The sequence below is a fragment of the Phocoena phocoena genome, chromosome 20 (assembly GCF_963924675.1).
Source record: "Phocoena phocoena chromosome 20, mPhoPho1.1, whole genome shotgun sequence".
Classification (NCBI taxonomy): Eukaryota; Metazoa; Chordata; class Mammalia; order Artiodactyla; family Phocoenidae; genus Phocoena; species Phocoena phocoena.
In genome coordinates this window covers 3,171,251-3,297,967 of record NC_089238.1, presented here as the reverse complement: position 1 = coordinate 3,297,967, position 126,717 = coordinate 3,171,251, and the positions used below count along the sequence as shown (strand labels likewise).

General features: G+C 55.6%; 12 protein-coding genes across 12 annotated transcripts in view; 3 read left to right on the top strand and 9 right to left on the bottom strand.

Moving 5' to 3' along the window:
- Positions 1-3,925, bottom strand: part of TMEM150B (transmembrane protein 150B) — a 6,091-nt gene extending 2,166 nt beyond the window's left edge. The window contains exons 1-5 of the mRNA XM_065899677.1: positions 3,858-3,925; positions 3,409-3,468; positions 3,245-3,312; positions 2,922-3,049; positions 337-520 (exon numbers count right to left, since the gene is read on the bottom strand). Coding sequence (XP_065755749.1) covers positions 337-520; positions 2,922-3,049; positions 3,245-3,312; positions 3,409-3,468; positions 3,858-3,925 — 508 coding nt within the window. The remainder of the gene's footprint in view (positions 1-336; positions 521-2,921; positions 3,050-3,244; positions 3,313-3,408; positions 3,469-3,857) is intronic.
- A 16,212-nt stretch (positions 3,926-20,137) lies between these two features.
- KMT5C (lysine methyltransferase 5C) lies at positions 20,138-25,118 on the top strand. Its single transcript, XM_065899066.1, has 8 exons — positions 20,138-20,247; positions 20,416-20,581; positions 20,948-21,057; positions 21,888-22,051; positions 22,211-22,230; positions 23,918-24,054; positions 24,162-24,322; positions 24,619-25,118. The coding sequence occupies exons 1-8, from the start codon at positions 20,138-20,140 to the stop codon at positions 25,116-25,118; spliced, it is 1,368 nt and encodes a 455-aa protein (XP_065755138.1).
- A 5,976-nt stretch (positions 25,119-31,094) lies between these two features.
- Positions 31,095-31,879, bottom strand: COX6B2 (cytochrome c oxidase subunit 6B2). The gene is given in 3 exon segments (XM_065899692.1): positions 31,095-31,145; positions 31,259-31,359; positions 31,768-31,879. Coding segments are annotated over 3 exon segments (264 nt in total).
- A 2,922-nt stretch (positions 31,880-34,801) lies between these two features.
- Positions 34,802-38,836, bottom strand: GARIN5B (golgi associated RAB2 interactor family member 5B). The gene is given in 10 exon segments (XM_065899065.1): positions 34,802-35,736; positions 35,739-35,906; positions 35,909-36,466; positions 36,832-36,915; positions 37,015-37,067; positions 37,162-37,265; positions 37,347-37,411; positions 38,032-38,270; positions 38,347-38,501; positions 38,687-38,836. Coding segments are annotated over 10 exon segments (2,511 nt in total).
- Positions 38,837-40,701: 1,865 nt separating this feature from the next.
- Positions 40,702-42,173, bottom strand: IL11 (interleukin 11). The gene is made up of 3 exons (XM_065899691.1): positions 42,144-42,173; positions 41,858-42,019; positions 40,702-40,872 (listed from the first exon to the last, which is right to left on the bottom strand). Exons 1-3 carry the CDS (start codon positions 42,171-42,173, stop codon positions 40,702-40,704), a joined length of 363 nt encoding a protein of 120 aa, XP_065755763.1.
- A 6,142-nt stretch (positions 42,174-48,315) lies between these two features.
- Positions 48,316-49,739, top strand: TMEM190 (transmembrane protein 190). The gene is made up of 5 exons (XM_065899688.1): positions 48,316-48,373; positions 48,465-48,500; positions 49,133-49,258; positions 49,339-49,423; positions 49,514-49,739. Exons 1-5 carry the CDS (start codon positions 48,316-48,318, stop codon positions 49,737-49,739), a joined length of 531 nt encoding a protein of 176 aa, XP_065755760.1.
- A 3,473-nt stretch (positions 49,740-53,212) lies between these two features.
- Positions 53,213-53,749, bottom strand: TMEM238 (transmembrane protein 238). Its single transcript, XM_065899687.1, has one exon. The coding sequence runs from the start codon at positions 53,747-53,749 to the stop codon at positions 53,213-53,215; it is 537 nt and encodes a 178-aa protein (XP_065755759.1).
- Positions 53,750-55,252: 1,503 nt separating this feature from the next.
- RPL28 (ribosomal protein L28) lies at positions 55,253-58,017 on the top strand. Its single transcript, XM_065899690.1, has 5 exons — positions 55,253-55,280; positions 55,614-55,702; positions 55,798-55,921; positions 57,551-57,669; positions 57,883-58,017. Exons 2-5 carry the CDS (start codon positions 55,622-55,624, stop codon positions 57,970-57,972), a joined length of 414 nt encoding a protein of 137 aa, XP_065755762.1. The 5' UTR covers positions 55,253-55,280; positions 55,614-55,621; the 3' UTR covers positions 57,973-58,017.
- Positions 58,018-66,148: 8,131 nt separating this feature from the next.
- On the bottom strand, positions 66,149-70,950 carry UBE2S (ubiquitin conjugating enzyme E2 S). Its single transcript, XM_065899680.1, has 4 exons — positions 70,711-70,950; positions 69,950-70,097; positions 68,425-68,615; positions 66,149-66,613 (listed from the first exon to the last, which is right to left on the bottom strand). Exons 1-4 carry the CDS (start codon positions 70,711-70,713, stop codon positions 66,284-66,286), a joined length of 672 nt encoding a protein of 223 aa, XP_065755752.1. The 5' UTR covers positions 70,714-70,950; the 3' UTR covers positions 66,149-66,283.
- Positions 70,951-84,996: 14,046 nt separating this feature from the next.
- SHISA7 (shisa family member 7) lies at positions 84,997-91,598 on the bottom strand. The gene is made up of 4 exons (XM_065899640.1): positions 90,919-91,598; positions 89,266-89,420; positions 87,065-87,214; positions 84,997-85,643 (listed from the first exon to the last, which is right to left on the bottom strand). The coding sequence occupies exons 1-4, from the start codon at positions 91,596-91,598 to the stop codon at positions 84,997-84,999; spliced, it is 1,632 nt and encodes a 543-aa protein (XP_065755712.1).
- Positions 91,599-97,933: 6,335 nt separating this feature from the next.
- ISOC2 (isochorismatase domain containing 2) lies at positions 97,934-101,165 on the bottom strand. Its single transcript, XM_065899683.1, has 5 exons — positions 101,031-101,165; positions 100,697-100,906; positions 100,311-100,381; positions 100,022-100,139; positions 97,934-98,363 (listed from the first exon to the last, which is right to left on the bottom strand). Exons 1-5 carry the CDS (start codon positions 101,163-101,165, stop codon positions 98,283-98,285), a joined length of 615 nt encoding a protein of 204 aa, XP_065755755.1. The 3' UTR covers positions 97,934-98,282.
- Positions 101,166-106,177: 5,012 nt separating this feature from the next.
- C20H19orf85 (chromosome 20 C19orf85 homolog) lies at positions 106,178-112,733 on the bottom strand. Its single transcript, XM_065899058.1, has 3 exons — positions 112,561-112,733; positions 106,404-106,783; positions 106,178-106,251 (listed from the first exon to the last, which is right to left on the bottom strand). The coding sequence occupies exons 1-3, from the start codon at positions 112,731-112,733 to the stop codon at positions 106,178-106,180; spliced, it is 627 nt and encodes a 208-aa protein (XP_065755130.1).
- Between the last annotated feature and the right edge of the window lie 13,984 nt (positions 112,734-126,717).

The window sequence follows — 126,717 nt, the reverse complement described above, 5'->3', positions numbered from 1 at the left end:
CAACATGTATTGGTTGCTCACTATGTGCCAAGCACCATTCTAAGCACCTTACGTGTGTCATCTCCTGCATTCCTCACATTCCTTATTATTATCCACATTTGATAGATGAGGAAACTGAGGCACTGAGAAGTTAAGAAACCAGAAGAGTTACCCCTCCTCCCCCAACTAGTATGTGGAGGCAGCGTGACCCCAGAGCCGGGACTCGGTGACAACACCACTATAATCCTGCACGGAGACCGAGGCTGAGAAAGGAAGGGGCACCCTCCATAGCACACAGCAGACCCACCCCGATGAAGACGTACCCCCAACACCTGTCCCCGGCCCCAGGAAGGATACTGGCCACCATGAGGATGGTGCAAAGGCTGCAGAGGACCAGACGGAGTGGCCCGATCCAGGGAGCCCCAGGCTGGGGCAGGCTCTTCACCCTCCAGAAGACAAGGAGCTGCAGCCAGAAGTAGAATATTCCCACAAAGAAGGCGAGGAAGGCCCCCGTCAGGTGCGTGGCCCGCTGGTTATTTTCCTGGGAGAGGAAGGAAGCAGAGTTGAGGGGCAGACCTGTGGGAGGGAGAGGGCCACGATGCCGTGCGGGGAGGCACCAGGACCAACTCCACGGACTGTGCTTGAAAGCTGCCATACCCGGCGAATGGCTGATTGATTAGGTGCATTGGCTATTGACAGCTCCATGAGGCCAGGCATTTATTTAAACCTGCTGTTCACTGCTGGGGCCTCCATCCCTAAAACAGGGCCTGGCACATAGTAGGGCCTGGTAAAAAAAAAATTTTTTTTAATTAATTTATTTTATTTATTTAGTTTTGGCTGCATTGGGTTTTCGTTGCTGCGCACGGGCTTTCTCTAGTTGCAGTGAGCAGGGGCTACTCTTCATGTGGCACGTGGGCTTCTCATTGCGGTGGCTTCTCTTGTGGAGCGCAGGCTCTAGGCGCGCGGGCTTCAGTAGTTGTGGCACGCAGGCTCAGTAGTTGTGGCTCACGGGCTCTAGAGCGCAGGCGCGGGTTGTGGCGCATGGCGCTCCGCTACATGTGGGATCTTCCTGGACCAGGGCTTGAACTTGTGTCCCCTGCATTGGCAGGCAGATTCTTAACCACTGCGCCACCAGGGAAGCCCAAGCCTTGTAAAATATTAGTGGAATAAATCCTTCGTTCTCAACCTGGGTGGAAGAGAGCAGATTGTTGCCACCAAGGGGGTAAAAATTGGTTCTTGGAGGGTGAAAAAATATTAAATGTTACAATGGTTTCTGGCTTACAGATATAGTATGTATTATATTAAAATGTTTTCATATTAAAAACTCCATGGCGGGGGTGGGGTGGGGTGGGGTGGGGGGAACTTCCCTGGTGGAGCAGTGGATAAGACTCTGCGCTCCCAATGCAAAGGGCCTGGGTTCAGTTCCTGGTCAGGGAACTAGATCCCACATGCATGCCGCCACAAAGAGTTTGCATGCCACAGCTAAGGAGCCGGCAAGCCACGACTAAGGAGGCCACAGCCCACAACTAAGGAGCCCGCGTGCTGCAACTAAGGAGTCTCCCTGCCGCAACTAAGACCCCACGCAACCAAATAAATAAATATTAGGGAAAAAATAAAATCTTCATGGAGGGAAAGGATGATTAGGAGAAAATGTCTAAAAAAGTCTTCTGGGGACTTCCCTGGCAGTCCATTGGTGAGGACTCCGGGCTTCCACCGCACGGTGCTCGGGTTGGAGCCCTGATCCGGAACTAAGATCCCACATGAGGCAGGGAGCAGCAAAAAAAAAAAAAAAAAAAAAGCTTCTGCGGGGGGGATATAATAATTAAAGGAAAAAATTAAAGAAAAAAGGTTGATGAACACAGGAATACATGATAAGTGAATGATTTGCTATGCAAATGTCATGGGGAATTTTTGTTAAGTTGGAGGCAGCCTCTTGTCTAAACACCCTGCGGCTTCCACGGCCTTTTGGCGGGAGAGGTTTGGAATCAGACATCATACTGAAAAACAAATAGATAAAAAATAAAATGATAAAATAAATCAATAAGATTTCTCCTATTACTAATCCATTTATTTATTCTACAAATATCTACTGAGCTTTGTGGCTAAGAATGTGGGCTTCTAGAGTCTACGAATCTGGGTTCATCTCTGACCACCACGAACCAGCTGATAAAGAAATATCTCCGTGGGATTTGACCAAGAAGGACCTCCCTGGAGTTCTTGTGGAGATGGGTTAAAATAACCCGGCACAACGTATAAAGCTAGTGCCTTCTACAGAGAGAACACTCCATCGATATGGCAAACATTAAGAATAAGTGGGGAATTCCCCCGCGGTCCAGTAATTAGGACTCCACGCTTTCACTCCCCAGGGCCCCGGTTCGATCCCTAGTTGGGGAAATAGGATCCAGCCAAGCTGCGTGGTGCGGGGTGGGGGGCGGGAGGGGGAGTGAACTGAGAATTTTTTTTTTTTTTTTGCGGTACGCGGGCCTCTCACTGTTGTGGCCTCTCCCGTTGCGGAGCACAGGCTCCCGACGCGCAGGCTCAGCGGCCACGGCTCACGGGCCCAGCCGCTCTGCGGCACGTGGGATCTTGCCGGACCGGAGCACGAACCCGTGTCCCCTGTATCGGTAGGCGGACTCTCAACCACTGCGCCACCAAGGAAGCCCATGAACTGAGAAATTTTATCATTAAATGGGGCTATGGCAGTGAACTACCCCAAACTCCTAGGGGTTAACAGAATGATTACAAAGAGCCTCCCACGAGGCCTCTATCTAGAGACCAGAACGCCCTCCCTCCACGGCCCGAGAGCCACAAGAGAAATACAAGTCCCAGGAGCCCGTGCGGGGACCAGCCCCCCAAACCAGAAGCCTGCGCCCCGGAGGTGCTGGGAGTTGTAGTCCCAGACTCGGACGGGCAAGAACCTGGGCTGGCCTGCTGCGTCTCACCTGAAAATTGCCCACTATGGAGGTGCCCAAGGCGCAGAGGAGCCCCGTCCACAGGATCAGCTGGTTAGGCCACTTTCCGACCCCCCAGTCCCGAAGCTGGTGGTAACGGAGAATGCAGGTCCAGGCGGCTGGGAGGAGAGGGAAGTGGGCGGGAGGCCTGAGTCCCAGACTCCTGGGTAGGGGGTGGGGTGTGGGGTGGAAGAGTCTGTGGGTCCTGGAGTGAGTGCTCAGCTCCTGGATTTGGGGGAGGAGGAGGCTGGGTGCCGGGGCCCTCTTGGCTGGGTGGGGCTAGCACCGAACGAAGTGTGCGCGGGAGTATTTACCCAAAGCAGCTCCCAAGTTGAGCACCTGGCTGAAGATGCAGCTCTGAGGTGGGCTATTTCCACATCGACTGGGGGAGATAAAGGGTCATCCTGTAGCTCCTCAGAACCAGGACCCCCTTCTTTCCTCCCTCCAGACCCCCCCCCACCCCAAGCACCATAACTACCTGATATAGGGGAAGCCTTCAGTGAGGTTCACAGCCTTGTTGGCCACAGCAAGCGAAAATCTGAAGTCGAGGAGACATCAAAGAGAGTACAGGGAGTTCGACGAAACTTTTCTTTCTGTTACGCGCAGAAACCGGACTTCTAGCTCCCCCTCCCTCAGACCCAGGGGTCCGGGTCCCCAGCCCCTCCCCCCTCAGACCCAGGGGTCCGGGTCCCCAGCCCCTCCCCCCTCAGACCCAGGGGTCCGGGCCCCCAGCCCCTCCTCCCTCAGACCCTGGGGTCCAGGTCCCCAGGCCCTCCTTACTCAGGCCCAGGGGTCCGGGTCCCCAGCCCCTCCTCCCTCTGACCCAGGAGTCCGGGCCCCCAGCCCCTCCCCCTTCAGACCCAGGGGTCCAGGCCCCCAGCCCCTCCTCCCTCAGACCCAGGGGTCCAACCTGCCTCTAACACTCACACGGTCCAGATGCCAGCAGTAGCCCAGAATGCCAGGAAGGCAGGCAGCAGGGACAGGTATCCCCACATGCCGGGCTCTGCAGGGAGAGAGTGGCAGGGACTGAGGTCACGACTTTATCTCTGTCTCGACTTTATCTCTCTGTCTCTCTCGGGTGAGCAACCGTCCCTAAGGGTACAGGTGTGTCATATTGTGGCCACCGCCTCTGAGGCCTCCATTGGCTCCCAGGCATAAGTAATGGGCAAAGGTCCGCTCTAATGAGCCAGCTGTCTGCTTGGGAAACATTCCCTACCTTTTGCATAGTCCTTTGTCCTGATCTCCTAGTTTCTCTTAGCTGTCCTGCTCCCACCCAGATTCCGAGACTCTCCCAGCCCCTCCCTGCACTTCCAGCTTCTGGACCCCCCCTGGATGCTCTCCTGTCCGGGCTCTCTCTGCCTCTCTCCACCCGGGGACTGGCGCAGTGTGAGAGGTTTGGGGAACAGGGCTGGGTTGTGGGGTGGGACTGTCGGCGTTCCAGCAGAGCCAAAGACACTGTCAGGCCAAGAATATGACCTCCACACTCTTCAGGACCTCAACCCCAAACTGCCACTTCCGGTCTCAGAACCGAGCAGGCAGCACCTTAGCTTCCAGGGACCCCTAGCTTCCTTCCTCCCACTTTATAGCTTCAATGTTCAAACTCCCAGCCCTTGTCCTCCTCAAGACCCAGAAATCTGAGCCTCTAGCTCTCTCCACCCTTCCTCCTTTGGGGACCCAGAAGTCCAGGCCTCCAGTCCCTTCCAGAACTCATGCAATTGTTTCTAGCCCCTGAGGTCCATCCTCCCAGCTGTTACCTCCTTGGGGACGGAGAATCCAGACCTGCAGGTGCCTGCCCTTCTGAGTGTAGTTTCTGTCCTGAGGCAGTCGGGTGTGGGACCCTGGTGACCCTTCCTCCTCCCCCCACTGGCTTTCCCCTCTCCCTTCCTCTCTATCAAGCTTAAGTTCCCCACAGGCCGGGCCTGAGTGGGAAGGGTGATCTTAGTGATGACATCTCCATCGGAGAAACCTCCCTCCCAGAAAGCGACTGCTTCCTCTACCTGGACCGTTTTCTTCTCTCTCCGGCAGAACAAGCGTCAACTTCCTGGCTTCCTCCCCTCTTGGTACTCAGGTGTTTGTGTCCTGGGCCCCCTCCTGCTGCCTCAGGACCCAGGAGTCCAGGCCCCAGCCCCTCCTCCCTCAGACCCGGAAGTTCCAGCCCCTCCTCCCTCAGCTCCCCACCTCTTTTTTTTTTTATAAATTTATTTCTCTATCTATCTATCTATCTATCTATTTGGCTGCATTGGGTCCTCGTTGCTGTGTGTGGGCTTTCTCTAGTTGCAGTGAGCAGGGGCTACCCTTCATTGCGGAGCACGGGCTCTAGGCGTGCGGGCTTCAGTAGTTGTGGCACATGGGCTCAGTAGTTGTGTTGCGGGCTCTAGAGCTCAGGCTCAGTAGTTGTGGTGCACGGGCTTAGCTGCTCCGCAGCATGTGGGATCTTCCCGGACCAGGGCTCGAACCCGTGTCCCCTGCATTGGCAGGCGGATTCTTAACCACTGCGCCACCAGGGAAGCCCCCTCTTTTTTTGTAATTGAAGTAAAATTCACATAACATAAGATTAACCATTTAATTTTATTATTTTATTTTATTTTATTTATTTTTTGCTGTGCCACGTGGCTTGCGGGATCCTAGTTCCCCAACCAGGGAGTGAGCCCCGGGCCCCTGCAGTGAGAGCGCGAGTCCTAACCACTGGACCACCAGGGAAGTCCCTAACCACTTAAAATTATACAATTCAGGGGCATTTAACATATTCACAATGTTGTACAACCACCACCTCTATCTAAGTTCCAGAGCTTTTTCAGCACCCCAGAAGGAAACCTCGTACCTATTAAGCAGGCACTCCCAATTCCCTCCTCCCCCAGCCCCTGGCCACAACCAAACTGCTCTCTCCATATATAGATTTTCCTATTCTGGACATTTCATATCAATGGACTCATACAATATGTGCCTTTTCATGTCTGGCTTCTCTCACTGAGCATGATGTTTTTGAGGTTCATCCATGTTGTCGTAGGCAGTGCTTCCTGCCTTTTCATGACTAAATAATATTCCATCAATGCCAGCTATCTGGGGACTGAAGGGTCTGAGACCCACTTTTCTCCTCCTCTGTGCTGCAGGATTTCCAGTGCCCCAGCAACTAGGACCTTCAGCTCTCAGGTTCCTTGTGAGTTAAAAAAGAAAAAAAGCAGAGAAACAGACAGACAGAGACTATGAATATTTCTTGAAGGAGGAGGCCCAGCGATCAATCAGGAATAAGATCTCTGCCTTCAGTGGGTTCCCAGCCTGGTGGGCAGACACACACGGATCCATAGTGAGAAAACAAGATGTTCCAAGGAAGGTAGCACAGTGCATGGGGGTCCCCAGAAGAGGAAGTGGCTAAGTAGCAATGGTGGCCAGTGTGCGCTTGGTTGTGGGGGACGTTTAGGAAAGTCTGATGAGCTACACTTAGAGAATACATGCAAGCTGCAGCAAGGCCTTCTCAGTAGAGTCCAGACGGTTCCTGAAACCAGGCACCTGAGGGTTGAGTGCCTTTGTTTTGTCGACTAAAATAGAAATGCACAGTGAGAGCTGTGGGGTTCTGTTTTATCTGGGGACATACTGAGGACTGTGGCCCACCAGACAGCCTCTCAGAGAGCTCTGAGGAACTGCTCCGACATCAGCATCTATGTGATTTTGGAGAAGGCGTCCATGCCATCAAGCACACATCTACGTAGAAAGTTGCTGCTACTCACGAGGAACAGATACCTTAGTTAATGACTTTAGTGCTTTTCTAAGTACGAGAAGATGCAAGAAATTGGGTTCATAAAATCTTCTCCTGAAAACATCTAACTCCCTGAAGGCCTGTTCTGCCAGCTTTCCCAGAGCACAGAGTGCCTCATTCCAGATCCCTGCCTTGAACACCCTTCAGGGTGTGTCGAAAGTGAGTAACTCCAGTGACTAATGACTCAATCCTTGTAGAGCCAAGTGGAGAGCGACATTCCTTAGTAGGCAGTCTGCTGGGTTACAGACTGTGGGGTCCACTAGGAGAAATGAGCCGGGACCCAAAGCTCTCAACTGCCATAAAGGGCTTGGATGTTATCTTGAGGGTACTGGGGAGCCATGGAAGGTTCTTGAACAGAGAAGACTGAGAGGAGCTGATGCTGGTGGTGTGTAGACATGAAAAAGATATAATGATAGTAACTGTTACCCCATCTTACATGTCAGGCACTGCCCTATGTGCTCCACATGGGTTAACTCACTAATTCTCATGACAGCCCTAAGGTGTCATTGCCGTAATTATGGACCAGATTCTCTAATCCTCATGAAAGTAGAATTCCTGGTTTCGTTTTCTTTCTTTTTCTTTTCTTTTTTTGGCCCCATGCTTGTAGGGTCTTAGTTCCCCGACCAGGGATCGAACCCGTGCCCTTGGTAGTGGAAGCTCGGAGTCCTAACCACTGGACCACCAGGGAATTCCCAAATTCCTGGTTTCTTGACTCACTCCTACATGCTCCCCACCCCACCCCAACACACACACACACACACACACACACACACACACACACAGAGCCCGGCGATCCTGAGGAAAAAGCATCTGGAATAATTCCAAACTTCACACATCTAAGTGATACCCCAGAAGATCCAGAGCTTTCAACTTGGCAAGACTTGAGTTCGAATCCCGCCTCTGCCATTTAAGAGCTGGGTGCCTGTAGAGTGTCCTACAGCTGCTGTAACAAAGTACTATAGACTTAGTGGCTTAAGACAACACAAATTTATTAGCTTCTGTTTCTGGCGGTTAGAAGTCCAAAATGGGTCTTATGTGCTGAAATCAAGGTGTGGGCAGGGCTGCGATCCTTCTGGAGGCTCCATGGGAGAATCCATTTCCTCCTCGTCTTTTCCACCTTCTAGAGGTGCCTGCATCCCTTGGCTCATGGCCTCTACCTCCCTTTGCATGGTGGGAGGTGCTTCTGTCATCACACCCCCTTCTCTGCTTCTCTGATTCTGATAGTGACCCCTCCTTCATTTGTAAGAGCTCTGCGATTACGTTGGGCGCACCCAGATAATCCAGGAGAATCTCCCCATCTCAAGATCCTTAATCTGCAAAGTGCCTTTCACCATGTAACTACTGCCAACACATGTCCTGGAGATGAAGATATAGATATCTTGGGCGGGGGTGTTATTCTGCTCCCACAGGGCCCTTGGGTGGGTGGGGGGGTGTCTCAGTTTCCTCAGTCTGTAAAATGGGGCACATCGTACCATTTGGGAGTCTGACTGCCTGGGTTTGGGTCTCCGCCTCTGCCTCTTGCTGGCGGTGTGACCTGCCCCAAGGGCTTCCTCATCTGTGAAATGGAGATAAGAATAACTAGCAGGGGACTGCAGTGTGGAATTGAGGAGCCAACCCACCTAAAGCGCTCAGAGCATGTCTGACACGTGTGCGTTTCTTTTTTTTTGGCCGCGCCGTGCGGCTTGTGGGATCTTAGTTCCCCAACCGAGGATTGAATCCGGGCCCTCGGCAGTGAGAGCACAGAGTCCTAATCACCGGACCGCCAGAAAATTCCCTGACACCTGTGTGTTTCCAAGAGGTAGCTGCTGTTCCTGTTGCCTTTATCTGAGTGTTCATGCTCAGAATCGAGTGAAAACAGAATGCGTGGTCCACCTTTGATGGGTGCCTGGCACGTGACTATAGCTCAATGCAGGACGCTTCCTTAGTTTAGCTGCCAGTGGCAGGAGGGGGAATCGGAGTTCCTGGAATTTTGTTTTGTTTTGTTTGCCATTTAGCAGATGTTGACTGAGAACCCACTGTGTGCCAGGCACTGTTCTAGACGCTGGAGATACAGCCGTGAGCCAGCAGACAAAAACTGCCCTGGTGGAGTGGAGCTCTAGCAAGTTCTCACCCCTCTCCCCCAACCCCACCAGTGCCCTCCTTTCATTTCTTAGAGACCCCTGTCTCAGCCACGGTTCAGCATCTTCCTCCCGAAATCCTTCCTTCCTTCATTCAGTAAACAGTTCCCTGAGGTACCTGGGTTCCCAGGACTGCTCTGACCCAGCCGCTCTCCTCGAAGGGGGTCCCTGTGTACAGGGGATGTGTGCCCTAGAGCCCTGAAGGAGCCCAGGGGAGGGAGGGCTGGATGTTACCTGCTGCTCACTCTGCCAGGGAAAGTGTGCCCCCCACCTTGCCCCAGCTGTGCTTATGCCTGTCTGATTCCTGCTCCTCTTTCAAAAGGAAGTAAAGATGCCAACTCCCAGGTGCCCCGAGGCAAGACTTCCCCCTGCCCTGCCCTGGGCCTTGGTACCCACCTTCCTGCATTGGTACAAAGCCTAGGCTTACTGGTGTTCCTCTGGTGGCTGTTTGATATCCTCAGGACATCCCTGAGAGGACTGGGGGAAGGGGGACTCCAGCCTGGTGGGCTACTTTCAATTTGGGAATCAGGCTCCTCCCACTGTCCACTTGCAGGCTGGGGGCCTGGAATCTTCTGGATCCTTCCAGAAACAGGCTGCTATCCTAGCTCGGCTGAGGGGGAGAGGCCGTGGTCTTCCTCAGGGTGAGATGATATTGCAGTTTCGCTTTTAGGAAACTGCTTCTGCTTGGTGGTGGGAATCGTTTTCCCCAGAAAAGGGAACCTGCCCGGGTAGGGGATGAAGGCCTCTAGGGATCTCTGTTTTCTCAGCTGTAAAAGCAAGGATCATGATGGTGCCTGTGTCATGGGGTTCAGGAGTGAGTCCATGCAAGGACTTAAAACAGTGCCTGGCACATAGTGAATGCTGCATAAAGGTAGGTATTCACGTTGTGGGGTCCTCCAGGTTGTGTTCAGAACTTCTGCAGAGCGGGACTTCCCTGGTGGCACAGTGGTTAAGAATCCACCTGCCAATGCAGGGGACATGGGTTTGATCCCTGGTGTGGGAAGATCCCACATGGCGTGGAGCCACTAAGCCCGTGCGCCACAACTACTGAGCCTGCGAGCCACAACTACTGAAGCCTACGCACCCAGAGCCCATGCTCGGCAACAAGAGAAGCCACCGCAATGAGAAGCCCGTGCACCATGTCGAAGCGTAGCCCCTGCTCGCCGCAACTAGAGAAAGCCCGTGCGCAGCAACAAAGATGCAAAGCAGCCAGAAATAAATAAATAAAAATAAATTTATAAGATAAAAATACAAATAAATAAATAAAATTAAAAAAAAAAAAAAAAAAAGAGCTTCTGCAGAGCTTCCTGCAACCCTGAGAAGTTGTACAGCTCTGTAGGGTAGGGAGCTCGAGCTCAGAGCAAGAGGCTTGCTGTGTCCCTGGGTCCTCCAGAAGGCAAATGCTGCTGTGGTGTTAGCAATGCAAGAGATTTATTGGGGGGGACACCAGTGAAAGGTAGAGGAGAGGGAGAAGAGGAGTAGGCGGGGGAGTCGGTCTGCCACCTGTAAAAGGAAAGGGGGGAAGGAAGGTATATTTAGGAAGAGCTTGAGACCATGCAACTCAGAGAGCTCAGCCCAACGGGGAGATGCAGAGCAAAGATGCACAGCGGACAAATCCATAGGAACAGAAAGTAGGTTGGTGGTTGCCAGACGGGTGGGGAGTGATTGCTTAATCACTTCCTTTCTGGATGGTGAAAATGTTTTGGAACTTGATAGGGGTGATGGTGGCACAAGAGTGCAGCGGTACCAAATGCCACTGAATTATACAACTTAAAATGGTTAAAGTGACGAATTCTGTGTTACTTGAATTTTATCTCAATTTAAAGAAAAAAAACAAACAAACAGATTGCCATTAGATGAGTCCCACATTGGGTGGAAGTGGTCAGGCCCCAGCACGGCCCCCACCCCTGTGCTAAGTCATTGGTTGGGGGCTGCCCAAGAAGAATCTCGATCCAAAAAAAATAATAGTTGCAGGTACTGCAGCTGGGAGCTGTCAGCCAAATGCAGTCCTCACAGTTGAGTAAGTTCTTTATTGAGGGGGGATCCATTTCGGCTGCCATACTTCCCAACGTCGCTGTGGGGAGCTGGGGTCAGAGCTAAGGTTTGTCTGGTTCTAAAATCTGGTTCTTCCTCCTACACAGTTGGTGGGAATGTAAGTTGGTGCAGCCACTATGGAGAACAGTATGGAGGTTCCTTCAAAAACTAAAAATAGAGCTATCATATGATCCTGCAATCCCACTCCTGGCTGTATATCTGGAGAAAATTATAATTTGAAAAGATACATGCCTCCCAATGTTCATAGCAGCACTATTTACAATAGCCAAGACATGGAAGCAACCAAGATGTTCATCAACAGATGAGTGGATAAAGAAGATGTGGTACATATACACAATGGAATATTACTCAGCCATAAAAAAGAATGAACTAAAGCCATTTGCAGCAACATGGATGGATGGACTTAGAGAATATCATACTAAGTAAGCCAGAGAAAGACAAATATCATATGATATCGCTTATATGTGGAATCTAAAAAAAATGATACAAATGAACTTATTTATACAACAGAAATAGGCCCACAGAAATAGAAACCAAACTTTTGGTTACATATACACACTACTGTTAGTAAAATCGATAACAAACAAGGACCTTACTGTATAGCACAGGGAACTGTACTCAATATTTTATAATAACCTAAAAGGGAAAATCATCTGAAAAAGATTATGTATGTGAAACTGAATCACTTTGCTGTACACCTGAAACTAACACAACATTGTAAATCAATTATACTCCAATAAAAAAAATAAAATAAAATCTGGTTCTTTCCAGTGTACCATGCTTCTTCCTCAAATACCCATATCCAGCCAAACTTCCACCCAAACCACCCATTCATCTGTGCATATGTTCTTGCCTTTATGCATTTATCCAACTAGTTATTTACCCACTCATCCACCCATTTGCCTATCTATCCAACCATAATTTCTTCAGATATTCTTCCAGCTCTCCAAAGCTCCATCCATCCATTCAACTATCCATTCACCCACCCATATGTTCTTTCATTCTTTAACCCGTTCGATCAATTCTCTGTTCCTGTTTATCCTACAATCCATCCATCAATCCAATCATCCACTTTCCCATTGATCCAGTCCACTTAATCAACCATCTATTAGCTTCCCGTGGCTGCTATAACAAATTCCCTCAAACCTGGTGGCATAAAATAACAGAGCAGAGTGGGGGGATGGCTGCGGTGGGTGGGTGATTCCAGGCAGGGCTGTCGGGGAAGGTCTCCTGAGGAAGTGACGTTGCAGCCAAGACCTGGAGCAGGTGAGAGAGTGAACCCTGTGAATATCAGTGGGCAGAGCTCTCCTGGCAGAGAGAAGAGTAGGGAAAGACCTGGAGATGCTTGGGACTTCCGGCTTCCAGCAAGGAAGCCGATGGGACTATAACAGAGTGAGCGATGAGGAGAAAAGTAAGTGATTAATCAGAGGAAGAATGGAGGCCATTGTAAGGACATCACATTTTAATCTAGGTGTGTATCCATTGCCTGTAGTTTAGGACGTCAATAAACATTTATCATCTCATATGGTTTCTGTGGGTCAGGAATTCAGGAGTGGCTTAGCTGGATGGTTTTGGCTTGGGGTTTCTCCTGAGATGGCTGTCAAGCTGTGGATGGGGTATAATCCTATGAAAGCTTGGTAGAGACAGGAGGACCGTTTCCAGGGTGGTCACTCACACGACTGTCAGATTCAGTTCCTCTCTGGCTGTTGGCAAGAGGCCTCAGTTCCTTGCCCTTGCCTCGTGGATGTCTCCATAGGTGATTGCCATGACCTCTTGACATAGCGCTGAGCTCCCCCAGAGGAGTGAGTGATCCCAGAGAGGATGGTGTCTTTGATAACACAGCAATGGACATGCCATCTTTTCTGCAATATCCTGTTGGTTGCACAGCTCAGCCATGTTCAGGGTGGAAGAAGCTACACAAGGCATGAACCCTGGGGAAGGGGGTGGGGTGCAGAGTGCAGATCCTCTTGGGGGCTGGCTACCAGGGTATGAGTCCGTTGCAGAATTTTGAGCAGGATAATGGTGATGCTATAGGTAGAGACAGATATATAGATAATTATGTATATGCACGTGTGCGTATGCATAGGTATGTATATATAGATATAGGAATATGTGTATAAATTAACATAGTATGAATACTTATATTTTATTCTATTATTGTATACATTTTGTTATTACACAAGTAATACATGAAAACAGAGAGACAACTCCCCACCAACCATTTCTTTTTTTCCAGCTTTATCGAGGTACGACTGACAAACAAAAACTATGTATATTTAAGACGTACACCATGATGGGTTTTTTGGGGTTTTTTTTTGCGGTACGCTGGCCTCTCCCGTTGCGGAGCACAGGCTCCGGATGTGCAGGCTCAGCGGCCATGGCTCACGGGCCCAGCCGCTCCGCGGCATGTGGGATCTTCCCAGACCAGGGCACAAACCCGTGTCCCCTGCATCGGCAGGCGGACTCTCAACCACTGCGCCACGAAGGAAACCCCACCATGATGTTTTGATATATGTATACGCTGTGAAATGATCACCACGATATCAAGCTAATTAACACATCAATCACCTCGCATAGTTACCATCTTTGTGTGTACGTGGTGAGAACACTTATGACCTACTCTCTTAGCAAATTTCAAACGTACAATGTTTTATTATTAACTGTAGTCACCACGCTGTACATTAGACCACCAGAACTTATTCATTTTATAATTGGAAGTTTGTACCCTTTGACCAACCCCCGTTCCCCCCTCCCTGTAACCACCATTCCACTCTTTGTTTCTGTTGCGTTTGACTGTCTTTTGGATTCTACGTATAAATGAGGTCATGCAGTATTTGTCTTTCTGTGTCTATCTTTTCTCACTTAGCATAATGTCCTCCTGGTTCATCCATGTTGTTGCAAATGACAGGATTTCCCCCTTCCTCATAGATGAAAAATATTGCAATGTATGTATACACATCTTCTTTATCCATTCACCTGTCCACATACACTTAGGTTGTTTCCATGTCTTGGTTATTGTGAATCATGCTGCAATAAACTGGGGAGTACAGATATCTCTTTGTGATAGAGATTTCATTTTGATATATACCCAGAAGTGGGCTTGCTGGATCACGTGATAATTCTATCTGTTTTATATATATATATATATTTTTTTTTTTTTTTTTTTGGCCGAGCAGGGGCTACTCTTCGTTGCAGTGCGCGGGCTTCTTATTGCGGTGGCAGAGCATGGGCTCTAGGGCGCAGGCTCAGTAGTTGTGGCGCATGGGCTTAGTTGCTCTGCGGCGTGTGGGATCTTCCCGGACCAGTGCTCAAACCCGTGTCCCCTGCGTTGGCAGGTGGATTCTTAACCACTGCGCCACCAGGGAAGTCCCTATTTCTAATTTTTTGAGGAAATTCCAAATTTTTTTCTCACAGTGACTGCACCAATTTACATTCCCAGCAACAGTGTACAAGTGTTCCCTTTTCTCCATACCCTCCTCCCAATCATTTAATTTACACACACATAAAAGTAGATATCCCTTTCCCCTCAAAATATGATCATCCCGAATTTGCTGTTTTATAGCACGCTTTCCCCCTTAATAAGTCACGTGCCACCTTGAGAGTTACCAAGCCCACGATATCCCTCCAGCAAGCGAATGACTGGTCTGAGGAAGCCACCTGCAACACGGGTGTCTTCTAAGGCATGCTTCTCATATGTTCTGGACCGTCCCAATCACCAGTCTGGGTGATTCTGATTTAGGAGGTCGGGGTGGGGTCTGAGATTCTGCATTTCTACCAAGCACCCGTGGAATCCTGCTTGATGCTGCTGGTCTATGGTTACACTTTGGGTAGCAACATCCTGAAATGATTAATTATTAAATATTCGACCAGCCTCTCTCAAGAGGCTGATCCTTGGAATCTATATTTTCACTACTTTCTCTAGGTGATTCTTTATTATTTTCTCTCTTTTTGTTTTTTGGTGGAGTTTCTTTTTTGCGGGGAGGGGGTGGTGGTAGAATATACATAATGTCAAATTTGCCATTTTAACCATTTTATTTATTTTTGGCCTCACCTCGGGGCATGCGGAACTTCCCCACCAGGGATTGAACCTGTGCCCCCTGCAGTGGAAGGTGGAGTCTTAACCACTGGACCACCAAAGAAACCCCATTTTAACCATTTTAAAGTGCACGATTCAACGGCATCATGCACATGTACGATGCTTTGCAACCATCACCGCTCTCTAGTTCCAGAACTTCATCCAAAAAGGAAACCCCATGCCCAATATCAGTCACTCCTCATTCTCCCCAGCCCATGGCAATCACAGATCTGCTTCCTCCCACCCCACACCGCTTTGAGGCATGCGTGATCTTATTTTCCCGACCAGGGATGGAACCCATGCTCCCTGCAGTGGAAGCAATGGAGCCCTAACTCCTAGACTGCCAGGGAATTCCCCAGATCTGTTTTCTGTCTCTCCAGATTCACCTATTCTGGATACTTCATAGAGATGGAATTACTCCATATGTGAATTTTTGTCTCTGGCTCCTTTCACCCAGTATGATGTTTTTAAGGTTCATCTGTGTTGTAGCATGTGTCAGAGATTTATTCATTTTTCCCAGGTGCCTCTTATATCATCTGTGGGTCGAGAACAAGTTGGATCCTGTCCGGGCAGTGTAGCAGCAGGGGTCGAGAGTACAAACTCTGTAATGTGGTGGCCAGTTACACCTCCTTGGAAAGCTTCACTCTGCTCATCTGTAAAATGGGGATAATAACAGCCCCTCCCTCACAGGACTATTTGCAAAGTGACTGGAGTGTGCTAAGATCTCAGCAACTGTTAGGTACTATTGTTCTTCCGTCTTGCGAATATGCCGTAATCGGTCCAACCAACCTCCTACAGCTGGACATTACGGCTCTTCCTATTTTTCTGCTTTTTCAACAAATGCTGAGACAAACATCTTTAAATATTTTAACACTTGTCCAGTTATTTCTTTAGCATAAAATCCTGGAAGTGACATTGGCGTGTTAAAATGTTATGTGTGTTATGAAATATTTCTGACACGTAGAAAAAGAACAGACAGTGAATACAATGAACTCAGGGCTTCCACCTCCGGGCTTAAAAAACAAAAAAATTACAAATAACAACGTCCTGAGTAGCTTTCCTGGTTGCATCCCTTCCGCTCTGCCCCCAGAGGTCGCCACTGGGACTCCCCCGCCCCTTATCATACCCATGCAAGTTTGTGTATAATTTCATGCGTCCACACACAACCCCTGTTTTATGTGTTTTAAAACTGCGTGCATTCGACTATGTAAACTTCTGCAACTAGCAGCATGCTTTAGGGTTGTCCAGGTTGATATACAGAGTGCTGGTTCACCTACTTTCACCGTAGTATGGTGTTCCCCTGTGTAAAGATACCATGATCCATTTAATTCATGCCTCATGTGATGGACATTTAAGCCGCTTCCAGTTTTTCACCCTTACGAACACCACTGTCGCAAGTATTCTTGTGCTTATTTTTTTGTTCACATTTTTGAGAATTTCTCTAGGGTGTCCACCCGCTGGTGGAAGGTCTGCTCTTTTTTTTTTTTTTTCTTTTTCTTTTTTTTTTCGGTACGCTAGCCTCTCACTGTTGTGGCCTCTCCCGTTGCGGAGAACAGGCTCCGGACGCGCAGGCTCAGCGGCCATAGCTCACGGGCCTAGCTGCTCCGCGGCACGTCTTCCCGGACCGGGGCACGAACCCGTGTCCCCTGCATCGGCAGGCGGATTCTCAACCACTGCGCCATCAGGGAAGCCCAGGGCTGCACTTTTAAGATTCAGACCTGCTGATAGGACTTTCCCGAATAGCTGAGTTTTTTTGTTGCTGTTGTTTTTTTAAATTAATTTTTATTGGAATTTAGTTGATTTACAGTGTTGTTTCAGTTGAGGTGAGCTTTTTTTTTTTTTTTTTTTTCGGAACGCGGACCTCTCCCGTTGCGGAGCACAGGCTCCGGACGCGCAGGCTCAGCGGCCATGGCTCACGGGGCCAGCCGCTCCGCGGCATGTGGGGTCCTCCCGGACCGGGGCACTAACCCGTGTCCCCCGCATCGGCAGGCGGACTCTCAACCACTGCGCCACCAGGGAAGCCCCGAGCTGAGCTTTTTATAGGGTCCTCTCTGCTTGCTGGCTCCCCTTCTCCGGGTGAGGCTGCATCTCTTCTCCGGAGCTGTAGCCATCCTTATGGGGGTGGGGGTACCTGAGTTGGGGGTGTCTCCGAGCTGGGGATAGTCCCAGCTGGGGAAAGAACAGAGGGTGGGAGCCTGGAAGCACGAGTGAAGGACACCTAGGAGGGTGTTAAGGAAGACCCCTCAAAGAGGGACCAGTGTGGTCCTTATTTTATAGATGCGAGCCTGAGGCCCAGAGAGGGCACGCCACTTCTCCAAAGTCACAGAGTGACGGATTGCAGAAACCAGCTTCATACATTCATTCCTTCAGCACAAATTAATGAAGCACCTATTCCGTGCCACGCATTGTTCCAAGAGCACAGGATATACGGCCAGCAACAAAACAAAGACCGCCTGCTCCAAGTGTGGGGCTTATTATTCTGGGCGTAATTATGATGAATTACTAATTATGTTTGCCTCTAGGACTGGAGCAGAGGGGTGATCTCAACTGTGGGCGTGGGGGGGTGCCCCATGGGAGCTCCCCATGAGTCAGGGCTTTCTTCAAAGCCCCCACCTATCAATCTTCTTTCTGACCCTTTCACCCACAGAGTGTATTGTGGGTACTCAAAATTAAACAGGTTATTTAGGGGAAGAGAAGGTGGTCTAGGAGTGAGGAAGAGAGCGAAAAGCCCTTTGTACCGGACAGGGTTGTCAATAAAGTTTTGTCGCCTTGGCAACCGCTGGCCCAGACGGGCGGGGGGAAGGAGGTGCGCGCGCATTCACCCCCCCTCCCGTCCTCCCCTGCTTTCTCCCTCTGGTGGTCGAAGGTTTCGCCACAGAAAAAGAACAGGGAGGTCGCGACTCTATGGTGACAGGCGGAGACCTTAGCCAATGGAAGCATGAGTCGCTCCAAGGCCAACCAACCACATACGGGCTCTGGAGCAGGCGGTACCCGCCCTCTTTCCACTTGGACCCAAATAACCCGACCCAAACCCGCGTTTCTCCCGGAGCGACGGCGCTTTCGGCCAATGAGGGCGTCGACTTTGGGCCGTGGGCGGGGATACGTCTCCATGGCAGCGCCGGAAGGACAGCGGCGGCAGCCACTGGGTGCAGTTGGCGGCTCTCAACAGCAGCGAGGGCGACACGGAGTTTTTTAGGGGCGCTGACCGTGGGGCGGGCAGGGAGGGGCAGAGCGGAGTCCGGCCAACGGGAGCGGCGCAAGCTTCAGAGCGACTGAAGAATGGCGGCGACCTTGGCCAATGGAAGGCCGTGACGGCCGTTGCGAGGCGGGCCCGGCTGGGCAGACGGGAGGCGCGGCGACCGTGTCTGAAGAGAGCTGGAGAAGGCTGTGGGAGGTGGTGGCAGCCGCAGCGCGGGCGCCTGAGGAGGAGGAGGAGGAGGAGGAGAAGCGGGTGAGGGGCGGCGCGGGGCCCGACTTCTGAGCCCCCTCTCGGCCCCCGCCCCGCGCCGCCTTGGCTCCCGGTCGTCCCCAGCCCCGACTGTCCCCCTCCCCGCCCGGCCCCTCCTCGTGTCCAGGCGCCCACGTCTCCTAGCCCTTCGGCGAGCCTCAGGCTGCTCTCGGCGCCCAGCCCCTTTCCTGTGCTTCCTTACCCAGGCCCCGCTCTCGCGCTCCAGGCCCTTCCCTGGACCCTCAGCTCGCCCTCTGACTCTACACTCCCCTCCCTGGATCTCAGGCCCTTCTCCTGCACTTTCCCTGCCTCCCCAGGCTCCTGTCTGCTTCCCCCAATTTCCCTCTGGACCTCAGGCCTTTGCCCTGGATTCTCACTGTCTACCCAGATCCTTCCCTGGAGCCCAGGCTCTCTTCTCGCGGCTCTTCTGTGCTCCTCCCTGGATCCCTAGGACTTTCCCCTGTCCCTGTTTGCTTCTCCAAGCCCCGTTCTGGAACCCCTAGGCCCCCCTATGCCATCTCAGGACCCTCCCTGGACCTCCAGGTCCTTCTCTACTTTCGTTGGGCCCCTGGTCTCCCTGCTAGCTTTCCTGGGATCCTCCCTGGATCCCCAAGCCTTCCCGCAGCCCTCGGTCTCCCCCGCAGGCACCCCCGCCCCTTCTCCCTGCCCCAGCTCCCTCCCTGTGGTGTCCGTATTACCCGCTTGCCCCTCTGCAGCTTCCGTTCTGTTCCAGCGCCTTCCCGCAGCGCCCCCTCTTTATTTATCCCCAGCCTGCGTGCCTTCTCGACCCCCTTTCCCAGCTGCTCTAGCGCCTGATCTCTTTGCAGCTCCCCTTTCCTCGCCGTCCCCCATCTGCTCTCCCTGAAGTACCGTGGTGTCGGTGCCCACCAGGCCCTCTGCAGTCGGGGTTAGGAGGCTTGTTTTGTTTCGTTTTGCTAATCCCCGTCTTTCTCCTCTTTTTTTATGGGCCTCTTCTGCCTCTCCACACCGTTCCTTTTCTCTCCCCCCCCTCCCCCCGCTTTGTCCTCTGTGCCCCTCCCTCCTCCGGAATCCTTGGAGAGAGAGCAGGTGCTGGGATCCTTCCTCTGCTCTCCCTCCCCTCACCCGCCTCCGACTCGGGCTGCCTGGGGTTTCACCCAGAGCCTTCTGAGGACTCCCAAGGGCTGCTGGGGATGGGGGTGGAGGCCAAGGCCAGGAGAGAGTGGGGATGGGCAGAGGAACAAGCAGTTCTGGTTGGGCAGGAAGCCTGGGCTTTTTCCTTGGTGAGGGCCAGAGGTGGAGCTGCTGGGTCCCCCTTGACTTCCACCTCCTGCAGGACTAAGCCTTTAGGGTTATCCCAGACTGCCAATTAATCAGCCTTCCGTGGGCCAGCTGGCACGTTTGCGCGTGTAAGTGTGTGTGTGTGTATGCGTGTGTGTGTGGTGTGTATGGGGGTCCTGGGGAATCTGCGTGTGTGTGTGCACGTGGCGGGGCTGTCATAGGTGGTTGGAGGAGATGCAGCTACTAACGATGGTGGCTGGCATTTCTTTGGGGATCTCCCCATTGTCAGAAGCACTTGTTGCATTTCATCTTCACCGAGAGCCCTGTGAAGTCAGTATTGCTTTTCTCCCTGCTTTATAAATGAGGAGACTGAAGGGCTTGCCTAAGTCTCACACAACCTATAAGTGACATAGAGCAGGCACACGCCCGGGGCACCGCCCCTGCCCCTGCCCTGAGCTCTCCACTCTCTGCAGGAGGCAGCATGGTGCCTGGGGCACCATGGGCCCCGACAGAGTGACAGCCAGGGAACTGTGTGAGAATGACGACCTCGCCACCAGCCTCGTCCTGGACCCCTACCTCGGCTTCCGCACCCATAAGATGAACGTCAGGTGAGGCGACCTGGGGGAGGGCGACTGAGGGCTCGGGACCCCTTCCTTCCACTGCCACCCCTCAGCCCCATCCTCCTCTCAGCTCCGAGTGGGGGTGGGGGTGGGGCCTGGGAAGGCCCAGAGGGAATAGGCCAAGGCCCTGGGACCCAGGCGTGCCCTCTCCCCCAGCCCCGTGCCCCCCCTGCGGCGACAGCACCACCTGCGCTCAGCGCTGGAGGCCTTCCTGAGGCAGCGGGACCTGGAGGCTGCGTACCGGGCCCTGACGCTGGGAGGCTGGATGGCCCACTACTTCCAGAGCCGGGGCCCGCGGCAGGAGGCTGCCCTCAAGACCCACGTGAGGGAGCCCTTCCCTTCCCTCCCCTCGGCCCTCGTGTTCTCCCCGTCTCCTCTGCCTGTCCTGGGTCCTCCGCCCTGTCGGGCAGACCTTCAGCACAGCTCCCCGGGACTCCCTGACTTCCTAGCCATTGGGACCATCTGAGGCAAGGCTCAGAGAATCCTAGGAAAGGAGAGCTGGGGGGCCCTCTGAGATGGAGTCTAACTTCTTCATTTGACAGATGAGGAAACTGAGGCCCCGAGAGGGGAAATGAGTTCCCTGAGACCACACAGCGAGTCAGTGGCAGAGCAGGACTAGAACCCAGGAGAGAGGGCCGAGGACGACCCTGCCCCACGTCCTCACCGTGCCACCCCTCACCTCCCCCAGATCTATCGCTACCTCCGAGCCTTCCTGCCTGAAAGCGGCTTCACCATCTTGCCCTGTACCCGTTATTCCATGGAGACAAATGGAGCCAAGATTGTGTCTACCCGCGCTTGGTAAGAGGGCAGAACATGCCTCCCAGGGCCCCAGGCCTGACAGGAGGCATTCCTCCCTGGGGGCTGCTGGGGGAGGAAACCCCCTCCCTTCTGGAGGAGACTGGACACTCGGGACAGGGCCATGAAGATGTCTGTGTTGAGAGAAAGGAGGCCGGGTCTGGTCCCCCAAGACCCTCCTGGCCCACCACGGCCCTGCTGGGAGATGAGATCCCCTCGAGACCCAGGCTCTCTGGGGCTGCCAAGAAAGGACTGATCTTGCACCCAGGACTGTGCTGTCTTTTTTTTCATCCCCACTGGAGCCCCTGCTGCGTAGCAATCGCTGCTGGGTACGGGGCAGGACCGTGAACAAGAGGACCCTGCCCACTGCTCACATTCTAGCGGGAAGGCAGGTGGTAGCTGAGTGAGCGCACAGGGCTGACCACAGCTGCTCAGTGAGTCCTGAGCCTGCCCAGGAATTTTGAGAGTGTTCCTGGGAGCCAGGCCTAGGCTGAGGCCCGAAGGATGAGCCAAAGGGTCTAGTGAAGAGTGCGGGGGCGCCTGTGGGGACTTCCGGGCAGGACTGGACTGCGAGAGGCCGAGGCAGTGGACACTGGAGGCTGGAGGAACCGAGAGCGGGAGAGGATGCGGGTCAGGCTTTCAGGAGGTGGAGGGTGCCGCGCCTGCGCAGGTGTAGAGGCAACGGTGGGTGAATTTCAGATTTGGGAGCTGGAACGCGGTGGCTGGTGCGTCCCATCGATTCTTCCCGCCGGAGGCCTGGGATGAGGGGCCCCTGTCCCCAGCACTGGTGGTCAGGGAGGTGCTCACAGACCCACCACCTGGCTTCTGGGCAGGAAAAAGAACGAGAAGTTGGAGCTGCTGGTGGGCTGCATCGCAGAGCTGCGGGAGGCGGACGAGGGGCTGCTGAGGGCCGGGGAGAATGACTTCAGTATCATGTACTCCACCCGCAAGCGCAGCGCTCAGCTGTGGCTCGGCCCGGCCGCCTTCATCAACCACGGTGGGGACGAGGAGGGGGCTGGGGGGGCCGGAGGGGGCAGTGGGGGCGGGGCCGGGGGCGGGGTGGTGCGAGGAGCCAGCGGGGGAGGGGTTGAGCCCCGGCTCTCTGGCTCGCTGACCCAGTTCTCTTCTCTCCCCGCGACCCCCCAACTGGCTCCAGACTGCAAACCCAACTGCAAGGTGAGACCTGGGGACCCCCGTTCGCAGGAATGTGCACGAGGGAGGGGCTTTCTGCTCGGCGAATAGCCAGAAACTGTCCCGGGTCTCCCCATCTGACAAAGTAGTTTCCCACCCCTGGCTGTGCAGCACTGGCGCTTGTGCGATTGTCAGAGGAGGGAGGGGCTCTGGTTAAAGTCACACTGGAACCCAGGCTGCCACCTGCTGGCCGCATTCTCCCTTCTCTGAACCTGGGCGGGGGGCTGGGCCAGTTTGGCGGGAGTGTGGTGATGGGGAGACACAAAGTGCCCCTGCCTGTGCCATGGGCCCCGGGCTTCCCAGGGAGACACCCACGGCAGCTGTGATAGCAGGAGGCTGGGGAGGGCCTCCTGGGGTGGGGTCAGAGCAAGCGCTGCCCTGGAGGACAAGGACTCTTCCTGATAGGAGGTTCTGGGAGGCCACCCCCGACCCTGTGCTGCGTGTGGAGCACGGAGCAGTGAGAGAGAGGAGTTGTGGGGAGATGGCCCCTGTAAGGCCTTGGGTGTGCACCCTGCCAAGTGTGGGGCTCACCTGGCCGCACTTGGGACCCCAGGGGTGTGGGGAGGGTTTGAGTCCTGGCTCTGCTGCCCTGGCCCTGTTTTCTCTTCTCGGATGGGAAATGGGGAGAACTTGCCTCCTGGGACAGTCGTGAAGGCTGGGTGTGTGGCAGCGTCCTGTGACTCTGCACACTGTTCCGTGGGTTTCGGGGCACAGACGCTGGATAGGATGGAGAGTCGAGCAAAGCTCGGTGAGGTGGGGGTCAGCCACCACGTGGTATGGAACCGCAGGCTGCGTGGAAGTGACGCTGGAGCCAGGCGTTGAAGGAGGAGTAGGATTTTTCTAGGTGTTGAGGGCAAATGGGGCCGCTTTAGGGCATCTCAGAGGGGAGGCGCCACACCGGAGAGCAAGGAGGCACAGTAGCTCCCGCCTCGTGTGTCAGCGTGAGCTGGGTCTGCCCCATGGAGGCTCCCACGGAGTGAGTGAAGGGGGCTTGGTTCTCAGAGGCCCTGGTGCCGCTGCTCTGGGAGCTTCGGGGGTGGGCCTGGCAGGTAGCCTGGGGCAGAGCTGTATAGGAGGTGATGAGGGGCAGCTGGGGTCTCAGGGAGGGAGGGAAAGAGGACACCCAACACTGCCCGCTCGAGAGGTGCCGGCCAGTTGTCCTGGCGTCAGGTGGGTGGGCGGGCGGCCACGGGCACTCCCAGGTGTGTGTCAGGCTAGGATGGACAGATGGGTGGGAGTGCTGCCTCTCCCAAATGGGGAACTTGGAGTCAGGAGCAGGCAGGCGAGAGGGGTGGCGATCCTGGACTGGGGCTGCGGGGTGGACACAGGCCTCGGGGAGGGCAGGCTGCAGAGCCAGGCAGAGGCGCACATCTCGGCCACTGAGGTGCAGGCTGGCAGGGTGTGTCAGAGGAGCCCGAGAAGGAGTGCTGGAGGGAGCAGTTCTTGTGCACGGTGCCAGGGGCTGGTTAGGTCATGTCCTGCAGGGAGGGTGGGAGCCAGCAAAACGGGGGAGGGTCAGGGAGTGCATGCTGAGGGCAGGCCCTGGGCAGGGCTCTTCCCCAGGCTCCCGGCGCTGCCCATCCTAGGGGGACCCTTGAGGCCAGGGTGCCAGGCCAGGCGGGGTGGAGCCAGGCCACTCCCAGGACAGGGCGCTGAGCCTCCTGGCCCCTAGTTCGTACCTGCAGATGGGAACGCAGCCTGCGTGAAGGTGCTCCGGGACATCGAGCCAGGGGACGAGGTGACCTGCTTCTACGGCGAAGGCTTCTTCGGTGAAAAGAATGAGCACTGTGAATGCTACACCTGCGAGAGGTGGGGATGGCCTGCAGGAAGGGACACGGTCCCTGGGATCCTGGGAACCAGAAGTGCATCCTCAGGGCCCACCCCTCCCTCCCTCCTCATTTCCCTCCCATCCTTAGGAGAGGCGAAGGAGCTTTCCGACTGCAGCCCAAGGAGCCCCTGCCGCCCCGGCCCGTGGACAAGTATGAGCTCCGGGAGACGAAGCGGCGGCTGCAGCAGGGCCTGGATGGCCCCCGGGCCTGTGCCCACCCACCCCCGCTGCGCCGGGACCTGTTCTGCGGTGAGTGTGGGGCGGGGACCCTGTCCTGTTGGCCTGTCTTCATCAGCTGCCCCCCCAGCCCCAGCCCCTTCTCTGCCCTCCTCTCGTCTTGTCCCTCCTGGTACCCCCACTTGGTCCCCCAGACAGAACCTCACTCCTGAACATCCCTCTCTTCATCTGTCCCCCTCTGAAGAGCATCGGGCAGGGGTGGGGGTGGGTGGCGGCTGGCCTGAGCAGGAGCTTTTCCCCTCTGAAGAGGCCCTGCTCACACAGCTGCCCTTTTCTCTCCCCACTCCCCCTCCCTTGGGCCTCCACAGCTGCCTGCCAGCCCCTGCGCCCCCCGCCCTGCGGCGCCCGCCCCGATGCCTCACCCCTCTGGCTCCAGTGGCTGCCTCAGCCCCAGCTCCGGGTGCGCCCCCGGAGGCGCCGACGCCCCCAGCCCCGGCGGGCCCCGGCACCCCCCGTTCTCCGTGCTGCCCGCGTCTCCCTGCACCGATGGGGAGGCTGTGGCCCCCACTGCTGCCTGCGGGCAGAGGCCCTAGTGGCTCTGGGGCCGGCCGCCCGTGCCCGCTGGGCCCCCCAGCAGGACTGGCACTGGGCCCGGCGCTACGGGCTGCCTTACGTGGTACGTGTGGATCTGAGCCGTGTGGCCCCGGCCCCGCCTGCCACTGCCACTCCCGTCCCTGCCGGGACCCCAGGCCCCATCCCCATCCCCAAGCAGGCCCTTGCCTTTGCCCCCTTCTCCCCACCCAAGCGCCTGCGGCTGGTGGTCAGCCATGGCTCCATCGACCTGGATGTCAACGGTGATGGGCCGTGACGGGCTGGACAGGGAGGCCCAGGCTGGGAGAGGAGGGCGTCCCTCCTGGTCCCCTCTGCCCTGAGTTCTCAGTAACCGACCTCCAGAAGGAGCTCTTGGACCTCTGGGAGGGCGTTGACTTTCAACCCCAGCACAGCTCTGACCCCCGGGGCGGGTTGGTTTGGACACCCCCTGGGGATCTGACCCCTGACCCTTCGTGACTGCTGACCCCTGAGCCACCCCCATCCTAGCAGGGAGCCCTGGCCATTGCCGCCCTCCCACCCCAGCCCCAGCCTCAGGGCTGAAGGAGCTGTTCCCTCCCCACCCGCCTTCTCCTGCCCAGGGAGCAAAGCCATAAGGGGTGGGGGCCGCCCCATGGCTTCTCCAAAGAAGCCCAGGCCTCGGGAGGAGGTGGAACTGACATGGGCTGGCGCTCCCTAGACACTGCCCTACAGAGGGGAGTCAGTGTGCTCTTGGCTCTGTGTCTGAGGTGGGGGGCGACAAGGGGGCGGCCAGGGGCATGTCCCCACCACCCCCGTGGGTCTCAGGGAGGCCGGTGCGACCTCATCTTTCTCATGGTGCTATCCCTGGTGCTACTGGGCTGTGGGGGCTCCCTCCCCTCCCCCACGCCAGAATGGGGTATGTTGAGGGATTGGAAGCACTTGAACTTTCTATTTTATTTTATTAAAACCTTGTCATAAGCAGTGCCCTGGGAAGCATTTCATCGTGATTTACATTTTGAAGTGATGTCCGTTGGGAGGGTGAGACCCTCCGCCTTGCTGGGGAGACCAGACCGGGAGGAAGCAGCCCAGACTTTGGGCCCTGAAAGCTTTGGAAGGGTGGAAGGGCAGTGGGCTCTGAGGATGGCCGAGTACAGAGGCGCAAACTGTGCTCATAAAGAATGCTTTCAGTCCCATCTTCTCACCCAGGTGGGGAGTCTCCCCATTTTCCAGATGAGATTAGTGAGGTCCAGCAATTAGAGTGACTTGTCCCGGGTCACCTGGGGCCAGATCACCCTTGTCTGAAGTCAGAGCCCCTCCCGGACCTCACGTGTGTCATCTCGGTTGGCCTGGCTCTGTGAGGCCAGGACAGTGAATCTTCTTGTTTCTTCTGATCCAGTTCAGTTCTCAGTTCTCCAACCAGGGATTCAACCCGGGCCACAGCAGTGAAAGCCCAGAATCCTAACTACTAGGCCACCAGGGAACTCCCCCCATCGTCTCTTAATTCTCACCTCAACCCCCATTCTACAGAAGGAAATACTAACAGCTTACAATCAGTGAGTGCTTCCTGGTACCAGGCACCCGCTGCAAAGTGTCTTGTGGATATGTTTTTTTTGTTCATTGAGGCCTCACAGCCATTTCATGAGGACAAGCCAGGAATGTCTGAGGGTCGTGTGTGGGCTGCAGGCCCCAGTTTATCTCCTCCATGTCGACCGGCCTTGGAAAAGTTTACCCTGGAGGCTGATGAGGCCAGGCCATATGCATGAGGGACATGGGGGTGCTGAGAAGAGGGGGTGAACACACATGGAGAGGCTGTAGGAAGACTTGGGTGGGCCAAGGAGATGGCCCAGGAAGGGGCACTTCCACAGTGGACCTGGGGGTGGGGATGAGGACAGTTCAAAGCAGGTAACTTTTTTTTTTTACTTTAAAATTCATATTATTTATGTATAGCCTGCTTCATCCCTTTCAGAATGAGAAAATGTGTCTTTCTTCCATGCAGAGCCTACTGAACCCTCCTAGTTTTCTCCCTCAGGTTAAAAACGAGGGAGAGGGCCTCCCAGTCAGCAAGTGGTAACGAAGAGAATGAAGAGAGATGGTTGACACAGTCGCTAAAGAACTTGTCCCTCTAGACAAGCAGAAATTCATGGCTTCTCGGCAAATATGACAGCAGAGTAAGGAGGCTTAGCCTGGATGGACATTGGAGGTTCCGAGAACCTCCTGGAATCCTATTTCAAATGTAGTAACTGCGTATTCACAGGCGTGTTCTTGGCGCAGAGCGTTTAGAGCCTTCATCCAATTCTCAAAAGTGTCTGGAACCCAAAACACGAAGATTAGAAACCAGTGATCGGGGTCTCTCACTCTCAACACTGCTGCTGTCTTGAGCTGCTAATCCTGTGTCACAGGACGAGGAGTGGCCTCTCAGGCCTCCACCCACGAGTTGCCAGTAGCATCCCCTTAGTGGTGACAGAAATATCTGTGATCATTGCCAAATGTACCCCTAGAGGTCAAAGCCAGCCCCCAGTGGGAACCACTGGGCTAGAGTGACAGGATGACGGGGAAGGAAGACCTCCAGGACAATAACTACAGCTGACACTGGTCGCAGGTTCTGTGCATCTGGCATCAACCTTCACAGCAGTGCTACCAAGATCACCCCCCTGCCTTTGCAGGTAGTCGGGAGAGCAGGCACGTCTGCCTGAGGCCGCACAGCTGGTACGTGGACAGAGCCCGCCTTGCTGCCAGGTTTCTGCCTCAACCACCAGGTAGATGGAGCCCCAACCACGATAGGGAAGTGAGAGGAGTGTGTGTTGGGTCCAGTGAGCTGGCGGGCCCTGGGATGTTTGGGTGGAGCTGGGGCTTGGGAACCCCAGGGGGAGGGTCGAAGGGTCAAGGCTCAAGCTGAGAACCCCGTCATACACTTGGGGGCCAGAGCAAGGAAACGGAGAATCTCGCTGGGGGAGGAGGAGGAGGGAGTTGAAAGAAACAGGAAATAATTACAGGCCAGAGTCTCAGGAAGCCCCGCACTCTGCAGTGCCTTCCCCAAAGCTTTCTAAGTTCCCCTCCTTGGGTTACTGGGACGGCAGGGAGCCCAATCCTGGATCCCATTTCTCCCCTTGGGGGAGCTCTCTGATGCTTTTTTTTTTTTTTTTTTTTTTTTTTGTGGTACGCGGGCCTTTCACCGCTGTGGCCTCTCCCATTGCAGAGCACAGGCTCCGGATGCACAGGCTCAGCGGCCATGGCTCACGGGCCCAGCCGCTCCGCGGCATGTGGGATCCTCCCAGACCGGGGCACGAACCCGTGTCCCCTGCATCGGCAGGCGGACTCCCAACCACTGCGCCACCAGGGAAGCCCCTCTCTGATGCTTTTATCCTGTGCATGGGGCTGACCAGATGCCAGCAGGAGCTCCAGGGCCCTGTTGATGGTGTTGGTCATCCTGGGGTTGCTGATCCAGGAGGACAGCTGACGATCGGTCACCCCCACCTCCAACATGATATTGGGCACCAGAATCAGGCCGACATGAGGACTCTGAGTGCCTCAAATTATTTACATAGAGAACCCACACACCCTGAGGACAGCTGCACTGGACACTGTCCTGGCTTGTGACACAGCATCACCCTCCCCACGGCCCTGTGAAGTCTAGGTATCGTTATCACTGTATTTTAGGTGAGAAGGCCACAGTGCAGAGGGCTTAGGAAGTTTGTCTGGGGCCACAAGGCTGGCAAGCTTCAGGGCCAGGACTTGAACCCATTCTCAGAGCTCAACCAGGCTCTGAGATCCTTGGGATGGGAAAGAGGCAGACACCAGAGGGGAGGCTGGGGCCGTGCCCACTGGAGACTTAGGGCTTGTTTCAGCAGTGGCTTCCATGGGAGGGGGGAGTGGGTGGAGACGAGGGCCAGAGCAGTGCCTGGAGGGTTCATGGAGCAACGGGTGAAGGGCACCGAGTGGTTTTGTGATTTTGACCGGGAAGCACCTGACCCTTTCAGTAGACTGGGAGGAAGGAGCTGCAGAGGGAGGGGAAGAGGGTAAGTGTGCGGTTGATGGGCTGGGACTGGGAGGGGGTAGCAGGGAGAGGAGGAGGAGAGCAGGGATGCAGGTTGTGAGGAGGGATGGGGAAGTCAGTTTCCTTTGTCCCGGGAGGCTGTTTCGGGACAGTGAGCTTGACATTGGGGGTTTCAGGATGTGGGTGGGCAAAGATGGCCCAGGAGCCTAGGAAGAGGTGTTCAGAGCCAGAGTTTGGGGGCTGAGAGTGTTGGCCCAGCCAGCTGGAAGTGAAGTGGGTCTGGCCCTGCCCTGGGTTCAGGCATCCATAGGGCAGTGGTGGTCAGAAGGGAAGCCAGGAGTGTAAGAACGTCCCAGGAGTGGTCAAGGGATGGTGGCAGGGATCCTGGCCCCAGAGGGAAAGAAGGGGGAACTGGGAGGGGCTGCTGGCCCACAGGGCGAGAACACACTACCAGCACTGGCGCTCTGGTGAGGTCAGGAGGCTGGCTGTGGCTGCACAGGTGTCAGGCCTTGTGCTTGGATGCTACCTGGATGACCTCACCAAGTGCTCAGACAGCCGCCAGCCCCATTCATTCGGTGACTCAGAGCTGCCTGGACTGCGTGGCATCACGGCTTTCCTTCTTTCCTGCAGCAGCGCCACCTCTGTGCAGGCCAGAGGTCTGCAGGTCGGGGGAGGTCACATGAACGACTCACCCCCTCCTGTAGCTTCCAGCCTGTCTGTCTGAGTCCACACCCCATGCCCTCATTTGCCCCTCTGCCTCTCAGGTTGTGGTCTGAGAGAGGGGGCCCGGGGCCAAGGTTTTGGGTGGAGCCATCCTGGGAGATGGCACATCTGGGGTGTGCCCTGGGTAGGGGGATGAGGGCAGCATAGAGGGGGTGAGGGGAGTGGATGGAGCCAGTTCTCCCCTGAGCTTACCCAGTCCCTCCCATCATTCCACCCCTCCTGATAACGGGATTTTGCACCATCTCTGTTGACAGCTGGGGAAACTGAGGTGACGCAGGTCAGGAGGTTTGTCCAGGGCCACCCAGTAAGTTGTCATATGATTAGTAATAGCTACTTTTGAACCCTGGGGTTGAATGGAGACCTCATGAGATCACTTCAGGCAGAGTCTGGGGGTCCAGTCTGCCCCAGGAGACTGACAGCTTCAGGCAGAAAGTCAAATCCACCGCCCCGCTGATGGCCAGGACTCATGCCCATCTAGGTCAGGCTAGAAGCCCCAGGCTCTGAGCTCTGTCAAGGGTCACTCCTCAGCCTGGCTCGGGGTGGGGGGGAGGGGGGGAGGGAGATGGCTGGAGAGGTGACATTTTGAGGGGCATCTGGAATCAGGATGAATCTCAGCATTGTGGTCCCTGAGCTTGGCTGAGGGCAGGCCCAGAGCCCGAGTGGGGCGGGAGCGAAGAAGAATTTATCCTGGAGCTCTGAGCGTCCTGGAGGAGCTCGCAGTCAGGAATGGGCTGGCAGGAAAGACTGAAGTGACGTGTGTTTGATCAGAGGAGAAAAGGCTGCTCCTGGCTGTGGACAGGGCGCTCCAAAGACCTAGGGGACCAGTGCAGAGCACCCTGTTGGGAGGGGCTCATGTGATGGGGTTGGGGATGTACTGGGAGGGATGTGGAGTCAAAGGGGACAGGGGAGTGAGGGAGTGGTGGCAAGCCGGGAAGGGTGGGGAGCAGGGGAGGGAGTGATGGGGTCAGCGCTGGGTGGTATATAAAAGACTCCTTGGAACTTGAGATGGGATGGAAGGGGTGGGGCAGGAAGTCCAGGAGCCAGCTGGGGAGGTGGTCCAGGAGGGGAAGAGGATCCTGAAGGAAGAGGTGGAGGGAGGACTTGGGTGACAGGTACCTGTGGGGACTGAGAGGCAGGAGGACCCTGGAACCGTCCTGGTGGGCAAGTGTTGGGACTCAAAGAGCCAAGGGAGACCCTGCTGAGAAGACTGCTGCCTGCTGGAGGGGGGAAGGTGGGAAGGGGGTGGGAGCGGGGGGCTCAGCTTGCTCCTACCCTGACTGTCCTCCCTCCATACCAGCCCTGATGGAGCCCAGTCCTCCCTCACCCCTCCCATGATTAGAGCCAGTAGTGTTGGCTGCAGGGCACACACAGGGAGGATCTCCCGACGCCCCCGTGCGCACCTCACTGACCAGACATTAAGAAGAAATATCAGCAATAACATAGCTTTATTTGCAGCTTAAAGACGGGGCGGGGTTTGGGGTGGTGGGGCCCGGAAGATGAGAGAATTGGGGGTGATGACACTGATACTGATCCCTCGGAGAAGCCGCCCTCGGGCCGTTAGATTTTGCGAGCGAAATTCCCGTCCTTGATCTCGGTCCAGCGCTGCACCTGGGGTGGGGGTGGGTAGGATGGAGGAAGGTGGGGAGCGGGCGCTTGCTCAACTCAGCCGGCCCATCCACCCTCGCCCGGCCTGTCTGTGCGCTGCCCCTCTGTCCACTCACCCAGCTCATGGGGCACAGCGCGTGGAACACGCGGAAGTAATACTCGCAGGGCTGTGTGCTTTTCCCGTGGCGCCTCATCCTCTTGACGCAGGGACGGTAGTCTGCCGAGTGGGGCGGGGGGGGAAGGAGCGGGCAGGTGGGCGGGGTCGCAAGCACGCCCCGCCCCCTCCACGCCAAGGCCGCGCCCGCCAGAAAGGTCCAGCTGCAGACCCGCCTCCTCCCCGCCAGGCCTCGCCTATTCTGTCACCCCACCCTTCCGTGACTTTATCGCACGCCTCCAGAATAGGCCCCGACCTTCCACTGATCGGTACCGCCCTATCATACAAGGCCCCACCTCTCCCAGGTAGGCCCCGCCCCTTCAGACCGTGGTCCGCTCCACCTCCCACCCCAACGGTCTCCGCCCCCGCGGCGAGTCCAGGACCCTCTCCTCGTCCTCAGGTGGGGCGCGCCCCTTCCTGCCTCCCACCTTCTCTCACCCTCTCCCCCTAACTTGGCCCGCGAGGTTTTACCCAGCAAGTTCTGGTAACAGTTACAGGTCTGGTTCTGCTTGGGGAAGCGCGGGTCGAAGGGTGCCGTTGGCCATCTCCCGTTTCAGGGCTTTGGGCAATCAATACCCAACATCCACGAAGGCGGCGTCTGCTGCGGGGAGGGATGGGGTTCTGTGGGGCCTAGGGGGCGCCCCTCGCTCCGACCCGCACTCAGCTCCTGACCCCCACCACGAAACCCAGCCCCCGTTCCCACCCGTCCTGCCCTCACCAGGCTGATGTCAGCGGGTCACTGGCTCAGTTGTGCTTGTGGCTCCGTCCGGGGACCCCCTCGCTTCTGAGTCTCGAGGGTCCCAGCCCAGGAAAAACACGACCCTCCCGGTCGGATTGGCTGGGACCCCCGGAGCCCCAGCCAATGGACGCCGTTGCGCCGTTGCGTTGGGACGCGGGGCGGGGTCGGTGTGGACCTGCCTCCCCCGCCGCGACTCCCACCTCCGGCCCGACACCCCCACTTGGGGCCGGCGCTCACACACAGGCACCCGGGTGTTGCTCTTGCCGAGTCTCAGGCTCATGCTTTTAATCTCTGCGAAACTGGGCCACCACGCGGGCTCTCCCTCGACCCGCCCCCCGCCCCCCCAATATATAAAGATATAGATAGCTCTGGTCTCTACCGGAGAAGGAGCATCCCCGCCCAGCCTTTTCAGCACCCTGATTCTTACAGTAGAGGGGCACAACACCTAGGGGCCTGTGAGGAAGAGGAAAGAGACAGGGTGGGGTCCGGGCTCCTGGACGCCAGCGCTAGGTATAAGGCTGATCTGCAGGGTTCAGGGGCTACCTGCCCCCGCTGGGCTCCTCTGGACACTTCGGCGACTGAGGTTGAGTCCCCCGCATCCCGCTATTGAGGCCGCTGGGAACCGTGCATGCTGCAGAGAGAAAGCCAGAGAGGGCTTTGGGGGATCGGCAGGGAGAGAGTAGTAACTGCTCAATAAATACATGCTGACGGGGGTGGGGTGGGGGGGGTGGGGGGGGCGGGGGGCGTGGTCCTGCTCCAGGGCCCGGCAAGCCTGAGCTGGAATCCACGTTTCCACCAGTGTCCCTCCTAGGTTTCTCTCCCTCCTGCCTCCTTAATATCAAGTTTGACTCTGCCCCAACATCCAAACGCACTAATATCTCTTTCCTCTTAAGAAGCCCTCTTTTGTCCCACATCCTATTCCAGCTTCCTCTTCAGGTCCCTCCTCCCCTTCCAGCAGATCATTTGGAAAGAGCTGGTCTACTCCTCCTCTCCGATTCCCCTCTTTACATACATATGTATGTATACAAGTAGTGGGAAAATACACATCTCATGAAATTTACCATTGTAACAATTTTAAAGGGTACAATTCAGTGGCATAAATTACATTCATAATGTTGTGCAAGCACCACCACTACCTAGCTCCCAGGACATATTCATCACCCCAAAAGGAAACCCCAAATCCATTAAGCAGTCACTTCCCGTTCCTCCCATCCCTTGCAGCTTCTGGCAGCCACCAATCTGCTTCCTGTCTCTTCGGATTTGCCTCTTCTGGACATTTCTTGCAAACGAAAATCGTACACTGTGTGGCCTTTTGTGTCTAGCTCCTTTGGCTCAGCCACATGTTTTCAAGAGTTGCAGCACGGTGACCCACTTCCTGTGCTCCCTTAAGCCTGCCCCACTCAGGTCTTCGTCCCCACCAGGTCACCTCCTTGCTGTTACGTCCAGAGGTCTTCTCTCGTCCCGTCTTCCTTCACCTGCTCGTGGCATCTGACACGGCTGCCCTCATGACGCTCCTCACTTTCTTCTGGTGTTCAGGATGCTGTTCAGTGTTCACTCTCTGACTATGGTTCGCCTTTCCCTAAACACCTTGGCTCTGTCTCCACCTGCAGTCACTCGCTGGTGACCTCCAGTCTCATAGCTTGCAGCAACCATCCATTTGCTGATGATTCCCCAAATCATTCCAGACTCATGTGTCCAGCTGCATACCCCGCATCGTCACCTGACATCTCAGAATCAAGATGTCCAAAATGGAATTCCTGATCTTGTCCCTGACATCTACTCCACTCACAGCCTCCTTGACTGCTGCATCTTCCCAGTGGCTCAGATCCCAAACCTCAATGCCATGACAACATGCCCAATCCATGAGCTGATCCGTTGGCTCAACCATCAAAGTATCTCTGGAACCCCACCACTTCTCAATACCTCCATTCCTTCCCCTCTTGTCCAAGCCACCATCATCTTGTTCCTGCGTCATTGCAACTGCCTCCCCACTCTTCTCCCGGCACCCACCCTTCCTCCTCTACCTTCTCCACACTTCAGCCAGAGAGAGTCCTTTCTAACATACAGCAACTCCAGCCGTTCTGCTCAAAACCTCCAGTTTGCTCAGCATCAAACCCAAAGTACTTAAGATGGCCCCACATGATGGTGCCACCCTCGTGACTCCTGTGACCACAATTCCTACTCTGGGCTGTCCTGGAGCTCCCTCTTGGTCCAGCACATCGTGCACATTCCTGCCTCAGGGACTTTGCAGTGGTTGTTCCTTCTGAAGGGAACGAATTTCCCCAGATGTCCACATGGCTTCCTCACTCCCCTCCTTCAGATCTTTACACAAATGACACTAGCTCACTGAGGCCCTCCCAGACCACCCAATCCAATACTGGAAGCTGCCTACCCCCACTCGTAGCCCTCCCTACCCTGCTGTTTGCCCGGAGCCCTATCAGCTAATAATGTACAATATAATTACTGTGGATTTTATTGTCAGAGTTCCCAGCTTCAGCACTACTGATATTTTGCGGAGGATCATACTTTGCTGTGGGGCACCATCGCATACATTGTGGGATGTTGAGCATCGTCCCTGGACTCTACCCAAAAGATGCCAGGAGGACCCCCCCCCCAAATTGCTCAATGCCATGTCCATAGTGCACAGAATGATGCCTGGCACATAGTTGATACTCACTATACACTGAGAGCACAAAGGAAAGTGGAAAAAGAAGGAATGATCCTCTCTACCTCATGGATAACAGAGTTGACAATACACGTTAGCTGTCACCCCAAATACCTGGGCGAAGGAGCAAAGATGCCCACTTCCTCCTTTATCTTCTCCACCTTGGAGACCATATCCTTCATACTCTCAATTTCCAAGAGAGTGGGCAAGAGAATCTCCAAAGACGACCCCACTGTGGCCATGGGGCACTGGTCCGGCACCCTCTTGGGCTCTTGAGATACTCTCCTGGGCTGTTGGGAGACCCTGGCCTCCATCTTTGAGACAGGGGTCAGAGAGGTAGGAGACTCCATTACGTCCTCCCACCTCGCTGAGGGCAGAGAGATGGGAGTCAGGGAGGCAGCATTCATCTTGGGGCTGCTGGTGGCACGCTTGGGGAAGGGGGACGCTTTGGAAGGCCCCTTTGGGTCCTGGGGCACCTCCTCCACCTCCGCCCATGGATGCGTGTTCCCCTTCGCCCAGGCCCCCAACTGTGGCTGCTCCCTGACCACCACCGGCATCTCCTCCAGCAAGGACACCTTGGTGGTGCTGAGGGGTACTGTGTCCATAGTTGGCATGGCAGACCCCTGCTGGGTTGAGAGCCAGGAGGGCAGATTGGACAGAGCTGATCTCAAGGAGGGATCCTTGGTACTGGCAGTGATCGTCAGCTTGGCACAGGTGAGCCCGTCCACTGAGAAGGGCCCGGTCTGCCCCTGTGAGGCTTCCTCGATGGCCAGCTCCTGGGTCTTGATCCACTTCTGCTGCTGCCCCACCTCCTTGGATTTGAAGCCCAGCATGTCCAGAGAGATCTCCTCCTTCATCCTGCGGACTTTGTCCTCCAACTTGCCCTTGTCCTTCAAGCCATCCGCGGTGACATCCTGGGCTCTGCTGACCAGGACTTCCTCCGACTCCTTCTCGGTGGTGGTGAAAAGCAGCTCCAGGGATGTTTTCTGAGTCCTCACCTCTACTATGTTTGTCTCCTGGGTGCCCATCAACACCATGGCTCTGGCTTCCCTTCAGGCTTGCTTTTCTCAAGCACATCTCCTCCGTGACTTCCCGCAAGCAACACGCCAGTGGTGGCAGGGTCCAATGTCATTTGGTATTGGGTAGGTAAGGTCAGAGCCTTATGGGACGGGGTAGGTAGGAACATAGATTTCCTGTTTGGAGCGGGGGGGACACAGCCTTCGGGGGAACAGCAAGTGTATGCGCGGCCTTCTGAGATGGGGCAGGCATGGCTGGGGCCTTGTGGGGAGTAGCCAATACATGTGTGGCCTTCTGAGATGGGGCAGGTGTGGTTGGGGCCTCGTGGGGAGTAGCCAATACATGTGTGGCCTTCTGAGATGGGGCAGGTGTGGCTGGGGCCTCCTGGGGAGCAGCAGGAAAAACTGGTGCTTTCCGGGATGGAGCAGGTACAGCCAAGAACTTCTGGGACTGGTCAAGGATGAATGGAGCCTTACAAGAGGCAGCAGGGATGGCTGGGGGCTTCTGGGAGGGCGGCGGCCACAGTCTCTGCACGGAGTCCAGAGGCCTGGCCTGTTCGTTGCACCTGTGGAAGTCAGGAGGGTAGGTGGCTGGGCAGAGGGAGGACGTGGACAAGGTGCTGGCCTCCGGGTCCATCAGGTCGTCCATGTCCTGTTGCCATGGGTACATATGCAAGGGATCACAGGAGCCCAGCAAGGGCATTTCAGGGCTGTCCTCTGAGATACAGAGTGAAGGGGTCTCAAGTAAACCTGCCAGGCATGTGGCCCCGTCAGAATTACAGCAACCCTGTAGGTAGATGGAGGGGAGGGGAAGGATGGTCAAGGCCAGTGGAGATGCCCAGACCCAGGCCCCCAGCCCCCTCCCCCCTCAGACCCAGGGGTCCAGACCCCCAACCCCCTCCTCCCTCAGACCCAGGTTCCAGGCCCCCAGCCCCCTCCCCCCTCAGACCCAGGGATCCAGACCCCCAACCCCCTTCTCCCTCAGACCCAGGGGTCCAGGCCCCCAGCCCCTCCCCCCTCAGACCCAGGAGTCCAGGCCCCCAGCCCCTCCCCCCTCAGACTGTGAGTTGCCCTCCTCCCTCTGATTCTAGAGTTGGCCCCGGCTCTCAGTATACTGGAAGCCTTGGAAGAGGATGCCATGTGATCAGGTGTATTGGAAATGATGCTGAAGATGGTCCGAAAGGTGATGCTGGGCTTCTCTGGTGGGGTGGGGTGGAAGAAAGCAGTCTGAGCTCTCAGCAGAAGGGTCAGAATTTCGGGGTCCATTCATGGAGGCAGAGGGAGGGGGGTGTGCTCACTGGCAACTTGGACTTTGGTTTGCGATCTCTCAGGGGAGAGGTCCAGTTGGGACCTGTAAGGACAATTTGGTGTGACTTTGGCGGCTTCAGCACTAGGATCCCCACCCTTCCCCCCTGCCCTGCAAGGCAGCAAGGCCCCAAGGCTACTTCTTTTCTGTCGATTTCTTTCTCGTGTCAGCTTGCTCCAGCTGTGACCAGCCTAGCGGCAGGGAGTCACCCAGGGCCTGAGACTTGAATTTGCGCCTGAGGGTCTGGCAGCGGGAGGAGGAAGGGCAGTCAGGAGGTGCAGCCCCGTCAGCCTTTTCCCCTCCAGGCCCACCGGGGCCGCTCACCTTGGCCTTCCTCTGTCTCTGAGTTGTCAGAATTTTGTAAGGAAAGGTGGGCTCGACAATCATGACTGGAAAGGCAGGGGGACACTTCAGGTCAAGGACCCCAATGGGGATGACACGGTGCGGGGGGAGGCCCAGAGGGGACTCCTGGGGGGCTCGGCCAGGGGAGAGAGGGGTATGATGCTGAGGCGCTGTCCGTGCCTGGTGGAGGAGAAGCTGAGACTCAGGGAAGGGCCTGATGGATACCCAAGCCAGCTCACCTGAATGTCTGTGGTGAAACGGGTCCTGTGGACAGGAAGAGGGGCAATGAGGAAGGGTGAGATCTTCCTGGTTTCCACATCTCCATTACCTACCCAGCCCAGGACTCCAGGGCCCCAGCCCCTCTCCCCTCAGACCCAGGACTCCAGGCCCCCAGCCCCTCCCCCCTCAGACCCAGGTATCCAGCCCCTGTTCTCTCCCCCCTCAGACCCAGGGGTCCAGGCCCCCAGCCCCTCCCCCCTCAGACCCAGGTATTCAGCCCCTGGTCCCTCCTCCCTCAGACTCTGGAGTGCAGGCCTCCTCCTTCAGAGCCAGGGGTCCTGGCCCCAGCTCCATTCCTGGGGCTCCTATACTTCTGGCTTTTGGTCTTGGCACCCTCTCGAATCTAGAACCATAGCTGCCCCCAGGGGTCTGTGGGGTCAGGGCCCACCTGGAGGTGCCACATGGCCCAGGTCCATGGGGGGCGTGTGGAGGGTCCTGGGGGCCCAGGAGGGGGCGGGCTGCCAGAGCAGGTTGATGAGGCGGATCCAGCGGTCAAACAGGAAGCTGACCTCATTGTCAGGGGCGTCCAGCTCCAGGTAATAGCGGCAGCCCGTGACCAGACGCAGCTTCAGGTTCCAGGCAGACAGGTCGTGGACGTAGAGGTGGGCCAGGTCCAGCAGGACCATCCTAGCAGAGGCAGGAGATGGAAGCGGAAGAGCAGGAGATGGGGGCGAGGTGGCAGGGGATGGGGGGATGGCGGCACCTGGTGAGGACGAGGCTGGAGCGCTCCGTGCCCGCGGGGTGCTGGGCCATCAGCAGGATGTCTGGCAACACCAAGCCTGGCAGGGAGGCGGCCACGCCCATGGTCACTCGGTTGGTTCTGTGGTGCACATACACTGGGGCCCCACGACTGGTCACCTGGGGATCCAGGGAGAGGGGGTGGGACCACTCCTTTCTCTTATGCTCCTCTGGCACCTCCACACAGAGCTCCACCCCCCAGCCCCCCAGCTGCCTTGTGCCCTCCTGGGCCCAAATCCCCCAGCCCAGGGGGTCTCCCTTCCCTCCTGCCCCTCTCTGCCCCCAGGGCACAGGGAGCCAGGGACCTGGACAAAGTTACTCTCGAACATGGGCAGCGGGCGGAGGGGCAAGTACTCGCCCTTCTGGAGGGTCTTCTGCAGCTCACCCAGGGTGGGGACCCACTTCAGGGGGCCCTGGAGTGGCTCCCAACGCCTGATGTTCCAGAGCCGGTTCATGATGGCTGCAGAAAGTGTTGGTCACCCGGGACATGGAGGCAGGGTGCTGGCCCCCCAGCCCACCGGCCCCAGCCCCTTGGGCTTCAGCGGTTCCAGAGGGTGGAGCTTCCCCAGGGCTTGGACACGGCCCTGCAGAGGTGCTCAGCCCTGGCCTGGGGGAGGAGACTTCGGTGGAGGAGTTTTGTGACCTCATCGGACAAAGCTGCAGCTCTTCCTGGGAAGTCTCCAGGGGCCTTCAGCTCCCTTCCCCTCCAGGAACCTGTCCTGGAGTCTTGAGGGCTGGGGTGGGTGAATCAGAAGCCCCTGCTCCAGACCCAAACTAAGGACGACCCGGGGCCCTGGGAGGGGCCGTCTGGGATGTTTTAAGTGAATAATTAAACAAAAGGGTTTCTGACTCTTAAGAGGGGAGGCCTGAATTACAGTCCCAACTTGCCACTGACCCATGTCTATACCCTGGGTAAGGTCTATACCCTCAGGAGCCTCAGTTTCCCTGTATCTAACTTGTTTGTGTCCGTGGCAACAGTTGCTCTACATTGGTTATAAAGAAAGGGACATGAGGTTTGGAATAAGCCAGACCTTTGGCAAAATCATATTCTGCCTCTCCCTAGCTGTGTGGCCTTAAACGACAGGCATCCCTGAGGAGCCTCAGCTTCCCTCATCTGTAAAATTGGGGGGTACTGGAGGATGCACGGGATCCTGTAAGTAAAACCCCGCACTTAAGGCATGGCGCAGAGCAGGCGCACAGTGAATGGCCATTCCTGTCCCCTTCTGAGGGCTTTCGGGGCGGGGGGTGCTGATGTTCTGTCATTCTAAATATAGTGGTTATTATTTTTTCATGTGTCATGCAAAATACATGGTCATTGTAAAAATTCTGGAAAATACAGAGAAGCACAAATAACGAAAGTCACCCACAATCCCACCTCCACCTTGTACCCTGAGGTGGCCATAGTCAACACTTTGGTGTATTTCCTTCTAGGATTTTTAAATAATCCATGGATTATACGTATCTATACAAAATGGGGATCACACAGTGGTTTGTAGCCTTGAGGCCTGCTTCTTCTATGCCTAAAGCAGTCTCTGTAGCATCCCTCTTCATGGCTGGTGTATTCCATCACATGGATGCACTGTCATGTACATAACCATCGCCTACTGTTGGACATCTAGGTTGTCTCCAGTTTGCTGTTGTAAACACTGCCATAATGAACAACCTTGAGCCTGCAGCCTTGCCCTGTACTAGTACTGTTGGTCACAGGGTAACCTTCTGTAACTATCCATTAAATATTTATTTATTGACTGTGAGACTAAGAACTCACAGTCTCTGGGGGACTGATGGTTCCTCTACTTCCCTGTCCACTGAGGGCCCCCAAGGACCCCAGCATCCAGCCCCTGGCCCGCAGAGAAATCACGTCTAAGTGGGTATGTATGGCAAATTTAATTCCCTCTTCTCTATCTCACAAAGGTTCTCACATTTTTGTACAAAAACCCAGGCCTCCTTTTCCCCTCCCTCCCCACCCCAACACAGAAAGTAATTGTTTAATAAATAATATATGCTCCTGCCCAAGCCAAGAGGGGTGGGGGTCAGGGAGACACTGTGGCCAGACTTCTTAGAGATCCAAGAATCCAGGACCCCAGTTCCCTCCTCCTCAGGGACCCCCGAGTCCACCTGCCTCCCACCCACCCCCTTAAATAAATAAGTATAAATAAGGCACAGATGCCCCCCTGCCCAGGTCTCCTGGAGGGATCGTCTCTAACTAGAGGGAGACAATGGTGAGGGCGGAGTCCTCCGGCTGCCACGCCCCCAGTTCCGAAATAAATAAATAAATAAGGTCTGGCTTTGAAGGGCGCTGGTGGCTCTAGGTGGAGGGTCACAGCCGAGTCTTCAGCAGCAGCAAGCCCCGCACAGCCCAGTCGAGCGTCAGGTGCAGCCCCCCAAGGATGGCATGGGCCGCCCGGACGCCTCCCCAGGGTGAGGCCGGGGGAGCCAGGGGGGGTGCCGGTGGGTCTGGGGGCGCCTGGGGCAGGGCCAGGCGGGACATCTGTCAGGAGAGGACAGAGGGTTAACATCAGGCCAGGGGTGCAGTTAGGGTCCGGGGAAGCGGGAATTTGGAGCCTGTACTGAATCAGGGTTGGGGAGGTCCAGCTTGCATATTTCCACTGTGTCTCTGGCCTGTGAGGTGGGGTGTCTGGGTTGGGAGTTCTTCAGGACGTTGGGTTCAGAAAATTGAGGCTGGGGCCAAAAGGTGGGGGTCTTAAGGCTGGGGTTCTAGGGCCAAGTTCAGAGGGCTGGAGGTGAGGTCTGTAGCAGCAGGGCCAGGATCCTGGGGCCTCGGTCTTAGATGTGGGGTCTCATTGTAGGATCAAGCTCAGAGACTCATGTGTGAGAGGTGGGGTCTCAAGTCTGGGGTCTCAGAGCTGAGAGTTGGAATTTGAGTTCCAGGGTCTTTGGGGTCACCAGAACCAGGAACCGGGGTCTGAAGTCTTACAATCTCAGGGTCTTGAGTCTGGGGTTTTAAAAGTCAGGGTCTTGGGGTCTTAAGGGCTCACAACCTAGATCTGAGCTCTTGGGGACCCAGGGCTCAGGGTCTGGGGTCTTCTAGTTTGAGATCTCAGGGTCCAAGTCCTTGAAATCTGAGGTTTGCAGAGCCAGGGTCTGCAGTCTGGCTTTAAGTCACGGTGCATCATCTGAGGGTCTGGGGTCTTGATGTGTCAGGATCTCAGGGCCAGGATATGGGTGGGTCTCAGGGTCTGGAGGCTCAGAATATCCTGGGCTTGGGGTCTGGATTCCTCCTGTTTTGGGACCGGGGTCTCCAGGTCTTGGGGTGAGGGTTTGGATTCTCAAACCTTAGGGCTTCAGGATGGGAGTCTTGGAGTCACAAGACCATGGGGTTTCTGAGTCTCAGGGTGAGAGTTTAGAGTTTCCAGGCAGGATTTTGGAGTCTGGGGTCTCAGGGACACAGGGTGAGGGTCTCGGAGTAGGCCTGGGGTCTGGGGTCCTGGGGTCGCAGAGCCAGGTGATCGTACCAGGAGCTGCAGCCGGCGCAGCAGCCGGTCCAACCGGGCCTGCAGGGCGCCTAGATCGGGCTCCAGGGTCCGCAGGGAAGGGCCTCCTGCCCGGCGCAGCCACTGCACATGCCTTAGGTAGGAGAACAGGTCTGCCCGCAGCCGTGTCAGCACTCCCGGGAGCTGGGGGACGGGCGGGGTGGGGGGTGGCGTCAAGGAGCACCTGGCACCTGTCCACTCCAGCCCCTAACCCCCTGTACCCACTTCACCGCCCAACTCCCACCTTTGACCCATCCCTTGCCCTTACCTGCAGGGCTCCCAGCGCCCCCGCACTCATGGCCAAGGTGGGGAGGGAATCCAGGTTGTGGTCTCCGTCAGCTGGGAATTTGTCTCTCTTGGGGAGAAAGAAGCCATGAGAGGGACCCTGCCCAGCTCCGGGGGTCGCTTCATCCCCCACCACGAGCCCCGGACTCCTTTCTCCCCCTCTCTGCCACCGTGGTAGCCCAGACGCCCTCCCCGTTCTCGGTCTTGGCCCCAGCCCATCCCCTCCAGGCTCTCCTACCAGCTGTGCGGCCAGCTGCCGAGTGTCCGCCAGGAGAGAGCGGGTCAGGAGGACGGCGCTGTCCAGCTCAGCCCGAGGGTCTGGGGAGGCCCGTGGGGGGCCAGGAGGTGGCCCCGGGGCAGCAGCTCTACCTGGCCACAGGCTCAGCGCGACCAGGACCAGGCAGCAAACACCTGAGGGAGGGAGAGGACAGAAAGGAGGCTCAGGCCCGACCGGGGGGTCTGAGGGAGGAGGGGCTGGGGTGGGGGTCCTGAGTCCCAGGGCGGAGCGCCCAGGGCACGTCGCAGGGCCTGGGCGGGTTTCCCTCTCCCTCTCTGGCTCTGGTCGCCCCGCCCGTCGGAGCAGACGCGCCCCGGGGCGGGTAGACGGGCCGGGCGTCTCCCGTCCGCCCCCGGACGCCGGAATCTGGGCCCCGGGGCGGGGCAGGAGGGGGGAGACACAGGCCAGAACCTGCCCCCTCCCGAGGCTCAGGAGCCCGAACCGGACTGAGAGCAGGGGAAGGAGACCTGGACAGAGGTCCGGGGGCCTTGACCCCTCCCCGGGAGACCCCCGCGTAGGCCCCACCAGAGTGGACCGCGGAAGGCCGGGCCGCAGCGCCGGGGATACCCCACAGCACACCTGGGCGGAGAGAGGCAGAGGCGCGGGCGCGCCGGGCTCGCGGCGGGGAGAGAGGGACCCGGCGGTGCTCAGCGCGGGGGCTCTGGCCCGCTCCCTCCGCGGCCGCCCATCCCCCAGCGGCCCCGCCCACCCCGCCCGCCAGCCAATCAGCGACCCCCGGGCCGCCCCGCTCCCGCAGCACACCCCCAGCCCGCCCCCTGGGCCCTCCCAGGCCGCGGTCTGTCCGCCCGTCCGTCCGCATCCGTCTGGCTCTCCTGTTTCTGTCTGCACCCCTGTGTCTCCCTCTGTCTTTCCTCCCCGTAGCTGGGGTCGGTGTTCTGGGCTTGCTCTCACCTCCTTGGCCTCTCTGCCTCAGTTTCCCTCCCGGAGCCTCTCTTGTTGAGGTCCCTGGGAGTCTGCGTCTCTCGGTCCCCGCTGACTCCCTGGGGGTCCCGGGCCCTTTGGGATCACCCCCTGGCCTTCGTCTGTCTCTGTCTGTGAGTCTCCATTTCTCTCTGCCTCGCGCTGCCCTGCCGGTGTCTCCGCGTCTCTGATCCGTCCTTTCATGTCTCGCTCTGCCCGTCCCTTCTCTAGGCCTCCTGCTTTCTCTGAATCTCCTTCCCGCTCGCTCCGTCTCCGCCTCCCCATTGCTCCCTCGCTCTCCTCCGTCTCTCGGTCCGATTCCGCTGTCTGTCTGCTCCCCACCCTTCCCGCCGACGGTCCCTCCCTCCTTCCTCCCTGTCCCCCCTCCAGGAGCTTGAACCAACTTACTGTTCATGTCCCCACAGGGCAGGGGTTCCCCAGGGCAGGGGGCAGGGGGCTGGGGGCCGTTAACCCTTCCCTGTCCGCTGCCGTGGGAGCCCTGGGGGTCAGCTGGGCCTCGGCCTGGGGAGGGGAGGCATGTGCGTGTGAGCAGCGAGGGCCGCGGCAGTGAGGGAGTGTGTGCGCCTGGGGGGTTATATAGGGGGCCGGGGCGGGCGGGCGGGGGGCAGGCGGCAGGGGAGGGCGGCCTGACACATCCTGACTCACCCTCCCTGCCTGCCTTTTCCATTCCGACGGAGCCGGCTGCCTCGCAGGGCTCACGCCGCCGCTCTCGGAGGAGGGCACGGAAGGAAAAGTTGGAAAAGTTGAAAAGGGAAAGGGGGGGTGGTCGGAGAGGGGCTGGTGAGGTCATTGGCGTCCCCTCCCTCCACCTCCTCGGCCGGCCGCCGCCGCCGCCGCCGCCGCCGCCGCCGCCGGGGCAGACACGCGCAGCTCAAGAGCTGGGGCCTGGCTGCGGGGTGGGGGTCCGGCTGGACCAGGACAGGCAGAGAGATGGAGAGGCAGGGGGTGATGCAGACGGGGTAGAGGTGGCAACGGGACCACAAGACGCAGGCCTGGGGGGTTGGAGGTGAGACGGAGAGAGACTCCCAGGGACAGAGAGAGATGGAGAGGCCGAGACCCAGGCAAGGAGGTAGAGACACACAGAGAAATGGGGACATGGGACAGAGGTGGGGAGTCTGAGGTGCAGAGATGGAGACAGCCAAGGAGACACGCTGCAGAGGCAGAGAAACAGGAGAGCAAAGTGAGGTTTGAGGGGCACGATGAAAACAGCAGGAGATGTCTGGAGAGACCCAGAGAGACCCCCAAAAGGAAAAGGGACAGAGAAAGGCATGCCAGAAAGAGGGGAGGCAGGCGGCAGAAAAGAGATACACAAGGCAGGGTGACAGAGATGGAGAAGTCCCAAGGGGCAGAGATCCTCTGAGTGATGCTGAGATGACGAGGACTCAGCAGTGGGGACTGAGAGAGGGGGGCCTTTCTCCAAGAGACACGTTGGAACATGGTGAGAGAGGACCAGAGGCAGAGAGACAGGGACCAAGAGAAAGAGGCATCGAGACACCCAGTAGAAGTGAGACCTCGGGCACATGGCTTCACCTCTCTGTGCCTTGGTTTCTCCATCTGTGAAATAGGGATACCCCGGGCACGACCCCCTCCCAAAAGCCTGTGTGAGGATACAGTGAGTTCACGCCTGTAAAGCACACAACCAGCTCTCAGTAAATGCGAACTATTGCTATTCTCACTGTTGATTTTTATTAACATATCCAGGGAGACGGAGGAAAAGAGGGAGCCCCTGGGAGAGATGGAGATGGTGAGACCCGGAGAGAGCAGCTGGGATGGGTGGGGGGAGCTGGAGACCAGTACATGGCAGGGAGGACACCACGCGGAGAGGTGGAGAGGTGGAGATGCGGAGAGGGGTGGGAGCAGGGGTGGGAGACACAGACTCAGGGGGACGGTGGTGCCAACACAGACGCACACAGGGAGTACCAGGTACGTGGAGCAGAGCTGGCCCCGGGGATTCACGGCAGAACGAGTGAGGGACCATGACAGGAACCCAAGTCCCCAGGAGCACCCCAACCCCCAGGATAAGGGTGGCAGAGAAGGGTGGAGGGTAGTGAGAAGACAGAAGGTGACAAGGACTTCCAAAGGTCTTCCCGCAGACACCCCTCCCCCCCACCCCTGAGACCGCTGAGTGGGCAGGGGGGCTCTGAGGATGAATGCTGGCTGAAGTCCTCCCCCTCCCATCCCCCACCACTTGGGGGGGCAACTGCTCAGGTCCCCAGGGAGGTGAGGTCACAGCCCCCCCATGGTGGGACATGACCTCATCGCTTCAGGTAAGAGCTCCCTCTGCCTCTCTGTCATGGCCACCCCTGCCAGGGCCCCCCAGGGGCCCTCCCCAGCCCCTACTCATGCTGGGACCCAGGCCTCTGACCACTGGGTCTCCGCCCCTCAGGGGGCCTGTTTCCGGCTGAGTCAGCGTGGGGGGGCCCAAGGCTGCGTCAGTGAAGGGAGAACTGACGTAGCCCCCCCCCCCAAGACCGGTGGGGCCAGCCAAGGTGACTCAGGCCACCAGCCTGGGAGATGGACTGGTCTGAGGGGATGGGGGACTGAGCCTGGGGCCGGCCTGAGAGCCACAGTAGGGATCTGATGATGGCAGCCCCTTCCACCTCCGGAGGAACCGGGGCTGCCGGCCCCAACCCCATTGCTTTAACCTAGGAGTCCAAGAGCCCAGCCCCTCCTCCCTCAGACTCAGGAGTCCAGACCCCCAGCCGCCTACTTCCTCAGATCCAGGGGTCCAGCTCTCAGCCCCCTCCTCCCTCAGAGCCAAGTGGCAGGTGTCCAGGTCCGAAACCCTTGTTTCAAGAAAGGTAGAGAAAACTTGTGGCCATTCTGCAATTTGGGGAGTGCTCTGTTGGGGAAGGTCAGGGGTCTAGGCATGGGTCATCAGTCCCTGACTAGTGACAGTCCCCTCGGCCTGCTTCGGCCCTCTCACCCCGGGGATGCGGGGTCATCTTTCCTCACTGTGGCAGCAGGAGGCCGGTGGGTGCAGGACAGGAGGGTGGGGGTTACTCAGGACTCCTGGGTCTTCCCCAGGGTTGGGGACACTCAGACTACTTCTGTGGAAAGGAGAGCAAGGAGAGACAAAGACAGAGACACGAGTAAAGAGATGGAGAGGCAGGGTAGGAGACTCACAAACAATGACAGGAGATGACTGTGACAAACAGAAAGAGACAGGAGCACAGAGGCCAGAGTGAGAGACAGAGATGCAAAAAAAAAAAAAAAAAAAAATTGTGACCCATACAGACGCAGAGACAAGCTCAGGGGCTCAGAGACAAAGGCTGGGGGTGACACGGAGCTGAGACTCTGAGGGGTGATAGCCGTGAGGGGAGATGCCACTGGGATATGACGGGGGACCCCAGGGGGTCCTTGCTCATGTGCTGGCCCCTGGGTGAGGTGGAGCTGGCTGGTGTGAGGTCAGCAGGTCCGAGTCTGTGTGTGTCTGTCTGTCTGTCCCTGGGGGGTCCTGTCTGGCCCCTGGGGGGTGACGGGGCAGGCGGGCCGCAGAGGCGGCCCAAACCTGTCATTAGTGGTGAGGGCCGTGACGGCGGCCCCCCCAGCCCCAAGCCGCGGTCCAGGGCCCTGCGGCCCCGCCCCCCCACCCCCTCCTTGATCCCTGAGGAATCCCGGGAATTGGGAAGTGGGTCCAGATGATGTTGACACAGGAAACGGTCAGCAGCTGCCCGGCCTCAGCCCCACAACCCCTCTGACCCCCACCCCCGGCCCCCTGCCGAGCCCCTCGGACCTGTGTCATCTCTGACGAAGGCAACCCTGGGCCCACTCAGCACCCACCAGGATGTTTACGGGAGATGGGTAGGGCGGGAGGCAGCCTCAAAGAGCTTCTTGAGAAATGGGGTCTGGACTCCTGAACAGCTGCCCTCAGACCTAGTCCCCTTCCCCCTCCTCCCTCAGACCCCGGGGTCCAGATGCCCAGCCTCTCTTCCCTCAGACCTGGGAGTCCTGACCCCAAATGCTCTCTTCCCTCTGATCCAAGTGTCCAGACCCCCAGCCCCTCTTCCCTCAGACTCAGGATCTGGACACAAAGACACACCGCCCCAGGAGAGCTGAGTCCCCTCCTCACTGGCTGGAAAGCTGAGTGGAGGTTCAGGGGAGAGTGAGGGATCATGTTCCCACCCCAGCCCCCAAGTTGACCTCCTCCCCCACCACTGGGGTGGGCCAAACCAGAAGCTTGGGGATCCCAGTCGGACCCATTTCCCTGTTTGCAGAGGGGGAAACAGACCGAGCTAGAAGGGGCTCCCTTCCCATGAGTCCCCTCTCCACCACCTGGGGCCTCAGACCTCTCGGATCCTGGCCCTCCCCATCAGGAGGCCTGGATGCCTTTGGGACCAGGGGACTCCGGAGCAAGAGCTCTGGCCTATGGCCTGACCCCCATTTTCTCATCGCCCTCTTAGGTCTCCTGGTTGCTAGGGGGCCTCCCTAACAATGGGGCTCAGTGAGGTCTTCTGGGCCTCAGGCCCCCTGCCCCTGGTTGCTAGGGTGAAGATTCCCTGGCAACCAGGTCTCAGGAGCCTTTGGGTCACCTGGAGCTGTCTTTCAGGAATGTTTACTAAGCAGAGGGATTCCCTGGCAAGAAGGTCTCAGGGTGCCCACTCCTCGGGTCCCCTGGTTGGCTAGGAGGAGAAGTCTTAGACTCCCACCTGCTTTCTACCCAGGTTGCTGAGGAGGCTCTTCTAATGCCAGGGCCCCATCCCACCCACAAGGCCCCTTCCACCTGGTTGCTAAGGAAGCAACTCCCTAGCAACCAGGTGTGACCAGGCCAGTGTGACACCCCCCTTCTTTCTTCCCAATTGCTAAGTGGGCTCCCTAGAAATAGAACTTAGAATTTTGGGGGCCAGCCGGGCAGGCGGGTGGGGCGAGCCGGTTGCTGGGGTAATGGCCTTCAAGGTCTCTCCCCACAGAGGCCCCAGGAGTCTGGGGAGGCGACATGGTGGGGTCTGGGATCCCTGCTTTGGGCCTCTTCCTACTAATGCAGGGCTCAGTAGGTGAGGGGGCTGATGAAAGGGGTCAGAGAGCTGAGCAGAGGCCCTCCTCACCCTCCATACAGCCTCCCAACACCACTCTTTTCTTTCACAGATGGGAATGGAATCCAGGGATTCTTCTATCCATGGAGTGAGCAGTGGAGGAAACTCTGGGTCCCCTGGGGATAAGGAGCCCAGACTAGACTCTTGGGTCTAAAGGGAGGAGGGGCTGGGGTCTGGACCCCTGGTCTGAGGGAGGAGGGCCTGGGGGCCTGGCTCCTGGGTCTGAGGGAGGAGGGGCTGGGGACCCAGACCCCTGGGTCTGAGTGAGGAGGGGCTGGGGACCCAGACCCTGGGGTCTGAGGGAGGAGGGGCTGGGGGCCTGGACCCCTGGGTCTGAGGGAGGAGGGGCTGGGGGCCTGGACCCCTGGGTCTGAGGGAGGAGGGGCTGGGGGCCTGGACCCCTGGGTCTGAGGGAGGAGGGGCCGGGGGCCTGGACCCCTGGGTCTGAGGGAGGAGGGGCTGGGGACCCAGACCCCTGGGTCTGAGGGAGGAGGGGTCTGGGGGCTGGACCCCTGGGTCTGAGGGAGGAGGGCCTGGGGACCCGGATCCCTGGGTCTGAGGAAGGAGGAGCTGGGGGCCTGGACCCCTGGGTCTGAGGGGGGAGGGGCTGGGGGCCTGGAGTCCAGGGTCCCGCATGAAGTAAGCACTAGGCCGGCAGCCCCAGAGCCTGGTATGGGGTTAGGCTCTGTGAGGAAATCTGCTCCTCGTGTTGGTCCCCAGGCTGTGAGGGAGATGTCTGGGACCGGGAGAGCTGTGGGGGCCAGGTGGCAATTGAGAACCCGAATCTCTGTCTGCGTCTACGATGCTGCTACCACGATGGGGTCTGCTACCACCAGCAGCCGGATGGTGTGTGCCGGGGAGCCGGGGCCCCTGGGGGGGGCTGGTGGCAGGGACCCCTTGGTCTCACAGCTCCCTGCTTTGTGCAGAAAACATGCAGAGGAAGCACATGTGGGCACTCGGCTGGATGTGCGGAGGCCTCCTCTTCCTGATCTCCAGCATCTGCCTGTTCTGGTGAGTGGAGTCGGGGCTCGGGGGGGCTCCCCTGCCCTGGCGGGCGGGGCCAGGTGGACGGCACAGCTGAGGGTGTCCCCTCCCTGCCAGGTGGGCCAAGCGGCGGGATATGCTGCGGCTGCCGTGGTTCCTGAAGAGCAAGTGCAACCTATCCCAGACCGTCTCTCTGTTACCCAAGGACCGGACACGGAGCGAAAAGAAGATGGTGTCCATTGGCAGCATACCCACAGAGGGGGCCCTGGACGTCTCAGGGGGCACTGATGAGGAAGGCACGGAAGGGGGCGAAGAAACGGAAACAGGGGAGGAGGAAGATTAGGGGCACCCCTGGAGGGATCCCTCAATACAGATATAGCACAGAGATGCATGGTCTCTTTTCTGAGAAGCATGAAGCAGGAGACGGATAAGACCCGGAGGCAGAGAGAGAGAGAGAGAGAGAGAGAGAGAGAGATAGAGTGTATGTGTGTGTGTGTGTGTGTGTGTGTGTGTGTGTGTGTGTGTGTGTTTTGGGGGGTGCCTGGGCTGTGATCATGCAGGGTGTGAGCTGACGGGCATCTGGGGTCCAGGGGTAAGTGGGGAGGATCCGAGCTGAGGGGAACTTGGGCTGACGGGGGGAGGCCTGAGCTGATGGGGGTCCTGAGTTGAGTGTAGGTCCTGGGCTGTGATTACGGGGGTCTGGACTGAGGGGCTTGGGTGAGTTGTGGGTGGCCTGGGCTGGGACTGCAGCTGGGCTGGGGGGACATGGACCACCGTGCCCCTCAGCTGTCCTTCTGCCGCTGCCTGACAGCCTCTGCTGCCTGCCCTTGGGGTCCTGCCGCCCTTGGGCCAGCAGGCATTTGCCTTGCTTCCCACGAACGAACGCTGGACGACTATAGCTCTCAGACTCCCTAGTGGTGGCACGGAAATTTTCCTGGAACTTCATTACAGTTGAAGACTCATCGCGCTCAGTCCTCTTTCCTCCGCCCCTCCTTTTTCAGGTAACAGAGCTACTCCAACCTACCCTCCATAAGTATGTCCCCAACAAATATCTTGCACGTCTTCATCCCTCTGTCTGCATCTCTGGGGACCTCAAACTAACAGAGGAACCTGGGCTGAGGGAGGTCTGGACTCAGGGGGTGGGTCTGGGCTTGAGATCCTTGCCCCCCACTCCTGTCCCCCTCCATGAGGCGACAGCGTGGAGCTAGGCTCCTAGGTCCCCAAGGGCTTGGGCAGCCCCTCCCTCACCCCTGCCCCAGTGCCATCCCTCTCCAGACAGATATGAAGCACAGTGAGGCAGAGCCCTTTATCCAGGGGAGGATAGATGGAGGACAGGTAGGCATCCTGGCAGCCAGATGGTGATGGGGCAGCTGCACATCTCCATCGTGTCCTGACAGGTGTGGCCATGCGTTCGTCTGTAGGAGGGAGGATGGGGTTAGTGGCTGCTCAGGACCCCTGCGTGTATCCCTGCATCCCAGGACCACCACCCAGGAGAAGGAGCCCTTTCCTCCCGCTTCAGTCCCTCACAATTGACTGACGCACTTGCTCATTGGCTCCTTCATTACTCCGTGCCCTGACTTGCGGCAGCGACTGTGCCTTTAACTCACCGGAACTCAGTGGTACAAGGTGGGGAATGAGAGGCAAGGAAAGGCAGAGACGGAGAGACTTACACACAAAAAAGAGAGAGGGGGAGACAAATATGTCGAGGGAAGGATAGAGGCACAAAGATAAAAAAAAGACAGACAGACACAGGGACAAAGAGAAAGACAGGCAGAGACAGAGAAGATGAAATGGGGGGAGAAATGACATAGGATGGGTTTGGCTCTGCACATCTTCTCAACTAATTTTGGTCCCAGAGGCAGAGAGAAGTGACCAGAGCCAGGACCTACAGGACCCTCTGTTAAAATTCCAGTTCTCTGTCCCTCATGGGCTGGAATCACCTCACCCTGCCATTATGGAGTCCTGTGTTTGGACAGGCCCGTTTTCCTTCTAAGAGGGGCCTACAGGCCGGTCAGCTTGGCCAGTTTCTGGCAAGTGGTTCTAGCAGCAGAGGTCTACCCAGCTGTGTTAGACTTCTGGGCAAGGTAAAGTGTTTCCAGGGGTAATTTTAACCGCAGGTGGTTATTTCTGCATTGTATGCCAAATTCTGTGTTAGCTCAGCTCGCTTCATCTGTGCATAAACTGTTTCCTCATCTGAACCACAGAACATAGCATACGACTGGACTATTTTCAAAATTCTCACAAAAAAAGGGTATATAACTGTCCTTCTGGATGCATAGAAGGAAAGTTAATTCATCACCTATAAAGAATGTCTTAGGGCATTAGAATTTAATTCTTTTATGTAACCCCCATTTGAGAAACTGATTCAGTCACTCATCCATCCATTGTTTCACTTATCCATCCACCCACCCACCAACGCATCTATCCTCTCATCTATCTACTTACCCATCTGTCCAAACATCCATACAACCCCGCATTCACCCATCTACCAGCATCAATCCCACCATATCCATCCATCCACCCACCCATCCATCAACCAATTTATCCATCCATCTAACCCTCATCTATCCATCCATCAATCCAACTACATCCACCCATCCACCACCTATTTATCCATCAAGCAATTCATCCATTTATCCCTCTATCCACCCACCCACCCACCTATCCACCCACAACTCCATCTACCCATCCATCCATCAATCAATCTATCCATCCACTCATTCATCAACCCAATCCATCCATCCATCCATCCACCCACCCACCGGATCATCAACCTCTGACTTCCTGAGTTCACTCTCTGCTGGGGCATGCTAAGAACCAAGACACCAGGGACCCAGGCCTTACCCTCCAGGGGCTCCCTGTTGGGTGGGAGTGACAGTATCAGCACACACACATACAACACACAGTGATACAAGCAATAACAAGGGTAACTCAGACAATGTGAAGACCCAGAGAAAGGCACTGAAGTTCAGTTGGATCTGAAAAGACACCTGGTAAGTTTTCTGAGTGGAGTGCAGACAACAAGGGCACCCCCAGTGTAGGTGAAGGCATGGACAGAGGCCAGTTGGTGTGAGACAGCCTGGCCATCGTGGACTGAGGGAGGTCATTCTAACCGCAGAGAAGGCAGGAGATGTGGGGCTGAGATGTGGCAAACACACACAGAGTGAGCGGCTTGCATTTGACCAGAGGGCAACAGGGAGCCATAGCAGGTCTCTGGTGGAGGAGTGCACTCTGGAGAGTGCAACAGGTACCTCCCCTTTCGCAAGAGGTGGCACCTTTTGGGGCCTCAGTGTCCTCCCTGGGATGGGGATAGTAATAGCAGTGACCTCAGAGACTCTGCTACACTTGGAGGATTAAATGGGAAGTAGGACTCGGTGCACCTGGGGACTGGTGCACACGGACGAATAATCTCCAAGTGTTGGTGGAGCTAAAGGTGACTCTCCAGCCCTCACGCACGTCTGGGGGCAGGGTCTCATTTGTCTCTCCCCAGTCTGACCCATGCCTACTGTCTCTAGGTCTTCATCCTCTGGGTCTCTGCTAGTCTTTGCTTCTCTGCCTTCCAATCTTGACCTCTACCTGTCTCTCTCTCCCCATTGTCTCTGTCTCTGCACCTTTCCCTCTCCATTTCCATCTCTCCTTGATGTCTCTGCATCTCTCCCCTCTGTCCTTCCCTCCCTCCCTCCCTCCCTCGCACTACCTCTCCAGCTCTCCGTCCGCCTTCAATCTCTCCCGCTGTCCCTCCATCTCCCCTCCTGTCCCTCGGTCCCTCCATCTCTCCCCTCTGCCCCGCCCCGCTCCCCGCCCCTCACCTCGGGCTCACTCTTTGCTCGCACACGCCGCCCCAGGCCCGGCCTCGAGCGCGGCGAGCTGCAGGCGCACGCGGCGGGAGCCGGCGGCGGGCGGCTGGGGCGTGCGGGCGGCGGGGCGCGCTCCCCAGGCGCCGGGCGCGGCGCGCCGGCCGGCGGAGGAGGAAGCCGGCGCCGACCAGCGGCGGGAGAGCTTTCGCGCGAGGCGGGCGAGCGCCGAGGGCCGCAGGCCGTAGTCGCGCTCTAGCTCCTGGCGCGAGATCTCGATGTTGCCGGTGTACCAGAGGATCCAGCCGAGCAGGCTTAGGAAGACGAGCAGCGCGCCCGAGTAGATGAGCAGGTCGCCGAAGTCGCGGCCGCGCACCTGCAACTGCGCGAACACGCCGGTCAGCAGCGCCGCCATGCCCGCCACGTCCATCGCCACGGCCAGCAGCAGCGCCAACCGGCAGCGGCCCAGGCCGGACGCGGGCACAGGCGCGCCCGCCGGCGGGGACGGTGCGCCCGGCGGGGGCCCCTGCGAGGCGCACACCGCCGACACCGCCGCCATGGACCTGCTCCACCGCAGCGGCTGGCTCCGACGGAGAGCGTTCCGCGTTCCGGGTGCGGCCCGGTCCGGGGCGGGGTCAGGGGACTGCGCCAGGTGTGCCCGGCACCCGCCTGGTCACCTGAGCTGGGCTGGGTGCGGACGGGCCCGGCCCGAGGGCGCCCTGGCCCTCAGAAGCCGATGCTGGGGGCAGCTGGGCGCACAGATTAGTGCGGCCCAGGGCCCCTGCATCGTAAGGAGCCTGAAGCAGCGCATGGTGAAAATCCGGGGTGCTCTAATAGAGGCAGCAGGGCAAACCCCAACATTCCTGTTTGCTCAGATTTCTCCTGGGGCCTCTGGACTGTCAGGACTCATTATGGCGAAGTCCAAGGGCACAGAGATGGGCCAGACAAGGCCCCTGCCCTCAAGGAGTTTCTGGACATAAGCACAACTCAAGGTGCCCTAATGGAGGTGACATAAAGCACCGTCATTCCTTCTGTTCACTTGGAGTCTCTCCAGGCCCTGTGCTGGTGAGGCTGAGGACTCAGAGGTATATCAGGCGAGGCTCCTGCCCCTTAAAGAGGACCCTGACAACAGAAAATAAACTTCCCTAAAGTGTAATGGGTGTGACATAGGGCGGAATGGAGGGGGAGAATAGGGCCGGCGTCCGCGAGGCACAGGAAATAAGCTGGGCGAACAGGTATGCAGTCCCTAAAGAAACCAAGACCTTTCCCAGGCAAATCTCTTTTCCTCCAAACACACCTCGCCCTTAGAGGAAATGGGTGGCAGTCTGCGAGAAGGGTCCGCCCGGCTTCTCTCTAGACTCGAAATAGTGTAGGAGCTTAAGAGGACACTGGGGAGGGCGAATTGAGAGGGAGCTCCCGGGGTTAGCCGAAGGTTTCCGAACATGGCCGAATGGAGACCGAGTGTTTCCGAAGAGATTCGAAGCGGGCATGGGCCAATAAGAGGGAAGCCGGCCGCCCTTCGGAAGAGTGTTTCCGGAGAGTTCCGAAAATGTCCGACCGAGCCTGCCCGCCTTCGTCGGGAATAGCCGAGGGTCTACGAAGAACCTGGAAGGGCCTACGAAGAACCTGGAAGCACCCGAAGTCCCTGTGTGGTTTAAATAGTTCACGCACTAACAAGTTCATTCATAAAACAAATGTTTATTGAGCACCCATCCTGTGCCAAGCTCTGAGTGGCAATATTGGAGAGAAGCCGTTGAGGAAGGGGACTTGGGACTTCTGGAAAGGGACACCCTCGGAAATCCAGCCGTGGAGTTCCGAAAACACACGAAGGGCCCTCGGAACTGTACCAACTCCGCGTCGAGAACACGCCCTCGGGTCCCCAGCCGAAGAGGTCCGAAAGTTCCCGAACGGTTTGAGACTGACTGGAGGAAATAGCCGAACGAGCTGCCTCGGAGGCGGGCGGAAGGAGGCGGGGACAGGCGACGGCGCGCGCGTACCCTGAGAGGAAGCGGAAATGCGTGTTGCTATTAAAGGCGTCGCCCCGCCCCCCGCCTGCCTCTTTCCGTATCCGGTCGCCGCCACGAGAGGAGGTGAGTTGCGTCCGCGTGACCGCCTCTCGCGCCTGCCACCGGGTGTCTGTGCCCCTGTCTGCCTCTCTCACTGCGCCTCTCGCGCTCTTGGCTTCACCCCGGCCCCGCCGCCTTAGGTCGCTGTGGATTCTCATCTCTCGTCCTCCGCAGTTAGTCTCGGCCGCCCCGGTTAGCGCCTCCACCTTAGGCCGCCCAGCCCCGCCTGGCAAATTTCTAGGCGCTCTCGGCCCACGCGGTGCTCCCATTCGCCCGGTCCCCAAATGCAGCCTTCCTCTGTTGTCCGGCGTCGGCCTGCTGTGCCCCTGACGTTTTCCCGCGCCCCTTTCTCCGCAGCTGCCGCCATGTCCGCGCACCTGCAATGGATGGTCGTGCGGAACTGCTCCAGTTTCTTGATCAAGAGGAATAAGCAGACGTACAGCACCGTAAGCGGGGCCCCGACGGCTGGGTCGGAGGGAGGGACCTTTACGATTGTTGTGTCCCCTTTCTCTTCACGACCGCGTTGCGTCCTTCTTCCCAGGAACCCAATAACCTGAAGGCCCGCAACTCTTTTCGCTACAACGGGCTCATTCACCGCAAGACTGTGGGCGTGGAGCCGGCGGCGGACGGCAAAGGGGTCGTGGTGGTCATGAAGCGGAGATCCGGTGAGCATTTGCCCTGGTTGGGCCCAGGCAACAGACCCCCATCCGGGGCAGGGGGCTGTGGTTTTTTACTGTCGGGCCGCGGGAGTGGTTGTGCTATTGAATGGAGGATTCCTGGGGTCAGGACGTTTACCTGGGGGGCTGGTTCCTCTCCAAGCTAGCCCACCAGTATGTGAGCTTATCATCTAAAAAGTGGAGAAATTAAAAGCACCTGAAGTCCGCTGGTTGCTTGTCAGGGTTAAATTACAGGGTTGCACGGTTTGATGATGTTTTCAGAATAAATCCTTGAAGCAGGTGGAAGTCTGTCTCCACCGGTGGGAAAATTCAGGTAAACAGATGGGGAGCCGCCTTCTAGCTCCCACATAGGAAGTGACAGCTTGGGTCTGAAGCAGCAGTTTGGCTCCCATTCTGGCTTCAAGGACTCAGAATGGGGCGCTCAGCATCCCACTTCCCTGTGTCTCAGGCCCAGACAGGCTCTTTTAGACTCTTAGAGGAGGTCAAGGGGAGGCAGGGGTGTGTCTTGGTAATAGCTGAGTCATGGTATCACACCCGCAACACTTTTTGTTTGTAGATGGGCAGTGGGTTTTAACAGATAAGAATGAGCTTTTTCCCGGATCCCTGATGAGGACCGGTTTCTCTTTGGGTTCTGAGCCCTGTGTCCTGTTCACTGACAGCAGCAGCCACATCTGCTGCCTTCTGTTCTCAGGGGGAAGGCGGTTAACCTCCCTTCCCAGAAGCACAGACCCGGGAGCAACCAGTTATTTATGCTTTTGGGCTTCTCAGGTTCCCACACTCCTGAGAACCCTGTTCTGGTGCGCTGGGTCCCAAAAACTTTGCTTTCCCTTCTTGGATTGTTGGGTGGCTTTTCCTCGGCTGTCAGGAATCTGGTTGACCTGAGGAGGTAACATGGGCTCTCCTCTGGGGTCAGAAGGCTAACATCAAATCCCCAGTATGGTACAGGGACCTTGGCATCGGGGGGGAAACCCAGGAGCACAGGATCCTAGCCGGGACCCCATCAGCTCTTTGGCACAATAAAGGGGGTGTTTTCCTTTTTATCCTGGGCAGGGGAGTCCAACTCTACCTGTGCACAGGTGAGGGGCAGGTGTTTTCCCCAGGACTCTTCTTACCCTGGTCCTCCCGTGGCTCCACATCACCCCAGCCTCACAGCTTGGCGTTTTAGACACTTGTTGCTGAGCCGGTAGCTAGGGCCCAGGAAGGTGCGGAAGGGAGAGGAGCCAGAGCTGCTTTCTGGGGAGCGCTCGCCACCTGGTCAGCATGGTGCCAAGTGCCCACCTCACCCAGGCTCTCCTTGGAGTCACACAACTGTGCATGGGACCTTGGGCAAGGGAGTCCTGGTCCTTTTGCGTCTGCTTCCACTTCTGTCCAGTGAGATGAACAGTGTTGTGTCTCGGGCAGGCTGGGGAGGAGACGCCTATACAGGTGCAGGGCCTCGCCTGTGGTTGTCCTTGCCATTGTCCTGTAAGTTGATGCCTGGAGATGGGGCTGCCTCCCAGGCTCACACAGTCTGGGCACTCAGGTTCTCTGGGTGGGATTGTGCCCTCACCCTGGGAGTGGGCACCAAAGGTCCAGACCGTCTGACCCCTGGGGCTCCTCATCTCCCCACCCCACCAGGCCAGCGAAAGCCGGCCACTTCTTACGTGCGGACCACCATCAACAAGAATGCCCGGGCCACCCTCAGCAGCATCCGGCACATGATCCGAAAGAACAAGTACCGCCCGGATTTGCGTATGGTGAGTGGGGGCTGGAGAGCTGATGCCAGGTGGTGGAGGCAACTACACAGTGGGGACCCAGGGAGCCTGGCCAGTGCTGTGAAGGACGGCCCTCTGGTGACTGGAGCTGGACCTGCGCTCTGGGAAAGAGGGACCGTTGCCCATCTGGGAGGCATGTGGGGGTGGGGGGCACAGCTGGTGGGGTGGGTGACCTGAGGCCGCCTCGCCTCCCAGGCTGCCATCCGCAGAGCCAGCGCCATCCTGCGCAGCCAGAAGCCTGTGATGGTGAAGAGGAAGCGGACCCGCCCCACCAAGAGCTCCTGAGCAATCTGTCCCCTTCCCCAATGCAATAAAGCTGTCAGCTGACTTGCCGCAACCTCCTTGCCCTCCAGGCCATGTCCCCAGGGGTTCCCCTACCAGCCCGCAGCACGCAGTTGTCCCAGTGTCTTGAGTCTGGAGGGACCAGGTCCAGGTGGGGGAGCTGAGCCCCAGCTTTTGTGTGTGTCCTTGGCCCATCGTTTCTGCCCATCACGGAGGGCTGGCGTTGGTGTGAATTTTTACATTTGACGCTCAGAGGTGATTGTCCAGTACCGCAAAAAAAGGAACTGCAGGTTAAGTAAAATCTAGAATCGGCATGATCTCATCCTCCGCTGATGCATGACAAAGCCTCAGGAGAGACATTAGGTGGAAATTTTTGATTTTTTAACATTTAGTCTAAGGTTCCCAAGGGGTGGGCATCTAGACCAAGGGTCAGCACACCTTCTGTATAGTTCTGTGGCCTGTGTCACAGCAGTGTTGGCAGTGTGGCCTTTGAAGGAGGAAGCATTTACAGTCTGGGTCTTTGCTGTCTGGGACCCCAGCCTCTTCCAGCCTGAGGCAGGCTGGCCCTCCCCTCCCACTGTGGGTCCTGGGGCAGCTCAGCCTCTCCAGGGGGCTCTGCAGGTGTGAAGTGAGCATCCTAGGACTTGGGGGTGGACAGGGCCCTCAGTATGCCTTGGCCTTTGGTCTGGGCCCAGAACTGTACTCAGGGACACCAGTGCAGCTCCTGAGTCCAGAAGCCTGTGGGACTCTGTCCACACCTGGGGGGGGGGACATAAGCTGCACCCGCCCCCCAGGAGGAAGGTGGCAGCCTCAGGCTTCCTGCCAGCAGGCATGTCCTTAAACAGCTGTTTTTCGGCGAGGAGCCCGCCTGGCCAAGTGTTTCTGCCTCCTGCTGCACTGGGGGTGAGCCCAGCGTCCCTGCAGCACCGTCCCTCACCTGTTTCCTGCTCTTAGCAGGTGACTGCCCTCAGCTGCTCCTGACTGCCCCAGCGCAGCCTTCTCTCCAGCCCTCCCCCAGGCTGCACAGCTCTGTCTCCTCAGAGGTCTTTTCTGACCACTGGGTCTAACGTCGGTTCTCCTAGTTGCTTCCTTGTGTTTATTACAACCGAGACGTGGTCCTTGTGGGCACTGCCACTGGGCACCTGCCTGGGTCCTTCTGCCAGCTCAGCTGCTAGCTGTGTGGCCTTGGGCAAGTAACTGGAGCTCTCTGCCTCTGGTCAGAATTCAGTGGGCTAAAGCAGCGGTCCCAAACCTCTTTGGCACCAGGGACTGGTTTTGTGGAAATCCATTTTTCCAGGGACTGGGGGAGGGGAACATGGTTTGGGCAGTAACGCGAGCCATGGGGAGCAGCAGATGAAGCTTTGCTTTCTGCCTCTCATCTGCTGTGCGGTCCAGTCCTAACAGGCTGCAGACCAGTATTAGTCCACAGCCCGGGGTTTGAGGACCCCTGGGTTAAAGAAGGCAGGTAAGTGTGGTAATTAGCTGTTGGTGTAGCGGTTTAAGCCTATCACAAGCTGGATGGCGTCTCTATTCAGATGGGCGTGTGGCGTGCGTGTGTACACATATACGTACATACATGTACACTTGAGGAGTGGCTGTTTGCTCTGACTACCCCAGATGTGCCATGAAGCAGGTGTCATCCCCGCCTTACAGATGTAGAAACCGAGGCTCAGACGGGTAAAGGTCACCCACATCATTGCTCCTGGTGTGTTTCCTATGCACCTATTATGTGCCAGCCACTATGCCATGGGCCAAGGATTCAGGTCTCTGCCATCCTGAGGACCCTGTGCAGAGATGACAACCCTGCCCCCACTTCACAGCTCTGTGCTGGGGTCCAGGAGCTCCACACACCTGGTCAGTTCCTGACCCCCTTCCCACCCTGCTGCCTGCTCCAGCCTTCCTCTGTGGCCGTGAACGTGATCGCTTCCTGCCAAACCCTCTTCCTCCCCTGGACCATCCACCCTCACCCCACTGGGGTCTGTCCTCAACCCAGGTGGAGTGGTATCCTTAGTTCCAGGTGGAACTTAGGCGACTTAATACCTGCTCAAAACCCTCCCACGGTTCCCATCCCACTCCGAGTGAAAGGCAGCCCCCTGGCCTTGGCTAGTCGGGCCCATCTTCACTCAGATGCCCAGCGCCTTGCTGTCCACCCGGAGAGCGCGGTTCTGCCTGGGACCATCTGCACTAGCTGTTACTCTGTCTGGAAGGTGCTTCCCCACAGGGAGCCAGGGCCTCTTAACTCGCACATGTTGCCGGGCAGTGAGGTCTCTCCTGACCACTTTTCTTCCCCTTTGGCCACTATCCGGGTTCTTAGTTCCCTGACCAGGGATCGAACCCGTGCTCCCTGCAGTGGAAGCACGAAGTCTTAAACTTCGGACTGCCAGGGAAGTCCCTCTTTTGGCCACTCTTAAAAATCAAGACCCACCCCCACACCGGCTTCATTTTTCTCCACAGCACTTAAGTCCATCTAGCGGGAGTGTCCTGTGAGGCAGTACTTAGCCTGGCACCCCAGCATACCACATGCACACAGCGCTGAGCATCTGCTCACCCATGTGGCGGCCGGTCGTCAGATGGTGTCCCTCTCCTTGTCTGCCCCAGAGCCCTGCTCCTCTAGGCCCTTAGCCCACGTGGAGTCCGGCTGGTCACCTGAACCCCCAAGATAACTACCTCCCTCTGTGGCCTCAGTTTCCTCCTCATAACACAGCCTCGCTCAGTCTCTGGACCTCTAGCCCTGTGGGTGGCCAGGCCATCAAGGGTGGCTGGGCTGGGCATGCCACGCCAGGGGTCTGGATGGCACTTCGGTGAGGGGGAACCAGGAGAGGGCTGGTGGGAGGGAGCAGGTCTCAGTCGTGAGGCTCTGCTGCTGGAGCCCCAGTGCTGCAGGCACTCCAGGCCTCAGCTGCCCATCTCCCTCCTGGGGAAGGAGAGAGCTTGGCGGCAGGTGTGGTTCTTATGGGGGGCCATCTATGCAAACTTTGTTTTCTCGCAAGTGATGTATGTTGGCGTGGAAATTGGAAAAGCAAATAAAGAATACAAGGTTTAAAAAATCATAAATACCCAGACACATCAGTAAAAACGCTGAATCTGGAAAGCATGAGAAGAGCACCTCACGTGCAAGGGAGCTGCAGTAAGACTAACTGCTGGCTTCTCGGCAGGAACAGTGGGGCCAGGAGGCAGTGAGATTACAGGCAAGTGCCCAGAGAGATGCCCGCACCCTTCCCGTCCCCCCACCACCCACAGCATCCTCCTCCAGTTCCACATGTGCCAGCTCCTGCGCTTGCGTGAGTCACTAGTCTCTCTGCGCCTCAGTTTCCCTACAGATGAAACAATAAGGTGGTTTCAGGCGTCTGATTCCTCAGGGCTCCGCAATGCAGAAATCTTGGTTTAGTTTGCTGCTGTTGTCTCCAGTACTAATCCGGGGAATGTCTGCAGAGTGTAGGGCGCACCTTTGGCAGCTACCCCGCGCAAGGTCACTCAGAGCAGTGGAAACTCGGGGCTGAGACATGCTCTGTTCGTGGGAAGGGATGGCCTTGATTATAGTTCCATCTTCACGGATACATCAGGGCTCCATCACTCCTCAACCTCTGTGCCTGTGACACGTGCATATGAATAGACCTTACTTCCTAAGTCCTTGTGGTTAAATGTGCAGAAAGCTTGTAACATGGCCGGCCAGGACAAGCCCACAAATCTTCCTTGCATGAACGAACAGTTTATTATAAATTATCTTGAGCAGATGGACTCAAAACAATTACAAATGTGTTCCCATGTCTATAACTATTTGTACACAAAACAATGCTCGTGTTTTTCCGACCACTTTGAGGACAAATCCACACACGCTAGTGCCCGTGGCTCCCAGTCTACATGAGTTCTGTGAATACACCGCTGTGTCCTCTGCTGCATTCCCTCCAGGCTGTTTCTTCCCAGTCCAGGAATTTAAAAAATCTCTTTGTTTCTCTTGTAGTCATTTGCTGTAATAAAATCTGTTCTTTAAAGTCTTTAATTATGAAAATGACATGAGCACGTGGTTTGGAGACAAGCAAGGAGCCCAGGATCCCAGCCCCGGATCCGACGATGCCGCCTGGCATGTGGGATCTTAGTTCCCTGCCCAGATATTGAACGCGTGGCCCCTGCGGTGGAAGTGCAGAGTCCTCACCACTGGGCCGCCAGGGAAGTCCCTTGTGTTTCATCTTGAAAACTGTTCACAATCATCCACCTGTGGGCCTTGAGCACCCCAGGCCTGCTGAGTTCACGCTGACTGTATGTTACCCCCGTGGCCCTTGGCCAGGTTCTCACAGCAAAACCAGCACATTTGTTTCAGTACCTTCGCTTAGTGTAGCATTTATGGAGGAGATGCACCCAAGGGTGGGGGAGGGGGGACACTATTGTCTTCACGATTTCTGTGTAACCCCAAAACTTGTAAAAAAAAGTCTTTTAAAGATAGATTAAGATAGTGTTCACCTCTCAGGTTGAGAAACACCCAAAAGTTGGGTAAAAATCAAAGTGCGCTTAAGGCCATTGTGGGGGTGATGGGCACACTTACGTCACTGACAGCGTCAATTGGTACGAACCCACGGGGAACAGTTTGGCCATGTCTGTACAGAATTACAAATGAATGTGCCCTCTGGCACAGGGATGTCACTTGAAAAGGTTGACTCTGTTCCTTGTGTGCCATGGGATCCATGCACAAAGGTCATTCCTTCCAGCTCAGTGTGACATACATTATGGCACAGCTGAGGGCAGGGAATGGCTGTGAGTGCTGCAGGACAGATGGCCAAGATGTGCTAAGTCAAAAAACTCAGGTGCGACGTGCTGTGTTATACACATGAAACGCTGGACGTAAAAGAATATATGTTTATGGTTTATGGGAATTCCCTGCCGGTCCAGCGGTTAGGACTCCACGCTTTCACTGCCGAGGGAGCGGGTTCAATCACTGGTCGTGGAACTAAGATCCCACAGGCAGCATGGTGTGGCCAAAAAATAAAAATAAAATAAAAAGAACATATGCTTAAATTTGCTTACGTTTGCATAGAATTTCCCCAGAAAAATACACAGGAACCTGCTGACACTGGTTGTCCCTGATTAAGGGAATTGGGTGTGGGGAGATGGGAATGAGAGGGAGCCGTTTCACTGAAGAAGCTCTTGTTACCTTTAAAATTAAAACAAGTCAAGTCTTTGCTTGCTTTTTTTTTCCTTAAGTCTGTTTTTTGAATGGGTAACGTGCACATGGTATTCCAAGCTCTCCTTTCTTGGGACAGTATTTGCAGGTGCTAATGTAACCTTCTGGAGGCATTCGATGAATATGCAAGCAAATACACATCCTATTATTTATTTTTGGCTGCGTTGGGGCTTCGTTGCGGTGCACAGGCTTCTCATTGTGGTGGCTTCTCTTGTGGAGCACAGGCTGTAGGCGGGAGGGCTTCCGTAGTTGTGGCATGTGGGCTCAGTAGTTGTGGCTTGCAGGCTCTAGAGCACAGGCTCAGTAGTTGTGGTGCACGGGCTTAGTTGCTACGCGGCATGTGGGACCTTCCCGGACCAGGGCTCGAACACGTGTCCTCTGCATTGGCAGGCAGATTCTTAACCACTGCGCCACCAGGGAAGTCCCACATCCTATTTAAAACAAAATTAAAACAAACAAAAAGGAACAGAAATGGTAGCGTATCTGGTACAGCATTTGCGTTTTGCTCTTTCTCACATATTTTGGAGATTGGTCCATATCTCAACGAGCTTCTTCATGTTGTTAAAATTCTGAAATGTAGCAGACAAAGAGAAAAGCACACAGAACACATTTATACACTTCCCTCGTGGGCTTCCTACTGGCTAGAGGTAACCAGTATCCTGAGCTTTAGGGAAACAATCTGCTTGCTTTTACAGCTTTACCGCCAAGGTATGTGTGTTTAGCAGCACAGCTTGGTTTTGACGGCTTTGGAATTGTGTGCGAAGGCATTCAGACTGTGGGTCTCCTGTGACTTGCTTGTTAGGCTGCTGTCGTTTTCCACGCTGCTGGAAGTAGTGATGGTCCACTCACTACTTTTGTGTTGTATAGTATTGCTCCTTGAATATACAAGCATGTTTATACTGCTTGCAATTAGGACAAATGTGGTTTTGCAGCCTATGGTACATGTGCAAGAAGGCTGAGTAATGAGATACTACTGCGTCCCCACGTGACTTTTACCATTTCACGCTCCTGCCAGGGTCGCCCTGTGGACCAGGAGAGTATCCGTGGCTCTGCACGTGGCGTTGTCAGATCTTATCATTGTGGCAAGTTTCACGGGAGCATAGTGGTCTCAACTTGGGTTTACACTGCACTTTCCCCATCACTAGTGATGACGGGAATCTTTGCATGTGCTTGGTAGTCGTTGGGATTTCCCCTTTTGTGAAGCATTCGTGCAAATGCTTTTGCCAACTTTTGTGTTGTTTCTTACTGATTTGTAGGAGCTCTTTATACATGTTTGGATTTGTCCATTTCGATTGCATACAACCCCACTGACTTGTCCCACTGACTTGTCTTTCATTCTCCTTTAGATAAACAGAAGTCCTTGATTTAAAAAGTTAAATCAACTTCTCTTAGATATACTTTACACAAAGTAAAATACACCTATTTTAAGTATATACTTTATAAGTTTTGACATAATTATGCACCCATGTGACCCCCACCATAATTGGGATCTGGAATGTACTCATCACACCCAGTCTTCCCACACCCCTGTACACTTTATCCTACTTATCTCAGACAGCCAGTGATCTGCTTTTGGCCCTTAGTGACTAACTTTGCCTGTTCTAGAATTTCATAGAAATGGAATCAAGTATTTTGTACTCTTCCGTATATGGCTTCACTCAGCATGTTATTTTGTGTATCAGTGTTTAGCTAAGTAGTATTCCACTGTGTGAATTCACAATTCCTTTACTCATTCATCCATTGGTGAACATGTGGGTTATATTTCCAGGCTTTGCTGATTACAAAGGAAGCAACTGTGAAAACTGGCATACCAGGCTTTCCTTTCTTTGTATTTTATGATCTTTTTTTTTTTTTTTTTTTTTGCGGTATGCGGGCCTCTCACTGTTGTGGCCTCTCCCGTTGCGGAGCACAGGCTCCAGACGCGCAGGCTGAGTGGCCATGGCTCATGGGCCCAGCTGCTCCGCGGCATGTGGGATCTTCCCGGACCGGGGCACGAACCTGTGTCCCCTGCATTGGCAGGCAGACTCTCAACCACTGCGCCACCAGGGAAGCCCGTGATCATTTTTGACACTGTGTCCTAAGGCCCGGCACAGAGCCTGAAAGAGGGCGACAAAATCTTTGGCCTCCCCATCTGTGCCTTCGCTGGTTTCTGCCAAGGCTGACCACTCCCTACTCTCCCACCAGCCGAGAACCCCGACACTTGTCCGGGTCTGCGGCCCTTACCTGACCCTCCATAACAGTCCAAGAGGTACAACGACCAGCAGGTCTGCCCTCCTGCAGATGAAGGAACAGGGCAGGGAGAAGGGCCATGCCGCAGGGGTGCATGCAGGAAGCTGACGTGCGCTGCCGGGTCTCCTGCCCCCTCCCCTGGAGTGAGGGCAGAACCTGTGACCACGCTGGGACATGTTCCTGCAGTCAAGTTATCACCCGGGGCTCATCAGCTTCATCTAATCAACTGGGTCCCACAAAAGGGGGCTGTGGGGTGAGAACCCTGGCAGCTTCTAGGAGCTGGGGATAGCCCCAGGCCCTATGACCCCAAGAAACTGAATCCCGCCAGCTTTGAGTTTGAAGAGGACCCGAGAAAGGAACGTGCCCAGTGGATCCTCAACTTCACTTCTGAAACCCGAGCAGCAACCAGCCCATCACACCAACTTCCAACCAACACAAATTGTAAGACAGGTGTCTCCTTAGGCCTGGGATTTTTGATATATGATACAGAAATCCACAGGAACATGTTCTGTTGGCTAGAGCGGGATCAAGTGCCCCAGCGCACGGCAGACAGACGGGGCTTCCACACCCACTGCCCGGCCACTATGCCCATTTCAGGAGAACAAGGGCGGGAGAGATCAGCAGCAGGCCCGTGCCTGGCACTGCACCCCTCAGACAGAGGGCGCCTCTGACTCCAACAGGAGGCCCGCTGGGCTGAGAGACCTGTGCTCAGCCCACGTGAAGACTCGGGCTGGGGTGCCCACTGCTCAAAGCCAGGGTGGTGGAGGCAACAACAGCTGCTTTTCCGACTTTATTTAGAAAAACAAATCCAGGTCCGAGTGCCCCCGTGCCCTCCCCCACCCCAGCCATAACTTAAATAACTTAGAGACAGAGTTGGGGGCGGGTGGGAGAGGGAGGGAGGAGAGCCCACTACAGCCGCCGCAGCGCCCGCTTCTTGTCCGTCTTCTTCTTGGCTGCCAGCTTCTTATCACGCTCACCCGCGTGCTTCTTGGCCATGGGCCCCTCGACCCCTCCTGGGCCCCCAGGGGCCATGGGGTCAGCGGTGGAGGCCACAGCCCCGCTGGCCAGGGACCGGCTGGCCTCGGCCCTGCCGCTGCTGGGCCCACCTGCGCCCCCGTGGATCTCTGTGAGCAGGCGTGCGCGGGCGGCGTACTCCTCGTAGTTCTCCAAGAGCAGGCGGCCCGCCTCCTCGTTGAGGGCAGACTCGGGGTTAGGGTGGATCAGCAGGCACTTGATGGTCTGTGGGGAGAGCGCTAGGGTCAGGGGGGACCGGCCCCCCAAGCCTCACACATCCGGCCTTGTGGCCTCCACTCCCAACACCGCTCCCCCAGATGGCACATGCATGCAGGCACCGTGATCAGTGACTCGCCCCAGGTCATTCAGGAAGTGAGCGGGGACTTCCCTGGTGGCACAGTCATTAAGAATCCACCTGCCAATGCAGGGGACATGGGTTCGAGCCCTGGTCCGGGAAGATCCCATGTGCCGCAGAGCAACTAAGCCCATGCACCACAACTACTGAGCCTGTGCTGTAGAGCCCGTGCTCTGCAACAAGAGAAGCCACTGTAATGAGAAGCCTGCGCACCACAACGAAAAGCCCGTGCACAGCAACGAAGACGCAATGCAGCCAAAAAAAAAAAAAAAAGGAAGCGAGGGGGACAACTTAGGAACTAGACAACTAGCTCTACATTACACTACAGGAACATGCTTAAAGCTACGGCTATCGCTGGCTTTAACAGGAATCTCAAGGGCAGAGGCACAAATCCTGGCTGGGCAAGCTGTTAATACCCAAGAGAAAGGCACCAGGGCATAAAGAGAGACTGATGCCTGAGGACAGTCGAGAGTGGTCCAGGAAGGAAGTGAGTCTTCAATATTCCTTAATCTGCCCATTTTAACTGCAGAGTAAATCAAGGCCGAAAGGTGTGACCAGCCAGCCCCCAATAGACCGTTCTAAGAGTTTACCCAGACAGCTGTGGCCCCTAAACCGTGTTTGTTTTACCTCCACTTTGATTCTAAAAGGGAACGCAGAGCACCCCAGGAACTTACAACTTGTCTGGCCTTGAGCAGGTGAAATGCTCGCACGTGTAAATAGGGGCAGTAACAAGTACTCCCCAAAGCACCTGGCCCAACACACATCACTGATAATCATGAGGGACCAGCATCACACCCTAATTCTGACAACTGCACCCCACAACCAGAGGCCTGACTGCCCGCCTTTCCCACAGCTGCCCTCCCATGGCTGAGCCTGGCCTGGGCCCCGCACTGCAGGCCCTAGGGATTGTTGGGGACACTTGGGAGTTATTCTGTGAGCTCATCTCTGGTGTTGCTGGCAGCCACCACTGACACTCCAGGGAGAGGAGGGAAAGGTTTGGGGTCTGTTTACCTTGGTGCTCAATCCTCCCCGGGGCCCTGCAGGAAACCCCTTCCCCATCCTCCCTACCAGCTGCCCCAGGGGCTCATTAGAAATTCAGTGTTTGTTTTTTTAAATTTCACCTTGTGAGAGGGGTGGAGAGGCATCAGGTGACCTACATGCTTTAAGTGGCCTATGGGGACCCCGGAGCACCAGCGTGGCTGAGGTGGGCCTGGATGGTTCTCTGCGGGGTGGTCCCTGCTGCACGATGTGCAGCAGCTTCCCTGTCTCCACCCAGCAGGTGCTGGTAGCACCCCCAGCTGTGACAATTAAAAATGTCCCCAATGGAACAAAGCCACCCCTGGTTGAGGAACGATGGAATGACAATGGTGATGGTTGTACAAGCTGTGACTATTGAAACACCAATGACTGTACGCTGTAGGAAACTGGAAAGTCTATCTTCGCCCTAACCAGACGCTTGACTTGTACCTGTCAGAACACCGTCCTGCTACACAAACCATCACTTGTTCCACAGCAAAAGTAGCTGGGCACTGCCAACCCTTCCAGAAAAGCTGGAAATCTGGATTCTTATGTAGAAGCCCCAACCAGTTCAGTGTTGACTTTAGAAGAGAAACAAGGCTCCGTGGCTTGGGCATCACTGGGGTGCGTCCAGGAGGGAGGCCCAGGCCCAGGCAGAACTCACCAGCAGCACGTGCCGGATGCCCAGCTCAGCTGTCCAGTCCCTCTTGAGCACGTTGACACAGATCTCACCATTGGCGCCCACATTTGGGTGGAAGATCTTGGTCAGGAAGTAGCCCTTGGGTGGGGAGGCAGGAAAGTCCTTCCCCAGCAGGAGTTTCATGCGGAAGAGGCCTCCGGCGTATGGGGTCCCCTCTGGAATGCAGGGAGGGGGACAGTGTCAGGAGACGCAGGCCTTCCAGGCACCCCCAAAACCAGTCTCCTCGGTCTGGCTGCGAGGCAAGTGCCCCACCGCCTCCTCCACCAGACGGGGGGTTCTCAAGAGGAAGACAGGCCCAGGTTCCCAGGGGGCCACAGGCACCACCCCCAGCTCAGAGTAAACCCCTTGACTGGTAGTCCCCACCCACGGATCCCTCTTCACTCCCAAGTGAAGGCACAGCACACCCTTCCCAAGAGGCACAGACACACGTGCCCACTCAGCTCCTCGGAAAAACATCTATTTGGAAGCCTCTCAGGCAAATGTCAGGACAGTTCTGTCCACTCCGTGGTCTTCCCTGCCGCAGCAAACACTGGGAGCTGTTCCAGACCCATGGCTGTTCCTCATGCCCCAGCCCCCATGTCCCACCCATCATAGCCTGGGCAGCTGACCTCCAGGTCCACTCCTGAATCTGAGCCCACCTCCAAGTCCAGCAGAACCACTTCTCTCACCTGATGGATGCCCATGGTCAGCGGCTTCCTGACCGGCCTCCAGATTCTATCCCCACCCTCACTGAAGTCAAAGTGAAGTCTGAAGCGACCCACTGGCCCGGCTTTAAACCTTACAAAGGCTTCCTTTCCAAACTCCTTTAAGAGAGGCCTACAAGCCCTAAAAGATCTGTTCCCTATAAGCTTCACAAGTCTTTTTTCTTCTTTTCCTCAGGAAGTCTTCCCTGACCCCCTCCCCACAAGTTCAACTCCAGACTAGATCCTTCATCACACTCTTCACTTATAAAAATTAAACTAATAACTTAAATGTAGTGCACGTGAAACAACCTGCTAAGCCACTCTGCAAGATGGCGGTCCCCTGTAGTTATTTGGTTATTACTGTTATCTCCCTGAAAGCCTGCATTTGGCTTGTTCTCTGCTTGGTCCCCAGAGAACCTAACACTGGCGGCATGAAGGAGTTTGAGATGATCCAGCCTCCCCTCCAGGCCTTTGCTGACATTTCTCCCCACCTGGCATCCTCTTCCCAATCCCACTTAATTCCTACCCATACTTCAGGATGGAAGAAACACCCAAACCCAGGTAAGGCCCCATTATATGCTCTCCTGGCCCCCAGAATTTTTCTCACAACACTTACGGGGAAAGTATATACAATTACTTGTCATTTCTAGTGTCCTGCCCTGCATACTGTGAGCACCATGTGTAACAGGTGTGCCTGTCATGTCTCAGGGTCTGGCAGTCCACCTTACAGTGGGAGCCTCCTATCCTTGCTCTAAGATTGACGGAGATCTAGGAAGTGCACCCCTCCCTCTCATTCCCACACTCACCAGGGCCCTCGATGGTGACCTGCAGGTCAGTGAGGTCCTCCTCATTGGGAAAGACCTTGATACCATCAGGTGGGTCAGTTGTCAGTGTCGTCACCTCCTTGTACACCAGGCGGATGATATGGGGGGGCAGGTTCTCCACGTTGGAGTTCTAGGTGTGGAGACAAGGGGGTGAGCCACGGGCAGAGCCAGGGCCTGGTGCCTCCTGCAGGATCTAGGATGCAGTGGCACCCTAGTCTCTTACTCCTGCAGTCCCAGGTTGTCAATCACCCCGAGCTCCCAGAACCCCCAACCCAGGATGCTTCAGGCGACCGCCCCAAGCTGATCTCCCACTAGAAATAGGGCGGACTGCCGAGGGCTTGCGGATGACTCCACCTTCCCCAGAAGACCCCAAAGCCCGCTCGTAGCTCCGCAAGGTTCCCGAATGATTCCGGGCAGGCCCGAGGCCTATGTCGGTCCCCCTTCCCCACCTAATCTTGGTTAAGACCACCCTAGAAACCCCAACTCGAGCTTGGAGACGGCGGCGGAGCGTCGTTGTCCCCGAAACACCCACGGGCGGGCCAAAAAGCCCGGAGCTCGGCTGGGCCCTCCCCTCCCGCCCCGCCCCGCCCCGCCTACAGGAAGGCCCCTGGGCCCATCTCAGGCCCGGGATACCCAGGTGGGCCCTCCAATCCCCCAAGCCGCCCGCGAGAGGCTCCTGAGATCCCGCCTCCTCCTCTAGGGGGGGCCCAACCACCCCTCCCGGGCCTGGACGCCTAGCTCACCATGACTGCTGCCGGCCGGGGGCGGGTCCCCCCGGCCCCCTTCCTGCGCTCTCCGGCCGCCGGCCGGGGCGGGGGGCCCAACTGCTGCCGCTGCGGCCCTAGCGAGGCCCCGGCGGCCCCGCTCTGCTCCCCGCTGCCTCCGACGCCCGCCGCGAAGCGCACCACACCTCCACCCGCCCCCAGTGCCCGGCCGCGCTAAGCCTGTCGCGCGCGCACCGCCGCCCTTTTATATCCGCCCACAGGCCGCGCCCCCTCGCGGGCCCCTCTCGCCGTGCCTCGACCCGTGACGTCAGCGCGCACGGCCCTCGGCGTTCGACGAGCTCGCTCACTTCCAGCAAGCTGCAGGCCGAAGTTGGGGAGGGGGCGCTCGGCGGGCCGGCCAATGGGGGTACGCGGTGGTCGGGGAGGGATCCGGGAGGATGGAGTGGCGGAGAAGGGGAAGTAGAGTGAGAGAGGACGTGAAGGGCGACGCGACCGCTGATTGGCCCGTTTGAATGAGACGCTGGCGCACGCGCGCGCCCTGACGCCCAGGAGATCACTCACGCGACTAACGGTCGGCCGTGGAGCCTGGGCAGGGCGAAGGGAGGTGGGACTCTGGCGGTTTAAAAGGACGATAGAAGGCGCGCCGGCCAGTAGGGACGCGCAGTCGTGGAGTGGCGTCACGAGACGCGCGCGGGCCAATCCTTGACGGAGAAGGCAGTACGGGGGTTGGGGGGGGCGAGGGAAATGGAGAGCGACCAATGGGAGCCTTGCCTAGCGCGGACCCAGGCGCTCGCAGCCAGTGAAGTTCGTTGATTTTTGTGTATGCAAATGAGTGTGCGCGGATGCCCGCGCCCCTTCCTCAGCCGGGAGTGGGGGTGGGCGCTGGGAATCGTTGTACGTTTTTTTCCGAGGCGCCATTTTGTGCTGAGAATGACCTGTGACCTGCGTGGTGTGTCAACCCGGCGCTGAAGGCTTAGACGCCTGGCCGTCCAGTGTGTGACCTATGGCCCCAGCCAGGCCTCAGTCTCCTCCTGTGAGGACTGTGCCCGAGAAAGAAGGAAGAGCCCCCAGGCCTTGTTGAGGGCCTGGCCCTGACTGTGACTGACAGCGGCTTCCCGCCAGCCAGGCCTCGCCGGGACTCCCTTTCCCAGTCTGGGGAACCGGCGCAGAGCGCCCCGGGCGGCCCAGTGTCGGCGCCCTGAGAGCGGGAGGCCCGGGAGCTGACCCGCCTCCTCGGCTTCTGTGCGGTGCGGCCGCGGCGCCGCCGTCAGGCCCTCTCTGCCCTGGTCCCGAAAAGACTCCTCAGGGGGCCCCAGCCTCTGGAACAGGGGCCGGGAACGTGCAGAGACGCCCACCGCCGTAGCCATGACTAGTTTGTGGCAGATTGGCCGCACGCGGGCATCCCACGCGCCTCGCCTTGGGTCTTATCCCACCGGGTGCAGAGGAGTCCGGCCCAGTTAACACCCAAGAACCCTGAAGGAAGAGGGGGGTCAAGTGACTTGCCCAGCGCCCCCCCCCCTTGGGACATGGCGGAGGTGGTGGTCAGACTGAGCTGTATCTCAGAAGTCCACTCCACAGACGTAACTGATGATGGTCACGGGAGTGGTGGTGGTCGATCCGGTGCTCGCTGGGCAGGGCAGGGCGCTGTTCTAGTTTCTTTGCATGCTTCATCTCATTGAATCCTTGCCACAGCCCTGTTGGGTGGATGTTATGATTCCCCTCTGGACACCCTCAGTCGTTCAGTACGCTTTTATTTTTGAGCACCTATCATGGAGGTGAGGAAGCTGCTCTGAGAGGTGACTTTTTTTTTTCCAGCCATGCTGCACAGGTTGTGGGATCTTAGTTCCCCGACCAGGGACTGACCTCAGTTCCTTGGCAGTGAGAGCGAGTATCCTGTGGTAGGCAGGATACTCTGGGGATATGGCTGAGCATAAAAGGGACAAAATCCCTGCGCACTCAGGGAGCTGACGTCTTCGTGGGGAAGCCAGACAGTAAACAAGTAAGTATATCCTATCATGTCAGCGAGTGATAAAGACGGTAGAGGAACAATCAGGGCCAAGGGCCTACAAAGGGAGGGGTGGGGGCTGCTCTTTGACCTGAGGAAGGATCACTTGGGCTCCATACGGGAAGGTCTAGGGGAAAAGCATTCCAGAAAAGGGAACAGCCCGTGCAAAGGCGAGGCGAGGGGATCGCGCTTGGTGTGTTTGGGGCGCCACCAGGAAGCCAGTGAGGGTAGGTCGGAGGGAGGTGCTTAAGTCCGAGAGGTAAGGGGGGGTAGCGGTTACGTCTCTCGCCTCTGCCGGGTGGGCGGTGTGTTGTCTTCAAGCCCTAGGGAGCCATTGGAGGCTTTGACAGGGCCGTGGGCGGTAATAGAGAGGGAGGCGAGCAGGATGGTGGCAGTGGGGATGGGAGACGTGATGGGGATCGGTGACGTCGACAGGACCTGAGGGAGAAGGAAGGAATCGCCTGCATCTTAAAATTGGGGTCAGCAAACCTCAGTAAAGGTTTTTGATTTTGCGGGCCATCAGTCTCTGTCCCAGCGTACCCAGTTCTGCTGCTATAGCCCCAGAGTAGCCAAGCCCATGTGCAGATGTAGGGGCTGGCTGTGTTCCCATCAGCCTTTGTTTACAGAAACAGGCAGTGGCAGGGGTTGGACCTCAGGGAGGCTGCTTTTTACTGACCCCTGAAATCCCAACAGGCCCCACCCCTGCTAAGAACTTTTCAAGAGCCCTCAACACACTGCGTTTCGAGTAAATCCCAAACTCCCATGAGATCCGTAAGTACACTCTCCCTGAGGCCCCCTTGGCCTCTTTCTGTCTGTCTCCCTGCTATAAGCCAATCTCTGCCTGACCTGAAGAAGTTTACACGGGAGTCCCCTGTGCCAGGAGAGCTTTCCTCCTCCTCTGTCCTCCTCATGGCCTAGGCTCACCTTAAAATGTCACCTCTCATGGGACTTCCCTGGCAGTCCAGTGGTTAGGACTCCTCACTCTCACTGCCAAGGAACTGAGGTCAGTCCCTGGTCGGGGAACTAAGATCCCACAACCTGTGCAGCACGGCTGGAAAAAAAAAAGTCACCTCTCAGGGCAGCTTCCTCACCTCCACTCCCATGCTCTGTTTACTTCACCCTCTTTGATCTTCCTGGTCCATAAGAATTTATTATTTGTTTGCTTACGTGTTTGTCTCTGTCCCCCGATGAGTACAGCCCCAGGAGCACAGGGACCCTGTTCTTAGACTCTAGCAGAGTACCTGACAGATCAAGGTGTTTGTTCAGCAAGTATTTATTGAGCACCTACTGTGTGCCAGGCACTGTTCTGGGTGATTGGGATACGTAGGCAAACAAAGATCTTTGCCCTTGTGGGGCTTACTGTGGTGAGAGAAGACAGACACAGAAGTGAAATGTGATAAATAAATAAAATACATGGTATGTTAGAAGGGAGCAAGTGCTGTGGAAAAAGAGAAAAGTAGAGCAAGGGAGGGGCTCAGAGTGTGCCAGGTTGTGAATTTTAAGCCAGGTGGCCAGGGAGGCCTTACCAAGCAGGTATCATGTGAACACAAGTTTGAAGGAAGGGAGGAAGTGAGCTATGTGCTTATCAGGGAAGAGCATTCCAGCCAGTGGGAACAGCTGGAACAGAGGCCTAGCACGTGCAAGGAACTGCAAGGAGGCTGGTTTGGTTGGAACAGAGTGGGCAAGGGGGAGGGTGTGGGGAGCTGAGGTTACAGAGATGTATGTGTGGATGGAGTTGGGGAGCCGGTATCATTCAGGGCCTTGAAGGCCATGGCTAGGACTGTGGTCTTGTCTCCGGGGGAACAGGGAGCCATGGCAGGGTTTTGAGCAGCGGAATGCTGGGGTCTCACTCTGACTGCTGGATGGAGAAGAGAATGAAGGGGCATGAGGGCGGAAGCAGGGAGGCCGGGGAGGAGGCTGTTGCAATAACCCTGAGAAGAGATGGTGCTGGTCATCAAAGAAGATATATAAATGGCCAATAAGCACATGACAAGATGCTCAGCATCACCAGCCATCAGGGAAACGCACATCAAAACCACAGTGAGCTACCACATTACACCACCAGGGTGGCTATAATCAAAAAGTGAGATAATAAGTGTTGGGGAGGATGTGGAAAATAGGAACCCTCACACAGCTGGTGGGAATGAAAAATGGTGCAGCTGATTTGGAAAACAGTCTGGCAGTTCCTCAGATGATTAAATCTAGAGTTACCATATGACCCAGCAATTCCACTGCTAGGTATATACCAGAGAAATGGAAACATGTCCACGTGAAAAGTCATACGCAGATATTCATAGCAGCGTTATTTATAATAGCCGAAAGTGGGAACAACCCACATGTTCAGCAACTGGTGAATGGATAAACTAACTGGTATTTACTTACAATGAAATGTTATACAACCATAGAAAGGAGTGAAGTACTGTTATCTGCTACAAAATGGATGAACCTCCAAAGCGCTATGCTAAGGGAAAGAAGCCAGTCACAAAGGACTACATGTTGTATGATTCCATTTATATGAAATGTCAAGAACAGTCAAATGCATGCAGACAGAAAGTGGATTAGTGATTGCCTAGGACTGGGGGATGGAGAGTTGATAGCCAATGGGTAGATTTTCTTCTTGGGGCACTGAAAATATTCTAAAATTGTGATGGTAGATGCACAGCTCTATGAATATACCAGAACACTTTAAATTGGTGAGTTTTATGTATGGCATGTGAGTTATATGTCAGAATAAAGATGTTATTTTTCTAAAAAGAATTTTTAAAAAATACTGAGATGGGAGGAACTGAAAGAAGGCCAGAGGGGTGGAGAAAGAGGGAGAGAGAGGTCCGAAGGAAGAATGTTCTGAGCCAGTAGAGGTAGGTATGGAGGGGCTAGGCTTGGTAGAGCCCTAGGGAGCCAATGAGGAATTCTCACCAGGACGTGTGAGTGGATTTGGTACTGATGTTGAGATTCTGGCTCAGGGCTGCTGGGTAAAGACTAGACTGGAGGACCCAGAGTGGAAGCAGGAACTCCAGCAGGGAGCTGGTCATGGGTTGGGCTAGTGTGGTGGCTATGGCCGAGAAGTGGGTGGATCTGAGAATGACTCAGGAGATGGCCTAGTGATGGGCCTTTTGTGTGTGTTTGGGAGACTGGAATCTGCAGGGGATGGGCTAGGGGAGGGCTGTCCTTACTTTCCTAAATATTGGAGACCTGGAAACTTACTTTTGCTCAGTGAAACCCAAATTGTCCCTTCGGCTTGAATTCTAGCTTCAGAAATTAATCTTCATTTCTTCTGTTCATCTGTATTAAATCACTAAAGAAATACATGCTTGGAGGGAAATTCACACAGTTACTGCAGTGCAAGAAGTAAAAGTAGGAGGTGCAGCTCTAGCTCTCCTTCCACTCCCACGTTTGCAATCCCACCCCCTCAGGTACCCGCTGTTAATATCTGGGTGTCTTCTTCCCCACACTACTTGGACGTTTACATTCCCGCACATCCTCCCTCGGCAGCATGCACAGCGGTCCTTGATAAGAACACGGGAGTTTCTAGCATTCTCCAACTAACGGGTGTTTATGCCGGTCCAGTCTGTGGCTAGAAGCTGCAGTGAGCATCCTCAAACGTTTATCTTTGGGCAAAGGTGTGAGCTTTCCTGAAGGAGAAATTCCTAGAAGTGGAATCTCAGGATCAAAAGAGCATGAGTGTTTGCAATTCTGCCAAGTAGCCCTTGGCAGGATTCTACTTATTTAGATCTTCACCATTAGGCTCTGATCCATTCATTCAATAATTCATTTAGAACCAACTGTTTGCCAGGCTGTGTTTCTGTGTGCTTGGGATACATCAGTGACCAAGACAGGAAGCAAGACACCACCTTCCTGGGGCTTCCATTCTGGTGGGGAGACAGATAAACAGTAAGCACTAAACCCAGGGTGGCCAACTGTACGGGGTTGCCCAAGATGCTGGACTTTCAGTGAGTGCCAGCACTGGGAAAGTCCTGGGCTAGTGGGTAAGAAAAGCTGGTAGTATAAAAAGATATTACTATAAAAATTAGAGCAGTTAAGGTAAGGAGGTTTAGGAACACTGGGGGGAGGGGGGAGAATTTTAGATGCGGGGAGTCAGGGTAGATCTTCATCGAGAAGGAAACAAATATTTAAAGGAAGCGAGGGAGCAAGGTTTGTGCTTATCCAGAGGAGAAAGACTGTTCCAGGCAGAGGAAACAGCCGATGTCAATGTTTTGATGCAGAAATGAGCCCGAGTATTAGCAGTCTTCAGAATATGTGCCAGTCATGGTCAAAGGTGCCTCATCTTTCATCGGCATTTCCTTTCTTCCCAGTGAGGCTGAGCATCTTTTCATGAGTAAATGCCTCCATCTTTATTTCTGAGTTCACAGTCTGTGGTTGCTGATGTGTTCTCTGCCCCTTAGTGCCCTTAACATTTTTAAGCAAGTTGACTGTAAGGCTGTGGTAGGTAATTAGCAAGAACCACTTTCCTTTGTGCCCCTGAACAGAGGTTAGAGCTCTGCCCCAATGGGAGGGGCCCGCATTAATGGCTAAATATGCCTGCAGTGGATCAGGTGCTCCCTCTAGTGACAGACAGCAGCAATGAAACGCGTTGCTCTTATCCCGCTCCAAAAACCCTAGACCGCAGAGCACAGACTTTCATGTTGGACAAAAACAAACTTTAGGGGTTTCCCTGGTGGCGCAGTGGTTGGGAGTCCGCCTGCCGATGCAGGGGACACGGGTTCGTGCCCCGGTCCTGAAGGGTCCCACATGCCGCGGAGCGGCTGGGCCCGTGAGCCACGGCCGCTGAGCCTGCGCGTCCGGAGCCTGTGCTCTGCAACGGGAGAGGCCACGACAGTGAGAGGCCTGTGTACCGCAAAAAAAACACAAAACAAAACAAAACAAAACAATAGTAACTAGGGGCTTCCTATAACGGCCGTAAAACAGACACCTCTGATGCACATCAAGATAAAACAGAATAATGCCTGATGCCGGCAAGGGTGGGAGCAAATGGACGTTCTCACATACGTGAACTTGGCAAGGCTCTTGGAACTGCATCTTGGCGTTGTGTAGCAAAAGTCTTAAAAACGCACCTCCCTCCGACCCAGAAGTTCACCCTCCTGGGAGGTCTTCCCAGGGAAAAGTAAGTGAATGCTCCCCATGGTGTGCAAAAAGATATTCCTCAAAGTATTGTTCATAGTATTGAGAAATGGGAAAACCCTAAATGTCTGGTGGTAGGGACTGGAACAAAAATTATGCTGCTGCCTGGACTCCAGAAACGTGTGTCATGAAAGAGACTGAAGAACTGTTCAAGTCCAAGGAGCCTCGAGAGACACAATAACCAGATTCGACACCTAATCCCGGGGTACCAGGGACTGAAAAGAGAATTGCTCCAAAGGACAATACTGGGACAGTTGGTGAAACTGGAACATGGACTTCATCAGTGTTAAGTCCTTGATTTTGATAACTATACTGTGGCTGTGTAAGAGAATGTCCTTGTCCTTCAGAAATGTCCCTTAGGGGGCAACTTACTCTCAAGTGTCTCTGAAAAAAAATATTTATATGGGAGGAAAACCATAAAGCAGTGTGATGAAATGTTAGCAATTAGTGAATTGACAAAAGCTGTACATGAGTTCTTGGACTTATTCTTGTAACTTCTGCACGTTTGAAACTGTTTCAAAATATAAAGTTGAAGAGAAATGAAAAGAAAAAAGAAAGGCACATGCACACAACATCTGGTATAGATTTCAGAAGTTTGCAAGCCCGCCCCCTCAAATGCCGTTAAGAATAGCTGCTCAGAGGCTGTATTAATCAACACAGTTGAGTTGCAAATTGAGCAAATGTTAGGTTACAAAGGGGAAAATGCTTATGCCAGATCTTATCCTTGACTTGCTCAACTAAAGCACGGTACATGTGGATCAGATTGCTTTCTTCTTGGCTGAACAGAAATGAAGTAGTTGACAGGCACATAGAGGCCATGTTGAATGAAAACTACATACGTTTAAGCCTTGGCATTACGACTGAGTGGAAGCTAATCACTTGCATGGGAAGGGAATGAGACTCTAGTCTCCTGTGTTAAGCTCGCCCCTGGGCATCTGCTCAGTTAGGGGAATGGCAGTCAAAGCCGGCACCTTTGACGTTTACATTTAGACTTTATTTTTTTAAAAGTAGGTAACGCACCTACAAAAAATTCAGAAGTGCAAGAGTGTACAGCAAAAAAGCCATCCAGAGTAGGCTGCACTGTCCTGCAGTAACAAGCAGCCCCAAAGCCCCAGTTGTTAAAGCAACAAGGGTTTGTATCTGGCACATCTAACATCTGGGAGGCAGGGAAGTATGGTCCTAGTCTGTGCCCAGGAGGAGACTCTGAGTGCTCAATGATCCCATACTTCGACACACTGCATCACCACCCTCCCTCCCCACCCACCCCCAATTTTCCATAGACAAATCGCCAGCACAAAGAGGCGATTTCTAAGAATGGGTGAACAACCCTTACACGCACCACGTGGGGCATTTCACCAGGGATCCAATACCAGTACTTGAAGGCACCACCCCTTCCCACCCCACTAACCTACGGTCAAACAGATGGACCTCAGCAGGTGAAATCTAGCCGGTGGTGAACACTTAACTGCACCGAAGGGGGGCAGGCTTTCTCAACCACAGATCACACTCCTTCCGGCAAGCGCTATCCTGCGAGGATGGTCAGGTTTCATGCGCCCAGCTGTTGGTTCAAACACAGCCCAGGTGTTGCTGTGATGGTATTTTGTAGACAAGACGAACACCTACAGTCGGTTGACTCTGAGTAAAGGAGATTATCCTAGATCATATGGTGGGCCACATTCAATCATTCGAAGGCCTTAGAGCGGAAACTGAGATTTCCTGGAAAAGAACGAATCCTGCCTCAAGACTGCAGCCTTGAAAACCTGCCCGAGTTTTCGGCTGCCTTACAGACTTTGGATTTGCCAACCCCCATGGTCACATGAGCCAGTTCCTTAACAGGAATACACACACACACACACACACACACACACACACACACACACACACACATTGGTTCTGTTTCTCTGGAGAACCCTGACTGATATGGAATAAAGTCTAATATCTGAGAAGCAAACACTTAAATACACTAGAGAAGAAGGGGTTTTCTTAATGATAAAATCAATGCTGAAATGCCCTGCACACACAACCCAGAGGTATGAGCAAACTAATGCTCTGATGTAATATGAGTCTGATATTAGTAAACAAACACTTAGATGCTCCTAGAGGTGAGCTGTCCTAAAGTTCATAAAACCAAGGCTTAGAGGCTCTTCTTGAGACAGAAGGAGGGGGCAATTCTAGTCATCACTGTGGAAATATTTTAATGCACTGGGTGGGAGGAGAGAGGTGTGGAAAATGATTCCCAGTTATCATAAAAACTGACATTTAGACTATTCTGTCACACCCCGTTATGGGTTGAATAATTTTGCTCCCTGCCCACAAAGATGTTGAAGTCCTAAACTCCAGGACTTGTGAATGTGACCTTGTTTGGAAACAGGGTCTTTGCAGATGAAATCATTGGGGTGGGCCCTAATCCATGATGACTGGTGTTCTTATAAAATGAGACATTTTGCCAAGGAGACACGCATACAGAGGGAAGATGATGTGTCGAGGAATGCCAGCATTGCCAGCAAGCCACCAGAAGCTAGGAGGGAGGCACAGACAGATTCTCCCACACAGCCTCAGAAGGACTCAGCCCTGCCGACACCTCTGTCTCAGACTCTCAGCCTCCAGCGCTGGGAGAGAATACGTTTCTGTTTAAGCTGCCAGTTGTATGGTACTTTGTTACTGCAGCCCCAGGAAACTAATGCAGATGCACCCCACACACACACACACACTTCAGTGATGTTCAGGCAAAGAATTCAAATATAAGGAGGCGCAAACAAATAGAATCTGCAAACAAATGCTTACCTGCTTAGAGGGAAGAAGCTTTCTTAGGAAGAAACTAAGGATTTGAAGGCACCTTACAGTGCATCTCCCCGTGCCTGACTCCTCTCTTGGTGACAGCTGGAGCAGCCCTGACCACCTACCTGTAAAGACACTTAGATGCCCGCCTTCCTTGGCCACAAAGGGGACTGACTCCCCAGTGACTTGCAAATGCGGAGATGGAAACCCAACCTTTCCCAACAGTATACTTGAGACCGGGGATCAGGAAAACATCTGTTTATTCAAAAAAATACCAAGTTGCAGCTCGGCTGGCAGTCCTCACCAAGGAACTGGGGCAAGAGTCCGGTATTGGGGGGAGGAATAGGGTGGGTCGGGATAAGGAAGCAGGCAGAGCTTTGGAAGTTCTTTTGGTCTAGAATTGATCTTCTTTCTGTACCGCCCTCCACTGCCCCCTCACTGGAATGGGAGTGTAGTGTGTGTGTGTGTGTGTGTGTGTGTGTGTGTGTGTGTGTGTGTACATACAAGCCTGTGTATGCATTTATGAGGTGGTGGGGGCTGGTGAGGGAAGACTCAGATGGCGAGGTCCCATCTCTGGAAGCATCAAGGGGATCTGGCAGGACATGCCCACTTCCTCACCCACCTCGAGACCTCTCCCTACTATGGCTTATTTGAGATAAGAGGTCAAGGCCCCAGGGTCAGGCAGCCTGTGTCAAGTGAGTGCGGGGAGGGGGCAAGATACCTGGAATCCAGGCCGGGAAAGAGCAAGTTGAGGGGGGCATACAAAAGCTGAAAGGCCCCGAATCCCCCAATTCTGGGGGCTGGAGAAAGCTGAGGGCTCCTTGAGGGTGGTTAGCAGAGGGGAGGGGTCTGGGAGGGGCAGGCGCCCAAGCTGGCTCCTTTTGGGGGAAGTCACAGTCTGCCATAGGGACACTGGGCGTGGTGAGGCCCTCAAGGGGATTGAAGGAACCCAAAGGAGCAGCTGTAAGCGTGGAGTTGAAAAACTGGCAAACTGGCACTGGGGCCCTGGTAGATTGGGGGTAACCCCTCAGTTTCCTCAGTGTGGTGGGAGCTGAGGGTCAGTTATCTGCCCCAGGCTCCTGATGAGAAGGGATGAGCTGAGGTGCCAGGATTTGTGGGGAGAGAGGAAAGGGAGGGGGACGGCCCAGGGGAGGGAGAAGAGGCCCCCTCACCTCGCCCTGGGGGCTGGGAGAGGGGGCATGTAGCCCTTTAAGAGTGGGGGAATGGCCGCCCCAGAACATGGCTATATACAGAGAATTGGGGGCAAATTGTGCGTAGGGTGTTGGGGAATCCCCGAAACCCCAGAGGCTCCCCAGTGTGTGAGGGGGAGATGAAGGAGAGAATGCTGCTTCTCTGCCATCTTGGGATGATGCAGAGCACCACCTCCCACCCCTACAGGTGGCACTGGCAGTGGCCGTGGCTCTCCAGATGTGCCTGCCCCACGACCAGGGCAGCAGAGAAAACCATTGAAGGCCTCAGGGAGGTCAGCAGGTGTTGACCCAGCCCAGGGGGGTCTCTAGGGAGAGTTTGGCCCAAGCCAATGGAGTGCAGCTCTGGGTGGGGATCCAGGTAACAGGGATTGGGCAAGGGACAGTGATATCACCTGAGGACTGGAAAGCCCCCCCTCTGGTGATGATAAGAGGTCTCTTTGTTGACCCTGTCACCGATCAGATGGCTGGGTGAAGGGCAGTTATCAGGAGGGACCTGGATACCCTCATCAGGGGGAGATGGAGGACTGACCAAGGCCAAGTCTGTGGTGTGTTTGATGCAGGCAGGCGTCAGCCTAAGTCAGGAGCATGGCAGTGACATCATCAGGAAGGGCCAGAGTATGATGATGTCATCAGAGGGGGCCCCATCCCACTCCATTTTTGAGGGAATGGGAAAATGATGTGTATTGTGCTGGTTCCTCTTAAGGGAACAACTGTAGGTGACCCCAGAAGACAATTGAAATACAGCTGGCGTAATACTTGGCTCCCAAGATGATGGATCCTGGAAGGTGATGATACATGGTTGAAGTGGATCCTGCTAAATGACATCATTGGGTGTCCTGGATCCTGGGAGATGATGATGCCATGGTTATGGTGGATTCCAGTAGATGGTGACACCATGGTTGAAATGGATCCTGGGAGATGATGACACTAATTGGGTGTCATGTGTTCTGGGACACCATTGACTCATGGGTGCTGGGAGGTGGTGACATCACTGCTGAGTTGAATCCTGGGAGGTGATGACACCAAGTCTGTGCTGGATCCTGGGGCATGAAGACATCATGGTTGAAGTCGATCCTGGGAGGCAGATGATACCATGATTGAAGTGGATCTTGGGAGGTGATGACACCGTGTCTGTGGTGGATCCTGGGGCATGCAGACATCATGGTTGAAGTGGATCCTGGGAGATGATGACACCACAATTATGGGGGACTATGGGAGATTGTGGCATCATCACTGGATCCTGGTAGAAGATGTTACCATCAGCTCTAGTGGATTCTGGAAGGTAATGACACCGTTGGTCATGGCGGGTTCTGGGAGATGATGACATCAGCTGTGGTGAATCTTGGGAGATGATGACACCATGGTTGTGGAGAATCGTGGGAGATGATGACATCATGGTTGTGGAGAATCATGGGAGATGATGACACCATTGGCTATAGGGAACCTTGGGAGAAGGTGACACTATAGTTATGGTAAATCCTGGAAGAGAATGATATCCTAGTTATGGTGGATCCTGGGAGATGAATACACCATAGGTCAAAGGGAATCCTGGGAAATGATGTCATCATCAGGCATGGTTAACACTGGACCCCAGGTGCAACTTACCACCAGGAGTGGTGGAAGTCTTGTGGTGCTGATGATGTCATCAGCTAGATAAATAGCAGGCATACTCCCACCTCTCCCCACCCCCCAACAGGAGGCCAGGACTTTGTTTACAGAGGTGGTGATGTCTGTAGTTACGGCAGAGAGAAGTAGCGCCACCTGTGAGTCCCAGGACTCCAGGAGCCTGGTGGGCCAGAGTGGCCTCCATGGGAGCAGAGGCCAGTCTGGGAATGCTATCCTCCAGGAGTCACACAGGACCAGTGGCCCACCCACCCTTTAGGTGAGGTTCTGGTGGAAATCCCGCAGGGCATGTCTCTAGGGTCAGGGGAAGGAGTGACCAAGCCAAGTCATGGTGGGACAAGGCAGAAACTCTGGTGATACCATTACAAGTAATGGCCTTCCAGAGCAGGCAGTGTCTCTGGTGATGACATCACAGCACTGGGGCAGAGCCTCAGCTGGGGCAGGGCCACTGCCAACAATCCACAGATGGACTGTCATCTGTGGCAGAGACCTCTCCGCCGGGGCAGCCTCCCCAGTGAGGACACCCCTAGATGACACCTCAGGACAGGGCACTTTCTCTGGTGACCCCTCCCAGGATAGTCATGGACTCTGGGTGTGCCCTGCCGTTCCGGGACTTGGCAGCAGCAGTAGAGGTGTCTCACGGCGTATGTAATCTCGGAGCAGGCAGAGTCTGGTTGTGACATTGCAGAAGGGGCCTCGTCTTGGAGATGTCCCCAGAGTGGGCTGCCATCTCTGCTGATGACATCACGGAAAAGGCACAGTCCCTCTGATGACATCATAGGGCAAGGCACCTTCTCTGGCGATGGCATCACAGGAAGGAAGCAGAGTCCCTGTGATGATGTTGTAGAAAGGAGGCCTTATGTCTAGTGAGGACACAGCTGGTGAGGCTCTTTCCCCTGTGATGTGTCCCAGGAAGATGGCTTTGTCTGTAGTGGTGACTTCAAAGACAAAGGCATCTTCTTTGGAAGAAAATATTTTCCTGGTGATGATGATGTCAAAAGAGGCCTTTTGGTGCCAGAGATGACATCATGAGGATGAGATTTATCTATGCAGTGACATCATAGGAAGGAAGGAAGGACTCTTTGTCTCTAGGGATGATGTCATAGGACAAGGCATTATTCCTCTTATGACATCACAGGAGGGAAGTCTTTGTGATGACACCATGGAGCATAGATGCCTCTAGTGATGACCTTAAGGGTGGGCCTTTTCCTCTGTGATGACCTCATGGGAAGGAGGTTTTGTCCCTGTGGTGAACAAAGACATTTTCGCTAGTGATGACCTCACATACAGGCCTCTTCCTCTGTGATGACGTCATGGGAAGGAGGTCCTGCCTCAAACTGTGACATAGGAGGAGGGGTCTCATCTGCCGTGACATCGCAGAAGGAAGCTTTGTGTCAGGTGATGATTTCATCCAAAACAGTGTCCTTGGAGGCAGCCCTCCTGGCCACCGCAGATCTGGTCCCAGGCCCCTGGCGTGTGTTGGGGGATGCAGGCCGGGATGGGGGCCCCAGGCTGCAGCCCCCAAGCCCCTGGCCCGACCTCAGACAGTCAGACAGTCACCTCATTCTTGCTGGCAGTGCGGAGGTGTTGGGGCAGGTGATGGCCGGGGATGAACTGCAGCTGCTCCAGCGTGCCCTGGCGCTGGAAGGGCGGCCTGCGAGACAGCGTGCCCCCACCTCCGCCGGTGTCTGACATCCAGGCGGGCTGCGGCGAGCCGTGCAGGCCGTGGTGGTGGTGGTGCGCGTGCAGGCCGGGCGGCGGGGGCAGCCCGTGCAGCGGTGTAGGGGGCCCCCCGGGCCCCAGCAGTAGGTTGGAGTGGGAGGCAGCCAGGCTGGCGCGGGCGGCGGGCTCGGGGGGCAGCACGGGGCTGCGGGGGGGTGACAGCAAGTGCTCGCGGCTCTGGCGCAGGGCCTCGGGGGACGACAGGAGCAGGTGCTCCTGTGACACGAGGCGCGCGCGTGGCAGTGTGAACTCATAGCGTGCCCGGCCCCCGTCGCCCAGCAGGTGCTCCTGGGACATGACGCGTCGTGGGTTGGGCGCGGGCGCCAGGCCCAGCTCCTCGGGGCCACCCCAGCCTTCCATGCGATAGCCGCCCCCTGTGCCAGGTCGCCGCAGCGCATGCAGGGGCAGCGTCCCACGAGGCATCTCTGCCAGGTGCCGGCGCTTCAGGTAGGCCTCGTCCAGATCCTTCTCGGCTGGGGGAGAAGGGAAGAAACCACAGAGGTGGGTCCTCAGCCAGCCCAGAACGTGCTCCCTTCCCTAGGGCACCCCCCACCCCAGGAAGACCCCAGACATTACCTGGAACTTCCTGGTCATTAGCCTGGGCAGGGGCACAATTTTAACCAGTCAGAACAGTCAAGCTAGCGGAATGCAGATTCCCAGGCCCAGCTTGCAATGCTGCGATCGTAGATGGGGGGGACCTTTTTTTTTTTTTAAATTGCCTGGGAACATCCCTTCTTTTGGGAGTAGAACCCAACTCTTGCTTTTGAGGAACCACTTTCCCTTCCCTTTCATCCTGTAGCACGTATTTTTCAAACTTGGAGATTCGACCCATTCATGGGTTGAAAAGTTAATTTTGTGGGTAGGGACCAGCATTTGGCAAAATGAAATAGAATAGAAAATTATCAGAAAGTGTCCCATAATAAGAGAATAAGGGTGAATACCATTCACAAAATTTTTATTTCAGTTGTGTGTGTTATTGATATATTAACGGATAAAGTGACATGATATCTGGGATTTGTTTTGAAATAATCCACCAAAAGATGGGGTGGAGGGAGGAGAGATTAACAAAATGTTGCCCATTGTTAAAGCTGGGTGAAAGGAACATGGGGCTCATTTTACAATTCCTCTACTCTCGAGTGTGTTTGAAAATGTCCATAATAACAAGTTTCAAAACTTTACTGTAATTTAAAAATGTGCCAGTGTATGTGGGTCTCGTGGGACACAATATAAAAATCTTTTCTTACTGTGGATCTCCGTTTAAAATGTTTGAAGGCTACTCCACTACCAGGGATCGGCCACTGACCCAGAAATGTCCAATCAGAGTCACGGTGATTGGCTTTTGGCCAAGCATGTGACCCTTTTTGGCCAGTGGGATCCAGGCTTGGGAATTTTGCTGGAATCATTGGGAGAGACTCTTCTGGTAGAAGTGCCCTGAAAATTCTCAGGACAGTCTTTGCCATCACAAGGGGAGATTCTATCTGAAAATGAAGCCAGCCCACTGTTCAGCAGAGCTGAGAGATGTAGAATCCTGGAGACAGCTTTTGAGCACCTGGGTTCAGCCACACCTGAAGCTTGTGGCACACAGACTTTCTGTTATCAAGCCAGCATAGTCACCTTTTTTTTTTAAGTTGTATTTCTGTTCATTGCAAATACAAGTCCTGATGAATGCAATAGATCTTGGGGAGAGGACCATGGGTTTGCATTTTTAAAAAGCACCCCAAGTAATTGTGATACAAAATTACCTCAGGTAATTCTGGAACAAACTTGGAAAAAAATCTAAGGCAGGGGCGGGGTATCTAAAGCTTTAGAAGGCTATCGGGTCACTGTCCATTGTCCTGAACCCAGGCCCTGACCCCGCCCCATCGCCCAGGTAGCTCCCCTTCCCGGGACTCACCCAGCCTCTTGAGGGAGGAGTAGCGGTTGAGTTCAGATTTCACAGCGGCCTCGTAGGACGGGGGCAGATGCGAGAGGTTGTGGAAGGACCGAGAGCAGGACAGCGTGGAGTAGTGCAAGGAGGGGCTGGGCGGCGGAATGGCCCGCCAGTCTGGGGCAGAGGGGCATGGCCGGGGTCAGTCCAGGCCCTCCTCCCTCAGACCCAGCAGTTCTGGCCCCCAGCCCCCTTAGAGCATTAGAAATCTGGAATCCCAGCCCCTCAGAGCTGCAGCAGTCCAAGCTCCCTGTGCTCACTCCCCCCAACCCTCGGGTGCTCTTTGCTGGGGAAGGAGGAGGAGGAGGGGCAACTGGCGTTTGCTCAGCACTCGTTGTGTGCCCCGCCCCAGGCTAGAAGGGACGCACTCCATGCAGCTTCCCGCAGACCACTTCTGGCATAGAAATGAGGAAACTGAGCCTCACTGGGTTACCTGGCTGGACTGTGCGGACAGGCTCCTAGGGTCTCACACCTGCCCTATGCTGGGCACCTGGCTCCGGCTCAATACAAGGGTGGGAAGGGAAGGAGCCCTGCCCTCCCCGCAGCCCCGCCCTGGTCCATACCCAGAGTGGCAGCGTGGTGTTTGGGGCTGTTGACGTTGAGGTGCAGGTAGTTGTGGTGCAGATTATCTGTGGGGACCAAGAGGGGAGGTGGCATCACTGCCATTGCCTGCTCCCAGCTGGCACCGCTGTCCTGGTCTTGTGGAAGGATCCCCACCCATGTCCACTTGGTCCCCAGCTCTGGTCCCTCCTGCCTACTGAATCTTTGCCCTGACTTGCTTCTCCCTCCTGGATCATCAAACCAGCCTTCTGGCCAAATGGCCAGCCCATCTCCAAGATCAGCCCCACTGCAGTACTTCTGACATGTACACCTGCCCCTGTCCCTCTGCTGCTCGAAACTCTTCCCATGTCTCACCATCACCCATGGGACACAGTCTAAGCTGGGGATGGCGTTTGAGGCCTGTGTGACTTGTCCCCAGCAGACATCTGCAGCCTCATCTCCCATCCCTCCTCTCAAGCCATACTTCTCTCTGATGCCCAAATGGTCCAGCTCAGTTCTGCCACAGGGCCTTTGCACATGCTGTCATGCTGTTCTCTCGGCCTTGAATCCCTTCCTCTCCTTTGCCTGAAGACCTCCTACTCACCCCTCAAGATCCAGGTCAAATGTTTCTTCCTTATCACTACTATTCAAACCCATCTCCTCCCCTCCGTTCCTGATCCCAGATCAAGCCTTGTCCTTTACTGCCTGGATCGTCATGCAGGCCTCCTCTGGAGCCTTCTTCCTCTCATCGATCTTCCTTCATATGGGTTCCAGAGACATAGTTCTTCCACCCACTTCTGACTTTGCTTCTCCCTTGCTCTAAACTCCTCCATGGCTCCCCATTGCCCTCAGGACAAAGGCAGAGCCACTCAGCTCAGCCTGGTACTCAAGGCCCTTCCTGAGGTATCTGCCCACCCTCTCCTCAGCCTCAGCTCTGGCCACCTCACAAGCTGTGCTCCAGCCACTCAGAGATCCCCCTGCCCAAGAAACTCCCCTCACCCTCCTGGCCACTGCTCAAACATCATGTTCTGAGGGAACTCCTCCCCCTCACACCAAATGAGACCCTTTTCAAACCCTCTTCCAGCTACCTGGACTTCTCCACTGATGCGCTCATCATAAACTATAAGAATAACAATAATATGAAGACAGTACTGTTATGATTCTCATTTTATGGATGAGGAAACTGAGGCCCAGAGAAGCGAAGTCACTTGCCCTAGGTCACAGTGGTAGAGCCAGGATTTGAATCCAGGCGTCTGGCTCCCAACAAATTATAATTCAGTTACTGAGTCCTTGTGTGTCACTGGCTGTTGGGTGGTCTGACATGAGTTTCTCAAGTGCAGGGGTTGAGAATGTCTAAATCTAAATCATCCATCGTAGCACCCAGGGTTCCCACCCAGGGTGCCCACAGGAGATCAGGGAGGAGGTCTGGCTCACTGCAAAGTCCAGTGCATTGCCCAAAACAGGTGTCGGCCATAACGGTTCAGGCAGAGACAGCAGGCTGTGGCTAGGGGCAGGGCCTGGGCAATGGGAGATGGAGCCATCCGTGGAGGGCGGAGCTACAGGGATGAGGGGTGGGGGCAGATGCAGAGGCAGCAGAGGCGGCAGCCGAAGCCCCATTTCTCACTCACCGAGATTGGAGGGCTTCACGGTGTTGTAGAGGTTCTTGGGCGTCCTCGGGGGCATGCTGTCGGGACCCCCGACCCCCGGGGTTAGGGAGCTGCTTCGTGCCCGGTCCGGGCGGGTCCCAGGCCCCGCCTGATGCCTCAGAATGTCCACCAGAGCCCTAGAAGTGGCAGAGGGATGGTCAGTGGCCTGGGGACTGGGGCTGGGGGTGGGGAGAGGGAGGGCGCAGGCCTCTTTCCCCTCTCCGTTCTCACCTTTGGGTGTATCCGTTAGCTCAGCTCGGCTTCTAGCCTTTGGCCACGCCCCTTGTTAATATCAATCTGAGCACCGCCTGCCCCAAGGTCCCTCGGACCACACTTCCTGCTTGAAGCGCCCCTTCCCCTATTTATTTGGACCCTACCCCTTCTGCGGTCCCTCCCACATCGTCCTCTCTGTGGCCCTGCCCCACCCTGAACCTGGGACCTCACTCCTGTTCCTTTTGCTGCCTTCCCCATGGCAATAAAGGGTGCTATGTGGACCCCAAACCTTAGAATCACCCTTGACTCTTCTTTTTCTTTCCTGCACGGCCCTTAGCAATCCTGTGGATTCGCCCTCCAAAATGTATCCCAACTCGGAGCACTTGTCACCACCTCTGCTTCTACCAGCCCCATCTCTCACCGTTATTGCCACAGTCTCCAATTGCTCTCCCCATTTCTGCCCTTATCCCTTGCAGTTTCACACGCACAGCCCAGGGATCAGATGGTGACACACGGAGCTCAGGGCTCCCCCATCACACTTAGGATAAACCTGGCCTCTGCCTACTTCTGTCCACCTCCTCCTCACCCACTGCACTCCAGCTGCATGGGCCGCTTCGCTGTCCTGCAAACACTCCACCTTAGGGCCATTGCACTTATGGCTTCCTCTCTGCCTGGAATGCCCTTCCCACAGATATCTGCTTGGTTCTCTCTTTTCCTTCAAGTCTCTGCTCAGAGAGGCCTTTCCTGACCACTTCGTGTAAAACAACACTGTCCCTCCCATTCACAACTCGTTATGCTACTTTATTTTTTTCACAGCAGTTATCAGGATCTAAAAGTGTATTGCACGTGTGTTTCCTTGCTTACTGTCTTAATGATAACGGTAGCCAGCATTTACTGAGGGCTTACCAGGTACCAGGACTCAACATGAATTAACCCAGGTAATCTTCATTACAGTCTGAATAGGTGGGGAACAATTATTAGGCCCATTGTACAGACGAGGAAACTGAGGCATAGAGAGGTTTAAGCAAATTCCCCAGGGTCACACAGCCCGCAGGCAGCTGACCTGGGATTGGAAACCAGGTTTACTCCTCGGTGCAGGGACTTTGTTTTGTTCACTGCTGTGTTCCCAGCTCCTGGCTCACAGAAAGTGCTCAAGAAATATTTGTTGAATGAATGAAGGCCCGAGCCTACCCGGTCACTCCATAGACTGCCACTTAAGTCACATATATTCTCATGTCCCGCCCATCTCTCCAAGGCATTGGCTTCTGCGCTCCTGGTGGCTGCCTCAGTCTCTGGCCATACTCCCTGCACCCTGCCGCCCCACCCCCCACCGGCCCCACTCCCTGATGGCTCCACCTCCCGTGGCCCCGCCCTCGCCCCCGCCCCCAGGTTTCCCACCCTCCGGCCCCAGAGCACACACACCTGGGTACATTGATCTCCCGGTGCGCCCTGGGCGCACGGGACGCCTTGCTGAAGGCCACTTTGGCGCCGACGCCCACGGCCAGGGCGAAGCTGATGACCCCGCACACCACGTAGGCCGTGCTGCCCCCTGGGCCCTCGCCCCCACGCCCCCCGGCGCCACCCGCCCGGCCCCCTTCCATCCACCCGGCCTGGCCGGGCCCGAGTCCCCCGCCCGCACCCCCGGCGCCCCCGGCGCCCCCGGCCAGTGGCGGCGGCGTGGTGGCCCAGCGCGGCGTGTCGTAGTTGGAGCAGGAGGCCTGCGCCAGGCGCATGTGGCGGTGCTCGCAGCAGAAGCGGTAGTGGCAGGTGCCGCAGCAGAAGCGGTAGGAGCCAGTGCTGCAGTTGAAGGTGGCGTCGTACTGGCCCATGACATCGTAGTAGCCGTGGCAGAGCTCGGCAGGAGGGGGCGCCCGTGCCGCCGCGCCGGCCGAACTCGGGGTGCTGGTCCTGGTTCCGTTGGCCCCTGGGCCCGCCGCGCCCCCGCCGCCGGTCAGCGCCCCGGTCAGGCGCCGCAGGTGCGCCAGCAGGGCGGGCAGCGGGCCCGGGGGTTCGGTGCTTGTGGCGTTGGACGGGCGCGTCCCAGCCTGGCCGGTAGTCGAGGCCAGGAGCAGGAGGGTCCCGAGGAGCAGGAGGGCCGGCATGGGGCAGCCAGGCTGGGGGGAGAACCGAGGCTGGAACGGCGGGCGGGAGAAAGATGGCCGGAGGTGGAGAAATGTGGAGATGGGGGCCGGAGATGATGAGGAAGGCAGGCCAAAGGAAGGTAGAAGGACGGAGAGGCACAAGCCAAGAAACAGAAAAGATGGAGGGGACATGTATGGACCCAAAGTTGGCAGTCCCACGGGACAGTGCACGGTGATGGGGGAGCAACAGGAGGATGTCCAGACACCGCGGAAGGAGAAGGGAGATGATAATGGCAGAGAAAGATCAGAGTGAGTGATGAGTGGTGGAGGAAAGAATGGGAAAGTCGACAGTGGCATCGGGGGTGCGAAGAAATAAGAGGTGGACAGAAACCAGAGGAAAGATGTGATGGAGGGAGAAGAAACCATGGAGGCAGGTGAGGGAGAGAGGGCAGAGGGGAAAGCCAGAGGTGAGATGCATGTGAGGGAGGGCAGAGGTGGGCAGAGTGGGGAGGAGGTTGGGATGGGTCAGTGGGGGACCAAGGGAGGCAATGAAGGGAGACGCATGGTGGGGTGGGCGAGATGGGAGGAATCGGGGAGATGGGGAAGGAGAGAGAAAGAAGAGCAGATGGGGAGGAGAGAAGGAGAGAGAGAGACCGGAGTTGAGAACCTGAGTTCATAGACCAGGAGGTGGAAAGAGGGAGTGCAGGGTTTCTCACCCTGGGCGCTACTGTCATCTGGGCACAGAATGTACTTGCTTGTGGGGGCCCATCCTGTGCATTTAGGGTGTTCAGCAGTATCTGCTGGATGCCAGGAGCATTCACATTCCCCCACATCGTGTTAACATAAGATGCCTCCAGGCATTGCCAAATATCCCCCCGGGGGGCACGTTTGCCCCCAGCTAGAACTGCTGCCTTAGACCCACGTGGCCCTCAGTTTCCCCAGTGCTTACTTCTCTCTTGTATTTACGTCTGATAATCAAGGGATCTTGAGCCTCAGTCTCTCTCTCTCTGTCTCTGTCACTCTCTGTGGTCTGTCTCTCTCTCACGCACACACACACACCCATGCTCACGGTTTCAGGTCTGACGTGTCTCCTTGCACAGCTGGAGAGTCAGGGTAGTAGTGGTTCATCCCCCAACTCCACCATGTGCCAGGTGCCTGATACTGGATACACCTAAGTCCCCATGTGCCTCAGTTTCCCCATCTGTAAACCAGGGGTAAGGATGGCTATCACTGGGTGGTTGGAAAGACGAACCGATTTCATATGTGTAGAGAGTTTAGGGCAGTGCCTGGCCTAGCGCAGGTGCTATACTTATAGGAGGGTGAACAGGATGGGAGGGGCCAGATGGGACAGGTCCGCCCAGCTGTTTTGTATGGCAACAGGCTGGCAGGAGGGGTTCCTTCAGCAGTGTTTACTGAGGCTGGGGATGCAGCAGTAGATGAACCACAGGGTTCCTCCTCTGTCTTTATGGGGTTTGCCTTCTGGTGAGGGGAAAAAGCCAGTATGCAGACACAAATTAATGGGATGCACGTTGAAAACTGTTATGAAGAAACACTAAGACATTATGGAGGCCATGAAGAAATAAAAGCAGTGCAAGGAAGTGGGAGAGAGGGTGGGTGGGTGGGACTAGTTTAATAAATGTCGTTTGGTATTATTTTTATCCTTTATTCCTTCCCATTGAATGCACATGTATCTAGGGACCACACCATTATGAAAAACTGCTGGGGCCTGGGATGGGGAGAGGGCTATGGGAGGCTGCACCTGGGGCCTCAACGTTCGCTTTTAGCTCTGCTCCGGCCCCTCCCCTGAGCTCACCGCCAGACTGCCTGCTGGATGCCTCCACTTGGTGTTTAACGGGCATCTTAGAAGTGCCTTGGCCCACACTCTGGAAAGCAGATTGGCAGTTCCTTAAAAGTTAAACATAGGGTTACCACATGACCCAGCAGTTCCACTCCTAGGCATATGTCCCAAAGAATTGAAAAACATGTTAACACAAAAACACAAATGTCCTTAGCAGCATGATTTACAACAGCCCCAGACCGGGGACCACCCAAATGTCCATCGGTTGATGAATGGGTAAACAAAATGTGGTCTATCCATTAGTGGAATACTATTCAGCCATAAAAAGGGACGAAGCACCAATACATTCTACATCATGAAGAACCTCAAAAACATTAAGAGAGAAAAGCAAGACACAAAAAGTCACATATTGTATGATTCCATTTATATGAAATGTCTGCAATAGTCAAATCCATGTAGACAAAAGCCGATAAGTGGTCGCCTGGAGCTGGGGGCAGGAGGGAATGGGGAGTGACTGCTTAATGGGGGCAGGGCTTCCTTTCAGGGTGAAGAAAATATTCTGGAACTAAATAGTGGTGGTAGTCACACAACATTGTGAATATATTAAATGCCACTGAACTGTACACTTAAAATGGTTAAAACGCTAAATTTTATGTTACGTGTATTTTACCACAGTTAAGAAACAAAAACCAACCAACAAAGGTCAGGTGATGTCGCAGTGCCCAAGCAATGGTGCTAGGCTTTGAACTCAGGGCACCACCACCCACAGCACATGGATGCATTATCCCACAGAGAAACATGGGTTGTCATGCACACAGACACACCACTTCTGAGAGTGACACGTGTGTGGCGATGTGGATTCCTTCATTCATACGAGGGCTGCCACATATGGTTGGGCAGGTTGTGTACTGCACAAGAGGGTCTGGCTGAGAGGCTGGAATCCAGCCACGCTCTCCTTCCTAAGAATGCATCTGGTGGGGCTGCATCCATCTGTGGGAAGGGGTACCTTTTCAAACACATGCAAGGGTACCATCTGTCTGCTAAATCATAGATGCTAGGGAGCTGCATTGGGCTGGGGGAACCTTTGTCTCATCTGCCCCGCAGGGGTAGCAGTTTGCCCTCTCAGTCCCTGTGCTGTGCCAAGCCTCTGGCTGGGCTCCATGGACAGAATTTCTCCCTCTGCTAACAGAGTCCCATTGTCCCTTCCAACTTCACACACATGCACAGAGCCAGGGAAACGAAACTCTTGGCCATTGACAACTCTGGGGAGTGAGGCAGGAGGAGCAGCAGCCTACATCCCCTCCGACCCAGCAACACACACACACACACACACACACACGCACAGCCCCTCAACCAGTGGGCGTCCTGTAGCCTCCTGTCCCTGCCTCACACCTCCTGATGCAGGGCAGCACCTCTAGGTGGGGAGGAGACACACTGCAGACACAGCAGCTGGTCCACACACAAGGATACAGAGGACCAGTTCTTCCTCTACCTCACACAAAACTATACACAGACACACAACAGAGCTTATATACGCACAGTGACACAGAGCACAGGACACCCACACAGTGTCCCAGACACAACACGCAAGGGCCCAATGTCATCCTGGCGGCACACCTGAGCCTCCCTCCTCCCCAAACACACAATACAGCTCCATGTGGACACACAACCATGCATTTCTGGGCATTCCCACCCACAGCACACAAGAGTCAGACACAGTCTCAGACACCTTGACACACTGGGACCACACACAGCTCCAGAACATGGCCAGGGACCTGCCCCAGCCAGCTGCACGTGGGCACGCAGTGGCACACATCACAGCCCACAGTCATGCAACCTCGTAGGCACACACACCGGTGAGAACCCAGTGGTGGAGAGTCTGGAAGCAGGCATGTGGCCCTCCACCAGACACACCCAGACAGCCCCCCAGCACACACCGGAAGGCACACTCCTCCTTCACAGCTGGAGAGGAATGCCCCCCAAACCCCGATCTCCCTCCCCACACCACACACACCTAGCAGCTCGGGGCCAGAACCCAGCACCCCAGCCCAGGACCTGAGAGACAGAGATGTGAGGACAGAGATCAGGGGAGCCAGTGTGAGGAGGGGTCCCAGAGCAGGCCCCACTCGGTCCTGAGCTCCCAGAGAAGCCCCTCCCCCACCCGCTCCCCTGCAAGCGCTGTGCCTCACAGCCCCCCCACCCCCGCCTCTCCTGACCCTGCCAGCTGGGCTCTGGGGGCAAGGACTGCCTTCTGAGATGCCTGGCAGCAGAGAATGAGAGCTAGAACAGGGCGCGGGGGGCAGGGGGAGAGAGCCCTCGGGGTGGGGGTAGAGGCCCAGAGAGAAGGACAGAGACCCAGGGAGAGGGGAACAGAGACTCAGGGAGAGGGAGACAGAGACCCAAAGAGAGAGAGGGACAGAGACCCGGCGAAAAAGGGGGACAGAGGCCCAAAGAGAGAGGAACAGAGATGACGAGAAGGGAGTACAGATAGCCAAAGAAAAGAGGACAGAGCCCTGGGAGGGCAGAGACCCAGAGGGCGAGCAGTGACGGGGTGGGGGTGGGGCAAAGACCCAGAGGACTGGGGATCAGAGATTGAAGGACAGAGAGAGAGAGAGAGCTCGAAAGAGAGAACCAGAGGAGGATAGAGACCCGCAGAGGGGAGGAGACCCAGAAAAAGCCAGAAGCCCTGACCTCAAGCAGCTGGGTGCTGGAGAGGGGTCCGCAGGTGGCAGCGGGGTGGGGCTGAGGGTGGGCGGTGTCCGAGTGCAAAGGGACGGCCTCCTAGGAATATCTGGGGTTGATGGTGGGTTTGAGTTAGGCATGTGGAAGAAGGCGGCATCAGGGTTCCGGAGGAGGCGGACCCGGCGGACCCGGCTGGAGGGGGAAAGCGGAGGGAGAAGGGGAGGGGTCTGGATGCGGGGGCGGGGATCCCAGTTCCGGGCGGGGGAGGCAGGGTGGAGGGATCCAGCGCCGCCTCCGGCTCGCCACCTGGGAGGTGGGAGGTGGGATTGAGGGAGAGATGCGGACCCTCCCCACGCACTCCCAGCGGCCCGCCCAGGTCCCTAGGCCTTCCTGTCTCTTATGTCTCTGTCTCTGGGAGTCTCTGCGTCTCCGTGTCCTTACCTCCTCCCGGGACGTCGCCTCCCACCGCCTCTCCCTCAGCCTGCCGGCGGATCTCTCATCTCTATCGGGAGGTGCCCTGGGTCGCGCGGCCTCTCTGAGCCTGTCTCTCTCTACGTGTCTCATCGCATCTCTGCATCTTTCAGTCTCTGTCCCAAGTCTCCTCTGTGTGCCAACATTTTCTCCTTCCCTCTGCCCAGTCTCTGCCTCTCTACATCCTGTGTCTTCCCCGTTTCCACATCCCCATCTCTCACTACCTCTTTGACTCCGTGTCTCTGTCTCCTAGAGAGATTTCCTACAAATCTCTGTCCCTCTGAGTGTCTCTGTGTCTCCCCCCGACCCCGGACCACCAGTCTCCCTCCCCGGGCCCCCCACTCTCGCTCAGGCTCAGGTTGGAGGGGCGGGGTGGGGGGGCGCTGCGGCGGGAGCTGTGTGTTCCCAGCGCAAAATAGACTCCTGTTGCCATGGCGACGCGAGCGCGGCCTCCGAGACGCGAAGCTTCAGGCTGGGGGGTGAGGAGGGGGGGACACCTGGATCCGAAAGGCGGGGGCCGGGGGCGCCGGCGCCCGGTCCCAGGGGCTCCTGGAGGAGGGGGGAGGCAAGGACTCCTAGATCCCTGCGGAGAGAGGGGGTGCTGGGCGCTCTGACCGCGGGGTCCGGTGACCGGGACTTCTGGGAGGGGTCTGGGATCCAGGGGTGGGGGGGCTCTGTTTCCCCAATGCGGGGCGGTCTGGCTGAGAGCTCTGATGCCTGGGTCCCTGGGGGACTCAGATTGCCTTCTTGGGCACCCAAGGATGCGGTGGGGGCGGGGGGAGGACTAAGACTCTGAAGGGGCTGAGGGGCCCTGACTGGGGGGTCCGTAGAGTCCCAACTCCCAGATTTCCAAGGGGGCTGCAGAATTCTGGGAGCCCCTATGTGGATCCCCGGGCTCCTGCGTCTTGGGGGAGCAGGGACCACTCAGATGAAGCTGTCCTTCCCATCCATTCATCCATTCATCCGCATGCCTGTCTCTTCCTTCCTCCCCGTCCCCAAGTCCCTCGTGCCTCAGTTTCCCCCTCCGCACCGGGGTGCGGTCACGCTCACCTCACTTTCCGGATGCGGGACCCTGGGGGAGTCGGGGGTGGTGGCGACGTGGGGGGCCGGCCAGGGGAGGCAGAGCCAGCGCGTGTCTGCGAGCCAACCCGGCTGGGCGTGCGCGCGCTGATAGGGGGGGCGACCGGCAGCGAGTTGGGCGACCCCGGGCCGGCAGTTCTTTTCCGTGCAGATGCGCGCCGGCTTCGGTGCAGATGTGACAGTGGCCAGCCCTCGCCTTTGCCTCGCGCCGGCTTGGAGTTGAGAAGAGGCACCTACCCCTCCCCACCAGCTGGGGACCCCTCTTCCGCCACCGCCCGCAGCCCCCAGTCGCCCCCGGGATACCCCCCAAACCCAAGAATGGTTCAGTCCACAGTCACATCAATGTTTATTCTCTGAGACCGGGTCCCACACAGCCTGTGACACTCCCTCTCCCTCCCCTTGCCGCCCCTTGAAGTGGCCCGGGGTGGGGTGGGGGGGCAGAGCCCCACCTCCAGCTCGGCTCAGCCAACCCCCGCCCAGTTTCCAGGAGTCTCATTTGCATTTCCGGGAGCTGCCGTCCAATGGAAAAGCGGCACCCACATCCCCTGCTGAGGGGGCGGTACCCCCGGTGGACTGCACCACTCTTGGGATCCAAGAATGGGGGGGAAAGCGCTTCTGCCAAGGTCCCAGGGACGAGAAGGTGGTCGGTCTCCCCTCAAGGCAGGGTAGGGAGTTCAGCGGAAGAGGGGGTTCTGGCCATGGAAGAGGCCAAGCAGCCCGCTGTCTGGGGCGGGCTCCTTGATGATCTTCTGGATCTGTAGGGTAGGGGTAGGGAGTCAGGAAGCGTCAAGGGTTCTCATCCCCATGACAGATCCAAGGGATACTTCATTTTCATCTCCCTTGCCCCCTTAGTAGCAACTGGCCAAACCCACCATTGCCTCTTCTCAAAACTTTTCTTGGGGCCTCCCTTTCACCATAGCCACCAGGGTTAGCACCTGATCATCTGCCATCTCGGTCCACCTTGCTGACTTGGACCACTAAGGGTGACCGACTGCTTCCTGGGGCTCCTTCTCTACACATGCTTCTTCTTAAGTAATCTCACCTCTCTTATCCCTCAACTCTCAAATCCAGCCCGCGCCTTGCCCCTCAACTCTGGACTCACTTATCCAGCTGCCTCTTAGACGCTGGTGGTCACCTGACCTCTCAACCTCATTGCCGCCACCTCCACCCCCATCAGTAGAGAGCTTGAGCAACTGCGCTCAAGCCAGATCCTCTCTCTGTGCTGCCTTTTCACACCTTGCACCCATCAGCAATCCCTGTCATGCTAACCTGCAGAGATTAAAAAATGAAAATAAGCAAAGCCTGTATCCCCACCGCTGCCTCCACCCTGGTTTCCCCCCTTCCTACCACATATCCATTAGCCACCTGGCACTACACATAGATCTGACAGTGTCCAGCCCCCCTGTGCAAACCCCCATGGCTGCCCCTTCCAACCCCCACCAAAATCTTTGGGAAGACTCGGCTCCGGCTCCTCCCTGCCTCCCCTCCTCCCACACTCAGCCTGCACTCACCGTGCCCCACTACCGTTCCTTGAATAAGTCACGTTCAGCCCCACGTCCAGGCCTTTGCCCTAGCTGTCCCCTCCACCAGGACCACTTTCTGGATGACTGGCTGCTCCTGTACTTTCAGGTCTCCACTGTAAGGCCACCCCCCAGGAGGGGCCTCCCAGCTGCCAGCCCCCATCTTATTTCTCACACATTCTACATGTTCCCTCCCCAGCTCCAGGCCACAATGCGAAACTGAATACAAACTGTCTTTTGCTATTGCCCCTGGACCTGCCACAGTGGCTGGCACATAGTAGGTGCTCAATAAATGCTCAACAGAACTAAGAGGAGGGGAAGGGGCAGACCTCAGAGGGCTGGGAATCTCAAGTTCGGGCATGTCCCGTTATCCTAAGGGCCAAGCAGTGGCCCTTAGTGGTGTGAAGCAGTGGGGACTACCTGGTCAGACCTGGGTACTAGGAAGGCCACTCGGGTGGTGGGTGTGGAGGCTGGACCTCAGTGCCATAGACTGGAGGAGAGGGTGGCGGGAAAGGGTCAAGGGGCTCCCGTCTACAGGGCCCCTGCTGGACTGTTCTCTCCCGTCTGCCTGGCTCCCTCCCATCTCTACCTCACTCTAAAATCACCTTCTTCCGGGAGGCCTCTGGACCACCTTAGGCAACCCCTCCTCTGCACACCTGGCCCCCTCCCCTGCTTTATCTCTCTCTACAGTCCTCGTGGCCAGACAGCTTCTCCTTTCATTGATTTATGGTGTTGACCTGCAGTTTCCCCCCACTAAAACTTAGCGCCCCTGGAGGCGGCAGCCTTCTGTGTTCCCGGATGTATCCTGTGAATATGTGGTGGGTGCTGAAAAGATATTTCCCGTTTGCACAGGAGATGGGGGAGGTCAGAGTGTGGGGCGTGGGGGTCAGTACCTCCTTGAACCGGGGGTGGGTGGCATCACCCACGAGCTGCAGAATGAGCCCTTCGCTGGTGGAGAGGAAGGCGCCGCTCTGGCGCATCCGGGACAGCGCCACCAGCCGGTCCACCTGGCTGCAGCGGAGGGGGGGGGGGGGCGGGGGGTGCATGTGTGCATGCGGTGTCAGTGCCTTGGTCTGGACACCCAGACACCTGGCAAACTCGGCAGGGATCCCACCCCCTGGTTCTTCCTGGGTGCTCCAAACCCATCCCACATGCACCCCACCCCTGAAGGGACCCTCTCACCTGCGGGAGGTGCAGGCGTCCACCACCACGTGGACCTGCAGCCCTCGGTCCAGGAGGTCCAGGGCTGTGTGCTAGGGGCAGAAAGAGGTAAGGGCTACCCCCAGACAAGAACAGGGATCCTGGGTGAGTGATTGGGGAACCAGGATGGGGATGAGGGAGGCTCAGATCAGGGCAGGAGGTCCCCAGATTACAACGGGATCCTAGGCAGGATGGGAGCCCCAGGTAAAGAGAGGGGTCCTTAGTGAAGGTGAAAGTCCCAGGTCAGGAGGGGAGTCATGGGTCAGGAAGGGGAGGATAGAGAGTTCTGGGTCAGGAAAGACACCCTTTTTAGGTTGGGGAGGTCCCAGGTGTGAATGGAGGCCCCCAAGGTTCAGCTGCGGTCTCACCAAGATGCAGGCTTGTGTCTCCAAGCCACAGAGGAGCACAGAGCGCAGCTGGGGCCGCGCGTCCAGCTCCTGCTGCACCGCGGGCACCATGCTGAAGCAGGTCTTGGACCATGGCTGCAGACCCTCAGCTCCCAGCTCGGGCACTGTGGGGCCCAGGCCTTGTGGGTACTGCTCAGTCAGCACAACTGGCACATCCAGGAGCTGGGCCACCTGGGTTGGGGTGAGGAGCAAAGGTCTGAGCCCAACGAAGGGGGGCCGGAGGCCCAACTCCTAGGTCTGCGGGAGGAGGGGCTGGGGCCCTGGACTGGTGGGTCTGCGGGAGGAGGGGCTGTACCTTGAGCATGCGGGCAGCCACAGAGACGATCTGGGGGAAGAATGAGACATGGCGGAACTTCTCCTGCATGTCGCACAGGAAGAGGATGGATGATCCAGGGATGATGCGTCCCAGGCCGGGCCTCACAGCTGCCATGGCCTGGGGTGGGCAGAGGGGCTGAGGGAGTGGCATCAGGCAGGGAGAGGGCTTCTCTGCATGTCCAGGGTCCACATGCTTATACCCCAGGCTCCAACTGTGATCCGACCCCCAGGAGGAAACCGAGGTCTAAGTAGTGAAGTGTCCTGACTGAGGGCCCACTGCCCATAGCAGAGGGAGCAGGACTTGAGCCCCGAGGCAAAAAGAGCTGCATTCTCCCAGCTGCACCACCTCCCTCCTTCATGGCCTGGGGTCCCTCAAGTCTGACTGCCTCCTCTGAAAAGCAGTTTACCCGTGTGGAAAACTCACCAGCTGAACCCCCTTCCAGGTCTTAGAAAGAAAGGCTGGGGTACCTGTGGAGTAGAATATTACCCAGCCATAAAAAGGAATGAAGCAACGACACAGGCCACAGCGCGGAGGCCCCTCACCGCGATGCTCAGTGAGAGAGGCCAGTCACAGAAGGCCACGTGCAGGAGTCCATTGACACAGAATGCCCCAAACCCAAAGCGGCTGCGTCCAGAGAGACAGGGAGAGGGTTGGTGGTGCTTCCACCTCAGGGCAGCAGGGGTGGGGTGGGGTGCGGGGGTGTGAGGAGTGACTGAAAAGGGGTACAGAGTCTCCGTCTGGGGAGATGGAAGTGTTCTGGAACTAGATAGTAGTGATGGTTGCCCAATATCATGAATATACTAAATGCCTCTTAATTGTACACTTTGAAATGGTCGAGATGGTAAAGTTTAGGTTATGTGTATTTTACCACAATTTTAAGAAAAAGAAAGAAAGGGACTTCCCTGGCAGTCCAGTGGTTAAGAATCTGTGCTTCCACTGCAGGGGGCATGGGTTCAATCCCTGGTTGGGGAACTAAGATCCCGCATGCTGCGAGGTATGGCCAAAAAAAAAAAGAGAGAAATATAAAAATTAAGAGGTGGGGGACTGGTAGAGCCACCTGGCCAGCAGCCCTTCTAAAGGGGAGGACACTGAAGCCCACGGGAGTCCATGAAGGCCAAGGTCCTGTGGGGACTAGAGGGGTGACTGCCCCTCCCTGCCCCCGTCAGAGTGAGCATCTGGGCCCTGGACACCCCAAGTCTCACATGTCCCAGTCCATGTACCCAGAGGCTTGTGTCCCTGGGTGCCTGAGTTGCTGCACAAATGGGAGTCCTGGCTTTTGTCTGCAGCTCCCTCTCTCTCTGCATGTTACTCACTTATTTGTTAATTTGTTTAGGAAACGGAGACCCTGTGGACCCAGTGGACCCAGTGGACCCAGTGGAGGGTAAGCCGGCTGACACTCACTCGGGGGAAGTTTCAGTGCTGGCTGGTGAGTCCCCACAGGTGTCTATGATTATTCTTTAAACTGAACACATCTACCACTGAAAATGTTTTCTATGTGTGACATATCTAAAGTTTAAAAACTAGTGGATGGCTAAAATGGTGAATTTTATGCTGTGTAAATTTTGTCTCAAAAAACAAATGGAATGGAAACTCCCTCAAAAACAAAACCACACTGAATTAATTAATTGCATAATTACAACTGTGACCAGTGCTAGGATTGCTAGGGAATCTAATCCATCTTGGCAGAGTTCTCTCTGAGGAAGTGAAGAGAGAGGGAAAGAAAACAACCTTTTTGAAAACACAGAGCTGACCCTATTTCTCAGCTCTCCCCAGGGCCCCATGGCTTCTCTCTGTCCTCAGGACTACGATGTACCCTCCTCCCACAAGGCGCTGGACCCGGACCTTCCAGCCTCGGTGGCCAAGTCCCACTTCAGGGCCTTTGCCCAGGCAGCTCCCTCCACCTGGAGTGCTCTCCTCACTCCCATTCCAGGCTTAGCTCTCCACGGGACAGGAGGGACAGGGTCAGGTGGGGGCGGGGGCGCTGGAATGTCCGGAAGCCTGTGACAGTGACAGGAGTCTAGAGTGAGGCGGAGCTTCCCTTTGGGCTGTAGGAGCGGGGACTGCAAGAACCCCTAGGGAGAACCATGTGCCCACATTTCTCAGAATTACAGATGCACAAACCCTGTGACCCAGAGAACTCACTCCTAATTATCCTAAGTATTTATCCTGCAGACCTACCTGTGAAATGACACAAAGTTATTCATTACAGGACAAGGTTATTCATTATGGGCGTCTGCCCAGAGCAAAAGAATAGAAATAAGTCCAACATCCACGGTTAGGGTACTGGTTACATAAGTTATGGTATATCCATACTATGGAATTCTTTGCAGCCAGGAAGAATCACAAGGGAGATCTTTAAGTAACAACGTGGAAAAATGTCCAAGAGATGTTAACAGTGAAGGAAAAAAAAAAGCATAATAGTGTGTATAACAATGCTCCCATTTGTGCCAAAATGCAAGAAGAAAAAAAGTGTAGGTACTGTTCCAATCTATATCTGCTCTCCCTGGAAGGCACATAAGGCACAGGCTCTTTCTGCAGGGACAGGCCTCTGAGGGGCAGAGTGTGAAGGACATTTGATTTTCACTGTGTACTAGTCTGTTCCTTTTGAATTTTGGACAATGTGTAACAGGTTGTCTAGTCAGGAATAAATACAATACAGTAAAAGATTTACATAAGGCAAGAACTCAGCAAAACCAACCTGTGGCATTAAAGTTATGATAACAGTTATCCTTGGGCGGCAGTGTTGAAGGAGGGGGTGCATGGGGGGTTTCTGGGGTGTGGGGGACGTTCGAATTCTGGATTTGGATACTGTTGACACCAGAGCGTTCTCTTTGTGAAGTTATTTGAGCTGTGTATCTGTGATTTCTGTTTTCCTACATATGTGATATACTTCCATAAAAAGTTTTCAAAATATACAATAAAATAGGGAGGCCTCGCTGGCCGCGGTGGGGCTGGACTGGAGGTGGAGGCCAGGGTGAAAGTGGGGACTGCGGTCCAGGTGGCCAAGGGTGAGGCCTGGGCTCCAGTTCAGGCAGCGGGGACAGAGCGGGGAGGGGGCAGCTGGGCCTGGCTGTGGTCGGAGGGGATAGAAGGAAGATCCTCAGGTTGCCAGTGGTCCGAGGGTGGCAGGTTCCAGGGACTAACTGGGGACCTGGAGAGGGGAACTGATTTGGGGGAGAAGATGAAAATGTGTGTGTGTGTGGGAGGGGGGTGAATGTGGGGAAGGGTCTCGGCAGGAGACAGAGTTGGCGGTACTCTGGGGAAGTGATGAAAATTCAGAACGCAGCTCCGGGTGGAGGGAGCCCGAGGGCGGAGGAGGAGGAGCGGCCCGAGGTGGGCGGCAACCTGAGGAGCGAATGGGGCTGTTCAGATCCCCATGTGGCCTGGGGAACCCGGTTCTGCAGCCGAGACTAGCTGGCGGTGTGACCTTAGGCAAGTTTCAGCTCTGTCTGAGCCTCAGTTTCCTTCTTGAGGAAATGGGAGCCAAACCCACCCACCACGCAGGGGTGACGCGGCAACTTGGTAGAGAGGGCGGAAGCGGCCCGTGGAGAATTCGAGCCCCTGGCTAGCCAATTCTGGAAGGCCCAGGCAGGAGTCCTCCCCCGGCTGTCCTCCACCAGCAAGGGGGGGAGGTCTGTCCCCCAGCAGCGCCAGAAGGGCCTTATCAGGAAGGCGCCGGGACGGAGCCCGGCCCGTCCGCCGCAGGTGAGGCCTGTAGTCACTTACCTCCCGCAGCCGGACTTCCGCCGCTCAGGCCCACCCGCGGGGCTCGCAGGCCTAGTAGATGTTTCCCAAAGCCCAGACACTTGGCCCGCCCCCGGCTCCGCCCTCGTCCCGCCCACCAGGGCTGAGCCGCCCAATAGGCACTCGTCTAGCTCTGCTCAGCCCCACCCCCCGCTCCCAGCCAATCCGCAAGCGCCACTACTTCTCCCTGGGGGGGGGGGGCTGCGTGTGGGCCAGACTGTCCTTCCTGAGAGCGTGATTAGCCCGTCAGGGGGCGGGAAAGCAGCCAGTCTGACCAATGGGGAGTCGTAACAGGTGTGAGTGGCGGGGTTAAGGCGGAGTGGCGCGGTGGGTACCGAGAACGCGGACTCCAGCTGGAGAAGCGGATGGGTCGCTACCTGCCCGGTTGTGAAGTTCAGAACCCCGGGGCCGAGAGGGAGAGAAGGAGAGAGAGAGGGAGGGGCTGTGCCCAGGGCAGAGGAAGACCTGGGGTTCGAACCCTTGCCCTTCTGTTTAGAGACAAACTTAGCAAAGAGATCCAAGCATTTTCCTGGAAAGGGTTAAAGGCGCGAGGAAGCCAAGAAATCCCTCCCTCTCCCCGCACGTTCGTTCTCTGTGCCTCAGTTTCCCCATCTCACAGCACCTTCCTCCTACGGTGGTGTTCGTAATATTTAGACTGTGTTTGGAAATGGGGTTGAAAGAGATGGAGAGTGAACTTGCCATCAGGCTTGGAATAAAATCTAAGCTACCCCCAATTCATGGTGTGCCTTGGTCAGTCTCTCAACCTCACCTCTTACCACTCTCCCTCATCTCACTCCACTCCAGCCATGCTGGCCTCCTTTACTGTTCCCCCAACGTCCCACCTCAGGGCCTTTGCACGAGCTGGTTCCTCTGCCTGGAATCCCAGATTTTCGCAGTACCAGCTCCTTCTTGTCATTCAAGGCCCTCCCTGACCACCCTACATCAAGTAGTCACCTGATCAGGTCGCTGTTCTATTTTCTTCACAGCACTAATGCCAATCTGAAATTGGAAATTTATCTTGTGTTTAAAAAAATGTATGGATATACTCATTTATTTTCAGTACCCCCGACTTTACCCCCCGCCATGAGAACTCCACAAGGGCAGAGATGTTATCTGTTTTATTCACTGCTGAATCCTCAGCACCCAAACCTGGGCCTGGCACATAGTAGGCACTCAACAAATCTTTGGGAATAAATAAGACGACACCAGACACTAGGCAGAGGTGAACCAGGGTAAGAGGGAGCTGAAGGGACAGTTGCCAAGGAGATGGGGTTGGGAAGAAAGAAGGGAGAAGGTGGGGGAGGGAGAGCATGAACCCCCCCCCCTGCTGAAGGGGCTGTGGTGGGGGCACTGGACCTGGGAGAAGACCCATGAGGCCGTGGTCAGAGGTGGGAGTCTGGGCTTGGTTCATATTCCCACAGGCTGCCAGGAGGGTAGTGGATGGGACAAGGGGCTCCTGGGGGGGCGGTGGCTGAAGAACTGTCACGGAGGGAGGGGCAGTCTGGTTTGTCTGGGAGCCTGGGCTGGGTTGTGATTGGGTGTCATGGGGAGCGGGTCCCCCAGCCTTCAGGGATCCTCTGAGAATGGCAGGCACAAGACACCTCTCACCTGCCCACCCAACCTCCCTCAGGAGCTGAGAGCTCATTCCCTCCCATCCCCCCAGGGCATGCAGGGTAGGGAGCAGGGGGTCATAGAAGTGTGGGTCCTGTCTCAGGTCTGCCTGGCACAGCACACAGTGGGACAGGTCAGATGACGCTGAGGGACACTCTGGGGGGACCACAATGTCCTCAAAGAGGTCGTGGGTGGAGGCGTCCAGGGCAGCGAGACTTAGGCTGGCGCCAGTGGGGGCCACATCACAGGCCACCCCCAGGAAGGGGGATGGAGGTGGTGGAGGTGGCCTTTGGGGTGGCGATCTTTGGGGAGGTGCCTCCTGGGACAGGATGGATATGGCCAGGTGCTGGGTGGCAGCTTCGATCTTGGCAAACTGCCTGCAGAGAGAGCCAGGCATTAGCTGGGTGACCACGAAGGACTCCCCTCCTATCTGCCATCCCAGGAGTGATTTGTCCCTTCTATCCCTCCACATTTTTCTTCTCTGTGCCCTGGGTCCATTTTCATGAGTCTGACAATGTAATCTTTTTAACGCTATTCATAGGGAAGCTCTGAACAGCTGTGGGGTTTGTGCACTGCACAAGGCAGCACATCTCGTCCAACACTACGCACATTTTTGACATTTAGATTTAATATGACTATATTCCAACATGTAAAAGTAAAAAATGTCTTAAGGAAGGGGTGCCTTTAACAAAATTTTCACACAAAGGCGCACTGTGGGCTGGCAATGTGACTATAACATAATGCCCTGTGGATTCTACTGCCTAAATAGTTATGAATCTGCATCTCCACCAACCCTCTCAGTATCTCCACTAACCCCTGGTTGGAGTCCCCAGCTTCCCCCACCTGGATGACTGTAATAGCCATTGCACGGGTCTCCCCCCAGTATTCCTAACCCCTCAGTAACAATGCAGACGGATCTCACAAACTGTTAGGGGCTGAACTGTGTCCCCCTAAAATTCATTTGTTGAAGTTTTAACCCCCAGGACCTCAGAATGTGACTATATTTGGAGACAGGGTCGTTAGAGAGGTGATTACATTAAAATGACATCATCAGTATGGTCCCTAATCCAGCAAGAGGAGATTAGGACACACAGAGGGATGACCACGTGTGAAGCCAAAGAGAGAGGCCTCTCCCTGCCGACACCTTGATCTTGGACTTCAGCCTCCAGGATCATGAGAAAGTATCAATACATTTCTGTTGCACCAATCTGTAGTGTTTGATTATGGAAGTTCTAGCAGGTTAATGCAAAAACATAATGTTGAACAAAAGCGGTGAGACTTAGAATAAGTGGATACGTGATGCCATTTAAATAAAGTTCAGAAACAGCCTAACTCAATCGACAGTGAGAGAAATCAGGATGTGTGGTTCATGGGAAGGAGGTACTACCAGGGTCTCTGGGACAAGGAATGCCCTGTTCCTGGATCTGAGTGTTGGTTACGTCAGTGGGGCCCCTTTGGGAAAATTCATTAAACTCCACACGGTTGATGTGTTCATTTTTTTGTACTATGCTAAACTTCCAGGAAACGGTTTATTTAAAAATGTATCTGAGGGCTTCCCTGGTGGTGCAGTGGTTGGGAGTCCGCCTGCCGATGCAGTGGACAGGGGTTCGTGCCCCGGTCCGGGAAGATCCCACGTGCCGCGGGGCGGCTGGGCCCGTGAGCCATGGCCGCTGAGCCTGCGCATCCGGAGCTTGTGCTCCGCAACGGGAGAGGCCACAACAGTGAGAGGCCCGCGTATCGCAAAAAAAAAAAAAAAAAGTATCTGGTATTGTATGACTCTGTTTATGTGAAATGTCCAGAATAGGCAAATCCCTGGAAACATAGAGTAGATTGGCGGTTACCAGGTGCTGGCGGGGAGGGGAGGATGGGGAGGGAATACTAATGGGTACCGGTTCTCCTTTGGGGTTGATGAAAATGTTCCAGAACTAGGTGGAGGTGATGGTTGCAAAACATTATGAATATACAAAATGCCTCTGAATTGTACACTTTAAAATGTTCAAAATTTTATGTTATATATATATATATTTATTTACATTTATATTTATTTATTTATTTTTGGCTGCATTGGGTCTTCGTTGCTGCACGCGGGCTTTCTCCAGTTGCGGCGAGCGGGGGCTACTCTTCCTTGCGGTGCGCGTGCTTCTCATTGTGGTGGCTTCTCTTGTTGCAGAGCACGGGATATAGGCGCGCGGGCTTCAGTAGTTGTGGCGCACGGGCTCAGTAGTTGTGGCTCGCGGGCTCTAGAGCACAGGTTCAGTAGTTGTGGCGCACGGGCTTAGTTGCTCCGCGGCATGTGGGATCTTCCCGGACCAGGGCTCGAACCCGTGTCCCCTGCCTTGGCAGGCGGATCCTTAACCACTGCGTCACCAGGGAAGCCCAATGTAATATATATTTTCCTATATTTAGTGAGAGCTGCCACTGTGACACTGTCTTTGATGCCAAGGAGGATAGTTATGCTCTGAGTGCCCCAGGGAAAGTTTTCAGTAATGGGAGGTCAGGTTAAATGACAGAGGGGGTGCGGGGGTGGGGGCGGGGGACTGATTTAAGATTCATGACAACTACATGCCATGTATGGTCCCTGACCTGAACAAAGTAAGGATAAATGGTGTTTAGGGCTGAAGAGTCGTGACATTTGTGATTTACTTTTAAACTTATTTAAAAACATATAGATGAAAGAAATAGGCTAAGATGTTATGGACAGTAAAATCTAAGTGATGTTACATGAGGGATCAATAGGCCAGTGGCTCTTAAACTTCAGTGCACAACAGGAAGGACACCTGGAGGGCTTGTGGGAATGCTGGTTCCTGGGCCCCCGAGTTTCTGGGGTGGGGTCCAAGAATTTGCGTTGCTAACACACTCCTAAGTGATGCTGAGGTGCTAGTGGTGCTGATCTGGGGACCACCTTTTTATTTTTATTTTTTTTCGGTACGTGGGCCTCTCACTGTTGCGGAGCACAGGCTCCGACGCGCAGGCTCAGTGGCCATGGCTCACGGGCCCAGCAGCTCCGCGGCACGTGGGATCTTCCCGGACCAGGGCACGCACCCGTGTCCTCTGCATCGGCAGGCGGACTCTCAACCACTGCGCCACCAGGGAAGCCTAGGGGACCACCTTTTTAGAACTGCTGCATCAGACAACTGTCTTGACTTTTTTGTGTGTTTGAAAAATGTTCACAAAAAGTTAAAATTTCATAGCGTGGGTGGGAGGGGGTTCCTGAGGGAGCAGGGCCTGAGCGGACCTGGAGGGAGGAGGAGGGCGTGGGTGGGAAGATGCTGAGGAGAGCTTGTCTCTGACCTGGATCTTCCTAGGCTGAGCTTGAGTGCTGAGGGGAGTGTGCTTCAGAGCTACCTGGGCTGCCCTCAAGGCCACTGGTGGGCAGCCTGTGTCCCTGGGGAGCACGTGGTAGAACCGGGCATGGGGGTGGGGAGGTTGGGATGCTCTAGCAGAGAAGCTGGCCCTGGGGAGCAGGGAGGACAGACAGGGAGCCTGGGAGGCCAGAGGCTGGCATTATCACAGGGTCCAGATTGGGGTGGGGGCTGAAGATGGGGAGGGGTCCTTGAGCAGAGGAGGCTGAAGAGGAGTTGGGAGGCCAGCTCTGGAACACAGGACTGGACCCTGTTTGGGGACATGAGTGTTTTCCTCTTCAATGGTGTATGTGTGTGTGCGGGGTGAGCATTCTGGGTGTGGCCACAGCTGGGCATCCTGGTGGAAGGTGGCTTGCAGTATGGGGGCAGTGTTTAGGCTGAACCGGGCTCCCATTTACTCAAATTTGGTTCCACGACCTCCTGAAGAACGGTCCTGGGCTAGCTGGGAGGAGCCACCTACTTACAGAAAAGCAGGTCCTTTGGCAAGTCACTTTACCTCTCTGTGCCTCAGTTTCCTCATCTGAAAAAGGAGGATTATAAGAGCACCTACCTCCTGGGGTTACTGTCAGGGATTAATGAGTTCATACTCACTGTAAGTGAGTACGGGGAGTTAAAACTGAAGTACTTAGAACAGTGCTCGGCACATATTAAGTATCAGATAAATTTTAGCTACCATCATCACCATCACCACCATCACCATCATCACCATCATCACCGTTACCATCATCATCACCATCACCATCATCATCACCATCATCACCATCACCATCATCACCATCACCATCATCATCACCATCACCATCACCATCACCATCACCATCATCACCATCACCACCATCATCACCATCACCATCATCACCATCACCATCATCACCATCACCATCATCACCGTCACCATCATCACCATCACCATCACCATCATCACCATCACCATCATCACCGTCACCATCACCATCACCATCATCCTCTTCATCCTCACATCACCATCACCACCATCACCATCATCCTCATTATCATCACCATGACTGTCATCATTACCATTATCATCCTTACTACCATCATCACCATCACTGTCACCATCACCATCACCACCATCCTCCTCCTCATCACCATCATCACCATCATCATCAAGTCCCTGAGATGCTATATCCAGGCAGGACTATAAAGTGGTCCAGAGCATGGGCTCTGGATTCAGACTGCCTAGGGTTGTATCAACTGTCTAGCTGTGTAGCCTTGGACAAGTCATTGAACCTCTCTGAGCTTCCTTGGCTGTAATATAGGGGAAAGACAGAACCTACAGTGTGAGTTTGTTGGGAGCATTAAGTGATGTAGTGTATGCCAAGGCCTTAGTACACTGTACCTGGCACACAGCAACCTCAAAAAATGGTTACTGTCAGAGGGTGAGGGGAGAGCACAGGGCAAGGTGGGATGTTGCTGGGTGGGTGTGAGAGTGGGGACAGGCTGAGCAGAGACCTGAAGGAACAGAGGTCTCCATCCACATTCCTGGAGACAGGGAACCGCATTGTACCACAAAGGGAAGAGCATGTGCAAAGGCCCAGAGGCTGAATGGTGAAGTGCTAGATGGGGAGCTGAGGCTGGCAAGGGGAACAGGGGCTACTAGGGCAGAGCCTTTGTCCTGAGGGAGATGGGGAGCCATGGGAGAGGGGCCAAGTGTGGTGTGTGGGTTAGAAAGGCGCTACCTTCAAAAAGCCCCAGAGTCGGACCCCATCTCCACAGCCCAGTCCCCCACCCATCATCTGAGCCACCATCATCCCTTGCCTGGATCACTGCAGTAGCCTCCTACACAATCTGATCTCCGCTCAACACCCAGAGGGATCCTTTCAGATTGTACCACATCCCAGCCCAGAGCCCAAGTCCCTCCAGAGGCCCATGAGGTCTCCACGATCAGGCCCCTGTTTCTTTTGAACCTAATTCCCTTCCCCTTTCACTCTGTTCCAGCCACCCCAGCCTTCTTACTTGCCCTGGAACACACCAGGGATGTTCCTGCCTCAGGGCCTTCGCACATGCTGTCCCTTTCCTGGTATGCTCTTCCTCAGACATCCACAGGGCTCCTTCCCTCACCTCTCTCAGGTCTCTGCTCAAATGTCACCTCCTCAGTGAGGCCTTCCCTGACACCTTACCTAAAATACCAACCCTCCCCCAGCATGCCCTCCGCAGCACTTATCACCTTCGAACACACCATATTGTTTGTAAAAATCGGGGTAAAATTCATATCACTTAAAATGAACCATTTTAAAGTGTGTAATTCACTGGCATTCAGTACATTCATGATGTCGTGCAACCACCACCTCTAATTAGTTCCAGAACTTTTCATCACCCTGGAAGGAAACCCGGTACCTATTAGCAGTCTCTCCCCGTCACCCCCCACCAGCCCCTGGCACCCACTAATCTGCTTTCTGGCTCTGTGCATTTGCCTGTTCTGGATATGTCACAGAAATGGAATGATACAATAGGTTGCCTTTTGTGTCTGGCTCCTTTCACTCAGCACTGCGTCTTCAAGGCTCCTCCGCTTTGTAGCATCATACCGTATCATTTGTCTCTTTATTTTGACTGTCCCTTATCAGCTGCCTGCCCACTGGAACACGAGCTCCATGAAGACAGAATTTTGTCTGCTTTGTACTGATGGGTCTCTGGGGCCTGGCGCACAGTTGGCACTCAGTAAATGCATACTGGTGTTGATTGCATCCAGCTCCGGGGTCCACTTCTCTCTGTTCGGTCTGGGCCTGGTCTCCCCAACACCAAGGGCTCCCCTCCCACCCCACTCCCCTCACCTGCAGATCTGGTTGTGAAGGAACCTCCTATGGTTGGGCCTCCTTTTGGGGGGCTGGGTCTGCTGGGGGTGCAGGGTGCGCAGCACATAGGCGGCTGCCTCAGTCACGAAGGCATACAGCTCCCGGGGGCCGGGCTCGGAGATTCCAGAGGCTGACGGAGCCCCGGGGTGCATGGCCAGGGTGATCTGGAGTAGCTCCCCACAATGCTGATCATAAAGCAGCCCCCCAAATCTGTGAGGGGCAAGGAGCAGCCAGGGCTGTAGGTTCAGGGCTGGGGGGTGGGGGGACAGGAAGAGAGATGGGCTTTGGGAGGGTGGGTGGGCTCTGCAGGGAAAGGCCCTCCCCGGGCTGGCAGAGGCAGGGCCTGGGCAATTAGAACATCCCTGAGGTTTGAGGCACCTGTAGGTGGGGGTCTGATATAGGAAGGCAAGGGGGCAGGGAGGGGAGGGGTCTTTCTGTGTGCCCCCCAAGGGCCCAATTAACACATAGTTGGACCTGCGATCTGGGACAGTGCAGTGTAGGTGGGGGGCCAGAGAAAAGCTCCTGGAGATGGCCAATTAAGGGGACAAAGCCCTCATTAGGGAAGCGAGGCCAGGAGCAGAGTCAACCGCAGTGATAGCAGTGATTAGCGTGGAGGAGCCATGATTGCAGGCTAGTGGAGGAGCGGTGGGAGGCTTGGGTGCCGGCTGGGAAGGAGGGGAGGTGGCCCCCGGGGGGCATGCCGGGAGCCCCCGCTGTGGGCAGACATCCCACATCCACTCACCAACCTCCAGACCCACTTGCCCGTGCCTCCTTGCCTCCCTCTGCTCCAGGCCTGGGGTCCCAGGGAAACAGCCTCAGAGAGCAGCTTGCCGGTGCCCAAGGTCTTCCAGCCTGCAGGAGGGGCTGGCTTCGGGGGGGAGGGTTGACCCCCAAACCCTGCGTTTCATTTCATACCCGAGCTTCTGAGTGAGCAGGGGAGAGGGGAGGGGGGACACCTGTGGTATGGGCCTCGCTGCTCAGGTGGGTGACATGGGTGACAGCCAGGCTGTGGCAGGAGCGGAAGAGAAAACATGGGCATGGTTCCCCCCAAGGCATTTCACTGGGGGACTTGGGGGCCCTTGTGTTTCCGGGGGGCTGGGACGTGGCAGGGAGGAGGGGCTGGCTCCTGGGGCTGGGAGTGGGGTCCTCTTGTCTCTGGAGGGTGTTGGCCAGAGTGGGGGAACCTGGTCTCCGCTGGTGTGGGAGGGAGGGAGCGTCTCAGTGTTTGCTCTGAGAAGACTGCGTTGCGGGTTTGTGTCGGGAGGTATATGAGCGTCCTGCGGATGCCCTAACACATTATCGCAAACCTAGTGGCTTAAAACCATGCACAGGGTCTTCCCTGGTGGCACAGTGTTTAAGAATCCAGCTGCCAGTGCAGGGGAAACAGGTTCGAGCCCTGGTCCGGGAAGATCCCACTTGCCCGTGCATCACAACTACTGAGCCTGCGCTCTAGAACCCATGAGCCACAACTACTGAAGCCCACACGCCTAGAGCCCATGCGCTGCAAAGAGAAGCCACCGCAATGAGAAGCCTGCGCACCACAACGAAGTGTAGCCCCTGCTCGCCGCAACTAGAGAAAACCTGCGCACGGCAGCAAAGACCCAGCGCGGCCATAAATAAATAAATATATATATTAAAAAAAACCCCAAAACCATGCACAGGGATTCTCTCACAGTTCTGGGGGTCAGAAGTCCAAGATGGGTCCCACGAGCTAAAGTCAAGGTGTTGCTTCTGGCAGCTCTAGAGGGAATCTGTTCCCATGCCTTTTCTGGCTTCTAGAGGTCTCCCAAATTCCTTGCCTCGTGGCCCCTTCCTCCGTCTTTAAAGTGCATCGCCCTGCCCTCTGCCTCTATTGCCCCATCTCCTTCTGACCCCGACCCTCCTGTCTCCCTCTTATAAGGACTCACTGCATAATCCAGGATCATCTCCCCCTCTGAAGATCCTTAACTCCATCACACCTACAAAGTCCCTTTTGCCCCAAGTCGCACAGTTGCAGGTTCTGCAGGTTAGGACGTCAGCGTCTTTGAGGCGGGGCACAGAGGGAGAGGCTTGGCCCCAGTGATGGCTCCTCCCGGGCTCCCCTCAAGGCCACGTTAACTGGGCCAGTGGTTGCAGCCACTGAGGCTGAGCCTGGGGCTGCCTCCGGCGCCCCCAGCACGCAGGCAGGGAGAGAGACACAGAACAGCGAGAGCTTCCCCCAGGGTTCCCCAGTGCCTGACACGCTGCACCTCGGTGAGGCCGCCTGCCCCTGGGCACTCACAGGAAGGCATCAGTGTCCCTATTTCCCGAAGGAGAAACTGAGGTCCGGGCACACAGTCACCCAAAGTCACAGGCAGCTGAGCTGGGGGATTTAACCCACATGGGGAAAAAAACCCTTAGGAGGGAAACTAAGAACTTTGTAAAAGCTCTCATAGTTGTTAAATACTAAAGTATATTATTTCTAAGCTCTATTATAAATATCCTTTTTGTCCTCCAAATGATACCTTGATAAAATTATCAGCAGCAAATTATAAAAGACTCTGGCTCAAGAAGAGAATATACATAGGAGTCCTTCCTCCCACCCCCGGCCAGGCGGCTTGTGGGATCTTAGTTCCCTGACCAGGGGTTGAACCTGCACCCTCAGCAGTGAAAGCGCGAAGTCTTAAGCGCTGGACCGCCAGGGGATTCCCAACATAGGGGTCCTTTTGTTTATATATATATATACTTTGTTTGTTTGTTTGTTTGGCTGCACCAGGTCTTAGTTGCGGCATGCGGCATCTAGGTCCTTGACCAGGGATCGAACCCGGGCCCCCTTCATTGGGAGCACAGAGACTTAGCCACTTCCACCAGGGACGTCCCAAGGAGTCCTTTTGAAATGAGAGCTATCAAATGTGATATAGTGTAATGTTAGGGAATAATTTTTTAAAAAACCAAACAAAACTCCTTGCCACCACTTGGGAGATCCTGTGTCCTGATTCCATCTTCCATTACCTCACTGGTAAAACTGGGATAAGAAGGTAGCACAGAGGGGAAATTCTCCAAGCTCACACGGCGAGTAAGGGGCAAGGCCGGGGTCTGAACTTGAGATAGCATAGGCCCGAGATCAGGCCTTTGCTTCCCAGGCCCACTCACCATCCAGCAATGCCAAAGGTAGCATCGGCACAGCGGTGGCATCCCAGTGGGCAGTGGCAGTGGCAGAGGCCCAGCCAGGTGCAGGGCTCAGGGTGGGGACCACCAGGCAGAGGTTGCCAGAGGTCCAGTCCCTTGGGAGTGTATTGTGAGCTGCAATCAGTGAGGCCAGTAGCAGCGGGTGGACCAGACGTCAAGGACCACCCATGCGCCTCACCACAGCTGAGGACAGGGCAGCGTGGACACAGGTGTGGGGATGTGACAGGCCCCCTGTGCTCCGCCCCCGGCCCCTGTGACTCTCCGTCTGTCTGTGACTCTCACCAGCTCTGGTGTTGTCTCTCCATCCCCCTTGCTCTCTCCTCCTCTGCCCCCTGGCTCTCTTGCCCCTCGCTGGGTTGTCTGCAGCCCTCTCCTCTTCACTGTGTCTCTGATGACGCCTCCCACCACTCGTGTGCTTCTGGCTTCTCTCACCGTCTCTGTCCCTTTCACCACCTCTTGAGTGTCTCTCAGACTTTGACTGCCTCTCTGTCTTGGTCTGGGCAGACTCGTGTGTGTGTGTGTGCGTGTGTGTGTGTGTGTGTGTGTGTGTCCGTGTGTCCCCTGGACATACGTGTGGTGTTGTGGGTTGGCATGGAAGGTTTCCTGTCCTGTTGCTCTCGGGCCCAGAGGGGAGAGCCCAGGGTCCCTTGGCAAGAGGCTAGGAGGGAGTAGACCCCCAGGTCTCTGGAGGATTGGAGGTCAGAGCTCAGGCCCCAGGACAGGCAAGGGGCCACCCCTGCATGGCTGGAGCATGACCTTTGCTAACCCAGCTCCAGGAGGGGGCTCACATCCAAGCCATCAGAAGCCAAGGGCAACATCTGCTGGCCAGCTCTGTCCCACCGCCAGACCAGCCTGGAATACACTGGGGGCCACCGGCCGGCCGGCAGGGTCTGGCCTGGGGATGTTCCACCAGGGGGCGCCAACGTCCCAGGCTGGTGCTGGGACTCCCCGCTGGAGTGTCCTCAAGGTGTGGCCCCCACTTTTGAGCCCTTCTCCCCCTGTTTTCGATCTTGATAAGAGTTGCTCACAGCTCAGGGCTGGCTTCATCTGATGTTTGTTGAGGACCTGCACTTGCAGGTATGAGAAGGTATTCACAGGTTCCTTTCTCCTATCCCAGCCCTTGGAATTGGGGGTGGGTGGGGCGCATGTAATCATTCAACAAACATTTATGGGGACTTCCCTGGTGGTCCAGCAATTACAACTCTGCGCTCCCAATGCAGGGGGTCGGAGTTAGATCCCTGGTCAAGGAACTAGATCCCGCATGCTGCAACTTAGAGCCCACGTGCCGCAACTAAAAGATGCCGCATGCCACAACTAAAAAAAAAATAAGAGATCCTACATGCCGCAACGAAAGATCCCGCTCGCTCAAGGAAGATCCTGCGTGCCGCAACTAAGGCCCAGCGCAGCCAAATGAATAATTTTTTTTTTTTAAAAAGCATTTATGGAGCACCTACTGTGTGCAGAAGCTGCGGATGCAGTGGTGAGCAAGACAAGCACTGTCTGTCCCTGTAGGAGTCTGGGAGAGAGATGTCTGTAAACAAGAAATTATGGTTCTGGATGTGCTGTGAGGATGCTGAGACTGGACAGTAAGTTGGAGGCCGGATGGGGCAGGGGTGCTACTTCAGTTGGAGAGGCCCTCTTTGAGAAGGTTATAATTGTCTTGCAACCTTAATGGAAGAGGTAGCAGCCAGGAGCTTCCCAGGCAGAGGGCACAGCAGGTGCAAAGACCCTGAGGCAGGAGCAAGCTTGAAGGGAGTGAGAGAGGGAGAGTGATGAGAGGAGGTGAAGTCAGAGAAGTGGATGGGGGCCAGACCCGCGGGGCTTTGTAGGCTAGGCAGAAGTTGGGTTATGAGGGCAAGAGTGATGGGGAGCCATGGAGGGTTTAGGACAGAGGTAGTTCCCGGAGCTCAGGGCCCTGCCCCAAACCTCCTTTGCAAGCCTCGCTGACCCTGCCCCTACATCCCTCCCCAGTGTGTGTGGGGGGGAAACTGAGGTGACGGGGCCAGGCTGGGAGCCCAAACAAGGCTTGTCCCTCCTTGCCTCCACCCTGCTATACTGCAGCACTCTCTTCACCCAGTCCAAGAGGGACTTTGTTCCCCATAAAATTTATTGTAAAAATGTACAGGTGGCAGGTTCCCGGTGTCCCCAGCCCATAACTCAGAGGGGCCAACACTGTCGTATTTGCCTTACATCTTTTCTTCTGAGAAGAGCGATGGACTGAATCGTGTCTTCCCAAACTTATGTGTTGAAGTCCTAACCACCATACCTCAGAATGTGACTGTATTCACAGATAAGGTCTTTAAAGAGGTAATTAAATTAAAATGAGGTCAGTAGAGTGGGCCCTACTCCTATATGACTAGTGTCCCTACAAGAAGAGGAAATTTGGACACAGACAGGTGCAGAAGGGAGACCATGTGAGGACACAGGCAGAAGGTGGCCGTCTGCAAGCCAAGAAGAGAGGCCTCAGGAGAAACCAACCCTGCTGACACCTTGATCTTGGACTTCCAGCCTCCAGAATAGTGAGAAAATAACTTTCCGTTGTTTAAGCCACCCAGCCTGTGGCACTTTGTTATGGCAGCCCGAGCAAACCAACACAAGAAGTGTGTTTGTTATCTGTGCTGCATAACAAATTACCACAAACACAGTGGTGTAAAACAACGTGTATTAATTTTCTCACAGTCCCCTTGGGTCAGGAGTCCAGGCACCACAGTTGAGCTGGGTCCTTAGCTCAGGGTTTCACAAGGCTGCAATCAAGGTGCAGGCTGAGGTCAGGGTCCTCTTCCAAGCTCGCATGGCAGAATTCATTTCCTTGCATCTGTAGAACCCTTGGAGGCTGGTGTCTTCAAGGCCAGCAGGAGAATCACTGATATTCCACTGCTCTGACCTCTAGACCCAGCTTTAAAGATCTTGCCTGATTTGATCAGGCCCACCCAGGAAAATCTTCTTGTATTAGGGTTCTCCAGAGAAACAGAACCAATAGGCTCTATCTTTATCTATCTATTTATCTATCTGTCTATCTAGAGAGATTATATATATTACATATAGAAAGAAATCTAGGAAATTCCCTGGTGGTCCAGTGGTTAGGACTCTGCGCTTTCACTGCTGAGGGCCTGGGTTCCATTCTTGGTTGGGGAATTAAGATCCCGCCTGCCACGCAGCCAAAAAAACAAAAAACAAACAGAGGGGTCTGTTTTCCCCACACAGATGGGACCCTGTGAACTGTCCTCCTCCAGGGAGTCTGCCCTCATTTCCCCCAAGGCTGGGTGAGGGGTCTCCTCTGGCTCCCATGCCCTGGGCAGCCTCCATGGGCTTCTGACATGCATGTGAGACCCGCTAGATAGGCCTTGGATGGAGCTGGACACTGGGGCTGGAGACCCTGGCCTTGCCCCCAGTTAAGTCCCTTCCTGGTTGCAGGAATCACTTCCAGCTCTGTGCCTGGCCAAGAACCTTCAGAGAGCCTTTACTTACTGCCCTGCCAACCCCAGTGAACTGAGGGTGATGCCCCTTCCATGTGGAGAGGCCTGGCAGGGCAGGGCAGGCTCGGGCACCCCATGAGAACCCCTAGAGATGCTGGAAAGGAGCATCCTCAGTCTGTGGAAGGCACAGCCTGGCCCCTTGGTTCCTTCTTCCTGGGACAGCTGACAGCTGTGACTTGGGGACTTCTCTTGCCTGCCCCCTACCCTCCCCCCCACTTAAAGTGTATCTCTGCTCTTTTTACCCCACTTATGTGAAAAAGGATATTTTATTTTATTTTTTATTTACTTTTTTATTGGAGTAGAGCTGCTTTCCACTGCTGTGTCAGTCGCTGCTGTACAGCACAGTGAATCAGCCAGACGTATACATACATCCCCTCTTTTCTGGACTTCCTTCCCATCTAGGTCACCACAGAGCACTGAGTAGAGGTCCCTGTGCTCTACAGCAGGTTCTCATTAGTTCTCTATTTTATACATAGTAGTGTGTATATGTCAGTCCCAGTCTCCCAGTTCATCCCACCACCACACCCCACTTTCCCCCTTGGTATCCATACGTTTGTTCTCTACGTCTGTAGGATATTTTATTTTTAGTCTCTGGCCTTGGGAGTCCTGTCTTTGCCCCAGCCACCTCCTCTGGGGGGTTGGGTGAGGGCTGCTCCAGGGAGAGGTGTCCCCAACCCCAATCCTCTCTTCTCCAGTGAGTGCAGGCTGTGCTGTCACCAAGGTGTTGGACTGAGTGGGCAAAACCAGAATCGAATGTCCACACAGCAGGACAACCCCCACTTCTAGAGGGAAGGGAGGCTGGCCGAAAGGCTCAGGTGTCTGGGGTCCGGGAGCACTGGTGGGTGCACGGTGAGTGGGACCTGAGCCCCCTCCACGCTCTGTAATCAGAGTGGGCAGGGCCCAGACTCTGATCCTGGATGAGCCACCTTGGAGCTGGAGTGCCCCAGAAGCCTGGCACACGTCCCCCACTACCTGGAGTGTGGCTGGTAGGGATGGGTGAGGGAGAGTAGAGAAGAGGGAAGGGCTAGGCTCCCCAATTCCTACCAGGGTTTCTCCTCTCCTTCGACTACTTCCTTGGGATGGGGGTGCAGACCTTGCCAATCCTTTTGGCTGGGATGGGGGTAAATGCAGAGACACCCCCACGTGCACACAGGGCTTGTGGGACGTGAGTGACAACCTTGGGCCCAGGGAAGTGTTGGGTGGGTAGTCTTGGCCACCTTCAAAGACTGCAGTCCCCACTCCCATCCCTGTCCCCCATGGGAAGAATGGTTCACCTGGCTGGCAAGGCAGGGGGCTCAGAGGGACTGGGGCTGGATGGGATGCCTGATCTAGTGGGAGGGGTTGCGAAAAATACCTGGGGCGGGGTGTTGTTGGCCAGAAATAAGAATGCCTGGGGGGACTTCCCTGCCAGTCCAGTGGTTAAGACTCTGTGCTTCCACTGCTGGGGGCGTGGGTTCAATCCCTGGTGTTTGATCCCCGATCAGGGAACTAAGATCCCGCGAGCCGTGTGGCGCGGCCAAAAAAAAAGGATGCCTGGGGACTGGACAGGCGTATGTCCAGATGTTTGCTTAGTCCCACATCAAGTCTTCACCCACTGCCCCAGCTCTGGACATGCCCCCACGCCCATCTCTCCTGCTGTATTTTTTCTCTGAGACGCTTAGCGGCACATAGCATGGGATACGTGTTATTTATTTATTTATTTATTTATTTTTAACATCTTTATTGGGGTATAATTGCTTTACAATGGTGTGTTAGTTTCTGCTTTATAACAAAGTGAATCAGCTGTACATATACATATGATCCCATATCTCTTCCCTCTTGCGTCTCCCTCCCTCCCACCCTCCCTATCCCACCCCTCCAGGCGGTCACAAAGCACCGAGCCGATATCCCTGTGCCATGCGGCTGCTTCCCACTAGCTATCTACCTTACTACGTTTGTTAGTGTGTATATGTCCATGACTCTCTCTAGCCCTGTCACAGCTCACCCTTCCCCCTCCCCATATCCTCAAGTCTGTTCTCCAGTAGGTCTGTGTCTTTATTCCTGTCTTACCCCTAGGTTCTTCATGACATTTTTTTTTCTTCTTAAATTCCATATATATGTTTTAGCATACGGTATTTGTCTTTTTCTTTCTGACTTACTTCACTATGTATGACAGGCTCTAGGTCTATCCACCTCATTACAAATAGCTCAATTTCATTTCTTTTTATGGCTGAGTAATATTCCATTGTATATATGTGCCACATCTTCTTTATCCATTCATCCGATGATGGGCACTTAGCTTGTTTCCATCTCTGGGCTATTGTAAATAGAGCTGCAATGAACATTTTGGTACATGACTCTTTTTGAATTTTGCTTTTCTCAGGGTATATGCCCAGTAGTGGGATTGCTGGGTCATATGGTTGTTCTATTTGTAGTTTTTTAAGGAACCTCCATACTGTTCTCCATAGTGGCTGAACCAATTCACATTCCCACCAGCAGTGCAAGAGTGTTCCCTTTTCTCCACATCCTCTCCAGCATTTATTGTTTCTAGATTTTTTGATGATGGCCATTCTGACTGGTGTGAGATGATATCTCATTGTAGTTTTGATTTGCATTTCTCTAATGATTAATGATGTTGAGCATTCTTTCATGTGTTTGTTGGCAGTCTGTATATCTTCTTTGGAGAAATGTCTATTTAGGTCTTCTGCCCATTTTTGGATTGGGTTGTTTGTTTTTTTGTTATTGAGCTGTATGAGCTGCTTGTAAATTTTGGAGATTAATCCTTTGTCAGTTGCTTCATTTGCAAATATTTTCTCCCATTCTGAGGGTTGTCTTTTGGTCTTGTTTATGGTTTCCTTTGCTGTGCAAAAGCTTTGAAGTTTCATTAGGTCCCATTTGTTTATTTTTGTTTTTATTTCCATTACTCTAGGAGGTGGGTCAGAAAGGATCTTGCTGTGATTTATGTCATAGAGTGTTCTGCCTATGTTTTCCTCTAAGAGTTTGATAGTTTCTGGCCTTACATTCAGGTCTTTAATCCATTTTGAGCTTATTTTTGTGTATGGTGTTAGGGAGTGATCTAATCTCATACTTTTACATGTATCTGTCCAGTTTTCCCAGCACCACTTATTGAAGAGGCTGTCCTTTCTCCACTGTACATTCCTGCTACCTTTATCAAAGATAAGGTGTCCATATGTGCGTGGGTTTATCTCTGGGCTTTCTATCCTGTTCCATTGATCTATCTTTCTGTTTTTGTGCACATAGCATGGGATACGTGTTATTTATTATGTCTTGTTTATTGCCACCCTTCACCCCCTGTAGATTTTGTAAACTCACTGGGACCGAACTTTTATTGCCCCCTCCCAAGCCCCCGTTGCTATATCCCAGCTCCTAGGGCAAGATCTGGGGAGGGTCCTGGGTAAGGACTGAGAGTCTGGACACTACAGAATCTGGACTGGGTGCCTCTGATAACTTTCTATGATATCTGTGTCAGCTGCAGAGGACTCCACATACAAGGCTCCATGAGAGCTCCAGCTCAGGGATGGATGGGAGGACAACTCCTCTTCCCGGCCGTGTCCCTGGAGAGCCAGACACGGTGTTAGCGTCCCATCACTCACACCACAGGGCTGTTACTGCTGTCTTGAAAATGAGCCTGTCAAATCTGCACAACTTTTTTTTTTTTCTCCCCAAAGAGGCACCAGGCCCCGAGAGTGGGAGCCAGTTGCTCATAGGGGATCCTCCCTCCATCCCCAAGCCTCTGTTAGCGACCAGAGCCTGATGTGTTGAGGAGATACAGACCCCAGGGGGCAGGGCCTGCAGGTCTCTCCTCTTCCTAGCTTTCCCCTCTTTACTCCTTAACAGCTCAGAACTCTCCTCAGGTGTCCCTCCCCCACCCCACCCCCGCCCCGCCGCCCCCAGTGCCTCTGGCAGCTTCGTTTCTGGCAGGGGAGGTGAAAGCTGAAGTGAGAGGAACGTTTGGGCTGAGCTGGAAGCCAAGGGTTTTATATGCATGAATTCACTGCAGATTTCATAAAGACCCTGCGGGGCAGGGACAGGTCCAACAACTCAGATCACGCCTGAGTTCCAGCCTGCCTGGGGGCCTTGGGAAACTGTATGGGAGGCTGTAAAAATTCGCTCGTTCAACAGAGTGCCGTCTGTTTCTGATTAAGCCCCTTGTTGGTTGTTGGGGACACCTGGGTGGCAAAGTCAGACCCCATCCGTCTGTCCTAGAACAGAGATGAGTGCCGCTGAGCATGTAATGGGACCCCACCTAGCATAGGGGCTTTCCGGTAGTTGAGAAGGGACGCGGTAAGGGTAGCTGTCAGGCTGAAGAGGATTGCCTTAGAATAGTGGTTCTCAACCAGGGGACCTGCAGCCAGGTCTGGAGACGGCTGTCATAACGTGTGGTGGAGGGGAGCCGGGTGGCGAGGAGGGCTGTTGGCCTCTAGTGGGTTAGGGTTAGGCCACTATGCTTCTAGCCACCCTACAAGGCACAAGACAGCCCCCACAGTAAAGAAAGACCCGCCCAAATGTCACCAGTGCCATGGTTGAGAAACCAGTTGGATGACTCGCAGAAAAGTCAGTTTGACTTAGAGGCCGAGGCTGGTGAGAGCTGAACATGGAAGGAGGGAGAGGGGATTCAGGACAGCCCCGTTTTCCCCTAAGCCCCCAGGCTGCGAAGGAGGCAGGGGTCCCTGGTGCCCTGGGCAGCCCCCTGCATAGCAGGGCCCAGTTTCCCCAACAACAGCCGCACTAGCGAGAATGCAACAGACGCCCGGGAACCGCAAGTACGTGGTACCTTTGCGGGGCAGGAAGCACTGCGGGCCTCAGTTTCCCCAACGGGGGAAAAAATGGGAGCCCCGAGGGCCTGGTCGTGGGGCCAGGCCAGGAATGACCACATCCCTGGTGGGCGACGCCTGCTCGGGAACCGCGCCGCGGGAGAGGATTCTACCATAGACGAGAGGGAGTCGATGCTAATAAAGGGGAACGTGCGACCCTGCGTCCCAACCCAGCTTTCCCCGGCCTTGGGCCGACCTCCGCGACCGCCGCAAGGACCGAGTGGTCGGGGTCCCGAGAGTACTACAACTCCCAAGATGCCTCGCGCCGCCTGCGCCAGGAAGGGCCGCCACAGCCGGCGGCCAATGGGGGGTACGGAGGCGCGGCCTCTGCGCACGTGGCGTCCTGACGCACTGACGGCGACGTCGGGGTTTGTGTGCGCGAGAGGCCGCCGATAAAGGTTGGGTGCCTCGCGCCGGGGGCCGTTGGGAGGGAGCGTGCCCCCGCCCCCTCCCCGGCCCCCACTCGTACACCGCCGCTGCAGGGGCCCCGCCTTCCCATCGATCCCCGCGGGAAGGCCCTGGGTCTCCCCAGCTCATTCCCCGGTCGGGGCCGCAGGTGAGAGACCGGAGGGGAGGGGGTGGGGGAGGGACCGGAGGGCGGAGACGTTGGGGAAACGGAGAACGTGAAACCGGAAGAGATGCCTTAAAGGGAAGGGCGCTACTTCACCTCCGACTTTTGTCCGCCGGGCCGGCTCCGACTCTTTAAAGGGCAAGGGGCTGCTTTTAAAGGGGCGGGGCAGGTTGTGCAGTTTATAAAGAGCTTCCCGCTTCCATCACCCCCCCCCCGCCTCCCACCCCCCGAGAATAAATTGTCTCTTTAAAGGCCGGTGACAGTGTCCCAGGTACTGAAAGAAAAGCTTCTGAATTCTAATGGCTTCAAAGCAGTCCCTAGTTTAGCTCAGAGAAGCTGGAGATTGTTGTGCAGGAGCAGGATCCTCTTAAAGGGGAAGTCGGGCCTGATTGGAAGGGTGTGGCCCGGCCTTTTGAAGAGGGTGCTCTTTACCAGATAAGATGGGTCCCAGCTCTTTCAGAGCACGGATGTCTCCTGTTTAAGGAATGCCGGCCTTCTGAAAGACACGTGCAGCTTCCTGGGATAGCCTCTTAAAAGGACTTGCTTATATTTTAAAGGGGACGCTCATCTTTTTAAAGGGAATCTTTACGGCTTGTGCAAAGGGATGCCCAGCTTTCTTTCATTCAAGATATGTTCACTGAGTACTCACTCTGTGCCAGATATTATTCTAGGCGCTGGGATGCAACAGTGAACAAGATGCCACTAGCATCTAGTGGACCGAGGCCGGGGATACTGCTAACCAACTTGCAATGCAGGAAACAGCCCCCTGTCCAGCTCCAATATCAACAGTGCTGATGCTGGGAAACTGATTATAAAGTAGGTTAGAAGGTGATAAGCCCTATGAAGAGAAAAAATAAGTCAAGGAAAGAGAATGCAGCATGCTGGGAGGGGTTGCAGAGTTAGGTAGGGTGGTCAGGGAATAATTCCCCAAGATGACATTTCAGCAAAGACTTGGAGGTGAGGGAGGGAGCTTACTGGATATTGGAGGAAAGAGGGTACTAGGCAGGGGCCTGTGTGGGCCCCCAGATGGGAGTGGGCATGCCTGACCCGGCCCTGTGACCATAGTGCTCTGAGGGTTGGAGAGGCTAGCAGGACAGTCAGGGAGGGAAGGAAGCCATAAGCCGTGGGAAGTCTGAAGGTTCTTGTAAGGGGTTCGTTTTCTGCTCTCAAATGGGAGCAGTGGAAGGCTTTAGCACAGAGGAATGAAATGGTGTGTCTGTGTTGACAGTTTCCATTCAGCCTCTGTGTTGGGAACAGACTGGGGTTAGGAAGAGTAAGGGTGGAAACTAGGAGAGCTGTCAGAAGGCTGTTGCAGTTTCCCAGGAGGGAGATGTTGGTGCCCTAGAAAAAGGTGGTAATGGGGGACTTGGTGGGAAGTGGCCGGATTCCAAGGACGCTCCTGCCCGAATAGGGGAATCCGCAGACAGACTGGTCATAGAGAGTGAGAGGAAAAGGGGAGGGGAGGATGCCCTGGGACTTTTGGCCTGAGCAAGAATAAAGGTGTTTTTGGAGATGGAGCAGACTGGGAGTGAACGAGATATTTGTGGGGGACAGAGAGGGGAGAGAGCAGGAGCAAAAACTGGACTTAGGTTTTGGGCATGTTAAGTTTGAGTTGTCTATTAGGCATCCAAATGGCATAGTCGAGCAGGGGTGTAGGTTTCAAAGGACAGGTATCAAGTGGAGATCAATTTTGGAATTGTCCAATTTATAGATTGTGAAGTCCCAGGAGTGGGTGAGGGCTTCCAGGGAGAGTGTGGATACAGAATAGGAGTGTTGACAGAGCCCTGGACTCTCCTACATTCACAAGTAGGACTAGCACCTGAAACTGAGAAGGGTGGCAGGTGATGAGCGCGGTATCCCAGAAGCCAAGGGGACTGGTTTAAGGAGAGAGAGAATAAGGCGTCCATTGGCCACTGAGCGGAGACCACTGGATTTAGCAACTAGGAGGCCATGAGTGGAGGGGGCTGGGGGAGGATCTGATTGACAGGGTTTGAGATGGGAAAGAGCATGTATTGATGGCACTTTTAAGTTGCTCTGCTGCAAGGAGACAGAGAGAAATGAGGCCATAGCTGGAGGAGGAAGTGGGGTGAAGGGTTTTTGTTATTTTAAAGATGGGAGGGCTTCCCTG

Bases quoted from the DNA above. Each gene is read 5' to 3' on its own strand.
- KMT5C (XM_065899066.1), top strand. From the start codon at position 20,138: ATGGGCCCCGACAGAGTGACAGCCAGGGAACTGTGTGAGAATGACGAC. The intron at 20,248-20,415 runs GTGAGGCGACCT...CCTCTCCCCCAG, and splicing joins ACCCATAAGATGAACGTCAG to CCCCGTGCCCCCCCTGCGGC. The intron at 22,231-23,917 runs GTGAGACCTGGG...CCTGGCCCCTAG, and splicing joins ACTGCAAACCCAACTGCAAG to TTCGTACCTGCAGATGGGAA.
- IL11 (XM_065899691.1), bottom strand. From the start codon at position 42,173: ATGAGTGCGGGGGCGCTGGGAGCCCTGCAG. The intron at 42,020-42,143 runs GTAAGGGCAAGG...CCCGTCCCCCAG, and splicing joins GGGCGCTGGGAGCCCTGCAG to CTCCCGGGAGTGCTGACACG. The intron at 40,873-41,857 runs GTACGATCACCT...CTCTCCTGACAG, and splicing joins TGCGCCGGCTGCAGCTCCTG to ATGTCCCGCCTGGCCCTGCC.
- TMEM190 (XM_065899688.1), top strand. From the start codon at position 48,316: ATGGTGGGGTCTGGGATCCCTGCTTTGGGCCTCTTCCTACTAATGCAG. The intron at 49,259-49,338 runs GTGTGTGCCGGG...TGCTTTGTGCAG, and splicing joins CTACCACCAGCAGCCGGATG to AAAACATGCAGAGGAAGCAC. The intron at 49,424-49,513 runs GTGAGTGGAGTC...CCTCCCTGCCAG, and splicing joins TCCAGCATCTGCCTGTTCTG to GTGGGCCAAGCGGCGGGATA.
- TMEM238 (XM_065899687.1), bottom strand. From the start codon at position 53,749: ATGGCGGCGGTGTCGGCGGTGTGCGCCTCGCAGGGGCCCCCGCCGGGC.
- RPL28 (XM_065899690.1), top strand. From the start codon at position 55,622: ATGTCCGCGCACCTGCAATGGATGGTCGTGCGGAACTGCTCCAGTTTC. The intron at 55,703-55,797 runs GTAAGCGGGGCC...CCTTCTTCCCAG, and splicing joins ATAAGCAGACGTACAGCACC to GAACCCAATAACCTGAAGGC. The intron at 57,670-57,882 runs GTGAGTGGGGGC...CTCGCCTCCCAG, and splicing joins ACCGCCCGGATTTGCGTATG to GCTGCCATCCGCAGAGCCAG.
- UBE2S (XM_065899680.1), bottom strand. The intron at 68,616-69,949 runs GTGAGTGTGGGA...CCTGCATTCCAG, and splicing joins GGTCACCATCGAGGGCCCTG to AGGGGACCCCATACGCCGGA. The intron at 66,614-68,424 runs GTGAGTTCTGCC...CTCTCCCCACAG, and splicing joins GCATCCGGCACGTGCTGCTG to ACCATCAAGTGCCTGCTGAT.
- SHISA7 (XM_065899640.1), bottom strand. From the start codon at position 91,598: ATGCCGGCCCTCCTGCTCCTCGGGACCCTCCTGCTCCTGGCCTCGACT. The intron at 87,215-89,265 runs GTGAGTGAGAAA...CCTCTGCCCCAG, and splicing joins CGTGAAGCCCTCCAATCTCG to ACTGGCGGGCCATTCCGCCG. The intron at 85,644-87,064 runs GTGAGTCCCGGG...CTTCTCCCCCAG, and splicing joins CTCCTCCCTCAAGAGGCTGG to CCGAGAAGGATCTGGACGAG.
- ISOC2 (XM_065899683.1), bottom strand. From the start codon at position 101,165: ATGGCAGCTGTGAGGCCCGGCCTGGGACGCATCATCCCTGGATCATCC. The intron at 100,907-101,030 runs GTACAGCCCCTC...ACCCCAACCCAG, and splicing joins TGGCTGCCCGCATGCTCAAG to GTGGCCCAGCTCCTGGATGT. The intron at 100,382-100,696 runs GTGAGACCGCAG...TTCTGCCCCTAG, and splicing joins AGACACAAGCCTGCATCTTG to CACACAGCCCTGGACCTCCT.
- C20H19orf85 (XM_065899058.1), bottom strand. From the start codon at position 112,733: ATGCACCCCGGGGCTCCGTCAGCCTCTGGAATCTCCGAGCCCGGCCCC. The intron at 106,784-112,560 runs GTGAGGGGAGTG...CTCTCTCTGCAG, and splicing joins CTTCACAACCAGATCTGCAG to GCAGTTTGCCAAGATCGAAG. The intron at 106,252-106,403 runs GTGAGAGGTGTC...CCGCCCCCCCAG, and splicing joins GAGGGAGGTTGGGTGGGCAG to GAGCCCCTTGTCCCATCCAC.